Raw genomic sequence first — 120,276 nt, 5'->3', positions numbered from 1 at the left:
ATAATTGAAAATATAACATAAAAATTGTCCATTTGATGCCTTAGTGGCAAAATACTGTCATTTACTAACAAGACAATGATTCCACTAGTGTTTATTTTATTGTCCTACAGACAGTCTACTTGTGCACTGACCCCAGCCTCAAGGATGTAAATGTTCATTTTAATGAAACTAGGAAGAGGCCTCGTTCACTTTGTAGTCTCCCCCGATGAAAGAGTAACAGGATTAGCGTCCATGTCTCTTGTGATAGCGGCGAGTGGCGAGACCTCGACTAAAGCCGACTCGCTCTCATGATAATAACCTATGAATTTATGATTATAGGAACATACATATCCACATAATCCCCCCCCTCTGCTCGATTAAGACGTTAGCCCGGCTCCAACTCGCTTGATGGAGACATCAAAGCTCGCCAATGGGAGTGTCTGGTTTTGGCGGATTTCCAACCCGTGAGTGTTCTGCAGTGGACCGGACCACAGAGCAACTATCTCAGGTAGAACCCTTTCAATACCATCTATTCTTGTTTTATTATTTGTGATTTAACTCAGTGAATTGAGATGTGATGTCCGAATCTGGGGGAAAATCTGTTTTTACATAATCCGCCAGATGAAGTGGGGAGGATTGGAGGGGAAAACCCCACCTGGTAAAAGGGGTCGTGTCGCTACACCATGCTGAGCGAGGTCTATTATTTGGGTCACGTTGGGGTCGGATTACACGGCCCAGTCTACGCTCTAGGGATTCTTAAACTGGAGCCTTCTAACTAGTTATGGGAATCAATCAATGTCGACTAAAAGCACTTTGTGCGCCGAGAAAAGCACAAAAGGACATCTGAACTTCATCAGAGGAGGCTCGTTACTCATTGGTTTACACTGATGACGATAAATGTCCAAGTCATTTTAAATGGGAGGACGAGCCGCTGTCCTGAAGGACTTCAAGGTGTCCAATAACTTACTTTTGAGCAAAAATCCAGTTTTAATCTGATGGCCTCACTTGGTATATCTCCTTCAATTTGATAGGTCGCTACCAAGTCATTGTCATCTCCTTAGCCTAAAAGATAAAAAAAAAAAAAAACTATATTGGTCCAAGTCCAAACATCCTTCCAACTCCCAAAAAGTTAATTTATCATGATTAAGACCATTTAACTATTTCAGCCTGCTTCAAGTTTAAACAGAAATTTTCAACTTCCAGTTTTCAGGATGACTGAGTGGGCATTTTTCCATCAAAAAAAGTTTTATCCCACTTTAAACATCAAGTGGGCTAAATCCAAACATCCACAAACTATTAGTATTTCACCAAATCCTCTAAACAACACAAACTTCATTAGAAAAAATGTCTCTCTCTTGGACTCAAGAATCTTGTGGGTCATGGGGATGGGCCATTAAGGGGGGGTCTTACCAACCAAATATGCAGATTTAAGCAAGTATTATGACCAAAAAAAACGGGGGGTGGGAGGTGGCTGTTGTAGTTTGGCCTAAAAAAAAAAAAAAAAACCTAAACCCAAGCTGGTAACCCCATTTCCCTTCCATCTGTTGGTAGCACTACTGCACTCGCCAGGACCTGGCAACCCACCCCCCTCTCCTCGTCCCTTTTTTTTCCTCCCCTCTCCACGCACAGCTGTGTTGCGTTTGGATTAAGCCGAGAATAAAACAGGAAGTAGAAATTAAACAAAAAAGCTAAAACACACATGGCGTGGCACGCACACACTCGCGGAGGGCCTCCACGCAGCGAAAGGGGGGGGCCTGTGGAAAGTGCACACCTACACACACTCATACACACACATAATAAATATGCTGGAGAATGTACAAAGTCATAGCCAGCCTCCCACTGTCTCCCCATAAAGCCAGCGAGGACCACAGGCGTAATATTGGATCAGTTCAGCGTGCCCACACTGGTGCTCACACATATGGCGTGTACTATATGTGTGTGTGTGCGCCTCCTCTTCTTCATGGTGGTCTGTGGAGGAGGTCGGGGAGGAGTCATTAAGCATGCAGTCCTAACATGCATATTCACCATCCTTCTCGTCAGCTTCACTATGGTGTTTTGCATTCTGTGTTAGCATCAGGCTAGTGGAATGGAACTTAAATAGCTTGCCTAATTGACCTTTTGACCCTTGTTTTTATTTCACGATGAGTAGCGCTTTAAATGGGTATATTTTATAGTACAGCAAGAGTCAGACTCAAGTTAAAAGGGGGAAAATCAAGACATTTAATATACATCTATACTCTTCATTTCAATTTAATCCTAAAACAGAAATCACTCGTGTTTGACTTTCTCGGGCCGCACAAAATGATGCAGCGAGCCAGATTTAGCCCCCGGGCCGCCACTTTGACACCTATGTAGTACAGTAATACCTCATTTATCACAGTTAATAGATTCCACAACCTTGGGACGGTGTTTTTATGGTCTCTATTTAATATTATTTGTACTTTTTAAGGCCTCCCTTTACTATTACGACTGTACTTCATACCTAAGAATTTGCAGCTCCATTGAAAATATGCTTCAAAAAATACCTGTATTTTCTTTCAGTATAAGCGCTTTAGTTGGGCAACACCGCAGTAATGAGAATATAAATTAAAGCACATGTTGGTGACACCAACTGGTTTGTGGTTTGACTTGACTTGTCAAAACCTCACTCACCTTGTGACTCATTCGCTCACGACGTGTGTACGCGTGAGCGTGGAAAACACATGGAAGCACTTTTTGCTGTCCGTGCCGCTGACCCTCCTCCCCCATCTCCCGACACACACACTCACACACTCACACACACACACACACACACACACACACACACACACACACACACACACACACACACACACACACACACACACACACACACATGTGCACACACACACATCTCGTATGATCAATACGACGTGCATTTAGCATGCATTGTACTGGACACTCACTCATCCACACATATAGCCGGAAGCAATAGAACACAGCATGACCGTAGGCCACAAACGCCTCATATGTCACACACACATGCACACACACAAATACACACAACAGGAACTGGCGTTATGTTTAGCTTGGCTTTCAGCGGTCGAAACTGAGAGCAATGGAAACTTCTCATGCTGCAGGCTTTGTGCATTTAGTACTGCACTTGACTGTAATGTACTGACTGTACAGCGTGTACTCGTACATACGTGTAAGTGGAAGTGTGCACATGTAAATGCACTAGTAGAGGACAGATGGAGCGCGCACAATGTGGTGCAGTTCACTTTCATAACCTGCGGCACTCATGTTTATGGTGAGGTAGCTTTGGTCATATGCATATGCTAGATATGTATGTTATGTGATCATATTTTGTAGATGACATCAGGATTATTTTGTCAAAGTTGTATTGGGTGGGAGTGGAGGAATATATCACCATTTAGGGCGAGGTTGGTTCGCGGGCCACTTTAACGTCAACTTGATTTGCGGGTCGGACTATTTTAGATATAATATTTAGATATTTTTTTTAATAAATAGATTAAAAGAACTGGATTAAAAGCCCTGAATATTCAGTTTTTTTATAGATCTAAAACAATGTTTATTTGAGCTTTTTTATATATTTTTTTAGATTTTTCAAAATGATTTTTGAACTAAAAAAACAGAAAAAATGAATAAAAAAATGACAATTATTGATTTAAAAGGGGGAATATCAGGAAATTGAATAAAAATCTATACTCTTCACTTTATTTTGATCCTAAAACTGAAAGTCGGCACTCATGATTTACTTTCTCAGGCCGCACAAAATGTTGCAGCGGGCTAGATTTGGCCCGCGGGCCACCACTTTGACACATGTGCTTTAGGGTATAACACATTATTTGTTGTATTTTATTGAGTTTTTTGGTTTGTTTGGTAAAAATCTTTGAGTGATAGTGGCTGATTGTTCCCAATGTATTCATAGTGGCTTAGTTTATCACAAAGTTTTGATGAAATCTTACCAAGCTGCCCATAGACTGGGATAGATGTCCAGTCCATTGGGAATTAGGATGTCTGCCAGCCCCTCGCAGTTCAAAGCAGTCCGATGTCTATCGTCGTTAATGGCACTGAAACATCTTCATTTACTGCCAATTGGTCTACTTGAAACGTTCGGATTGGACGTCTACTGCGCCAATCGCAGCCAGTCAGTTAAACGTGTCATAAATAGTGCATGAAAGGGGTTCAAGTGAAGTTCAAATGATGTGTATATATACATTTTTGGACTTGTTACATTTCCCATTATAACTTATACATTTATAGGGTGGACTTGAAATTTCCCGTTCTACCATTTTGTCACATCAATTTCCTTCCTAAAGTGTGTCTTTACCCGTCTTTGTTGTCTACCTGACTTGCATCCAGAAGTGAGGGAGTGTGGGTAATCTCAAACCCCCCGCTGAGCCCACCCCACTCCACACGGCGCTCCCACCCCGCCCCCCCATCTCGTGTCACCGCGAGGCTAATGTGAATCAGTCCCATGATGACGATGACGCTCCCTAATCCCGAGTCGGCTAAGCGATACCCGCGCCGTACGCTCGCCACCCATCACAAACATGGCCTACGTGACCCCGTTAGCACCAGCTGCGAGCCATTTATCACATGACCCGTTGCGAGAGAGGATGATTGACATTTTGATGCCCTGGAATAGAAAAATAGTCTTTCGTGGCTTTGATGATTTTTAATTGATGAAAAACTTGTAGACACTGTTTATATTGAGACATTCTCGATAATTATGGTTCTGGGTGAGTCTTTATGGCAGGGGTATGGAACGTATGGCTCGAGAGCCATATGTGGCTCTTTCCATGGGTGCATATGGCTCTCTATGAATAGAAAAATAGTCTTTCATGGCTTTGATGGTTTTTAATTGATGAAAAACTTGGGGACATACTTTTTGTAATGAGATATTCTCGATAATTATGGTTCTGGGTGAGCTTTTATGGCAGGGGTATGGAACGTACGGCTCGAGAGCCTTATGTGGCTCTTTCCATGGGTGCATATGGCTCTCCACTAACATATTGTTTTACTTTTAAATTCTGAGAATGGCTATTTAGCAATAACATTAGAAAATAAGAATAGTTTATGGCTCTTTCTCTCTTTCAAAAAGGTTCCCGACCCCTTGCTTTATAGGTTCAAATTTGAAGTCTTTGACTTTTTAGCAAGAGGAAGGTGATTTTTTATTTTTTTCTATTCTTTCACAAGACAACGTGTGACAATAATTTCCGTTGTTGGCCAGGTCCCCCCGTAGGCAAAATGAATAACTATATACTGGCAAAATGGAATTGTAGTACACGCAGGGTGCAGACTGAGCATTTATTGGGTAGTGAAGCGCTCCTAGTTTCTAATTAATGAGTGGTTAGTGCGTGTTTAATTCCAATTGCGATGACATAAAGCACTGGGGGGGCTATAATTCACCGCAGGTTTGACCTTTTTTCAATTCATGTGTCTTTTCTCTTGGAAAAATGGGCTGCTTCTTTTCAAACAATGCTTTGTCTTGATTTTAGACCACCAAAATCTTTTTGTCATCTAAAAAAAAGTCAAAGTAATCTTGGATTATGAGGAATTTTATATTTTAGAAGATGTTTTTTTTTCCTTTGGTCTTCAATATTGAACAGAGTTACGTCAAGGATTGGGTCGGACCATTTTAGATAGACTACTACACTGTCCACATTGGAATAGTTAGTCTCACTTGATAAAATACACTTTTAATAATAGCAAATTACATTGATTGGCCACAAATATGACCCCTTCCAACTACGATATTTTTTTATTTTTTGCCTATCTTCTCATCTACTCGCTCGGGGGGTCGGAAAGCAACCCACCCCCCTTTCTCACTAGGGAGTTTTAGCGAGCGGGGGTCATCTAAACCTGATCTGCGGCAGAGTCACTCGGGCAGCGTGCGTAATCTGGAGCTGGCTTTGTGCCGGCCGGCTCCAGATTAAAGTGATGATGTTTTAAAGCGTTCTCACGGCCACAATATGCCTGGCATTGCCACTACGCTGTTACTCATTCCCACTGACTTTTTGTGTGTGTGGTGTCACACACGCACCAAGGCATACACACACACAAATGGCGGCGGCAGAGGGTTCAAGAAAAGGACACCTTCCTCGCTATTTACCAAAGCGGGAGCTTGAGCACATTATCTGAGACGACTGGCGCGTGTTCTATTCATCTATTAATTTGCCATCAGCGCCAGCGTATCGTCGCCGCCATTTGAGGGGAAACAGCTGCTAATCCTAATCCAAACGCCCCCTACGCCCCCAATCCTACTGATGTATAATGTCAAATCAGAAGCCCACCAAAAAAAATATGATTTTCTAGGCCTGTTTTGAGTGGCAGGCTATGAATGAGTCTGCCTATTAAGGGAGGGTTACAATTTTTATACACATTTTTATAAAAATTTGGGCCGGAGGGCAATGGTAAATGTTCAGATTTGGCATCTGGATTATTGGAACAGACCAAAAGTGCAGTTTTAGAGGGAGACGACTTTTGATATTTTTGCAAGTAGTGGTTTTATATTTTTTTATGGAAAAAATGGTCAAAAAAGACAAAAAAAACTTTTCAGGACAAGGAGATATTCAGTACTGGCATCAGGGCTCTTGCGCAATCCAAATATACCCCAAAAGTGCACTTTTTGGTGGAGTCAGTTTCTGGCATATTTGGAGGGGAGATTTGCTTTTATTTCTTCCTAAAATTGTCCAAAAAAATAGGAAAGCAGGCCCTGGTAAAAATTCAGAACCGATTGTCCGAAAAAGTCATTGCAAGCGCTAGACATCTGAACCATGGACGTCAAAATGCTGCCAATCGCCATCATTGCCAATGACTTAAGAGTGAGTAGAGCAAAACATCACTCACAGTTATTGCGGCTGTACTTCCTGTTCCTGCACAATAAGAAGGAAACGATGAATCACTCTCATTAATTTGACTACAGCGTGCTTCTTTTCTGGATTTCCGATCTATACAGGCGCCGTTTTGAGTCATAAATCACATTTTTCATGGAATCTTCCATATTGGAAAAATTGTGGCTATGAAGTAAACGCTGTGGGATTGCAAAGTTAAATATTTCAAGAATAAGCCCAAAATATAGGCAATATTTCATATCTTAGCAATGTACAATGCGATTTTAAACAGTTTTCTTAATCAGCGTCCGATAACCAATACTTTTGACCAAAAAAATGAAGTACAGCAGAATGTCTTCATAGTATAAAATGATAAAACCTTTCACCTTTATGTTTTTATTCGATTATATAAAGCATTAACCCCCCCCCCACATCCATATATATTTAGCAAAAAAGCGTGTTAAAATGGAAGTGTGGGAGTTTTTGAGTAATGACAAGCATACAAAATATTTGGTTAAAAAGTTCAACCTGTGTTTACACTCATTTCCTGCCAAATTAGTCTTTTGAAGTCCGTGGAAAATGTCCAAGGTTTCTCTACTCACAATTCCAAATTGGTTGGTGCATTTGTATGATTGGCAGGCTCTGTTTTCGCTATGGGCAATGTGGGCCATTGCCAGGGTGCAATCTAGTTGGGGGGTGTATGAGAGCCCTCCCCCTATTTTTTAAAAATGAAACTGCCAGTTGTCTATCTTATTATAAATTCCTATTCACGTCAAGTTAGTAGCAAAGAGCCTGGAGAGGGAATTACCTTCCCACTAGGGGTCAATACCATTTTTTTCTTTGTTTTATCTATCCCACAGGTGTCAAAGTGGCGGCCCGGGGGCCAAATCTGGCCCACCACATGATTTTGTGTGGCCCGGGAAAGTAAAATCATGAGTGCCACTTTCTGTTTTAGGATCAAATTAAAATGAAGAGTATAGATGTATATTAAATTTGCTGATTTTCCCCCTTTTAAATCAATAATTGTCATTTTTTTATCCATTTTTTCTGAGTTTTTAGTTCAAAAATCATTTTGTAAAAGCTAAAATAAACATTGTTTTAGATCTAAAAAAAACTGAATATTCAGGCCTTTTAATCCAGTTCTTTTAATCCATTTATAAAAAAATAATCTAAATATTATATCTAAACCCGAGTCTGACACAGAGTGTGGAGAGGCAGTTTCCTGGGGTCACTAGGGGTCACTAAGGGTCAATACCATTTTTTAGTTTTACCTATCCTGTCCAACTATGCTAACCTGTGCTAGTTTATTTATCGCTAATCAGTTCACCAATGAATCCGCCCGCCACCCCTCCCGGTCCAAATAGCTCGGACATACGACGACCCAACGCAATCGTCCACGCGACCTTTGGTGCCATCTGCCCGTGACGGCGCAGAAATGCAAATGTCGACATAGCGTCGCAATAATACTCCATTAAGACGGGCCTACAGAAATAAACTAGGTCAGACGGACCAGCTGCGTGTTTGTGTGTGTGTACGCGTGTGTAATAAGGCGCACGCGCCTCTTTGTGTGGGGAAAACGGCTATACATGCGCGCATAAAGACACGGCGGCGGCGCTGGTGGGGGGATGGGCTTCCAGTTAAGGCTGAAAAATGCGCCTTCCGAGCCACAACGTTAGCTTATCGGCTCCGTATTCCTTTTCTGGCGAGCCCATCTGGGGAGAGCAGGGCCTAAAAACGTCAAAAGAAGGCGGCGTGACGAATATAAGCTCTCACGCCAGGCCGAAATGAGACCACATCCGGTGCGGCGCGTTAAAACTCTCTCGGAGAAAAAAAAAAAAAAAAGGCAGCCGGCCGGGTGATGCAACGCGCAGGCAACGGCGGCGTCATGCAGACAGATGCGTCCCGCTCTCTCGGATCGCCGTGACGACGCCTCTGAATTATGAATGAGGCCTCTCCTCCCGCGTTTGGCTCCGTTGGTGTAAAAGCGTCTTCTCCCGGCGTCCGTAATCGTGCTTCGACGAAAAATGGCATTCTGGTTTCGTTGGTGGGGCCTTGTTAAATCGCCTTTGTGTCTGTGGATGGATCGGAACAAAGCAGATGGCGGTGGAGGGCACGTGCGTGGAAGACAATAGCCGTGGCGTCTCTAGACCGCTAAAGAGTTTTTTTTTCTGGGGGGTGCTTTATGCTCAATTGACTCATTGGTGGTGATAGATGCCAATCATGGCTGTCTGACCTCCTAGTCAAAAATGGAAAATATTTCTAGACTGAATATGCTTTTTTTTTGCAATATACCGCCAGATTACTGTTGTCAAAGTGGCGGCCCGGGGGCCAAATATGGCCCGCCGCATCATTTTGTGTGGCCCGGGAAAGTAAACGATGAGTGTTGACTTTATGTTTTAGGATCAAATTCAAATGAAGAGTTTCGATGTATATTAAATTTCTTGATTTTCCCCCTTTTAAATCAATAATTCTAATTTTTTAAATCCATTTTTTTCTGTTTTTAGTTCAAAAATCATTTTGTAAAATCTAAAAATATATTTAAAAAAGCTAAAATAAACATTGTTTTAAATCTATAAAAAAAACTGAATATTCAGGGATTTTAATCCAGTTCTGTTAATCCATGTATATCAAAAAAATCTAAATATTCTATCTAAAATGGTCCGACCCACATGAAATCAAGACACCCAGACTGTGGGGTACTTTATCGCCCTTAACTTTTTAATTGCCATTGACAGTCTTCCACGTCAACTCAAATGAAGGTCGGCATCAACTATTCACCATGTACATTTTGTAATACATTCATCCCTAAGATCTGCAATGGCGTCTGAAAAATACGCGATGGGGATAGCGCTAGCTAAGGAAACCGCTTGGCGCCAACCACGCCGAAACAGCAGCATTTTTTTAGAAGACGGGCGGCAAAACGAGGCTGAATAATGAATGCTCGCTCGCTGGCTGGCTCGCCTGCTTCTCACAATCACGCTCTATTTATAGGCCGCGCCTGTACAACATTTCCTCCTCCTCCTCCCGACTGCTAACTTTCTCCCTTTTTTCCTTTAATCCCGCCACCGATCCAGGCCTCCGTTTGTGCACGCGGGGGAGCGTTGTCGTTTTTCCTGCCGATGGCCGCTCCCCAAATTCTCCCGTCGGCTTTTCTCGAGGGAGATTTTTTGGGTGTGCGTGCACGTGGCGTCCGCGCGGGCACGCTGATGCGGCGACTTAGATGAAAAGGTGACCTGAGGTTAATATTTTCCAGGCTGGTGGGAGGTGACAGCTCGGTGGGTGTGTTTGTCCATGTGTGTGTGTGCTTGTGTGTATGTGTGTGTGTGTGTGTGTGTGTGGGGGGGGGGGGGGGGGGGGTCGGGGTCAAATCGTAATATGGGCCAGTTGCCGGAAAAAAAGGCAGATTTGTTGCTAGGTAAATGAAAGCCAAAATATAGAAGTTTTATTCACAGATTTGAAATTCACATGACTTTGTGTTTATGATTTATGGAAATGTTATCAATATTTTATATGCAAAATGCAAGTTCAATGGATAGATTTTGAAATAATGCAAACTGGATTGAATGTCTAATTCACATATATAGGATATGATGTATTTTAAGATTTTTTTTGTTTGTTTAGTTGTTTCATATTTTGTTTTCAATAGTTATAGTTAGATCAGAAATACAGGAATGTTTAATTAATAGTGGACTTCTTTTTCCCTGTAGGTATGGAGTTCACCAAGAGAGGGAGCCTGGCGTAGTGGATTTTGAAATTGTTCGCCAAGTTAGAAAGGTACAAACATTTTATTACATCATTTTTCTGTCTGGATTGGCACCAGTGGGCTTCTCTCTCATCGTGACCGATCTTTTGGTCGCCGGTCTTTTGGTGGCCAATCAAACTCTCCCTCTTAGATATTAAACTCTGAATATAATTTAGAGAGCTGGTTTCAACAATAAACTCTCTGTCACCATTTGACCGGCGACCAAAAGACCGGCCACCAACGGGGACAAAATGTCCAGCGACCAAACCTCCGGGTGACCAAACGTCCAGGCGACCAAACGTCCAGGCGACCAAACGTCCCTAGCCGTCATCCTCTGCGTGTACCTAATGAAACGAAACACTCAGAGGAGAGGTAAAGGACAGGACAAGCGGGGTTTAGGCCTGCTCGGGCCGCCCCACGGGCTCAGCTTAGCCTCTTAAGTCCCACTGGAGATTTTTTTTCCCCCTCCAATATCAATAGCCCCGACAGATCCGTCGTCTCCACGGGACATTCTCATTGTCGTCCCTCCTGGAGGTAACGGGTTCTCTCCTCTACCATCCTCTTCCTCAAATCCCATTTACAGATACGCTAAGCTCTAATTAAGCAAACCACTGGATGTGTTGTCAAGGGGGGTCTCAACACAATTCTCCGTTCGAGTAGAGCGATATTTGACTAGTTTCACTTTTGGATTATGGGTAGCGTTTCCCTTCAAGTGGGTGAAATTATAGTTCAAAGCGGCAAGTGGACAGATTTACTAGTCGGCGCCTCCTTTGACTGCTCTGGACACAACAATGCTTTGGGTCTGTGGAAGTTGCAGAGCTTTCCCCCCCGAGACCCACGTCATGAGCGCTGAGGTTATTTCCTGTAGTTGAAGAGCGGCCCGACTCCTGACTTCCTGTTCTACGTGTCGTGCCAGCCGTCGCCATTCGGCCTTGGCGACGAAATCTGAGCTTCTCGGGCACACCGTTCGAAGAGAAATATTCTCTTTAAAGCATTGGCTGCCATGGACGAGTATACATGTCCACTACATTTTGACCAAAAGTAGTAAATTTAGCCTGTTTGGTCTTTTGGCACTGAAACACGGTTTGATCACAGGTCAAATTGATTGGACTGATGTTAATACTAACCTCTAAATACGTTTCTTCCAAATACCCCATGAAATTCCTGCTCCCCCTGGTGGTACACCCCAGTACAGTTCATCTGTAGAATATTTAACTTTTAATTATACATTAGGATTTGAGTCTGAACTTATTCTTTTTATGTTTTGGGTACTAGGTACATATAATTCTAGGGAAAAAAAAAGTATTTATTGTATATGAATTGGTTTAGTTTCAAATAAATTAGCATAATAGTAGAAAAAATATTTGATGATTAGGAAAGTGCGGTATGCAAATTCTACTAAGATTGCAGTAAATCTAATCTCATTAATTGTAAAAAAAAATTAGAACAAAAATTACTTTCTATTCTTGTATTGTTCTCATTCCCTGCTCTTACAAAGCAAACCTTCGCCCTCTAGCGCGTGGCAGGAGAATAGCAGTCGTTTCTCAATCAGCCACCTTTTGTCACCTGAAGTGTGCGCATGCGTGGGAGCTCATGTCGCCTCCTAATCAGAGTCTTGTTAGTGTAGTACCTAAACTTCTAAATAAGTTTAGTTTAGTGGAGTAACATGGGGAGTCGTTATTCGTTGACGTTTCTTACGTATTTTTTCTACGTTGTCACCTTTGGCTCCGGTTCCTCGCTGTAAGTAAATGTTGAATTGGTTTGAAATGAATTGTGGGTGTCCATTTATGTTTTTACTTGAAAAAAAAACACTCGAGAATGATTAAAAGCCGAGGTTAAACGGTTGTTATTAATGAGTTAGCCTTAGGTTAAGGTATTTTTTTCAGGAAACATTCGTGTATTGTTTTACAATAGTGTGCTTTCACTTTTGGAATTGGACGCTTAGCACGGACGCAGTTGTTACACTACTCGTCTTTTTGTTCAATTTTATTTCAGCAGTTAAACGTATTTTTTCACGCATCTTCGTTTAAGTGGGCGGGGTGGTACTATCCCGTCATTGGTACTGTTTGGACCGGTTGCGCCAAAATGGCGTCGACCGTGGATGCTTGGACTTCCAGTAAAACCGGTGTTTGACATGTTTGAAAGCATGACACAACATTTGAAATATTTTGTCCTTCTGACTTTTAAAACGCGTTCACTTTCAAACAAAGTCATTAATATATTTTACTAATCCTCCTGTTGATAGCTGAACCTCAAATATACCTCTTGGAGACAATTTTCTACTTTATACTTTTTGTATATGTCAAAAATATCAGTAAAATATGAAGTGTCAAATTTTTATTCATCCTAAATGTGATGTTCTCACCCCTACAGGGACGAGGTCAAAATTCAGGCATCATTGCTCCCCAAAATGAAAAGAGAAGCCCAGTGTGCAGATGGAGTATACCAACATGGTACAATAACCTGTTGCCTGTGTGGCATAGGTAAGCCAATGAAAAAAACATTTTTGATGTGATTTAAAGCTCCATACCTAATGCTACATCCCATCCCTGCAGGTCAGCGCTTGAAGGAGCACTGCACAGCAGCCAGTTCGCAAGATACGCAATGTGAACGATGCGAGCCGGGCACGTACAACAGCCAAGCCAACCAAGACAAAAGCTGTAAACGCTGCACGTCCTGCTCACACGTGAATGGTACACTTTTACCTCACTGGCTGCTATTATAAAGAAAGAATTAGTGTTCTGTATGGATTGGGGGTTCCTCCCTGACAATGGCAGCCAATGACATTATTGTTCTTATTTTTTTTTTTTAATCGAATGATGTTTGTTTTATTATTGTTTGAAAGTGATTCATTATTTTTTTTCCCTCGTAGTCGGTCTGGAGGTGGAGACGAATTGCACCAGAGGCGGCGACACCAAGTGCCGCTGCAAAGCTTATCACTATTGTATTGTGCCCAATAATAATGGCTGTACAATATGCAGTCCTTGTACATGGTAAGTTTAACATCATATGAAGCATATGAGGTCTAAAAATACCATCTGCAGAGCTGTCAAATACCACCAATTTTCTGTAGTTTACTATGCCATTTTTAACATGCTGCTATAAATACGCATTTTGTATCAGAACCCAAAAAATCCCCTCCTAAAAAAAAATGGCAATTTTTTTAGCACTTTACAAGAATAAAAAAGAATAATAATTTGCCCAAATGAACTATTGCAAAAAGAAAACATTTGATAATAATAATAATTTTCTGTTTTTCAGGTGTGGCTTGGGAGGTGTTAAAGTAGCATGCAATTCCTCCAATGACACAGTTTGCAATGCCAAATTAGAATGTAAGTTTTAAAAACATTTCTATTGTATATGTCCTGATCTTTAATATGTTTTTGTTTTAGGGAGATCGTATGCTTGTACAGGAGTCGCTTTTGCACTTTTCACATTAGTTGTGATTGCTCTTATCTGGAGGAATAAGAAACTAAGTGAGTATTCTTGCTGATATTAGAATATTTAGATTTTCCCGTCTTTGTCATGGCGTCTTTCATTTACGGATGATTCCACTGAACAGAGAAATCCCCACGCATAATCCAGAGTCCAGCAACAAATGAGTCTGTAAGTAATTTTGAGCCGCTTTGATATTTGATATACAAATTTTACTGACTATGTTTTGTACTTTTCCAGGAAAGGGAGCCATTTAACAGTAAGTAACAATATCAACATTTTATTGCGTACCAGCTCTCTGACCTGTAAAAAACAACAACTTTAGAGCCTGTTGGGGACCCGATGCAGTATGTGCCCGCTGTTGTGGAGGTCCTCGGGTGGAAGACTATGAAGGACGTGGCGCACAAAAGTGGGATGGACGCTATCGTGATCGAGAACTGCGAATTAGACCACCCGAATGACGCTCATGAGCGGACGAGGCGTCTACTAACGATATGGGTGGAGAGGCAGGGCATGGGCGCCATGAATACCTTGGTGCAAATCCTACGTAACGGCAATGAATACACGGCACAGAAGGTGATGCATATTTTATCAAATCCCGTTTAAATTTGTCTTTTTTTTGTTAGAAAAAACGTGCCAAATAACATTCTTTTACATTTAAGACCAGGCTCCATGTTTTACAAGGTGGAAAATGTTTGGTGTGTAATCTCAGGTGACTTTTAATGTGTCGATTTTTAAAATATAGATTGCGTTGTTTATGTTGGAATGTTTCCATTCATGTTTTTCCCTAGTTTTAAAATCATATTTATATATAAATGTGCAAAAAACTACGAGATACTTGGATTCATTTATCACAGTGTTATAGCATTGTTTTTGTTTACAGGAATTCATTAATAAAATACTCAAAGGTTAACACCAAAATGATGATGAAAGGGTTAAACGGGGTTCCTCTTTTGGGCGTGGCTTCCTGGTTTGGGTGGTGCATTCCAACAGGAAATCGAAGCAGACTTGAAACAAACTTCTACGTTTCCCCGGCCGACCACCGCACAAACTTCTCCATCATGAGACCGAACAAAGCTCTCGTCAAAGGTAAGCCCTGACATTTTACTTCCAACTTTTTACCCTGAACTTAGTTTTTAAGACACTAGACTACTAACGCTAAGATGTCGCTCAGGCTTTTTCCATTAACTCTTTAAAATAACATTGAAAATGGACCTCACAATGTGCTTGAGTTGAAACAACACCGGCTAGTGATGTGACTCACGCGTGTGGAATCATGTCGTAGTAGAAGAGTGGGCAGTTGTGGTCACTTTTCCGTTATTTTGTTGCCTGGACAACGGAGGAGGGAGGAGCCGTTTTGGCACCGTGATGGTTGGACGCGAGAAATTGAGTACTTGAGGCGCTCTAATTTTTTCCCCATCAGAAAACATGAGCTCATGATTATACTTAAGACTTTTAATGGCAGGAAAAAGGTTAGACTACTTAAAATGTGTTATTGCACAACCAGTGGTTGGCAAACTTGCCTCTTTTTTAATGGATTGTATGTCCAAATGGTCACAATAAATAAATAGTACATTTAAAAAAATATGTAAAATGTATTGTCACCTTACTACTACCATACTAATGATTATTTTTTGCTTTTCACAGAACGCCCGATTGGGTCATAAATAGTTTCTTATGTAACTTCCTCTTGCAATGTTTATCATTTTCTTTCCTGAACGTCATTCGTCTCTAGCAGTCTGTGATATATCCACTTAATCGTGAAATTTCCCCAGAGGCCAAGTTCTTTTTTTAAGGGGTGGTGCAAGCATAATAAAGGGTTGTTTTCTAAGGGTAAGACACAGGAAAAAAATGTTATCAACAAGAAAAAAAAGAAGAAGAAAAAAAGTTGAGCTTTCCTTCCTTCCTCTCGTTTTAGTGCGTCACATAGCATGGTAGTCCTGGAATTTAATGGGCTTCCTGCAATGGTGGACTGTGTGTTAATATTTACATTTTTGTGATGCTACTTTTTCATTCTATGTTCCAGGAAGTGAGTTACAACTCCACAACGGGTCGCCAAACACTTAAATGCGGTTACCCAAAACAGGGCGAAGATGCCAGGAGCCGTCGCAAAGCTGTTTGTGGTGGTCGCCGCCGCCATTTTGAACCAGCCCTCCTTATTCCCGCAAGAAAATGTAAAGATGGCGGAGGAAGACGAGGACCTGATGACGCGCATGCGGGAGCATGCAGAGCAACTCGAAAGGGAAAGGATCAAGTTGGAGGCGGAGCTCCCCCGGCCGGACGAGGGCGGCCAATGGGAGGAAGCCTACAGCTGGTACTTCTGGGGTACCGTATCCTTCCTGGTGTTCTTTGGCGTTGAGATGTGTAGAGCGGAAACGGCGAGCTCGGATGTCGGGGCGCCGGAAGATGACGAGACGCTTCCTTCTGCCGCCATGGTCCTCGATAAGGACGTGTTGAGCTACTTCTGCGATAAACGCATCCATGTGTCCTCCAGAGACACGGCCAGGGTGAGGGAGTTCGTGGAAGGCTTCGCCGACGACCTCCTGGAATCCCTCAGGAGCCTCTCGGACCGCCGGACCTTCGCGGAGGTGGGTGACTTTGTCGGGATCGGAAGCGTGTTCGAATCCCGGCAGACTCGCAAACCTCCGACGTGCGACCTGCTCGTAACTTTGTCGCCTCCGGAGCCGCTGGACTTCAGAGTTGGCCTCTGGTGCGATGCGTCCAGCCGGGCGCCCCCCGACCGCCGGGGTTGTGGCACCGTCCAGGTGAGCGCGCCCGGGGACGCTTGCCCTTGCGCTTTGGTGGACTCTGGAGAGGACGTTTTGTGCCTGCTGCATGGCAAAAATGACGTGACGCCCGTCGGAGACCTCTGCGAACCCTCGTCGCTTTTGGGCAAGGACGCCGTGATGAAGTGGTTTCAAGAGTCCCTTACCCAAGCTTGGGGTCACATCTCCCACAAATACGACTTCCAGGTCACCTTTCGGCGTCTGGATGCCCCCGGCGCCCTTAAAGTCCGATTCCCTTCAGGGAAAGCTGTCATGGTGAACATCATCCCCGCCATCCAGCTGGCGGACACCGACGCTTATTTGGTGTCTCACTTCCCATCGGCCCGAGATGGACCCCCGGATCCATTCTGGCCTCTCTCACTGGCCGTCTACGAGAGAGATCTTCTGAAACACTTATCCAAACTTCTACCTCCGCATCCCTGCCATCTAAACTGCCTCCAGGTGGTGACATTCCTGCACCGGAAGCAGACAACCCTCACGGGGGCCAACGCGTTAAGCGACTACCACTGGAAAACTGTCCTATTGCACATTTTGCTTCTCCACCCAGCGTCTGTGTGGACGGCCGACAAAACGGAGGCCAGACTCAGAGACATCCTGGACTTCATGCACAGGAGCCTTCGGGAGAAGCGACTCTGTCACGCCCTGATCGGCAATGGCAGAGTGCCACCTGAACTCAAACTCCCGGAGAGCATCCTCAAAGCAGAGCCGGTCAATCTCTTCCGGGATTTGGTGTTGAAAAGAGACCTTCACGCGGCCACAGTGCGCCACGTCCAGGAGATGTCGAGGAACGCCGCCGCCATACTGCAAGAGTATAGTCCACTCTCGTCTAGTGGGAGGTTGGATTGATAGAGGGTGGATGATCTAAAAATCTAAAGTACCTCATTTACATGGCAGCTATTCCATTATTTTCTCCTATTTAAACTCAACCAATAAAATGAGCTTAAACTCCTTCAAAATGGACAGTCAGTATAGAATTCATTCCAAAGTAATGTCTGGTAACAGTTTTGACCTTTCCTTTGTGTTTCAGTACATAAGAAATAATGGTAAAAAATACTCAAGAATATACATAATGGGTTTTAATAGGTTTTTATTGAAAACCAAATGTTGTTTGAAGTACTCTACAGACCATAGTCAAAATTAGGTTTGCCTTCCAGGTAAGTCTTGTAGTAGTCCTTGTAGATATCCACGCTGTGTCCACTGACTTGGACAACAGGATCCTGGGACATACGCTGGACCCAAGCCTTCAACTCGGGGGAACCCTCCAAGCAACTGCCAGGTAAAAACAAATCCTCCTTTAAAAATTTTGCTCACAAATTGAGCCCAAACGATTCTCACAACTTACTCGCTCAACTCAAACACCTCCAGCCTCTCAAACCACGGCCACGCCATATAATCCGTCATCCCCACTCCATCACCACTAAAAAACTTGCTCTTCTTTTTTGCTAGTGCCTGCAAAATACAAAAAAAAATCTAATCACGCTTCAAAACTCCCAACACAAGTGATTTTTTTCCAACAAACCTCATTTAGAACAGAAAACCTCTTCTTCAGTTCAGTATGAAGACCCGAGATGTCTTCACCTTTCAGTCGGCCCATTGGGATCTTGTAGGTTAGTGGTGTTATCTATCAACAACAAAAAATGTGATTTAATTCTAAATACTTTACAGGATGCATCATTTTCGACGTGGAAGTACCTTGGAAAAATTCTCCAGCAACATCCTATGCTGAGCTTTCCCCAAAGGAGTTTCAGGAAGAAGTTTCTTCTCAGGATAAACCTCGTCCAGGTACTCACAGGTGATGGGCGACTCGTAGATGACTTCCCCCGCCGAGGTCTCCAAGGTGGGTACTTGACCCAGTGGGTTTTTCTCCAGAAACCAGTCAGGCTTGTCCCTCAGGTTGATGTTGACGATATCATGCCTGTTATAGAAAGCGAGAGAACAATTACTATGTTGTTTTAAATCGTACAGGGTGTGCCAATAGTGGGATTTTACTTGATGCCTTTGGCGTTCAGCACCAGGCGAGTTCTCTGTGCAAAAGGGCAGAATCTCATGCTGTATAGTCTGATGGATCCGGCTGGCACGGGTCCCGGGGCGCCACACCCTGGGAAAATATTTCAAATTAGGAATACTTGTATGTTGGCTTAAATTTCCAAGTTCATTAGCTTTTTACACTCATTTTTTATGCATTTCCAAATGACATTTATTTATTGATCAAGCCTAAAACACAACAGTTTTAGTTCAATTTAAAAAGTGATTTACAGACAAAAAACGTTTTCACAAGTTCTATTTTAGCAAAACGCAAAGTTGGCAATAATTTTTTTTCATTTTTTACAAGTTAATGTATGTTGGATCGTTAACTTTTTGACCCATGCGCGTTTTATTGCATATTCTAGTTGCATTCGTTTATCAAGCCTAAAAAAACACAAATATAAGTTCTATTTTAGCACAATGACAAGTTTACAGGTCTAATTTGTTTATATTTTTACAAATAACTTTAAAAAAGAGGCAGGATACTTCCTGTTTTTTTGCCTTGTAAAATGTACATAGTCACGCGCTCTAAGGTTAGATAAGAGACGATTTTGCAAAAGATAAAATCGTATTAAATGTCTTACCTTTGGAGACACACTTTACACTTGCCATTTTTCTTACAATGAAGAGGTTCAATTGATGAAAAAACGGGAAATAGGAGAATAAAATAGCCCTGGGTTGAAATGATGTATATTTTGATTTCATTTCCGGGAAATTGAAACAGCCAATGATGGCTAGGGGGGCGTGGCACCCACCATTGGTGTTTTTCATTACCAAGGAAACGCACAAGGTGGCAATCAATTCAGCGTTTTAAACGTAAGAAGCTCAAGGTTGGTTGTTTTATTAAGTTTAAGGCATCAAACATGTTATATATTTTAGATTATAATTGTTGTCATTGCGGTTTAGACTTTTTTAACAGGATTGTCTTGTTTCCATCTAATTTTTAAATGATATTGTCCTTTTTGCGTCCACGGCATCGTCAAATATAATGAAAACAACAAGATCGTGTCCGTCTAACGTTGAATTCTTTCTCCACACTCACCAGGTTATAGTGATTTTGTTTATTTTCAAAATATGTAAATGTAACCGTTTAATTGGACTCAAATTTCATTTCTATTTAAAACGCTGAGTTTTGACGACGTCTTGTGGTGAAATCTGGTATTGCAAAAACAATGAATGTGTGGGTGATTAATGTACTTTTTGAAGCCATTGGAAGTATTCATTGAGTGACAATCAGTGTTTGCCATCTTAAATCTTGAACAATTTTCACTCATTGGATGGTATAGGCCTCTGTTCTATTTCAGCCGAGATATTTTGAATATCTTTCATCAATGTATAATATTTGTATTTTCCTACAGGCCTTCTAGGCCCTGGTGAAACGGCTCAGTCCATTATGGATAACATTAATAAACCGCCATCGGAAAATGGGGTAAAACGTATATTCCTGTCTGTTGTGGCCACTATTTCGCAATTACTGATTAACTGGTGCTCTGTTTCTGTCTGTTTTTTTTTTTTTTAACAGGGTGAAGTAGATGAATATCATTTGGAAACCAGGGAAAAACTGCTGGTCAGAATGAACGAGATTCGCAGCACCGTGAGTAGAAACCTCTAGTTAAGATTAAAAAAAATATAGCATTGGTGAATATAAAGATTCCCTTTGGTCAGATCCAAGAGATGATCAAAGAAAACGAGATAGTTCCTGAAATAGAGCAACTTGAGCTCAAGGAGTTTAACGTGGATGACCAGAGGCAGAAGATGCACGACGCCGTGATGGAGCAAGAAGTTTCCAAGGTAACGCCCGACCATAAATATTCATTTCTGTTGTATTTTTAATGCCATCCTTGATTGCAGGTGAGGGATCGAATCGAGATGGAGATTTTGGAGCGAAGATACATGCGTGATGTCATCAAGAGGGACTGCTGGGATTCTCTGAAAGTCAAAGACAGAGCTGTGAAGGTTGGAAATTGGTCCATGAGCCGACTCCGTGGAATGGCGCTAACATGGAGGTGCTGATGACTGACAGGCCTTCCATACGGAGCATGAGGTGACAAACTACTCCCTCAAAGAGCGACCGCAGTTGGAGCTGGACGCCCTTCAAAGAGTTATAAATACGAGGACGGACGAACTGGCTGTAAGTAAAACCTCATCTGATATATTTGATGTTTTTGTGAGTGTCACCTATTGTGAAAAGTTGGAATGAAACTTTGTGCTGCAGGAAGAAGATGAGGATTTGTCCGAGACACAGAGCAGCGTAGCGAGTAGCTATTCCGCTGAGCTCGGCGTGGTCCATCCTTACCTTTATGATCAGTTTACCCTGCATACCACGGAGCAGAAGATGAACCAGATTGTTCTTCTTCAGGTGTATTATATATATTCATTTTTTTTATAGTTCTAAAACAATGTTTATTTTAGCTTTTTTTAAATATATTTTTAGATTTTACAAAATTATTTTTGAACTAAAAACACAGAAGAAATGGATGAAAAGTTACAATTATTGATTTAAAAGGGGGAAAATCAGGAAATTTAATATACATCTATACTCTTCATTTTAATTTGATCCTAAAACAGAAAGTCATCATTGACTTTCCCGGGCCACACAAAATGATGCGGCGGGCCAAATTTGGCCCCCGGGCCGCCACTTTGACACATGCTTTACATGTTTTTATACTAAAACAATGTGTTCTCTCATTGACTTAAAAAATAAAACATTAAATAATAATAATAATAATAATATATTTTTTGAAAATGTATGCTAAATTGATGTGTGGATACTAAACTAAGGAACAAAATACTAAATAAGTGGGCCAAAAATTGACACCCTTGGGCCTTTTTTACCCTCCCGCAGGACGTCATCTACAAAATCAAGGTGGCTCTCAACACCCAGTTTGATAAGGTATACAAGCAAAAATTACAGGAGATCAACCGCGTCAAAGAAAGAAACAAACAAGTCAAAGAGCTCTTGGATGAACTGGAGGTCGACGAAGAACTGTGGGAGCCCGACCTCAACGACCGGGAGGTCCCCGAAAGGGTATTCGTCGTAAAAGACTCTGAGGTGACCCGTCTCAACCACTCCACGTCACCCCCAAAAAGCAAAACGACCCTAATCTGACTTTTCCAGATCAAAGCTGAAAAGTACCTGACCCCAGAAGAGGAAAAAGAAGAAGAAAGGAAAAGAATCGAGGAGCAAAAGCGCCTGGCTGCCAAGGTACACCGCCAAAATAAACGGGCCTTTGTTTTTTAGCTCCCGTTTCTGCCCGTTTCCAACTTCTTTTTGGCTCCGACACCCAGACTGACCAGTGTGATGGAGTGCTGGCGGCTCTAAATTACACAAAGTAAAGGAGATGCTTTATCTGTGTCTTTTAGAGTGATAATGTGCGAGAAAGGGCCTTGGATGACATGATGGATGGCGTCCTGGAAGTGAAGAAAGAAAGCCTGTTGAAAGCGGTATGTTAGCCCAAATTACTCGCCAGAATTAAACTGGAAATAACCTATCGCTCCATAGGAAGTACCCGAGCCGGATTTCGTTCAGGGCAAACCCAACAACGAGTGGACCGACGAAGAGAAAAAGCAATTCAAAGAATTTGAAAAGAATGTCAAAGAAATGAATGCAGAGAAGGATAAGTATAGAAAGGTGATGGAAGCAGTTTCCCTTTTTATTTTAAAATGAGTGAGCCATTTTGGATGATTTTTTTTATAGTTGCTGGAAAATGAAATTAAAGGTCTTCAGAAAAATACTAAAGAAGCCACCGAGCGCTTTGATGATGGTTTGAAGAAACTTTTTGAGAGGAAAATTAAGTCGGATATGGCAATATGTCAGGTGAGTAGTTTGTCAATGACGGCAAATTTGGCTAAAAGTTAAAAATCCAACATTGGTGATGAAATAAGCCACCTTTATTCACTTTTAATGGACCTTTATGTACATTACAGGAAGAACTGAAGATTAAAACTCTTAATTATTCCATTCTCATGGAAAAGGTCCTCAAAAATGAAGAAATGGAACTTGTGCAAAAACTGAAGGCAATGGCCGCGCAGAAGGTGAGTCCAAAAAGTATTTTTACAACTATAAGGCGCACTTAAAAGTCTTACAATTTCTCCAAAATAGACAAGGCTCCTTATAGTCCAGTGTGCTTTATATATGTAAACAAAATTAAAATGTGTCATTCATTGCGCCTTATCGGTGATTTATTTTTAAAATTTCAGTCTTGCTAAATTTGTGGCATTTTCTTCTATTTTTTTCTTTGATATTCTCCATTACTCGCTCAATTCTAAGAAAAAAATGGAGGAAGGCCTGCGGAAGTTTGAAAACGAATGCGCGGAGTTCCAGGAAAGCCATGAAAACATCATCGCAGATGACAAAGTAAGTTAGCGGACATCTTTTTGGTAGAAATTGTTATCCTCATGAACACTATCTAACATCCCCCTAGAACCAGGACAAAGACTTCCGGAAGGAGTTCAGTAATTTACACAAAGCCCACGTCGACCAGCTGTATAAATTATTCAAGCGAAGACCGAGGTGGGTCCCTTTTTTAGCATTTTATTTTGAAAATACAAGCGCTTTCTGGTTTAAAATGTTTTTATTTGCTTTTAGAGGTCACAAGAAGAACGCTATGGACGAGTTGGACTCTCACAGGAACATGCCGGATGGATTGAACCAGCCGGTCTGGGAGAAATTTTGCCAAATCCGCAGAACAAAAGTAGACACTGAACATAAGGTAAGAACAATGAACATGTTAGCCGCCATTGGCATTACTACAGGGAACTATGATGATCCTGGCTTAGACATTAAACAGTACTTAGATATTAAACAGTACCTAGATATTAAACAGTACTTAGATATTACACAGTACTTAGATATTAAACAGTACTTAGATATTAAACAGTACTTAGATATTAAACAGTACTTAGATATTAAACAGTACTTGGATATTAAACAGTACTTGGATATTAAACAGTACTTAGACATTAAACAGTACTTAGATATTAAACAGTACTTCAATATTAAACAGTACTTAGATATTAAACAGTACTTTGATATTAAACAGTACTTAGATATCAAACAGTACATAGATATTAAACTCTCTCTGATGAATATCATTTTTAGAGCTGTTCTCAACAGTACTTACTCTCTGTCACCATTTAAATGGCGACCAAAAGACCGGCGACCAAAAGTCCGAGCACCGACATTGCTATCGAATTTGTGCAGATCAAAACGACAGCAGTCACTCTGGCCGAGATGATGACCAGCTTGCAGAAAATGGGAGAAGAGGACCAAGCCGCCGAGGAGGACATTAAACAAATTGAGGAGGAACTCGAAAAGTAATAATTTCGTCTCAGAAAACTGGACTTTTCAATCAGTCGTACGGATTTAACCATATTGTTTTTTGTGTGTTGGCGCCCCACAGCCTACGTGAAGAAAAACAAAACTTCCTGACTGACATCCCAGTCCAGTTCCTGCTCAAGCAAGGCCAAGTAGAGGTGGCCAACACGGATCTTATCCCCGATTACAGAAATTCCATTCTTCTCCACAGGAGCAGAGTAGAGGAACTCAACAACACCATTCAGGTTAGATCACATCCTCACCTTTCCCCCTTTGCTATTTTTATTCATTTTTTATTTTTTTTTCATCAGAACCTTGGTGAACAAAAAATAGCCACCATGGTGCAGACCAAAGACTTCCGTAAGGGGATCATTCAGGTGGAGTGGGACAACACCATGAGGAGGATGCAGATCGAGGACTTGAAGAATAAGGAACGGGACATCCAGAAATTGCGGCTCACGGAGGACCACAAAGAAGTGGGTGTATAAAACAAAAGGTTTGATGTCAATAACCTCCAAAAATCCTGATCATCCATCTTTATATATGCTCCCATATTAGGATATTAGGATACTTTAAAACAATTTTAAAAATATTTTTTGGATATCACCATTATATGGTTATATATCCCCATTAAAATGAATGGGGCTTACAATTAGGCACAACTTTAATGGAGACCATCTTTTCATTTTTTTTAAATATGTTTCCTTATTAGGATATTGGGAGACTTAAAATATATATATATATTTTTGGCTATCACCATTTTATATGGTTATATATCCCAATTAAAATGAATGGGGCCTACAATTAGGGACAACTTTTATGAAGGCCATTTTCCCCATTATTTTATAAATGCTACCTTATTAGGATATTTTAATTTAGTATTAAGTAGTAATAAGTATCCTAATATTTTTTTTAAATTGTATTTAAGTTAAAAACATTTTTTGATATCACCATTATATAGTTATATATCCCAATTAAAATAAATGGGGCTAACAATTAGGCACAACATTTACCATTTTTTTTCCATTTTTATTGTTTTAATTGGCAAGTGCAGATAGTGATATGACTATACTATTGTAGGACAATAAATGTCTCCATAACTTTGATATTGGTAGCTATATCATTTTAAAGCAGCCATCAAATGATTTATAAGATGATAAATCATGACAACCTTCTTTATCATCATTTAAAAAAGCAAATAGACAAGTTAAAGACCCTAAGCCACCACAGGGAGACACTCCTCCCAACAAGGAGTGAAAAGCTTGGAGAATAAACAGAAGCTCCGAAAATCCCATGAGTCACCCGTCTTGCTCTTATTTTTAACCTGCCATGACTTTGCATGAGAACGCATTTACTTTGGCGAGGCCCTCAGGTGGTTCTCTGGTTTCCTGCCATTGTTCACAACTCCTGAAGCGCTGCCAATTCAAACCTTTGAATACAATCGAGTCCACCAAGTGGCCTCGTAATGTTTATCGCACTGTTGTTTATGCATCGCCACCTCAACGGAATGTTTGACCTGTGCTCCCTGTACACTTTTTTGTTCTTTCTTCCTTTTTGAACAGTATCTCAAGGCTGATGGTGACCATCGTGTATGCAAGCAGGCCGTATCAATGAAGGAGACTCAGTCTTTGCAACAAAGGGTAACTAACATAAGGCCACCTCGCCTCAAACTCCATTTTATGTGGGCCGGACCATTTTAGATTTTTTACTTTTTGTAAATGGATCAAAATAACTGCATTAAAAGCCCTGTTTTTTAATAGATCTAAAAAAATGTTTATTTGAGCTTTTTAAAATATGGTTTTAGATTTTACAAAATTATTTTTGAACTAAAAACACAGAAAAAAACTACAAAAAATGACAATTATTGATTTAAAAGGGGGAAAATCAGGATATGTAATATACATCTATACTCTTCATTTTATTTTGATCCTAAAACAGAAAGTCGGCACTCATGATTGACTTTCCCGGACCGCACAAAATCATGCAGCGGGCCAGATCTGGCCCCCGGGCCGCCACTTTGACACTTGTGTTTTATCACAATAACTCTAAAGTGTATTACGATGTATAACCTTTAATTTGCTTGTATGCTTTCTTTCTACTCAATTTTAAAGAATTATCAAAAGGATGTGAAATACCGCAAGCAAAAAATCCGCCACCTCCAAATCCAAGTGGGCTACAGAGAAAAGAAGAACGAAGCTTTGGATAAGCAAGTCGAGGACATGCACGTGACCGTGTCCCAGATGCGACACATCTACGAAGCCTCGGGTAACTACATCCATCTCACATGGCGATTCATCCAACCAGACCATTCCTCAACTACCTTTTTCATAGCCACGGAGGAAAACGAGGCGATGAACACGGAACAACGCTACCAGGAGGTCTTGCTGGTACAACGTTTGAAGGATACAGCCGCCTACCAGATGGAGAAGTTGGCGTTCCTCAGCAACGAGATGCAACGTCTCAAAATGAGGAACGTTCCTTCTCTTACGCAGATTAAATACAAGTGAAGCTTCATCGGGCCACCAGGTTTTCTTTACATTTATTTTAAATCAACATTTGCCTTGATAATAACTTAACATGGAATAAAGAACTTGGCATATTCGAACTCCAACTACTCTCAGTTCATGAACGACTGAAATAAATAGTTTTTTCTCTTCTAATTCATGGAGGAGCACATTTAAGGAGAAAAATCGTCTTCTGCCCGGTTAAAGTGTAGAATATTCTCATCCAGGCCCAAGAAGTCGATAAACTGGGACATGCTGGCTTTGCGTCCATCCACCGGAATGGCGGATTGGAGCTCGTAAAGGGCCTGCTGGGCGCAATTCCGCCATTTGTCGATTAAGGTCTGAAGCTGTTCCAAGTTATTCTGGAATAGGATAACAAAAAGAAGAGTTTCCATCCCATTGTCGTTCCATTACCGGATCTGGTTACCCACCTTGCTCCTGTACATCTTCACCATCCTCAGACGACGTAAGGTCTCCGTCTTGTCCTTCACGTCCCGGTTGAGTTGGTCCCGTCGACGGGTCAAGTCTTCGGGATGTGTTTGTGCCGGTCTGGAAATATTTTGTTCAACATCGCCGTCATGGTGCGTATTTTGGGAAATGGTAGAAAGTTGGTGGTCGTTGTCGTCCTCATCCACGCAGAGGCGCTTGGCCACGGAGAAGGGCGACGTGAAGGAACGTCGTGTTCGTTTTAGACGCTCTTTAAGGGAGGTGCTTAGCTTCTGATGAGGCTGTGGAGACAAGAAGGTACATTTATAATATTGATAAACCTAACGGTAGGAAAAAAGGTATTTATTGGAATGTACTTTGGCCTTTGAATGTGGTAGATGTCCAATCTGTTTAACTAAATCCGTTTTTCCACTCCGATCGAGATTTCCTGCCATTTCTGCCACATCTGAATAAAATAGCTAACGGTTCCGGATCATTCGATTCAGGTGCGTCGGTGAAGGAAGACGCGGAAATCAGACTGGATGACGATGACCACATTTGGTCAATAACGCGGACATCATCACTCAAGTTTAAGTCAAGTTTTCCCCACAAAACTGTAAGTAAACTGCGTAATATATAATAATGTTTGTTGATCGATCGGCAATTGAAGAGAATTAGCAGAGATTAATGCGTTTGATTTACCGTTTCTGTGGATCCATGCGGAATCGACGGGGAATCATATAGGGATTTAGATTGTGATTTGACAGTTTTCGGGGTGAGATCCATGAGGCCTAAAAAGATAAAAATGTAGACCCTCCGAAGTACGATTTATGTTATTTTAGTTTTATTTGTAGGCTTACGTGTTAGCGGATAAACATTACTAAGTTTGCATTTCCGTGTTTTATTCAAGAAGCCCTCCGAAGCCTGTGATTGGTGCAGAGTTGGGGAGGCTTGCCAGGGGAGGATCATGGGTATTGTAGTCTTAAGTTGCAGGCATTTATTGTCATGAAACAAGTATATAATGAGATTTAAATTTCACCACGACATGCACAAACAACAACAACATTGCAGGTAAGTGCACAAATAACAACATATAATGATAAATAATTTAATAAATAAGTAGTCAACAGAATAGTTAGTCAACATGAATAATCACTTAATCACATTGACTACTAATATTGCTAAAAAAATGCTCCTAAACTCTCTCCTAGGCCTCTTCTAATATTTTTCTACCACTGACGTATCTCTCCCTAAAATTTAAGTTAACAGCAAGCTAAGATCATTTTACATAACTTGCATGGTGTTATCAGACTATTTCTTTAGTAACCATTTAGTTTCTAGGGGGGAATCACAAAGTGATTCAACACTTCCCCTCAGTTGATTCACCACTATTGCAAAACCTCCATTTTTATGCCATCCAATCACCCCGTGCCTACTTCTGCATTTTCACATATTGTCTGATTCAACTTTGTGGCTCGTGCTCATGAATCAGCTAACATTTCTACTTTGACTTGCAGGCACCGGTTTGCACTTTTTCAGCCAAAGTGATGCAAAGGTGTGCCTGTAAAGAATCTAGAATCCATGTGAGATTTGAGTAAGACTGCCAGCTTTTCATCCAACACAGGTGTGTATGTGTGTGTGTGTGTGTCTCATAACCACCCAAAAAATGAAGATTTATGTATATCAAGTCTGCATGGGTTATCCAGGGCCATAATAGGGTTGGGCCTTATGCCATTTTGGGCGTTTTTTCCCTTTTTTTTTACACAATCGTATCACATGAGATTTGAGCGTGACCCCGAGATGCAGTTAAAATCTAGAAAGGCCTCATCTTGGCACAGAGAAGCTCTTGTTTTCATCCGTCTGGCTGATTTGCCAGCAACATTTCACCGGAAAGTGTGAAATGAGCTGTAGCAACAACAACAATAACAGAAACAGAATAGACTGCAACAATATTTGATGTTTGTAACGAAAATAAGAGGAGGGGCTTTCACCAGACTGTGGCACAAGTATGTGTGGAAATAAGCCACAGTTATGAGTGATGGGATCCGTTCTAATTATAAAGCGTGGTGGTGAGTGAGTGATGCTCTCATCTTGGTGTGCGGGTCACTTGGCCCTTCCGATAAGTTGCTGGAGAGATTCCTGTTCCTCATTAGGATAATGAACAATCTTTATTGTCGTGTAGAAAATGGAGCAGTCAGTCTTTTGGCTGGGTTACTTGCTTGATCTTTCTATCAGATCTTGAGGAAGGAATTCAATATGTGGAAATAGCACATTAATAAAATCTGATGATTGTGTGGAACAAAGTTAGACAATATCAAGATGACTTGTTTTTCTCATTTTATAGAATTACGGAAGTGTGTATATAAATATTCCCCTTTCATATTGCATAATTTAGCTAGTAAGGTTATATTCGTGCATTATTTTTTAGTAAAATTTGTCACATTTTCATTCCCTGCTTTTGTAACGCTTTTGGGGGCCTACTTACATTTTCTGCTACTTTTTGAGATTTTATTTATTTGTGGAGGTTAAAGGTCAGTGAAATTGTTGGAACATTTTTAATTTGATATAAAAGATATTTCAGTTAGTCTATATCATGATGGTTGTAATTTGAGCCCTTTATTTCATTTTTCTATTTATTTTTTAGCTCCACTGGACATTATCTTCATCTATCCAAGATCCAGAAGTGCTTTGGCAATCACTTCAAAACTTTAGTCGCCGTCTACCAACGCCTGGCTAGAAATGGAGGTAATTATATTCCAAGTATTCCCAAGACGCCTCATCAATGTTTATGCATCCTCCTGCAAAAATGTGCAATAATGAAGTAATCATTCCCTGGTATGCAACCTTTGGACTTGAATATGTTTATTCAAGTAAATCTCCTCGTTATGTTTTATCAGGTATGTACAAACAAGTTGGATATAAAAATGTCTGTAAAAAAAGACACTTCCGACATTTCCCCAACTTATTTTTTCCCATAAATTCCCGTGGAATTCTGCCCATTTTGGTCGTGCCGCTCCCTTTCCGTTAGCTTTGGCTTGCACATGGATGTGAGTAGAATTTAACCCCCCCTTGATTCACGTCCCTCCCTCAACTTCTCACTGTCCTCAGCGCCATTTGTTTTCCATCAGTGGCGCAGAACCGAGTCACGCTCGCCGTGAGTCATGCTCATGGGCGTGGTGGCTCGGGGATCCCACCGGCGCTAATGGCTCCCTGCTGGAGAGATGAAGAATGCGCTGTCGTACCGTTGGAATAGGTCGAACTTTGAAAGAAGAAACCCACTTGAACGAATAGAAAGATCAATGTGATGGTGACAGATGTCCATGTGACCCCCTGACCCCCAGACAGCTCAAATAGATTGAATATTTCTCAAAATTCAAGGCAGCTAGGGTGGAAAATATGAAAAATCGGGTTAAATGATAATCAAAGGGCAAGTGGAGAGGTGTAAGGGAGTTGCCGGTGAATCTATTTTAACACTTAAATACTATATTATCGCCATATGGATCATCTTACGTTGGTTTTAGCCTCTGATTGCATGGGGGCCTAGGTGTGCCCTTGCCCCTCAGGACCACCCTGAGCTTCGCTCTTGGCTCTAAAGTAATTATTTTAACCATAGACGTATTATTTTTGCAATTGGTTGGCTCTTTTGTTTGGATATGAATAATATATTACCCACTGCTCCATTACTCTGAGCTTTATTTACATTTTAGGAGTAAAAAAAATATGTACTTTTTCATGTAAAACATAAAATAGACAATATTTAGTACAAACTGATTTAAATGAGATGATTGAACAACTTTTGGTTAGCAGTTTTTTAAGTTTTCAACCAAGTTTTTTTTAGACAGTAAATTTGAGCATTCATCTCTAGAATATATAAAATAAAGCATTTGGATAGCAGTTTTTAACCTCATGATTTAAAATATGTTTAAAAAATGCCTTCTGCTGGTCTCATAATTAAGTTTATCTCTTCTTTCAGTATTCACAAAGTAACTATTTATAAGTGTCTTTTACTATATACCGTGTAATTATATAGTTAAGATCTCACAAGCAAACCATTGTTCATGAGAAAAATCTTATTATCCATCATGCAGTGCTTGAGTGCCATCTTCAAACTACTTTAAAAGTAAAAGTAAATAAAGTATATAGTACAGTAGTAGCAGTGGCTCAAACTGCATGCCAAATTATTGTTCAAGTTATGCAGCAGATGTGAGCCAGCTGCTGCAAAAAGGACTTCTTCTTGCACACAATTGCCTCCACAGTAATAAAAGATAGAGGGAAAAAAAGGTTCCCACCCACTCCTTTAGAAAAAAAAAACATTTGGGGAGCAGTTGTGGCCAAAGAGCCGCAGGAGGAGTTTTCATTTTCACTCAGTGTTTTCAACTTTGCAGACGGACGCGTTCACGTGTCCATTTCGGGAGTGGGACTTTGGAGCTCTTAGACGCGACACCTGCCTGCCAAACGGAGTCGAGGGGCGCGGCCGCAAATCTCGCTCGCGACTTTATTCGAGCAACAAAAAAAAAGTCACAACAAGGAGTGGAGAGGACTTTTTTTTAGGACCATCCCGGCGCTGCCCCCCTCCCCGAAGGATCTTCACGCGGCGGAGGGGAATTGATTCACTTCGTTGACTGGAGGTAATCTACACAAAAAACTGGAAGTACCTTAAAGTACTCATTTTGGCTTCTTTTAATTCTAGTTAAGTGTTGATCATACTAAAGTTTCCATTTGTTGTGAATTGAACCCACAATGCACATTAACTTTTTTCTGTGTTATCTTTTCATTCTTATATTTTGTCCTTTTCCCCACATGTTAAAATTAGTCTGTTACCATGATCTGGGGATAATTTTACAGGCTCCTTTAGGGGGTCTATTTACATCTCTCCTAAATATATTCCAGTACTAAATCCCTCTCCTCCTACACTACTTAGTTTGACATCAAGCTATGTTATTTATATTTCCAGGTTATGAGGTGAAATGACACTACTGGCTACTGGGTGACTTAAAGGAATTTAGGATGTGGATTCTTTAAATGTCTGGTCAGCATTTGAGGTTAAAAAAATGTTGATGGGAGTTTAAGGAAATGAGAGTAAAAGTTTTGGAAAATATATTAAATAGTATCCAAAAGGGTGTGGTGAAGTACTTGTATAGTGTGCATTTGACCAATTGTGCTTTTGTTAGGTATAATAATACTGCCTTTGAGGCTTTGGTGGCTTGTTTGTTAGTTTTATCACGAAACCTGTTGTTTATTGTGTTGAAAAAAGTAAAAGTGTAGACATGTTTATCTGTAAAGAACAAGGGTTTGTCCTTTTTAAAGATTTTGCTTTGCACACCCTTGACATTTTAGGCTTTTACAAGCTGGCACGTGGCTTTTTTGGCCCCTAAAACTAAACACGGTTGCCCTGGAAGCATGACTTTAATGTATGCTTGCAGACTTAAAGATAGGAAAAATACTTTTGGTAGTCCAGAGTCTCCATCCTGGCCTCCTTTTAAATTACAGGCATTCTAAAAGGTTTTATTGTTGGCGTCTGATGTCAACTTGAATCTGTAATCAAGTCAATTTAATCAATCTTGTGACATTTTTTTCTATTATTTTTCTAGTATTTTGATGGAAAAAATCCAGAGCAAATTTACATAGCAAGAATGATATTTGCAGTCGTATAGCATTAACTGTTAACCCATCCTGTGTCAAAGTGGCGGCCCGGGGGCCAAATCTGGCCCGCTGCATCGTTTTTTGTGGCCTGGGAAAGTAAATGATGAGTGCCGACTTTCTGTTTTAGGCTAAAATTAAAATAAAGAGCATAGATGTATATTAAATTTCCTGATTTTCCCCCTTTTAAATCAAGAATTGTCATTTTTTAATCCATTTTTTCTGTTTTAGTTCAAAAATCCTTTTGTAAAATCTAAAAATCTATGGAAAAAAAGCTAAAATAAACATTGTTTTAGATCTATAAAAAAACTGAATATTCAGGGCTTTTAATCCAGTTCTTTTAATCCATTTATATAAAAAAAAAAATCTAAATATTCTATCTAAAATGGTCCAGCCCACATGAAATCAAGTTGACATTAACCAACCCGAGTTTGACACCCTTGCTTTAACCAATACGAACAAGCTCGCGGTTAACCTGTTTAATGTTCACCAAATTTTAACAGTCTTCCACATATTGAAACCCAATTCCGCAAAGCTTGACCGCAATCTCTGGAACTCCTTGAGCCCCGCCCCCTCTACCGACACCCATAAGCCTCTGGGGTCAGTTTAGAGTTAACTTTCCATTCCACGCCACTGCCATCCTTTCTGTTGCTCTTTTGTCCCCGCAGTCTGTCACTTTGGCGTCCCTTGTACTTCTCCAAAGTCTCACCTTTCAAATATCTGCCCACCCACGCTAGCCCGGGTCCCACATTCAAAACCTTCTGGCCATCTTTGCACATAGCAATGTCTTTAATAATCAACACGTGACCCCTTCAAGTCCCGTCTGGCGATAAAACTCAAGTGCGTGCATAAAGTCAGACCACTACTTTTCTTAATGTGTCACCTCTAAAAATAATCACAAAGTGCTTAAAAGGGAAAAAGGGGAGAGAAAAGACAGTGCAAAAGACGCGGCGGAGTTAACGAATAGCCTCGGCATCTCGGGAGTCCTGTTGGCGGGGTTGTTGCCAAACTCTTAAATAGCTCAACTATGTTCGCTGTTGGTTTGTGGGCCTGACGTTCAAGCCGAGAAGTCCATAAAAGTCTGCCGGGGGAGGAGAAGGGCCAACAGTGGGGGGCACGGGGGGGAGGGTCGACACTAGGGATGACGTTAAACAACTCTTCCTTGGTATGATCATCAGTATGATTAATGGTCATTTTCAGGAAATAAGTAATACGCTCTTAGACATGGGATACTCCAAAGTAAACAATGTTGTGCTGTATTTGCAGGACTATAAGTTGCACTTTTGTCATAGTTTTAGGCCTACAGTTAAGACTCAATTGCAACTTAGTGTTTTTTTTAAATTTCTGATAGGTAATGTTTTTTTTTGGGGGGGGGGGTTATTTTAGGTTATGTTAAAAAGATGGCTATTTAGAATATTGTTAGCCATTTTAATATTGTTGTTTGTTTGATTAATGGTTACTTTCAGGAAATAAGTAATATTCTCTTCGACATGGGATACTCCGAAGTAAACAATGTTGTTGTTGTATTTGCAGGACTATAAGTTGTACTTTTGTCATAGTTTTAGGCCTAGAATTAATGCTAAATTCCAACTTATAGTCTTTGACTGCTTGTTATTTTTTTAGGTGGTTTTAGGTTATGTTAAAAAGAGGCCTATTTAGAATATTGTCATCCATTTTGATATTGTTGTTTTAACGTTATGTTTTTTCTTGGTTTCGGATACAATTGAAAATTAGATACACCATACATACTGTAATATTGCATCCCATCATTGATATTTCAGAGGAATGTAGTATTTGTGATTTATTGGACAGTTCCAGTGAGTTTGGCAAAATAAAATAACAGCTATCTCATGAGTTATGAGTCATATGAACCTTATCAAAAAGCACATTTCTGATCAAAGGAGATTCTAAAATGCCACCCTATCACACACCTATTAATTTATTAAAAATAAATCATGACAAAAAAAAATACTTTTCTTTGCTCGATAAACATAAAGCAAAGCTCCACACGGTAACAATTCCGTTTATTGCTTTACAGAATTAAAACAATGCCAGCCAACCCTTCTCGTGTCAAAACTCCCTGACGGGGCACTTTTCCTTTTTCTTGGAAACTCAAAACATTCCATTCAAGCAAAGCAAAACAAACCACCACCACCTTTAATAGCTTTTAGCCTCATTAAAAGTCGCAAAACTCCTCTCACTCTCACAAATTGGGGTTTAATAATCATCCGGCACCCTCTCTTGCCTGGACGGACGTTGACATTACTGAATTTTTCACCATCTAATCATCATTTTTTTGTCTTTTAACAGTTGCAACGGAGTCGTCGACATCCACGGATAAACTGACGTCCCTCCCTCCAAGTGAGTGTCTCCGTCCTACTTTAATTGTTGATGTCCGAGTCAAGGCGGAACGCAGTAATTACAAGCGTGCAGTTTGGAGGGGAAGTGCCCGATGAGTCATGGCCTCTCGCTTGTTTTGCCGTGTGTGTCTTCTGGTTGCTAGAGGGATCGACTCATAGGATCATGGCTAGCACGAGTGGAGGAGGAGGAGGAGGAGGTGGAACCTCCTTGGAGAAGAACATCTTAACCCAGAAGAGCACCACCACTTACTTCTCTTCATGTGAGTCTCCAATCACCCCCGTGAGAGGAAAGTAGGGAAAAGTTCAGGCTTGGTCGTCCATTCCGAGTCTGACGTTAAATGTTTGCAGCTGCAAACTATTAGAAATGGAGAAATGGGCAGTAGTTGACTTGATAGTGTTGGAAGTTGGGCTGAAATTCCTATTGAAAAAGGGAAAATTTCACTTAGAGTGGTTTTAAAAGGGATATTTCGTCATTGGAAAGCTGATTTTTTGGGGGGAATTTTTTTCTTCTTCACCATGTCCTTATAGCATGTGTTAAAGTGGTGGCCCGGGGGCCAAATCTGGCACGTTGCATCGTTTTGTGTGGCCCGGGAAAGTAAATGAGTGCTGACTTTCTGTTTTAGAATCACATTCAAATGAAGAGTATAGATGTATATTACATTTCCTGATTTTCCCCCTTTGAAATCAATAATTGTCACTTTTTAATCATTTTTTTCCTATGTTTTTAAGTCCAAAAATCATTGAGTAAAATCTAAAAGTATATAAAAAAAAAAAACTAAAATAAACATTGGTTTAGATCTATAAAAAACAGAATATTCAGGGCTTTTAATCCAGTTCTTTTAATCCATTTATTAAAAAAAATCTAAATATTATATCCAAAATTGCCCACGTGAAATCAAGTTGACGTTAAAGTGGCCTGCGAACTAACCCTAGTCTGTCACACTTTCCTTACAGCGTCGATGGGGGTCAGCAGTGGTGGCTACAGCTCATCCTCGGGGGTTTACATGGGAGGAGACTCCATAGGGACGGGCAACGGCGTGGCTGGATACTTGGATGCTGAAAGTTACGGCGGCGGTGGAGGAGGCGGCGGCTACACGGTCAGCTCTTCGGCTGGCAGCAAGAGAACGCAAGGGGTCTCCGCCGTCTCCTCTGAAGGGAAGCACGTGGGCTCCGGACGTTCCGGAGGTTACGAAGGTGAGCGGTCGCCTCAAACGGGTGTGAGGAAACCCGTTAAAGACAGTGTGATTTTGTGTTTTTCAGGAAGCTCCAGTGCTAATTCCTCCCCGGAATTCTCCCGCAAAGACTATGGAATTTATTGTAAGTGACAACTTGTATGTTGGTAAATAGGACTTAATCACTACTTTTTTAAAAAAAAAACACTGTTTAGTGCAAGTGACTATATTTTGGTGATTTAAAAACACAAACACAAAAAGATAGGGATTATAATTTGGTTGTTTGGGCCACAAAATAACATTTTGTAAACAATTCAGGCCTACTGCATCCAAATTGTAGGTCTTAATTAACAATTATATTGTTGTTCTCTTTTAAAACTATAATTAATAATGATTTATATAGGATTTTCTACCAATAAATTACATTAGAAGTAAATCACATGATGATAATAACATTGAAATGGTTTAGAAAATGAAACAAAGCTTTGTTTATGGCTTCCATTATTACTGTTAAGTATTTTTTTTAATATAAAATAAAATCAGCTTTTATGTAAGAAATCGAACCAATCCACTCAACAAAAAAATACCATCAGAAGCATTTAGTGCTTTGACAATGAATGAAAAATGTCCATTATTTTTAGATCCTTTGTAAAATCCAATTTTTAGTCATTTTAAAACCATAATTTGCAACAAGATTCTCACTTATATTTTGTTTTTTTGCCCTTCCCAGGCCACAGCAGAGGAAGAAGCGACAGCCGAGGTAAGCCAACTCTCCCATTCCGCAACATTGACGTCTTTCCATCTAACCATAACATGGATTTGCCTTCACGCCGGCCAGAAAGCGAAATCCGGGCTCGACTGCAGAGCGCCTCTCCCTCAGCTGGCAGATGTAAGTCCATTTTATCTTTTTCTTCCTTATGTAAGTCGCCTTTAAGCAAAACAAAGCATCTTTATTTGGCGAAAAGGACCTCGTGGCAGACTTCTTTTGAAAATCTGCTTCAATCAGAACTCCTCAAAGAACAATATCACGTGTGTGTTTGATGTCAAATATGACAAACACGTGGCGGCGTCCAATCTGGCATTTGGTTAGGCTCCATTGTGGCTTTTTCTTCTGGGGCAGATTTGGCGGAGGCCGTGGCACAAGTGAGTCACTGTTCACCACGTGCGTGCTTTACTGATGTACGCCCCCTGCTGTATTTGGTCAAACAGCAGCCAAAAAATGGTCTTTTTTACATTTTTAGTTTATAATATTATAGTTTGCACATATGAGACAGAAGCTTTGGTGTTAAAATCACAATATGAAGGAGTTTTTGTCATTTAAAAGAAATATTTATGCTGTATTTTTCAGACTATAAGTCGCACCAACGATGCACAATGAATAGGAAAAAAATATATAATTAAATCGCACATTTCTTTATTTGGTCAAAAACCAACAACAAAGTAACAATAGGAAATTGGAGAACTGCAGGCTAAATAGGCATATGTTAACAACCGTTTTTAGTTAATTATAGCCCCCACGCCCCAAAAAATTGCGACTTATAGTCTGGAAAAATACAAAAAAAATCGTCTATGGGTTTGAATGGCACGGAAACTTGATTATTCACTGCTTTTTTTTTGTTTTTTGGTGCTTAGGGGCGGAGCTGGATGACGTGAAGAAGCTGCTGAAGGTTCGCTCTAGCAGTTCCAGCCCAGTTCGAGCCTCCAGCACGTCGGCCATTTCGGGAAACCCCAAAAAGGCCAGTGTGGAGACCCAGACCATCTCGGTGACCTCGCGGGCCTCACAGTCTGGTATTTGAGACTTTACTTTACTCTTACAGTAATACCTCGCAACTTTTACGATCAATTACGAATTCGTCAAATATACTTGAAAAGTTTATGATGTACCACAATAATATGAACCTCTCAATGTTTTTACTGGTCACTAGGAGCCATTGTCTACTTTTGGGAGTTAAATAATAGCCCAGAGATGTTTTGAAAAGTCCAAATAATATTAAATAGACACCATAAAAACCTATACATTGGGATTATTCACCTTTAACCTATGAACCGTGATAAGTGAGGTATTACTGTAGAAAATTAGTCACTCCTGACAATGCAAAGACTGACATATTTTGTTTGTTTTTCTCTTTTGCAGTGATCACAATTGGCCCCGGCAACAGATCGGACGGCTTCCACGCCGTGGACTCTTCCGCCGGTTTGCTCAGGCCAGGCCAATTTGACACGGGCGCTAAAAGCAGCCATTACGAAGGCAGTCTCAAATCGGGCCACTACAGCGACGCCGGCAGGTCGGATATCGGCGTCAGGGGGGTCACTTACGAAACCGCCGCCCGATCGGGCCAGTACGGCGCCGGCGTCAGATCCATCTCCTACGACACCGGCGTGTGGACTGGACAGTACAACGGCGGCGCCAAAGTCGGACACTACGACACGGGAGTCAGATCCCTGACACAGCACGCCGTTCCCGTCGCCACCCACTACAACGGCAGCCTCCGATCCGGCCACTACGATGGCGGCGGCGTTGTATCGTCCCACTATGGCGGAAGTTTGAGGTCGGGCCATTACGACGGCGGCGTGCAGTCGTCCCAGTACAGCATCAGCCAGAAATCGGGGATCCACGACGGCGCCATCAGGTCCACAGAGTACGACTCGGACGCGCCTCTTCCCGGTTTTCCATGGTCCAGCGCCACCTTGCCTTCCGCCGCCGGGACCGCCGCCGTGACGACCGGCGCCGGTAGCGGTTACGCTTACCGGGCCGGCGCCAATAACATGTCGGGGGGCGCTACGCCAATTGGCCTGGGCGCAAATTCTTTGTCAGGTAAGCTCAAGTTTTTTTGTTTATTTGTGTTTTGTATGAATGATGTTCATCTTTCTTAAAACCTGTTTTTTGTTGGTTCCAGTTTACGGCTTTCAGAATAATTTGGCCCCCTCTTCTGGAGCTGCCATCACGACGAGTGGCGCCAATGCCAACATGACAAGTACGTACTTTGAGAAAATGTTAAGAAAAATGATTGTGTAAATTGAGAGACTTGTTTGTTTTTTGACAGGTTATGGAGTTCACAAAAATGCGTCTGGTGTGGGCGGGGCTGTCCTTGGTACTGGAGTCTCTGCAAGTAAGATGCTCTAGCTCCCCCGAGTGGGTTAGATTAGCACTTTTTTTTTTTACTGGATAGCTGTTTAAGTCTTGGAATGGAATTTATTGTTCATAATTTGGCTGGACTTGCTTAACAGTGACTTTGTTTTCCTCTGACCTATTTACTTTTTAAGGCTATACCTATCTGAAAAAACTGTTATTTTAACAAATGCCTATTTGGCCTTATTGATCTCAATTTTATTCTAACATTCTTGGTTTCCTCCCCAAAATTTGCGACCAAAATTGCGACTAATACTTTTTTTCGGCTTTTCATCGTGTTTTCGTTGGCCAGCGCGACTTATAGTCCGAAAAATCCACTACACGCTGCTTAATCTTGTCTTCCGACTGTCCTCCAGCAACTCGATCCCAGAACGAAGACGCTTACAAGGACTACATGTTCGTGAATTCCGACAAGGACAACGCCAGGGACACGGAGACGCTGATTTTGGCCAAAGACAGCGGCAAGCAGTTCAGCAGGACCGTAGGAGGTCAGGCTCACCATGTGACCCCATCTTCAACTTCATTCGTCAATATCTTTTCACGCTCCAGGTTCCCTCTCGGGCGACTCCATCCAGAAAGAGAAGCTGGTTACCGGCTACGTGGACGGCGCTCAGCTCAAAGCGGCAACGGGAAACGCCTACTGTGAGTAGAAAACCATGTTTAGGTTGGCGCTCATTCCTGAAACTTACGATAAATTCGCTCCACAGATGGATCTTCGGGAGTTTTGATGAAAGATCAAGGCACACATGCACGTAAGTGTTTTAAATCATTCAAAAATATCTTCAATTAAGACTAGTTTCTGTGCGAGGTACCTTGCCTTAATGATTTTTTTTTGTCTTTCCGAAGAGCTCCGTAAAAAAGGGGGAGCTTGTGGAGGTGGTTGGTGCTGCTGCTTTGGCGATTGTTGCTCGTGGTGGAAGTGGTTGCTGGCGTTCTTGCTCCTCTTCTTGCTCCTCCTCGGACTCCTCTTTGGACTCATTGCACTCGGTAAGTCGCTTTTGGTGAAATGTTTTTGTACAAAATGTACACATTTTTTTGTGAAAAAGTAGTTATTGCGATCCAAAATGTATTTTTGGTGTGGGGTTAAATTAGCAGAATTGCATTGTTTTTGTTGTAAAACCATGCTGTAAACTAGTTATGCACCATCTGAGTAATTTTCATATCAATTAATTAATCCATCAAAAATTAACAATTCTGAGATGTTAACTAAACTAATGATAAACAATAAATATTGTGCTTTTTTAGCTGAAGACATGAGAAAGCTGAAAAACCGCGTGGACACTCTGGAGAGCGAGTCGACCATCATCGCTGCTCGAACCAGTCGTCTTGTGGCGATTGGCGACAACGCCTTTGCGGCTGGCGGCGGCGGCAAATCTGGCCCGGACATATTCGTTTTTGGCGGAGGAGGAGGCTCGGACTCTAGTTCCGGAACGCAAATCGGCGTCGCTGTTGGCGCTGGGGGTGCTTCTGCTGGGGGTGCGGGTGCCGCTGCTGGAGGAACTGGGGGTGCCGGTGACACTGGTGGCATGGGTGTTGTCGCCGGTGGTGCCGCTGATGCCAGTGTGGGTGTTGCTGGAGGCGGTGGTACTAGTGCCGGCGGTGCTGGAGCTAGCGGTACCGTGATTGGTACTAATGGAGCTATTGGAAGCGGCGCAAATGGTGGAACAGGGACTGGCTTAGCTGGAGGCTCCAGTTCGGACCGTACTACCATTATTATCGCTGGTGGTGCAGGTGCTGGTGGTACCAGCGGAACAGGCTCCATTGCCGGTGCGGGTACAAGTGGAACGGGCTCAATTGCCGGCGCTGGTACCAGTGGAACGGGCTCCAATGCCGGTGCCGGAGCCTTCGGTGGCGCCTCGGGCAGCGGAGGTAGTGGTGGCAGCCACTCCTCCTCAAGCCACACGACCAGCCACACTTCCAGTGTGATCCAAAGTGGCGGTCAGGGCTTCTGGACCAGCGGGACCGGAGGTTATGTGGACGCCGCCGCCCTTCATGTAGCCATCCAGCGGATGGTGAGAGGGGAAATGCAGTCGCAGGCATTCCAAGGTAACAGACCTCATAAAAATGTCTTTCTTACAAGCTCCTATGGCCTGTATTTTATTTTAACCCAACTTTGTTTTCCAGCTTTTATAACAGCTACCATGCAAGGAGAAAGAGGATTGCCAGGACCTAAAGGTGACTTGTTTATGGCTTACCTTTGCTAGTATAATAAAACAATGGCGGCTGCCTTATGGGTGCCTGACAGTTACGAGGCCCCAAGGCACACATTCAAGTACAAAAGTCTTAAAACAAACCATTTGTGTTTGTTTCTTCACCACAGGTGACACAGGTCAACCCGGATTTCAAGGTGAGGAATGACTTGAATTTTAAAACTGAATTATAAGATGACTAATAGCAAATATTCTGTCCTCAGGTGCTCCTGGTCCTATTGGTCACGAGGGTCCTCAAGGTCCAAAGGGACAGAAAGGAGGACATGGTTTGTGGACTCACAACATACAAGTACATTGTACCGCACTATTTTTTTAAAAGTGGGTAATTATCAACACATGTATGCAGGTGAACATGGACTAGAAGGTCCTACTGGTTTAAGAGGACGAGAAGGACCTGCTGGACCCAGGGGAGAACCAGGATTTGGTTCCAAAGGTGAAAAAGGTACGTTCTGTCTTATACATAGGCATGAGTACTTGGACTGTAGTAGTAGTGAGCCAAGCAGAAGAAGCCAATCTTTAGTGTTTGTTTACTTTTGTTCTGGAAGGTCATTCTGGGGAACCTGGACCCCCAGGTCAAAAAGGTGAGACCATCGTCCAAGTCGTTTATTAGTATCCCATTTTTCATCGACATCATTTAGTTTAATCCTACATTGATTATTCACTCCAGGTGCTTCTGGGCTCCTTGGAGCACCAGGTGAGCTTCTTCCTCCTCCTCGTCCTCCATCTTAAACAAGATTCTTCTTTCTTTGTCTTTCTTTTGCATCTTCTGCTTTAACTTCTCGTATCACCAAGTCTTGCCACACCACGTTTCTGAATCTCACGATTTTTCGTCCTTTTTGCCTTCCTCTTGATGTCTACACTTTCAAATAGATTCTGCCACCAAGTCCACCAATGCTTCTTGGCACATCCGAGTACATTTTGGACTGATCCTTGGGTGCCCCTTTATTGGCTGGGGCCCTAATAAATTGCCTTGCTTCCCTATCCTCTAGGCCCGCCTGTGCCCTCACTCCAGTCTTACCTCCACGTTTTTACTGTCCTTCCCTTCCACTTTAATTTTGTTGTTGCTTTGAGGCCACCTGCAGGCCGTTAAAAACCACTTTTTTTTATTGATTTATATTTGTTCAACCAGGTCCTCAAGGTTTCCGTGGCGAAGCAGGCTCACCAGGACTTAAAGGTAAAAAGCCGGAGAGTCAAAAATCTTAATAATACTCATTAAAATATAACTTTAAATGGTCAGGTGATCGTGGAATACCTGGTATCCCTGGACCAAATGGCGAAATGGGACCCAAAGGATCCGCAGGTGGGTAAAAATATAAATGTATTCTTGTTGTTGTCGTGTATTTGAATGAAATGATTTGTTTAAAATGTTTTCCTGTATTGTCATTATCAGGACAAGATGGTTCAAAAGGCTCTCGAGGTAAATTTTTGCATTCTGGTGCAACGTACTCTTTCTTATAAATCAAAATCTACAACAATATATTTTTTAAAAATCATTTTTCAGCATGTTTTCTATTAAAAAGTGAGCTAAATGAGACCGAAATTGTATTTTCCCACAGGTGATCTGGGAAGTCCTGGTCACCCTGGACTTCGAGGTGCAGCTGGACCGCCAGGAGATGCTGGACCACCAGGTACTCTAATACTTTTTAGAAAAATTACAATGGATAATACTTATAATGCTTATCGTTATAAAAAAAGATCAATTTGAATGTGAAATCACCGTTTTTTTTAATTCTTTAAGGACTACCAGGCAATCCAGGGCAACCAGGCCTTAAAGGTACATATCCAGTAAAAAAATAAAAAATGCTGCATATTTTTTCCAAGTCTGTTCTATATCTATCATATATATATTTAATTGCAGGTGATACAGGGGATGCTGGAAGAATTATTAATGCAGGTAAATAGCTTATATAAAACTATTCACCTGATTTGTTTTTTATTGGATACTTACTAATACTTTTTACAATTTTTCTTGTTTTCCAGCTGGTGCTGCCACCGTCCATATCCCCGGACCACCTGGGCCTCGTGGACCTCAAGGAGTATCAGGTAGTGAAATTATAATGTCATAATAATACAGGGTGTTCCAAAATGTTTGACCCCATTTCGTAGGCCAATAATTTTGATGATTTTTGTTGGAATGACCTCAATTTTTCAGCTTTTTTGCAAAAATTGTCAACATTTTTGGCCTACGAAATGGGCTCAAATGTGTTAGGACATCTTGTGACATGCCTTGGTTAAAAAATGACTATCTTTTGTGATGAATTCTTCTTCAGGTCCCAGTGGCCCCGCTGGTCCTCGAGGTAAGTGTAAAAATAGTGTTTGGAAGTATTACGCGTTATCTTCAACGTCTACTTTTTTGGATTTGGCAGGTTTGAAAGGTGACAGAGGAGAATCGGGATCCACTGTTAGGACGTCTGAGAGTTTCAGCTCCAGTGTCGCTGAAAGTGAGCAATATTTTCTTGTCTGGATCACATATTCTCTTTTACATATTCACTGCCGAAACATATTGTCACTATGTCAACCTTAAGGAAGTATGAGAGAAGGCAGAGTATTTTCTGAGAGACAACATACAGTATATTATAACACCAATATATAAATTAATAGCAACTTTCTTTCTAATTTCTGATTCAGGGCAGTTTGCTTCTGGTGGTGTATCATCTTTACCCGGCCCACCAGGTCCACCTGGGCCACCCGGACCTCCAGGTTTGTAAGAGCTACTAGTTTTTAGAAAGTACAAACTTGGACTTGGATTTGTAATCATCTCTGCGTCTCTCCAGGTTATGGAAGACCCGGACCGAAAGGTGACAAAGGAGATTCAGCTGTCATGTCCAGTTCTGGTATGAAATCATCATTTGGATTCGTACACCTCCACCTTTTTGGATTCACTTTTTGAATGCAACTATTTTCATAATCAGGAACTTTCTATACTGGACCGCCAGGACCACCTGGGCCTTCTGGACAAAAAGGATCCACAGGTAAATGACACTCCATGGCCTCGAAATTTCGGATCTATTGTATTTTTAGTTAACTTTCCATTGGTTTTTAGGTTCTCCAGGACCGAGAGGCTACCAAGGTCAGTCTTTAAAAAAGAAAATGGAGGATTGAAGTAATCATCATATGCTTGTTAATGAATTGACTTTGATTTTTCAGGTGAACCCGGTTTGCCAGGAAGACCAGGAAGTCTTGAGCGAGGTCAGAAACATTTCTAACCCATTTTTTTTGGCAATAATGATGGCTTCAGTCTGGTGAACCAGGTTTTCTCTCCCCTGTTGCAGTGTCCACCTATACCGGAGAGCACCGAGTTCAAGGACCTCCAGGACCACCAGGGCCTCCTGGGCTTCCAGGACCTCAGGGAGTCAAAGGTAGTAGATCATATGGAGCATAAAAGATCATCTTGAAATATAGTACATCCAATGGGGGTTGTTAATTCTGCTTTGAAGGTGACACAGGAACTCCTGGAATTTCCAGTTCTTCTCGAGGTAGATTGTCTATCCTTCTAAAAAGGATTTCATTGTGCTAGAGTTACAAAATAATGTGGGATTTTTTTGTATTTCTCAGTTACTGCAGGGCCTCCAGGTCCTCCAGGACCTCCCGGCCAACCCGGTTCTTTCTCTTCCTCCACCGAAATGCGTCAATACGTGACGGAGTACCTATGTAAGTTCCCCTCAGAACCTTAAAGATCCTCCATAAAATCAGTTTTTGAGAATTTTAAAATATCTTTTTGCAGCAAGAAGCAGACAGTCTGGCGTTCCAGGACCTCCAGGTCCACCTGGGCCTCCTGGACAACCAGGAACTCTTTCAGGTTCCATAGATGAGATCTCTGCTCGAATTGTAGCCTACTTGCAACGTAAGGTTTTGGTTATTTATTTAGTTTATACCAAGAAAGAAGTTTGTATAACTTTTTTTGTCTTTTCTTCAGGTTCCGGCTCTAGCTCGGGTATTAGCATCGGTGTTACAGGTCTTCCAGGACCTCCTGGTCCTGCTGGACCAGGAGGGGCCTTGACCATTAGTGGTCTCATTGCCATGCTCCAGAGTAAGTATAAGTTTTTTTTGTCATACTTAGTATTCCATCACATTTATAGGGATTGAGAGGAGAGACAGCTTTTGGCTGAACATTAAGTTTTTCCGTCTTTCTAAATTATCTAGGAGACGAAGTGAGGAGATACCTGTCTGCATCGCCAGGTCCTCAAGGACCGCCTGGTCCACCTGGAAGATCAGGAGAGCTATCAAATATTTACACTATTGAGGAGGTAGCAACATACGTCTTCAACATAATGAACGGTAAGTTCAAGATCTAAACTGTGACTCGTTACGTGTGGTTGAGTAACTGTTTCTGTTGTTTGACAGACAGAGGAATTGCAAGGGGACCTCCTGGCCCACCAGGACTCCCCGGGACTCCAGGATCGGGCGGGGCGGGCGGCTCAAGCTACTCGACGGTTTCAATCGATTACTCGGCGCTGATTAGAAGTAAAACAGAATCCACTTTGTCTTTCATCTGAGTCAGAACATGGACTCCACCAATGTTTTTGTTCTTGCGTAGATCCAGAGTTCCGTACTTGGATGGCTTCCTCCGTGCACCAAGGTCCTCCGGGTCCTCCAGGTAGTCCCGGCCAACCGGGATCCCCTGGTCCTCAGGGACCGCCGGGGGTGTCCACTGCCACCGTATTGGGGGCGGGTGGTCGTGGATACAGCTTGGACGAGCTTCAACGTTACTTGCAAGGTGAGAATAGACTGAATAGACTGTCCAACTTTGAGAGTCCCTAAACTGTGTTCAAATCCCAATGTCAACAGGCTCTAGCTTCAGAGGTCTCCAAGGCCCTCCCGGACCCCCAGGCCCACAAGGCCCACCCGGCTCCGGCAGCACCGTTACATACAGCGGAACATTCCCTCGGGAGAGCATCCGTTCCGAAGTTCACGACTACTTGACCAGTAAGTCTCCCGTTGCCTCACTTTGATGGATATTGTCCGTCTTAAACATTGGTGTTGGTGTTTTTGATCAGCTGACAGCATCAGACGCGCCTTGACCGGACCACAAGGTCCCCCAGGTCCGAGGGGCCTCAAGGGAGAACGTGGAGAGCCGGGTTATGTCCAAAGACATGGCAGCCACGCTCAGAGCGATTCCCAGTCGGCCTCCCAGCAACACCAGATTGAAGTGAGCAAACTACATGACACCGTGGACTACAGCAGTGTCGCCTTGAAAGTCTCCGACTACATCAAGAGTGAGTACAGCCCATTGGACCTCGATTAAAAAGACCCCAACTGCTACTAAGTGTCTTCCCCCTTCAACCAGACCAAGGTCTGCTGCAGGACTATCTAGTGGAAGGTCCTTGGAGGACACACGTAAGGGCAGTCCAAGGACCTCCAGGTCCACCTGGACCTCCCGGAAGCCCCGGTTATAGTCGGGTGATTGCGGCCTATGGCAATGTCACGGCTGACCTCATGGACTTCTTCAGAAGTGAGTGCTGGAATCGCCCGAGGATTCAAACGATAGAAACTATTTTTACTGACTAATTGTTTCTTGGGAACAGATCACGGAACTGTTCCTGGTCCTCCTGGACTGGCTGGACCAAGAGGAGAGAAGGGATATCCAGGACCCAAGGGAGATAAAGGTACGATCCGGTTTAATTTCGTGATATTTTTTCAATTACTTTCAAATCTGAACGTTTATGACAGACAGTTCAATGTAGTTGTATTATGTGCGGGTGGAGTATTACAGTATAGTTTCAGTACTCACTAAAGAAGTCTTTAAATTTGGTTTCCAGGTGATCCAGGACGTCCAGGTCTTCCAGGAGTTCCAGGATCGTACACCATCCAAATACCACATCGCGTACAAAAGAGAGATACAGGTAACAAAAAAATATCTGCCCCATTAAGGTGTCTAAACACCATTGAATAGTTTTTCGTTGCTTAAAAAGACGTTGTTGTTGTAGGAAAAGAAATCAAGAGGGAGCAGCAAGAAAGGCTGGCAGATGCTGGCTGATTACTTTTGTCTCCTAACAGTTGCGATGCAAGTAGAAGGTAAAAAACAAAAAAGCTTTAGCTCTGCTGCTGGCCGGTGTTTAGTTGTTTGGACACATTTACCATCGTGCTCACGTGTGGATTTTTCATATTTGCTTTTTGGGAGGAAGAAAATATTATAGAGTTAAGATTTGAAGGACTTTTGAAGGAATTTTATTGTAATATTTCACTTTTTTGAAGTATTCTACTGTATTGGAGTCAATGTGTTGCTGTTTTTAAGAAATTATAATTGTCATTAGCCACTTGCTAGCATTCGCCTCGCCAATTTCCATTACCAATGGCTGTATTTAATTCAGGTATGTCAATATACTTGAATAATACGTTGATTTAACATGCAAGTAAGCAGCACAGCAGATGAAGGAATTAGATTGTATATTTTTGTATAGGTAAACACTGACTTTGATGTTTTGACTTTATATCATCACCTTTAGGGAAAATATTAAATTATGATCTGCTACAAGACCTTTTTTTTAATGTCAAAAATAACAGCAAAGCTCATAGAAAACACAGGAATATTTTTTTATTTACAACTACAACTTGAAATATATCCAGAGACATTTTCCAAACATTTGATCTGACCATAGAACTGCATATATATATTTTTTATTGAAGTGGAGGCATGACAATTAACTTATATTGTGCGCTTTGGTAGTAATGAAGGTCCAATTCCGTTTTAACTGGGGAGGATGGCAGTGACAACAGTAGCAGCCAATGAGAGATATAACACGGTGAGTTAAAATTCTTTAGTTTGTTTGGTGGAAAAAACACATAAAATCCAGTACTTGGTATGGAGAAGTTGAACATAATCATCTTGGAAATTAAAATAAAAATCTGAGTAAATGATTATGAAATGTGATAATTTTAGATATTTCTATTCCTTAATTACAGCATCAGTGTAAAGCATAATGACTGTTTTTCACATTTTGCAGTAAACTGCAAAAAAGGGGACAACTGTGAAAATATTTCTGCAGTATTCCCTCGTTTTTCACGGTGTAAAAACTGCAAAAACTGCGAAAAGCCCAAAAAAACAGGAATCTTGTACTGCATATTCTCTCAGCTAATGTGGGTCAAGAAAACAGTGCAAAATTAATTTACGGCATTTTTTTTTCTACATTCCATAGCATTTGACAGCATTCACTCCAGGAAGTATTCAGCACCATGGAGAGTGCATCCACTTGATTAAACCACTGTTAAGTGACATTCTTTGATTGGAGGGCTAAAAATGATCATGATAAAGCAACTGATAAGTAAGTAGGAGGGCATTTGTAGAGTAAATTCACGAATCAGGACCTGTAAATAAAAATAAGAACCCAGCCCTCCCAAAAAAAATTCTCCCAACTAAACGTCATTATTTGCCGTTACGAACCAGAACCTTGAACGTGCGGGATGGGGTAAAACTTGGAAACGCGGCTTTGGGCGGTGGGGTTAAGGCATTCCGATTCGCCGCTCATTTTGAAGAACATTTCTTGCTCTTGGAGCTTCCGCGTGAATTCTTCTTCCAACGCCTGCGGGAGTATCAGAACAAAGTGTTAGTAACTAGTAACCAGTTTTCGTTCTTTCTTTTTTTTAAAGTATTTCCTTATTTTTTTCTTTAACAAAAATGCCTTACTATACTATGTCGTTTTTTAAAGAAAAAAAAGCTTAATTATACTAATAGTTGTAACAGATAAAACAATAAGCTTTTCCCACTTGAAGGTACAATAAAGTACTAAGTATGATCTGGGAGTGAAAAGAGATGAAACAACAAATACTACTGCCTAATCATGTAGAGTGGTGGCCCAGTGGATAAGTCATCAGTCTACCACTTCTTTGGTCTTGGGTTCAAATCCAAGTGCTTGCAAAGATTTTCCTAATATTATTCAGGTAAATGCAAGAGGTAAAAGTATAAGTTCTACTACTTTCTCTCACTGGGTAGTGGCCCATTGGATAAGTCATCAGTCTACCATCCCTGTGGTCCTGGGTTCAAATCCCAGTGCAGGCAAAGATTTTCCAAATATTATTCAGTTAAAACAATAAGTATTAATGTCTAAGTGTTCAAGTGTATAAGTATTCAGTGGTGGATGAAACATTTAGTCAAAAAAATGACTAAGTGTTTCAAGAAAATGAAAGAGGTAAAAGTATAAGTACTACCACTTTCTTTCACTGGGTGGTGGCCCAGTGGTTAAGTCATCAGTCTATCACCACTGAGGTCCTGGGTTCAAATCCCAGTGCAGGCAAAGATTTTCCAAATATTATTCAGTTAAAAGAATAAGTTCTAATTCTAAGTGTTTAAGTGTATAAGTATTCAGTGGTGGATGAAACATTTAGTCAAAAAAATGACTAAGTGTTTCAAGAAAATGAAAGAGGTAAAAGTATAAGTACTACCACTTTCTTTCACTGGGTGGTGGCCCAGTGGTTAAGTCATCAGTCTATCACCACTGAGGTCCTGGGTTCAAATCCCAGTGCAGGCAAAGATTTTCCAAATATTATTCAGTTAAAAGAATAAGTTCTAATTCTAAGTGTTTAAGTGTATAAGTATTCAGTGGTGGATGAAACATTTAGTCAAAAAAATGATTAAGTGTTTCAAGTAAATGAAAGAGGTAAAAGTATAAGTACTACCCCTTTCTCTCACTGTGTGGTGGCCCAGTGGCTAAGTCATCAGTCTACCACCTCTGAGGTCCTGGGTTCAAATCCCAGTGCAGGCAAAGATTTTCCAAATATTATTCAGTTAAAAGAATAAGTTCTAATTCTAAGTGTTTAAGTGTATAAGTATTCAGTAGTGTATGAAGCATTTTGTCCAAAAAATGACTAAGTGTTTCACCCAGTTTCCTTGGATAAAACGTTTCAACACCCTTGTATAAGTGGGGCACGAGTTGGTGTAGTGGGTTGCACACTCGCCTTCGGACCGAGAGAACGTGAGTTCGCTTCCCGGTGTCGGCGGTTCACTGACCAAGCAAGCGGTCGAGGGTCGGCCGAAGGCCGACCCGAGAACGCCTTTCGCACAGACAGGTCCTTCAACTGTCTTCCGAACTGCCGAAGGCAGTTCGGAATATAACCTTTTGCTGAAAAGTATGACTAAGTGTTTAATATAAATTAAAAAGTTTTTCTTTTTTTTTTCTTCTTCTTCATCTTATTCCATTGACCAATTCTTCTTTCCAGTTATTTTCAGCCAAACGACAGCGGGGATCGAACTCAGGTCTCCCACACGGGAGTCCAGTGTTCTAACCTCTGTGCCAACCAAGTGACTACACTTTCCTTAGTAATCATTTGAGTTTCTTGACAAGAAGTCCACAGAAACAACTAAGTGAAAAAGTGTCACGACCGGGATTTGAACCCAGGTCTCCCACACGGGAGTCCAGTGAACTAACCTCTGCGCCATCCAAGTAGCTACACTTTCCTATGAAACCATTTGACAATTAACAGCCTTACTATACATGATCATTTTTTTAAAACATGTTAAAATCTTACTATATAGTGTCTGTCTTTTTGTAAATAATTAGTCAATGACAATACTAACTAAACCAGGTTGAAGAAGTGAAATCCTTCAAAATGTTCAATTCCGAAATCCATCCAAGCCACTAACCTTCTTCCTTGGTCTGAGTTTCTCCCGCCACTCCTTAATCTCCTGACCGTGCTCTTCATCCAACTCCTTCAATTTTTGCGTTTCGTGCTCAATCAGAAGGTGACATTTCTCATTCTGAACAGAACCAAAGATTTCGTTTCAACGAGATCGATGCAAAACGGCTCGGCCATCGACTTTGGGCGACCGCTCACCTGTAGCTGCTGCAGCTCTCGAATATTAGAATCACAGTGCAGTTGAAGATCTCTCATCTGATTTAAGTGCTTCTGGTGTTGGTGGAGACGTTCATTTTTCTGCCGCTTTTCTTCTTGAAAAGCAAACTGGAAAGGAAAAAGTAAGTTCTTTTACCTGAAAAATATTGGAAAAATATTTGCAAGCACTAGGATTTGAACCCAGGACCAAAGAGGTGGTAGACTGATGACTTATCCACTAGGCCACCACTCAACAACATTAGATTAGGCAGTAGTATTTGTTGTCCTCACCTGCTTAATGCGTTCTCTCTCCTGATCGGGCGTGATGATGGCGGACGGGGCGATGCGGAGGCTCTTCTTAAACATGGCCATGCGAGTTTTCCCGTCGCTGCGTTGGATTTTGGGTAGGCGGACGCGCTCTTGGTTCTGCTTGTTTTTCATTTCCTCCACCAGGCGTTGGTTGTAGCGTTGCATCTGCTCCATTTCCTGCACGCGTCGTCAAAAACAAGAGTGTTAAAGACACCTTTGTGTCCATTTTAGATAGAATATTTAGAATTTTTTAAATAAATGGATTAAAAGAACTGGAATAAAATCCCTGAATATTCAGTTTTTTATAGATTGAAAACAATGTTTATTCTAGCTTTTTTTCAAATATATTTTTAGATTTTACAAAATAATTTAACTTAAAAACAGAAAAAAATGATTAAAAAATGACAATTATTGATTTAAAAGGGGAAAAATCAGGAAATCTAATATACATCTATAGTCTTCATTTTAATTTGATACTAAAACAGAAAGGCGGCACTCATGATTGAGTTTCCTGGGCCACACAAAATGATGTGGCGGGCCAGATTTGGCCCCCGGACCGCCACTTTGACACGAGTTTTAAAGCATCACAATCAAAAGCTCTCCTCACTTTGTCGTGCCTCTTGAGTAGCTGGTGCCTCTGCAGGAAATACTGGTCCTTGAGCTGCTGCTTGAGCTGCTGGTGCTTCTCCTGCAGGTGACGCTCTTCTAGCTCCCACATGGCCGCCTCTCGAGCTACACACACAAAACGTTGAAAAACATTATTCCCTGGCGATTTCCAAGCAAAATGTACATCTTACCTCTCATCAGCTGTTGCTTATGGTTAAGGCACTCCCTCTCAATGGTGGCAATCTCCACTTTATGCTGCTGGATGATCTTTTTGAGCTCCCCATCTAGCTCCTGCTGCTGTTTCTGAAGGAACTCTTGCTCCTAAGGAAGAATAACAAAGGAGAAGATGAGCGAAACAAATTTTTTTAAGGTAAAAATCAGTCAAAAACACACAAGAGCGACAAGACTTGAACGAGAAAAGTTGTCAAGTGAATGATGTCATCATATTTAAAACCCACAGTGATGCGACATCATCGAGGAAAGACACGATATGAGCACAAAAGTTCCGATCATGTCAGACAATGACGTAATATTTGCTCCAATAAAAAACGGTGGAAGAGAGGCAGGAAACCACTGCACAAAAACACAGCGATGACGTCACTCCATCAAAAAAACACAACCCATGCTTGAATGAAAGCTGCGCTATTGCACATTTATCAAACATTGAAGGAAGTATGGGCTGGAATAAGAGACGGGAGGGACGGAACGGAACTTACATCCTGCATCTGAGCATTGAAGAGTGCGCATGAGGACAACTGAAAAGACTGTATCATAACCTGGGCGACCGCCTGCGGAGGAGAGGACACAATGCACACTGGCCCTGGTCAGAAAACTGACCGCCTCATACAAACACACACACACACACTCACACAAGCTTTGGGTCCTACTTTGCGGAGAAAACTGAATTTGCGGCGCAGCTGAAAGTAAATGTTAGTATGTCCGTGTTATCGATTAATACGCTGCTCAGGCCCATGCTTTTCCAGTCTAAAAATAAGAGCTTTGTTAATAGGGTGCATTCTTATTGGTTTAGAATTTTGACAAAAAACATGCTCAAGATTCCACCTGCAAAATTCAGACTTGACACGACATCTGCAATTCAAGATATTTGTTAGAGTAAAAATGTAAGTTGAAAAAAACAACCTTGTAAAGACTAAGTAGGCAGTTGGAATGAACATTTTCAACATTTATCAAGGTATAATTTTGATTAAACCTTGCATTTTTTCCTCAATATTTAAGCAGTGTTACTTGACAACCTCCTCCCCCCATTTCTTCATATTTCATATTATATTCCAATAGTAGTCTGTAAGAATAAAAACGTTGGAAAAAACGTTAAGTTAGTGTTTTACCTCATTGGTTTTAAGAAGCGTTAGGTCCTCCTTTAGGCGCTTCGTGAGCTCTTTGCGCATGTATTTAGGGGATTGCCCGATTTTCTCTTTGGCCTAGAAAGTATTGTATTTGCGCACAAATGCCTCATTCATTTGGAACAAAAAAAGTCAACAAAAAAATAAATAAAAAATCATCCTTCGAGATTGGAAGACATGCAGAGAGTCCCGCCACCATTGTTTTACCTCACAGCCAGATGAATCATGAGTTTACTGGGAAATCTTATATGATTTAAAAAAATATACATATATATATGTATAAGCTGTGCTGACTGAATACTGCCAAAGATCGTTGAATCAAGGGATGTCCCGAGTCCGAGTCTGTCCCCATTTTATTAAAATAAATATTCAATAAATCAAATTCAATAAATTCAACAGAGATATTGCAACATATTCATATTCTATTGCTGATTTCAATAAAGCAAAAAAGTATAGTAAGGCTTTTTTTCTTTAAAAAAACGACATAGTATAGTAAGGCTTTTTTTTCTTTAAAAAAAACGACATAGTATAGTAAGACTTTTTACTTAAAATGTGTTTTACATGAATAAATTTAAAAGTTGGTCGACCAACTTCATAAATTAAACTAATTTCAACAGAGATATTGCAACATATTCATATTTCATTGCTGATTTCAATAAAGCAAAAAAGTATAGTAAAGCTTTTTGCTTTAAAAAACGACATAGTATAGTAAGGCTTTTTTTTCTTTAAAAAAACGACATAGTATAGTAAGGGACTTTTTACTTAAAATGTGTTTTACATGAATAAATTTAAAATTTGGTCGACCAACTTCATCAATTAAACTATTTTAGTTGTAATTTTTTGACTTTTTTCCTGCAAAGTTTAATTCAATAATGTCAATATTACTGATTCCAATCCTCTAAAAATGCCGCTCTATCATGATCGGATCGGGACATCCTTAAACAATAGTGTATTCTCCTAATTCCCATATCAGCCTGCCACCACCAAAGTCCAAAAACACCTAAAAAAAAAAAATCACCCACTGAAGCCACCTCGCAGCACATTACAAAACGGCAACTACTTTGATCACCGTGGCGACAAAAGCACAAAGCATAATAAACAGCCGAAGCCAGCGAGACGTCTTGTCTGGCGCTCAACCCTGAATTGAGCTCGCATTTTAGACAGACTGAATAAAGACATGCACCGGCTCCCACCAAGACCAGCAAGAAGCCATCGTCTTGAAAACGACGATGCCAGAAAAAGGCAAGCGTGCAAAGGACCCAAGCGCATCAGCATGCAAGGCCACACTTACCTCTTTCTTTTTGTTCTTCAGCATGTTCTGGAACTTGGACAACTCTTTGTCCTGATCCCCCTTGATGCGTTTGGCTTCATCTCGAAGTCGGGTGGTGTGATCTTGCTCCAGCCGCTCGATGGTCTGCTTTTGCTTCTTTTCCAGGCCCTCCACTTCCTGGTCGTACTGGCGCTTCTTAGCCTGGATGGAAATGAAATCATGACCAATAGTCCAATAATAAACAGTATGGGGACACTTATTCTCTTAATATAATACAAGTGGGGAACAAGTAGACTTTTCAATTTCATTTGTACGAGCCAGCATTAATACAATACTCTTATGTAATTTTTTAATGACATTTTGTGATGACACATTTATTTATTTATTTTTTTTATGGGAGAAAAAACCCAATACAATCAAAGCTTTTACTTAGAAATGCCTCTAGGTATGAATTTTTCAGATTCCGAAAGCTTTTTATATGCAAATGAGTGCTTCAAGATACAAAAAAGATCCAAGTTACGAAAATCCCCCAAAAAGTAAATGCATTTCCTTATCTGTTATTTTATTTAGAAAATATTGTTGCTTATGAATGCATTGTTACTCACTTTAGAACCTCGTTACACTCTGCTGGGCTCTCATTGGCTGTCTCACATTATTAAAAGTCATCAAACATCATTTGTTGTTGATTAATGTTGTTAATGTTTGAATTTATAATCTTGCTTTTATGAAATGTATGTTCATATATTTGTGACATTAATAAATAATTTTCTCTTGTGTGTTTCTCATATCTTTCCTAAAACAATGAGCACTTTTTGACACTTTAAGAGAATTTACGTATATAGTACTGCTCTACTTACAAAATGTTCAAGCTGCGAAAAAAGTTTCATAAGTATTGGTACAAATGTATTGTCTATGGCCATAGTTCCTGGGAAAATACATGCTACTGAAAACCCAGTTTTAATGATGGCCAATTGTGGTTAAACACCCTACTTTGGGCGGAGGACTGAAATCTGTAAAACCGCAACACTTCTCAAACAATTAAGACATTCCAGGGTGTTAACTCAACTCATTAGCGGCAATACAGTTAAAATACATTTAAAAAAAAGGGAGGGGCTCGCAACGTCTGAAATATGATCATTGGTTGTCATCCTTCCTCATTTAAACATGTCACCATTAGTGGCGGTGAACGAGTTTAAAAATAAATACTCCTATCCTGGAATAAAAAGAGGAATAATAGTTTTTTTTTGAGCGTTGGACTCTTATTCTGGCAAAATAATTGTTCTCTTCCAACAGGTTTCCCAACATATTGTGTATAAAACAGTTTTGTGTGAACACACCCTCTGTTAAAGTGAGGAACAAAAGGCGCTCAAAAACTGTGGTGGAAATGACTCACTGTGGTTTCCTGTTCAAAACGCCGCCATATCTGGTCCCTCTGCTGCTGCAGTTTGTGGCTGAGCTGCTGCTGAGCTCGCTGCTCCTCCTTCTGCAGCAGACGCAGTTCTCGCAGTTCCTGTCGCCTGGAGAAAGAATCACAGCGATGGCGCGTGGTCAGAATCGCCGCCGGCTTGCCAAAAGCACTTTTTTTTTTGCACTAGCGTTAGCAAGCAGCAGAAACCTATCTGGGGTATGCCAGTCCATGATTCACGCGCCGTCATGCACTGCCGTCCTCGTCACCACGGTGTACGTAGCAACAACATTTTTTGCAGATAACCCATCTGGATTGAGTGGGGACTATTTAAAGGCATGCATTGCTAAATAGCTGCTGTTTTTTTTTTTATTATTGAGAAGCGGCAGCGTAGCAGTGGCCGTTAACGGCGGGGGGACGCACCTGAGGAACCGCATCTCCTCGTTCTTGGCGTCGTCGTCTGTCACGATTTTGGAGGTGGTCACGCTGACCTCCATGCCGTCCACCAAAAATTTGCGGGTCTTTTTCAGCGTCTTCTTTTGGCGTTTTAACTCCTGAGAAGAAAAACGTGTTTTGTAAATCATGAGTGTTGACTTTCTGTTTTAGGATCAAATTCAAATGAAGATTATAGATGTATATCATATTTCCTGATTTTTTATCCATTTTTTTTGGTGTTTTTAGGTCAAAAAGCATTTTGTAAAATCTAAAAATAGATGTATAAAAATATTATCGGTTTTCCTCTTTAATATTCAGTATAATTTAAAAAAAAAAGTCTATTTGAAATTAAAAAACAATTCATTAGATGTTTCCTAGATCTATAAAAAAAACGAATAGGTAGGGCTTTTGATCCAGTTCTTATAATGCAATTTAAAAAAATCCAAATATTATATCTAAAATGGTCTGGCCCACATGAAATCAAGTTGATATTATTGCAACCCTCGAACCAACCCAAGTTTGACACCCTTAACTTAAATGAACCCACCTGTATGGAGAGAGAACCTCCATCATTGCTCTTGGATAAAAAGCTGGAGATGGACAGATTCAGGTCCAGACTACTGGTGTCGGCAACCGAACCACTCCCGGAGTCGGAGTCCTTCTCAGTCTCTGGTTGGCTCACGACAGGACTTCCCTGCTCCGTCTTGGTCTCCGCCTCTGTTTCAATTTGAACGGCGCCATCCTCCACCTGAGTGGCATCGCCGTCTTCCTTCGTAGCGAGCGTTTGTCCTCCGGAGATATCGTTGGCGTCCTCATAAACTCCATTTGTAGGTCTGACGTCCTCATCGGGTAAGCCCGAAACCTCAGGCTTTTCCGGAAGACATTCCCCCTTACTCAAATTTGTTTCAGTGTCTCCATCAACGTGCGATTCTGTCGTTTCTACTACGCCATCGGTCATATCGGTGAGGTCTTCTTGGTCAACCGCGTGATCCGGCTCGTTCAATTGTTCTGGTTTGTCAAGTGGCTCTTCCGATTCGGAAGATTCGACAATCTGCCGATTCGGCTCATCTTCATTGATCTCCTCTTCAGGTTGTTCATCACCTGTTACTTCTGGAGCTTCATTTATTTTTTCTTCCTCTGTGGGGATTCCATCTACATCCTCCACGGAAGTCAAGTCACCCAGAAGACTCTCGTCTGCTTTGTCTTGGGACTCCAGCGAGGCTGGCTCTTCATTCTCGGATTCAGCAACTTTTTCCTCTTCCGTCTTATCCGGCTCACTCGTTCCAAGACCCTCATCCGAGATCTTATCGCCAGTCCTTTCTTCAACCGGTTCGGCTTCAATCTTTTCCGTGACGGACTCCAACGCGGATGGAGTCGAAGGAACTTTGTCTTCCTCCGAGCTCGCCATGCTGACGTCGGACGGCGCTCGCTTATGTCCAGGAGCCTGAAAAAAGTTTCCGATAAGTCTAACTTGGCCGATCGAGTCTGCTAAGCGTTATTCGTTACATACCACGGGCGTCTCGGGCTCTTCCGTCTCCTCTTCTTCTTCTTTACTGTCCTCTATCTCCTCTGTGACTTCAGCCTTGGCTTCGGCGATGAGCTCTCGCAGAGGTCTGCTGTCCACCACGCTGGAGACGAATGGGTGCTGCCGAGACAGAGGGGAGGAATGACACGAGGAATGTAATTACAAAGCTCATTTGCCAGGAGACCCGCCCACTGCTACCAGATAAATAGCAGAAGGACAATGCACCCACCTGGAGAAGCTGCAGCGGTCCCCAACGGTTGTCCACGTTCTTATCGAGTGCCCTGCGAAGGAAGTCGTTGAAATCTGCTGTCCTGTAATTCAGAATGGAGAAAAGAGGTTACTAGATTTATCAGGATTTTCAAGATGTTTAAGTCCATGCTTTTGTTGGCCAGAGGAAGAATTAGTTTAAGGGATTGGTAAAAAAAATGGTGCAACCCAAAAAAAGCCATTAAATGACTTTATCATCCCGTATTTGGGAAATTTTGTTGTCACAGTAGCAATAATTTTCTAAATAATCTGAGTCTGGAAAGGCTCCATCTAGGGTACATCAAAATTCCCATATTGGCAGCCATTGACAGTTAGAAATTAGGCTTAATGTCCTCATTGGTGCTGAAATGTCCCAGGATTGGACAAGTAAGCCCCCTAAAGACGTCTCCCCAACTCACCATCGGGAGGGTTGCATGAGGGTGGGCGGTTCCGACTTGGCTATTTTCAGCAACACCCTCATAGGATTCATCTCGTGATTGGGCGGCTCGATTTGCGCCAACTCGATCAGGGTCACCCCCAGGGACCAGATGTCTGCCTTGTAGTCGTACGGCCGGTCTTTGGATGTCTCGCACATCACCACTTCTGGCGCCATCCTGCAGAAGACAACAAAGCAGATTGAAGCATAATTTGACGCCATCAATCAGATACACAAAGTCTTGAATAGCCTCTTGTTTTAGACGGAGTGACTCAACTCACCAGTATGGCGTTCCGATGAAAGAATCTCTCCTCTGTAAGGTCTTTGTGTTTTTTGCAGAAACCCCAAAATCAGCTGAAAAATGGAAATTAATTCATTACTACAGGATGCTACAGGAAAAAAATGTGGACAAATTGCACAAACAATCACGCGCTTTTGCCCTCTGCAACAATTCAGCAGCGCACTGAATGAATCTAAAAGAAAATGATATAACGGACACTGCAAAATAGCTAATAATCCTTTTTAAAATCAGGTTTTCTATGAATGCTTCTATTTAAAAACCTGAATACTTCCACTATGTAACCTAGCAGGAGTTTTTGCTGTCTGATACATGAATAAAACACCATAATTTTGATGTCGGGATCAAAATCATGAGCTATTGATATGAGACAGATGCTTGTGTAAACAGAGCCGAGCTCACACTTGTCAAAATCAGCAAGGCTCAGCTGGAAGCCCCAGATTGACTTAACTAATTATCCCCTTAAAGCCTTTAAGTGTCTCAGTAGGACGCTTGTAAGTAGCCACCCAAGCCGGAAAAGACAACCATTAATCTGCTATATACTTCTGCGCGCTATTCTTCTTCTGAGCGTCTTAAATTGAGTTGATCTTTGTAGGAAAGAGAAGCGATCGTTTGTACCATGTATGTAATCCTTACCAATTTAATCAAACAAATCTACACCAAAAACCAGGCGCATTCAGGTACAGGTTCAAGTATAGTTATTGTGTGTGTTACTTTGTATTAATTTACCAAGTTTGACTTCGCCATCCAAGGAAAGAAGAATATTCCCAGCTTTCAAATCTCTGTGGATGATTTTATTCTCATGAAGGTAGACCAAAGCCTCCAATGTCTGTCTACACACGACACGGATTTGAGGTTCAGTCAATGGCCTCTCCAGTTCTGCAGGAGAATGACAATTAGTGAGTCAGACTTTCTTAATAATGACATCGCCTTCTTATGCAAGTGTGCATGTTAGTAAGTAAACATCAGATGAGACGGTAACCCATAGCGACAAGAGGGCAAAAAGAAAAAAATCACTATTCTATGAGATGAAAAATTCCGAAGAATGGCCACATATTCAATAGCTGTAAAGATATTTTCTATTACAAAAGAATCTCATTCACACAGTAGAAAGGGCTGTATTCATCCTTCACAATAACAGTCTGAAATGACGGTATGAACATTATCGCCACTCCTTGAAACCAGAGCTCCAATAATTACACACTGGCCTGAAATGTCTCCTTTAACCAGAGTGAGGGGGGAAAATGCATTCTGGATGGGTTGAAAAGAAGTGAATAAAAGTGGATGGTGAATGAGGGGGCTTACCCAGCATGATGGCATCCACTGCACCGCCTGCACAGAACTCAATGAGAATCTGAAAAAGAAAAAAAATGAAGCCTATGGTGAGATTATATTTAAAAATGGGAGGCTTTGACCGAAGAAGCTTTTACAAAAGACTATTGATTAGATGATCAATTGAGGCGAATTGTCAACGGACATTTTGGAATGGAATCATTTTAATAGGAGATGAAATGCCAAATTGAATACCTCAACTTCTGTTAAATTCCATGCATTTATTCACATTTTAATCAATGTCAAAATGACAGAATTTGACTTATTTTTGTTATCTGTCATAGGACAAAAAAAAGCACAATAATGCTACTAAAAAGTCCTTCCAAAAAATAAAATCAGTGCTCTTTCCAGTCCATTATAAAAGCTTCCATACTCCTAAACACTGACTAACCATTTTTTTTTCAAAACGTGTACAAAAAGAAAAAAACACATGCAGTTACACATTCATTTCTCTGGTTAAAGACAAAAGTCCATTGGGACGACCTGCTGTGTGTAGCTCTGAATTATTTACGGGCACTTTCTCTCCAAAGCGCTCCATTATCTCAGCGTTGGACACGGCCTGTGCCCGAGACGGGTCATATGACACCATAAATGACGTGGGGGGGTTCTCATAGCGCCGGATTTACGAACTATGTTGACAGTGTTAGACTCGCTGACTTCCGTTGACGATAATTGACGTCCAATCCATTGCAACTATGATCACCCGGTCGTCATTTAGCGTAATAACTAATTAACCTCATCGAATTAAAGCTTCAAATCATCAAAATGCTGTGAAAGTGTGACAATAACCTCCTACCTGGCCTTTGCTGGACAAACAGATGGTGGTTAAGTGCTTGTAATAAAAGATATGCCATGCTAAGTATAATGAAGCTTTTCCATAGGCGGGTTCAAGCTGTGCTACGCTGATTAGTGTTTCCATTAAAGGTTTAAAAAGAGGCGATCAGCAATAGTATCTCCCCCCCCTACGCACTTTGGGAAGGAAGAATTATCTGTCCAGACAGTGAGTTACTACTCTTAGACTTTTTTGTGGCTTCAGAGTTGCCGTCATAGCATCGCAAGCAATGTTCTCTCTGATTTTTCATGTAAAACATGCTGTAAAAGATGAAAAACATAAGAGTGGACAGAGCTACTGCCACTAGTTGACGCGTAAATGGCGCCATAATGGGAAAAGGGGTAAAAAAAACAACAAAATAAAAACGTTTGGATTTTATTTACTACGCACCATATGATTGCTGCTGCGCAAAGAAGACGAGAGTAGTGCGCAATATCGTCCGAAAAGTCAGTGGATAAAATCCCTTACTGTAACAACTAGCAGTGAGTGTGCTATAAGTAACTTACCCAGAGTTTGCCATCAAAATAGAAGGCATCCAGGAGTTTGACAATATGATGGTGGTCACATGAAGCCAGGATGTCAATTTCCACCATGTAGTCCTCCAGTTCGTCTTCTGTCTTTGTGTCGATGACCTTTGCGGCGGCCAGGGTTCCGTTCTGCTTGTTCTGAGCCTAAAACCAAAACAAAATGTCAATAAAAACTACAAGCAAGGACGGAAAAGTCCAAAAAAAAAAATCTTAAAAATATAAAACCTGACAAAATGTAAGATTCCATTCGGAAAATAATGATTTTAAAAATCAAAGATGTCCCAATTGCATATTTTTCCCTGCAAAAATGAATAAAATTCAGCCCTAGACTGGCAATTATCCAACACATCCCATTTTTATCCACATTTGAATGAGGTCTGATCTAAATATATCCAGTATCATTAGTTAGTTTCTATTTCTGGTGCTACGGTGTGCTAAAAATCTCAAGTGTTACTTGAACCACAGAGTTAAATCCAGCCTTGGGCATGGCCACTGCTGCTACAGAAATGAGCAGCAGATCCAATAACACGACAAACTATTGTCAGCAAAGCTTATCTTCCAACCCATTCTGAGTGAAGTTGGCTCAGTCACTTCCTCACGCTGCTTTTCCCTCCCATCGTTTGTTTTTTTGTGTTGCCATCGCTTTGGGTTTTGAGCTGACATTTTCTACAACATGGGAAAATGTCTCATCTAGTTGAACGCCTAACAGTAGCAAGGGAGTTGTTTTAAAGGCAACATTAAAGCGACTAAAAGGGAAAATGAAGGGGGAGGGAGTGTTAGGATTGGAACAACTGATCCTATGTTTACATAGTGCTAACCTGACACACACCCTCGTCTCTTTCACTGTGTTGGGTGACGTCAGGGTACATTTTTGTCACTTTTTTGTCACTTATATTTCAAGCAATAAGTATCACGAGGATGTAAATGACCTATAATGTGGTCAACATGTGGAAAGACTGACCTAGACTAAAGAATGTTACCTACTTTCTATTTTTGGGACTTACATTGCACACTATAGTCATTTTTGTTGTGTTGAGATTGCCAATGATCTAATGTAAGTAGGGTTTTTTTTATATAAGCGTTGGATATGGGCCTTGCTAAAATAAATCCCGACTTCGATATTCTGTCTTGTGGTGCTGATATATTAAGTTTCATTTGTATAAAGTTCATGTCAGACTTCTGGCTTCCATTGCAGGAACTTACTCAGCTAATGGGGAACTGCAAAATTGACATATGGACATTTCTGGACAATTAGCAGTATTATTTCATTAGTTTGATCAAGGAACTCCTGTATTGGCGCCATCCACATCAGACTGCAGTAGTACATTAAATTATAAGTGATTACGATGTCTTCTATTAATGGTATCGTGTCTTATGTGGTTATATTAACATTTTTTTATAGTTTCAATTGGGAATCAATAACATTAGCAGTACATTTGTACAATGATACCAATTATAAGGTTAATGTAGGTTCTCAACTCAAATTTCAAGGCAGAAAAGATAACTTGTTACTGGTTTGAAGTAAGAGCAAAAACAGCAGATAGGTGAGTTTTCCATCAAATACTAGGGGGGGAAAATCAACTAAAAAAATGACTTCACTAATGTCAATATGTGAATCACTAATGTCAATATGTGAATATGCAGCAGTTGAATGTATAAGTGATGAGGCTGATCAGTGGAAAAAAACAACAAAACATCAACAACAACAAAAATATACATAACTGCCATCTCTGTAAAACATTCCACCAAATTGTTCAATGTTTTGTCAGGTCATTTAACAACCATTGATTCTGCTATTGCCTTTGAAATGTCAACAATATTTCATTTCCTAACCTCAAATTGAAAAACAATCTTAAATTGAACACTCCAAATTAAGAGTTAATGCTCCAAAGTTACTCAGTACTTGAGGTATTTCTTCATCATCGAGAACTTGCCTACACGTACACAAGTAGGCCAATTATTTAGAGAACTAACTCATTTCCCCCCCTCAAAGTCATCTTCTTATGAGACGACACTCTGGGGTCTAATTTTCAGGCGATCGTGTCATCATGTCTGCTGTCATCTTCACGTGTTCTTACTTGTCAATGTGTATGCGATCAGAACCGCAATGGAGTCTTACGTGTGTGGATGATGGTTACCTAATACATAAACATAAAGGTGCTGTAATAGTAAGTACCTTGTAGACTTTGCCGAATGCTCCATCGCCGAGTTCCCCGATGATGTCCCAGATGTCCTCGGGGTTGACATCTCGGTGGACATGTTCGTACTGCTTCTTCTTCCTGTCAGGCCCAAGCTTGAAGATCTTCCGAAAATTGAAAAATGACATCTTTTTTGGGGAGGTGTTACTACGATCTGAGAGATGCCTTGCTGATTTCCGCTAATGTGGCGGAGATCGAGTGTTTGGAAAGCGGATGAATGTCATTTGCTGTCAATTCCAACTTCCATCGCCGGGCATCTCGAGTCGTTCTCGGTCACGGGGGGGAGAGAGAAGCCGGAGGCGAGGAAACGGAGGCGTCGGCTGGAGGGGGGAGGGAGGGAGGAGTTGACCGTTGCGCGAACGATCCCTTTCTCTTTGGTCTTGTTTGATCGAAAGAGCTTGAAAGAGAGCACCGTGCCGATGACGAGCAGAGACGTCAAAACGTAGACTGGCCCTCATTTAACGTCACGGCGGAAATGGCACAGGAAAGCGAGGCAAGGAGCCCCGCGCCCTCTTCCTTCTTCTTCTTCTTCTTCAGTTAGCTGACCTGACCACACGCTCAACTTGGCGAGCAGGAGTCAAGTTGACCTGTGTCAATACAAATACTTCCGGTAGACCTGTTCACAATAAAAGCAAAATGTATGGATGCGTTTTAATTTGACTGTTACATTCAGAGATTATTCTTGATATAATTATTCGATATTCTATACATTCTTAAAGAGAGTTATAATTCACACCAAAAGCCCTGTGACAAAAAAAGTCATTATTTTAATTTCTTGACATGTCCGTTGTAAATTGCCTTAACATTTAGTAACTTAATGGTTGATGAGCACTATGGGTTTCCTGTGTATAAGAAGCCCCTTCAGCCCCAACACGCGCTCCTGACGTAACAAGGACGAAGAAGTTTATTATTTTTAATTTTATAAGTTGCTGGGCTGTAAAAAGTAATGGTCACTGTCTAACATGAACAAGTACCGACAACTAATGACCATCAATGTCTAGATGTGTGTGACCTTATTGTTTTTATAATAATAAATACACAATATCCATTTTTTTAAATTTTTCTCTTAACCCATAATACTTTATTTAGATTTATTCAATATACAATAACTAGGTTCAGCTCTTCACCCTTTACTGCATACTCGTTTTGAAATTTTGATTATATTTGAACAGAGTTAGTCTTTTAGACATATACGGTAAATATGGCTGTATCTATGTTGACGAATGCAAAAATATAGAAACACTTCTCTACAAAATTACATAGTAACATTAACTTGGTCCACCTCCAACCAGTTTTGATCAAATATGCGGAAAATATAGTATATTACCCATATACTACAGTCGCTTATTTACACGCAATTCGCTTTACTGTGTTGCAGTGCCCTCCTGTGGACTACATTTGAACTGACACAAATTCGCAATGCGCGTCGACTTTAATTTCTATGTATAAACTATGACCCTATAATTAAAAATAGAAATAAACACTGCATTTTGCCTACCCTGTGATCTCAATTCAACGTCCAGCGAAGGAAAATGGATTTTTGGGCCGTCCTCTCTTTATTCTCATCCATTTTTTCGCTTTTTTCCCCTCCTCGAGGTGGTCCTGCCCACTCCTAGGGAGGAGAACGAGAACAGTTGATTATTAAACAGCACGTTTCGTGTGCTGTCATGTTTCAGAAGCTCTCAGACCGAGCGAGAAGCACTTGGTTCTTATGGATGTATGGACTTTCCCTCTTTCCCAACTCTGAAAAGAAAAGATCTGGCGGACATTTTTAAGCTCTCACGGGCTTTAATGGGCAGACGTTGTGCTTTGATTTCTTGCTGGTGAATCAAAAAACTAGTGAAACTGGCCGAGATGCAGCTCAGGACGGTCTTGGACGTCAGTGTTGTGGATGTGCAGAAGAGGAGGAATCCATCCAAGCACTATGTAAGCTATGCCTAGTTTTCATTTGGACAAGACATATTTATATGTATATTTCAGTCATTATGTTGATAAAACTAGGTTTCTTCACCCAAATCTTGGTAAATAACTTCAGATGTTATTGCATTTTTCTTGTTTTTTCTTGTTTGTTATGCATTTTGCTAATACCCAATGTTGAGTTGTAATAACTTGAATTAAACTTCCATTTTGTTATAAGTTGAACTTTAATGAAACATTTTGTGAACGTGTTATAATAAATTGGGTGAGTTTAACCCTATTTTGACTCAGTACAAAATAATCAACCTTGTTTAGACAGACTGTTAAACTCAGTTGTCTCCTAAAATTCAGACTATTTAACAGTAATCTTATCCATAACTCTATAACATTGATTCATCTATTTTCAGACTTTTATCACCCCAAAAAATCTTCACAAGTTCAACACCTACAATAAAACATGGGTGACTAAAACAGTCAAATCCTCCTTTTTCAATAAAGTTGCTATGCCTCCATTGGCAATATAGTAGCTCACATAACTGCTCCTAATTCCCATTCAATGCACCATTCTTTCATAAATAAAGGAGTGGATAACCAGTCTAAGCTGTAGCATGCCTTCACATGGCCACCCATATAGAAAAAAAAGTCCCAAACCCTTTAACTATGACAACATTGGACTGACTACATATGGCCTATCTTCCATTTTGCTTCTACTTAAGTAACATCTCAGTGGGACCCCAAAAGTCAATTAGTCCATAGGGTGAAATTGGATTCATTAACCTGAGAGTCCGGATCAATTGCCTCATCCATCTTTTGCTGAGAAAGGATCTCCCAAGACCCTTTAAAAGCAGAAGGCAGAGCTTGACCGGTCCCTGGGGAAGGATGCGGATGGTAGGGAAGTCCCCTTTAGGGAAGGAGGGGAGGACCAAGAAGAAGAAAAAATAGAAAAAAAAATCTCATTATCAATGAGCTAAGCAACTGAAAATGCTTATCCGGTTGGATGGAGGAAAGAAGCAACCCTTTGTCTTTTGTCTCTCTTCACTGTCGGAATTGAGCTTCCTTCCAGGGACAGACAGGACTAGAGACCATGGCAACTCTTCCTTGTTTACAACTTAACTCTAGTGTCAACCAATGCCAAGTTCTTGTAGGGTTGTACTTCCAAAATGGATCCCTACAGTGTCCTTCATTCATTCTTATGTAGTGAGCCCTACAGTATATAGACTAGTATCGTATTTTCTGGACTATAAGCTTCTATTTTTTTTCCACGACCTATATATAATACAGTGGGACTTATATTTTTCTTTGTTACTCTAACTGTTTGTTCTTAGTTTTTGAACAAATACAAAAAATGACCTCCCAAAAATGCTACTTCGTTACGACATGTCAATATATTTTTTTTGTTTTAATCATGTATTGTTAGGCTGGTGCGACCTATACTCAGGTATGAATAATAATCAAAAAAAATAGCAATAAATAACACATTGCATTAATATAACGTCTGCCTTGTTCATGACAACCCACTTATAATAACATTCTAATGTTTATTGTCACTTGGCTAAGAGTATAGGGACCATGTTGTCCTTTTGAAGGTACTTCAACATATAAGGCTCTTTTTAAAAATAATTTAAATAAAAAAATGTCATTGAACACACACCCACACAGGCTGGAGAACTAATTAGTGAGTCAATTCTTCCTAGCTGAACACCCTGCCTAAGAAACCAAAATAAAGGCCCGACTTTTAAAACCATCCTTGCACATTGTGTGTGTGTGTGTGTGTGTGTGTGTGTGTGTGTGTGTGTGTGTGAACACCCCGTGTCTAAACCCTCAGCGCGAGTTCCCACGTGCCCCGATTGAAATGCATTAAGCTTACTTCCAAATCTTGTCTTTTTCTCCACAATAGTTCATGCAAACAGAAAATAACAAAAGGTTGAAATTCTCCCAACTGTGTTTTGTCAAATTATTGACTGACATGCAATCCCAGTTCAAACCTTTGTATGTGTTTACACTTCACTGCTGTCAGTGCAACGACGCAATTGGAACCTATTGTTTCTTTTTCTCCCGTCAGTTTTTCCTATGGAGTTTTATGCTCGGCATCTTAATCGTAAGCGCGTCGACTTTAATGAGTTTACTTGACCTTTGCTGACCTTTTCAAGTAAAAATGGGAGTGATGTTTTGTTTTTTGTTGTTGTGACTTGAGTAAATACGTCACTAATGGTGGAAATGTCTTAAATTTAATTCATTTTAATGTGCTTTTCCTCCCTTTAGGTGTATCTGATCAATGTGACCTACTCAGACTCGACTTCTCACGTCATCTACAGAAGATACAGTAAATTCTTTGACCTACAGGTATACAAAACAATAATATACAAAGTCATTTTGACAGGAGATACATCTTCCGGTTTATTTATGTTTACAGCCTTGCCATTAAACATATTGCTTGCCTTCAGTTTGACCTTCGGATCATTACGTTGCCTTTGGGATGATGGATGGGATCCAAAGACTAATGGAATGCCCTTTTTTTTTGAAAAGAAGTGGACTATAGACAATTTAGTCAACAGCTGTATCACGTTTATCCGCAAAAAAAAAAGGGAGGGAGGAACAAAACATGTCAGGAGGAATGTGGAGGTTAGGGATTGATGGGCGTTAAAACACCCTGAAGAATACAAAACAAACATGTCTGAATTCTATAATTTTGTCAATTGTATTATTGCCACATTAACGAAAGTGGTCGCTTCTTTCAGTACTAATCAGCGGGTTGCAGTATGTCGGGTATTGGTAAAATGGACTAATAGTTGGGGTAGATTTACAATGCAAATGAAATAAAAGGCATATTGTACATGGCTAAACTGAAGTATAATACTTGGAGGATTAAGGATTTAGCAAATACTAAAATTGTGTTTCCAGTAAAGACTTTGGAAAAGGTCAGTTTTTTTTTTTTTTTTAGGTCAAAGCCGCATTTTTGGGCATTTTTCCGCCAATTGGGGTAATTAGGCAGTTAGTTTTAAGGCAATACTTCCTACTAAGGTTATGTGGACTAACACATTGACAAAAATCTATTTTAAAACATCCTTTACTATTGAATCAAATCTCTCTTTGCTTTTTGCTAAGCTTTGAGAGTATACAGCAAAGGAAACCCTTTGTTCTGTAGTCCCTTACTAATATCCAGGAAATGTGCTTGTTGAATGGAAACAGGAGGTTTTTTTCACGTTTTTGTCGACATTTGTCGTCATGTTCATCGATGGTTAATGTCAAGGTGTTTTTTTTTTTTTATATATATCTGTGGTTATTTGTGAGAATCGGTGTCGTTCTAGCAGCGAAACTGCCTGGAAAAAGTGGATTTTAATAATCTACGTGAAGCACAATGTCAGGCGTTGACAACATTTTGATAAATATTGAGCAGGTGCACCGTTGTTTTGTGGTTTTGGACATAACTAAGAGGCAAGGGTTATTGAACATGATCCAAGAGAAGATTCCTCCAAAATTCGTCCTAAAACTGAACCAATCATTTTCTTCACTCAAAACCACAAACTGAGATTTCATTTCCCGGGCCAAAACGCCACCTACGATCCAACTCCAGACTTCTTCTCAGTTCTTAGCACACAATTACTTGTTTTGTACTCTGTGGAATTGGACCCAGTTGAAAATAAAGAGCCATTTGACACCCATGTAGTGACCCATGTGTTGATGATCTCATCAGACAACTATCAATTCCGTGGTAAACAAAGACCAGTCACAATGTGGACAATGATTAGCCAACAAGGCCATAGACATACTCATACCAAAAAAATATCAAAACAATGGATCATAATGCAGTTTTCTCTCCCTAAATTCATGTACAGACTTAACCTATTTTCCTGTCAAAATAGTGCTGATACCAGATCAGTTTTTTACTCTTTTTTGCAAGCGGTCAGTGTGTCAAACAGAGTTTAGAGGCGGAGTCAAACCGAAGGGATTTTTCAGCCTCCACACCCTGGGTGGATTGAGCACATTTTTTTTGTTTTTTTGCTGCATTCCACAAGAGGATTTGGGAGTGTACGACCTGGTTAGCCTTTTCCCCCTTTTTTTTTTGGACCGAAACTACCCCAAAAGTCTATTATGAGCCGCCATTATTTTCGGATTGCAGGAATTGAACCCTAATCGGTCTTATCCCGTCTGCGTTTAGTGCGATTTAATGGAAAACAGACGGAGTGATAAGATTGCCAAAAAATACACATGTCCAAAGTGTTCTGATACTGAGACGTTAGCTCGTATCACTCAACCTAAAGCAACGGTAAATCCCGGGTAGAGGTCAGTGACCTCTAATCTCGCTATAGTAAACAAGTGTCGAGTATACGTCAAAACAAAAAGTCAAGAATTGAAGGCTCCGCCCACATTAACATTCCTCCCGTGGTAGATTTCTTTCCAAAAAGTTCCATTGTCCCCACTTACTTGCATGTGGTGATGTTTATTTGCCTTTTTTCTGTTATCTCAATTAGGTAGAATCCTTTAAATGAGCAAGATTTGGGAGATTAGTGAATCTATTTGCTAAAGAGACCATTCTTGTCCTTCCTGGAGGTCGAAGGTGTCAAAGTGGCGGCCCGGGGGGCCAAATTTGGCCCGTTGCATCATTTTTTGTGGCCTGGGAAAGTCAATCATGAGTGCTGACTTTCTGTTTTAGGATCAAATTAAAATGAAGTATAGATTTATATCATATTTCCTGATTTTTCCCCCTTTTAAATCAATAATTAATTTTTTTAATCATTTTTCTGTGTTTTTAGTTCAAAAATCATTTTCTAAAATCTAAAAATATAAAAAAGCTAAAATAAACATTGTTTTAGATCTATAAAAAACTGAATATGCAGGGATTTTAATCCAGTTCTTTTAATCCATTTATAAAAAAAATATCTACATTTTATATCTCAAATGGTCATTCATTTTCATACAAATAATTTTAAGTAATTACATTCTAACCTTTCACAATTAGAGTGATTAGTATTTTGAAAAATCTGTCAGAAAGAATCAAGCAAAATCCTACATGGGAACATCTTTAGAATAATACTGACTCCACATAAAAAAAAAAGAATATATCATCCCCCCCCTGAAAAACAAACGAACCTCAAAAGTGAAAACAGAACCTCCTTGGCTGAGGTTACTTTTTTTTGCAGACAATCCTATCCAAAAACTCCAAACCAGCGTGGAATGAGGACATGATGTTTTTGGGTTTACACGTAAGGACTTTGGAGTGGATTTTTGCCCATTCAAACAAGGATGTTTTTTTCTGACACAGCATTTCACTCCACACTTTTAAACACAATGACAATAGTTGACCGTCTACAAAGGAAACCACATCTCTGAATCCTTCCATGTGTGAGGTTAAAACAGCCAGTGGCAGTAGCTCTGTCCACTCTTATTTATTTTTGGTGTTTTACAGCCCCTCTATCTTTTATTAAATGACATTTTAATATTTCTTAATACATTCCTTTTGACTTGACTTTGTACTTTATACTTTTTACTTTAATGATGAGTGATGAGTATGTTGATACTCTAGTTTTTCTGTTTCTGTTTCATATGTACTGTTAACGGATGCACTTTTTTATCTGTATCATATCTTGTGCTGACCTGGTCCATCTTTCAAATTTTTAAAGTCAATGTGGCCCCCCAGGCCCAAAAGTTCGCCCACCCCTGGGCTAAAAAAAAGTCAAGAGTATTCTGTAAAGACAGCAAAAAATACCAAAAACCACATAACACCGCGAAAATCCTTTAGTCAATTCTCGAGTTCGTACATTTTCTATTTTCCCACCTGGTCCTTTTTTCCCCCCAACTACTTTACTCCACGATTCCCTTGAACTTGGAACTTTTCTGCTCCACTAAGCACATCTGGAACAAAGCAAAACAATCCGTCTTTGGATATTTTGTGGCCTAGATATATTTGAAAGTGGAAACTAAAAGCCGAGTTGATTAAATAAGATGACACGAACGTTATGTCGGCCACTTCTGTCGGTTATCTGATGACTTTTAAACTTCTCAAGTGGAACGTGCTCAAGAAGGCATTTTTAACCAGTTAAAAGTGTGCAACGTAACCTTGTCTACTGCCTCAGAGATCAAAGTAGCTCTTATGTATGATGGATGTCACAGTAGCAGGCTCTTGAATTGATGTAGCATAACATATCTCACCCTGAAAAGAATGACGCACAATGACTGACTCAATTTCAAATCATTTTTTCTTTCTACTCTCTTCCAGATGCGGATTCTTGACAAATTCCCCTTAGAAGGAGGTCAAAAAGACCCTAAAAAAAGGATTATTCCTTTTTTACCAGGTAACAAAACACTAATTATAAATTTACATCTTTGTATTTTTTGTGGTTTTTAAATATGCCTGTCGAAAAAGGAATGTTATGTTTATATTGTTGTTCAAAAAGATGTTAAAACAGATTTGGAAGTCCTTGTTATGTATATGAATAGAAGGATATATCGCCCATGTTTTTTTTTTTTATGGTTACAATTTATTGTATGCAAGCGAGGCCAGTTATGTCGCATTGTTTTTCTTTTACGATCATTTACCGACTCCACCAAGCTTGTACTGCAAGCAGGAGGTTCGCAGGGAGAAATTGCTCTAATCTGATCAACGTATTTGGAGTCAAAGCAGAAGGGAGCAGTCAAGAGATCCTTTGTAAAACAGACCTAACTGCCCTGATGCTATTTTGGGAGCCTGTGAGCGTTACTTCAACATAACGTCCAAGCAAATAAGATGGCCAGATTTGGCCCCCGGGCCACCATTTTGACACATGTGCTTTAGATGAGTAGTAATGTATTTGGATCTTATCAATTTTGTCATTTTACCATCTCCGATCTCTACCATAATAAAATAAATTGATGTAAAACCTTTCAGAAATGAAAAATTGAAACCACAAGTTGCTAAATAAGCCATACTCAATAAATTCAATTAACCAACAATGTCCACATGAATTCAATTCCATTAAAACATTTAAAACATGCATATCAACTCTTTTGCAGCCAAGTAAGGAAGCAATTTTCTCCTTACATTGAAATATTCAGCTTTTACCAATTGAAAATAAATCCTCATCAATACTATAAATTCTTTTTTAGTTGAATAAACTTTTAAAACCAAGTCTCTTGTCTTCCCCTCTAGGTAAAGTCCTATTCCGCCGAAGTCACATCCGAGACGTCGCCGTCAAACGACTGAAGCACTTAGACAACTACTGCAAAGTACGTCTAATTGCCTACAAACACACGTCCACCAATCCTATTTTATGGCCTGTAAATGCCATAAACTTTTATGTTGTAGGTCAGTCAATGACTGAACTCTTTATTGTTTGACTTGGACAGGGGTTGACGGGGACAAGTTATCTCTCTGAGTGCTTTATTCGAGTTGTAGAAGTTTTTTTCAGGGCAGCCTTCGGGCATTTATCTTCTGGTCTCAGTCCCGGACAGGAAAGCCAGTGCTCTATCTGCACTGCTCATTTCCTGTAGCCAATGTAAATAGGCAGCCTTTTTAAAAAGGAAGTCGAGGAAGTGGGGGCACACTCGCTAGGACTACAATACGAGAAGAAAGTACCAATGAATCAGCACAACATGACCCTCGCATCATTGTTAAGTCGAGGCGGGTAGTGGCAGACGGGCAGGTGTGTTGCCAAGCGTGCCACTGTCCTGCTTTTTCATTAAAAAAATTGACAGAAGGCAAAATATTGGCTATTTTGGACAAAATCCTGCATTGGAATGAATAGAAAAGAGTTCAGCACTGTTAGAAAGTCACCATTTTGGGAAAATACTATTTTTTTATCGGACCCCTAGTGGGCAACATTCGGCCCACGACCCGCATGTTTGACCCTAGCCCTGCTGTAATGACTTTTAGAATTTTAGATATAATATTTCGATTTTTTTTAATAAATGGATTAAATGAACTAGATTAAATGCCCTGAATATTTAGTTTTTTTTGTAGATTTAAAACAATGTTTATTTGAGCTTTTTTAAAATATATTTTTAGATTTTACAATATTATTTTTTAACTAAAAATACAGAGAAAATTGATTAAAAAATGACAATTATTGATTTAAAAGGGGGAAAATCAGGAAATTTAATATAAATATATACTCTTCATTTTAATTTAATCCTAAAACAGAAAGTCAGCACTCAGGATTGACTTTCCCGGGCCACACAAAATAATGCAACAGGCCAGATTTGGCCCCCGGGCCACCACTTTGACACCTGTCTGTGCTTTTAAGAAGACAATGACATCTTAAACAAAGAATAGCATAAAAACAAGATTCCACCATGAAAAAACAAACACGTCTATAGCATTAAAAAAATATTGCCTGGTCCTATATTCTCTGAAGTTTCCCCATTTCCCCTTCCCTGACCTTATTCTTCCTTGACATTGCTTTTATTTATTTATTTTCCCCAGCGCCCGTATTTTTCCACTCTCCACTACTTCCTGCTTTTCAATCCAATTTTCTTTTCTGGACCATCGCTCTTGGCTCTTGGCTCGTCCAGCAGCGAGCGTACTTACTCCCTTTAATGAACTTAAGCCAACAAGGCCGCAGACGTGCCCCTTTTAAATATGTTTCCTATCAATCCTCCTTCTTCCACGTCTCCAAAGCAGCTGTCTCAGACAGACTATTGTTATTCTATATCACCCCCACAGACTACCAAATCTTCTTCCTCCCCTCCACAGCCTCCACCTGGTTATGTTAAGCTTACTCACTGCTAGTCAACGTTATTTCCCAAAAACATTTGACCATTTTACATTTACCAGAAGCTTTTTTCTCTTTCTTACAGGCTCTATTGAAGCTCCCCACCCCCATTTCGCAAAGTGAAGAGGTTCTAAAGTTCTTTGAGACCAAGTCAGAGGACCTTAACCCTCCCACAGAGTGAGTAACTATCTCAGTGTGTACTTCATAGACTGACTCATAGCACCCTCATCATACTGTGTATGAGTGTGTGTTGGATCCAGATGAGTGAGATGGCCTTTAATGAAATATAGCGTCTGGCAAAAAGGGGGACATCTGATCCCAGAACAAATGCAATTAGGATCAACGGCGTCATGAAAATGTGGCAAAGTTCACCACTTGTCACCATTTGTCAGACTCACTTAACTCATTCGCTGTCAAAGGAGAATGGATCGAGTTTCAGGGCGCCGTTGACGGTAATAGACGTCGAATACGTTGGAGGAATCGTGAATTTTAAGATGGAAAACCTAACTGGAAGCAAATTAGTTAATATGGGAGAGTCTAAATGACAGTTATATAACAAAAGGCTCTTTGCTAGTGAATAATGGGACTTTAGTTTGGCTGCAAAGTTGTTTTCGTCCACTTTTCTGCATGTTTTTTTTTTAATTTATGGGATTCAAGCTCCTTAAAATATATACTTTTAACCTTTTGTAAAGAAATAATAAGTTTCATTGGCACCTCCCAGTTAAAATGGAGTGGAAAAATGAGACTTCAAAGTGTGGAATGTCACTAGAGGTCAAACTGTCCATTTCCTCTTTAGAGAAAATCATCCCTAGTTGAAACGATATTCTTCTCCTTTTATTTATGCTCATCCAAGCTTTGTTGTTAGTAGTGCACAGGCGTGAATTTCAACAAGGAATGTTGACACTGCCGTCCGTACCCTGGCCCAAAAAAAAGCTCTTGAGTCATCTTTCCATGTCCAGCAAGCCCACACGTCTCACGAATTTTAATCCCACTTCAAAGTACGTAAAGGCCAGGAGACGCTTCAGTTGAATTTAAACAAGGCTTTTTGTGTGGGCTCTCAAAAGTCCAAAAGTCAGCCCACACAAGCAAACCGTGACCAAGCCTTAACTCATTATTTACTTTAAAACATTTATTACGAAATGACACAGTCAACAACAATGACAGTGAACTATTTCATGCACAAATTATGATATTTTTTGGGTGGGAGTTCTCAATTAACCCACTTTCTGGCTTTTACAGGTGTCAATGGCCAAATAATAATTGCTAGTACTAAAGTAGTTTTTCTAAATGACCATAAAAGTTTAAAAGTCCCTTGAGGCATTCCAAATTTGAAGTAATATACACAGGTTACTACAGTATGTAGTTTTCTGAAATCCCATCTTCTCCTGCCATCTAGAGGCAAGCATGCATATGCACGTTAGAAAATATGAAGGGATGTTATGTTGTTAAAATGCCGTTAGAGGGAACTAAATAGTAAGACTCAAGTCTGTTTTAGCAGTACTATTAAGTAGTACTGTAGTATTTTAATCATTACTACTACTACTGGAGCTACACTAGTAGTATTAAAAAAACAACAACCTTCACTACAATAAAAGCCAACATTAACAGAACTACTACCACCAGTATAGGAATTAATATCACCATGACAACTAGTACTTCTACGAAAATGATCAATACCAACATCATAGTTATCCTTATCCTCTCAAGGGGGGTGCTGGAGCCTATCTCAGACAACTACAGTACTGGAGGACACCCAGAACTGGTTGGCAGCCAATCACAGGGCACAATAAGAGAAACAAAGGACTCTACTTACATTTGGATGAATACGATGGTGTCCCAGCGTGAATTCTGTGTATTTGGCGTGGAAATACGAGAAGATGAAGATACTGTGGAAAAAAGCGCACTTTAAATATTAGTGGTTCACCAAATAAGATTACTGTGGATATTTAAGTCAAGAGAAGTCAGATTTTTAGGTGCACGATTAAAAGTTCATCTAAAAAAAACCCAACAAAATATGCATGTAAATAGTATTCATTTTCAGTTTTTTTTCATCAAAAAAAAATGTAAAAAGAAAATATATAGAACAGTAACTGACATAAAGCTCCAAAATAGGCCACTTTTAATTCAACAGTGTCTCTTAATGGCAATCAATTATAAAAATAATTGTTGTTTTGCCAATTAATTATATCAAGCCTACTGTCTACTTATGTACAAACTAATAAATAAAGTAGTATTTAATGCAACTAAGGAAAAAAAAGAACAGTCTTCAACATTTAATAGAATTCAGCTGTTAACTCACTAGCCAGCAAAAACGGAGTTAAACCTCCCACCAAATAATCTTATTACAATCCTCCCTTTATTCACTTGACAGACTTGTTGATTTACATGACACATTTCAGACAAGTGTTGATGGATTGCAATTATAAACAACAATTAGATATGAATCAATAGCTCTTAGAGAGCAAACTCGTGTAAACTTAACACCGCTAAAGATTTGGCACGCTCCCGAGATCGCAGCGTTGATTGCAACGGCGTCAAAGCCATCCAAAATTTGCATTCCTTGTCCTCCCAGATCACATACTCACCACAAAGGTCATCCATTTTATGTCCATCATTCTGTAGTTCCTCCTCTCGTACGTCGTTTCTACTTTTCGTCTTCACGGAAAGCCAATGAAAAAGTGTTTGGAATCACGAGCTAGTTTGATAGTTTAATATAAAAGAATGTCTATTTAATGGAAGGCTATTATCTAATGCTTGTCGTTGGAAATGTGTCCTTGGAGATTTGTTCATGAGTTCAGAACTTCAGTAGGAGTCGGCCAAGTGTGACTTTATCTTAACTAACACGTGAATTCAGTTTGTGTTTGGATGTGACTCAAGATCGGCCTAAACTGGCCTCTTACTTTTGGTTTCAATCTGGAACAAAGTGCAGTGTTCCCTCGCCATTTCACGGTTCAACTTTGGTGACATCGCAAGTTTTAGGTAATGACAGTAATAATAAGTACTGGCCTGCAAAAAAAAGTACAGTACTATGCCTCAATACTGCTAGGATATGTTAGGAATTGTAATGTACAGTATGTGAAAAACATTGGAAAGAAAATATGTAAAACGTAAATACTAGTCTACAGAATCTTTACAAAAAATATTACAGTACTGGCAGGATATGTTATTGGCTGAGGGAATAATAATGGTGTGGCAAGTAAAAAAATGGATAGTGGAAATGTACTTATTACGGGTGGATATGGAACGGATTAACTGCAAAAATCGAGGGAATACTGTACTGTGTTTTTGTATGCAACAAAAGCCCAATTTGACATATTTTGATATTTACCAACAATAAAAATGTTAGTCTTACAAATAGGATAATAAATAGGACCCCTGCGACCCACTAGAGAGTTCTAAACTTTAATTTTCCCATCAGTCAATCCTACTTGATGACTCGAATGGCAATTTGTTGTGTTTTGATACCCCACACAAGTTCTATTTGGTCTCCCCAGCCTTTGGATATGTCCTACATGCATTCCCAATGAGGGTTTGGTCTCCAGTGCTTGTGCCAACCGCATCGGGAGCGTCCCACAAATAGATTGAGCTGTGTTCCCATAGTCTTTTAATGAAGCCATATCAATGCTTGCTCTTGCTTTGGGACAGCAAGCTTGCTAATGACAATGTCTTTCTTGTGTTGCTTTATTTGCAGGGATTGCGGTGGCTCGGGAAGACGCAAATCGGGTAAGGAAAATTTCAACTATTGTGATATTGGGACTGTCTAGAATAATACAAGATAAAGGCATAAAGAGAATAATAAAGAAATAGGGATAGTGCCTTTTATATGAGATGTTATTGCCTTTTTTTGGGAGAGGATAAAGAATATATGTATGGAAGTATTGCTATATTTAAATGTGCTGCACTAGTGACAAATCTGAATTGCTATTAAAACTTCGATGTTTAATTTCTGTTGAGCTTAACCAATTTGTAATTGGGTTTAAAAAATAATAATAATTAAAGCAAACCTTTAGGGGGAGTTTCATAAAACATCTTCAAGCGTATATTTTGAAAATGTAATCTCGATTTGCCTAATTTGAAGAGTTGAAAGCTGTTTGCTACCATAAAGTGAGTGCTCTTATCTCAAGTTTATACTTGTAGGTCAAAGCAAAAGTCCAAAAATCAACTGCAGGTCACTTCAAATATGATTTTATTTATTTTGAACCGACTAACTTACTATTAGAAGATAATGGGCGGGCGCTAAATGGACCACCTGTTTATGCCTCTATATATTTTCTCTGCCAAGCTTGGCGAGATGTGTACGCTTTTGGCGTGGGTGTGCAAGAGAGAGTGGAGAGCGTAAGGGAGGAAGAACGTGTGAGTGACTCAGTTGACCATTGGGAAACGGGCGTAGGAGGCCGCTACAGTAAAAGAATGCTTGCAGCTGGCAAGTGCATTCGTGTCTGTTAGTTGTCACTTTTGTGTGTGTTTTTATGTGTGTTTGCAATCTAGTAATACCCACACTTGATACCAAATGACATTTCTTTTTTGCAATCATGCACATTTGCTCCACTTGAACAGATTTACCGCTCCGGAAAAAAAAAAAGAAATGTCGTCTAATCTAAATTTATCATATGTTCCATGGCATTATGCTTTATGTAACAAGGAATTCCAACGACATTGCAAAATGGAAATGTTTTCTTTTTGCACTGTGTGTATGTGTGTGTCAAGTAACTTATACGGGTGCCTTGGAAAATTCATCATCTCGTCCTAATTAGTATTTAATGAGCGTTGTCGCTTCTAAGAATGACACGCGTTTATGCGTTTATAGATCTGTAAATGTCGGTGGACATTGGTGGTTAGCACCAATGAAATGCTTGACCTTGCTTCTGTAGCAGAGTGTGGTGAAATTTTATGCTGGAGCTTGCATCTTTTATGGTTTCCATAATTACACGGTGGCAGTATCCCGCTAGACTTTGCTGAGAATGCCAGTGGTTGGGCGGTTGAGGAAAAATATGTGCGCTTTACCTGGCAAGCACGACAAATCTAAACATTGGTGGCTTAACACACAATCAGCTTGGTTTTTTTTGCATTTGGGGAGAGATTGGAGAGATTGGAGATCTTTAAATGGAGTTATGCTACAATGGACAATGGTTATTGACGACAATCCAGTTTAACTGAATTGGACGTCTATTGCTGTCAATGATTTAATTGCTAAGCACTGAGTTTATGACCCTTTAACTTGTTCCTGACCTTCTCAATGAAAGGAAAATCAATTTTTCCAGTTTGAACAATGTATCAGGTTTATTTTGTTCCATAAACTAGCAATTTGAAACCCTCGCTATCGCATATTATGGAAAGGTCATTAATCTTTTCCAGATCTCTCATAAATGAGAAACAAATTTGTTTTAGTACAAAAAGGTGAAAGAGCGAATTGCCAGGTTTTTCCTCAAATTGGATTGGACATCTTTTGGGGTTGTTTATATTTACACGGTTGAAACATTTTGCAGAAAATAAGAGCAAATGTACAAAAAAAGTCAAGAAATCATAAGTGAATTAGCTCAAAATAATGTAAAATTCAATTTTTAACAATTTTTCTGCAACTTTATTTTGTTTTTATTTGTAAATAAGGGATTTAAGAGTTTTATTTGCTTTTTGTTGAAATCAGCAATGAAATATGTAAGAAAAGAAGAATTTCAACATACTTTTTTCTCCAGTATCAGCAAATTTTGAAAATCTAGTGACATAACATGGACTAAAACCCCTTAAAAAATCATCTAATACCTGAAAACTTGTGTATTCTCTACCTATAGCCGACTTTTACTAGACCCCAAATAAAAACATGCCATTTCTGTTGAACTCCATCCAGCAGCTTGTGATATTTTGGTAACATTTAACACATTGTGAATGCATGGGGAAAGTGAGAAGGCTTAAGACGAGAAGAAGAAAAAAAGAGGCGCAGCGCTCGGGGGTGCAGCGCATGTGAAAAGCAGATGGGGAGGAGGTTTACGTGGCAAGTGGAAACCATTTCACTGTTGCGCCTCAACCTAAGGGAGTGTGTGTTTATGTCAGCAACCTCGCTGTCTTTATTTGAGCTGCAGGACTCCCGGGGATGGAGGCGGCGGGGGGTGCTTTACGTGTATGTTTACGCTACGTAAATGGGCCGGTAGCCAAAGGGTTAACTGATGTACGGGTGGGTCAAGAGGTGTTTTGTGTTCGTAGTTGGATACGAGGCACGGGAAATGGTTAAGGGTACATTTCTTTAGACAACTCGCCACTGTTTCCTCAATGAAAAGCCGTTAGGTAAGAAGTGTGCCTTTAAAAAGAGCCTTGACTTTCTAAATACACAATGATGAGATTCACAGAAAGAGAAGGAGCCATTGGAAGGAAGGGTCACGTCGGGTTTAATGTTAAGGCCAGCAGGTTTAGTCAGAAATTATTTCTCCCGCTGTACGCTTTTGAATAAAAATAGATTGGGAGTCGTTGTAGTGTCATGGAAGCTAACGGGCTCTTTAAATTGCAAATAAATGCTTTAAATGTGTAACATGCAGTTGTAAATCTTTAAGTATAAAGTTTAATCTGCAACAATACTTTTTATAGGCATAGATTATTTATCCTCTGCAAGGAATGATGAATAACTTTAGTTTACTGTGGAGTGTCTCCTTGTTTGTTGATGTTTAGATTAATTTGGCCCCAGGAAAACATGCATTAATCAATTTATCATTTGGATTTATATTTTAATAGCTGAAATTTAGACTGAGCAAAGTACACAAACATCAATAAACTGGGATTCATATAAATAGAATATTTACCGTTATACTATTGGCTGGTCATTTCTGGGTGTCCCTCATCTGTTGATGCTCTCAGTTGGCAGGATTGGGCTCCAGCACCCCCAGATCCTTTGTAAAATACACAAAATGAACACATTAATATTTACCATTGATAGTTGGGATTTTGTCATCTGTACGATGTGAAAAAAAGCTCTAATTTATCAAAATATTAGTTGACAAATTGGATTATCAATTAGTTTTGTACATTTCTGCAATAAATGACCTTTTATTAAACTGCACAATTATTTATTTCAAATTTTAAAATAATATCTTCATGTATAAGGGGTATCAGTAAATATACCTACCATATACTTTTATTTTTAACTTAGCATTGTTTGTTTTTTATTCCAAAATGAATTATAATCAGAATAGGCAAGTCTCCTATTCCTAGTTTATCTAAAATAACATAAATTGGAGCTTTTATAAAGGAGCTATTGACCCACTAGTGTTAATATATTATGCAGACCCCCCATGGCCACTAAAAACCATAAAGTATTCCATCGAGCCTACTTTCCCAAGTGGTTTTATTGCCAAACAATAAATGGCAACAACAACGTTTTGTTGAAACAACTAGTAATACAAGCTCCTATTAGTGAGATTTCGGGCTACTGAATTACAGAGTCACAGAACGCCATAACACTCTTTTCATAACACGGTCTAACAAGCTCGTAAAGGTTTCAGGCCAAGAATTCTACTTGGGAACATCAGTATATTCGGTCTCGGGTTGACCTTTCCTCGCGGAGGGCCGCATAGTGATGCGGTGACATGAGGACATCTGCACTATATTGAACCAAAAAAGTCATGTGATCTTTCCTAATCTCACCATATTTGAACTTGGATAAATCTGAGCCACTGTAAAACTAATTTTTAAAGTGTTTGGCTGCCATTGATGGCAATAGATGTCCAATTTATTGGATTTAGGGCAGGAGTGAATGATCCAGAAGGGAATTTTGGACAGTGAAGAGGCCAGTTTTCCTGACTTTTGTAGCCTAAGTAGTATTTACAACTGAAATGTCAAGATGACATTATATGGTATTGTTCTTGCACCCAAAATGGAGAAGACAGTCAAGTATTTGCTCACTTCAAGTGATTACCACCCCAGATGGGACTCGAACCCACAAACCCTGGCTTAGGAGGCCAGTGCCTTATCCATTAGGCCACTGGGGCCATGACAGCTGCTATTTCTGAGGGTTTTTTTTCACTTTTTAGTTCAGTCGTCTACTAAAGAAGCAAATGGCGAAAATGTCAATATATGCAGATATTGAATTTAGGTTTGATTTTTTGATGGACAGCACAAAGGAATGAATATATTTACTCATTCATCTTCCATAATGTCTGTTGGACATGAATTTGTGTTTATTTATGTTACTGGGGCCATGCAAAGCTGGAGCTTATTTTCCTTTTTTGGTTCGGTTTGCTATAAAGCAGCAAACATGCACAGATTGAATATATACACCCCAGATGGGACTCGAACCCACAATCCCTGGCTTAGAAGGCCAGTGCCTTGTCCATTAGGCCACTGGGGTCCTGCAAACCACAGTTTTGAGCTTCTTACACTTTTTTGGTTCAGTCTGCTTTAACTAACAAAGAGCAAATGTCAGGTACCACTAAAGGGTAGGACCATGTTGGCCAGCAGAGAAGTTGACCACCCCAGATGGGACTTGAACCCACAATCCCTGGCTTAGGAGGCCAGTGCCTTATCCATTAGGCCACTGGGGCCATGTAACCCACTTGTTCCTGAGCTTCTTTCGATTTTGGTTTCAGTCTGCTTCCATTTTCAGGAAGAAAATGGCCATGCATTCATCATTGAAGGTATGGGTCACCCCAGATGGGACTTGAACCCACAATCCCTGGCTTAGAAGGCCAGTGCCTTGTCCATTAGGCCACTGGGGTCATGTAAATCAGGAGTTCTGAGTTTCTTTCACTCTTTTGGTTCAGTCTGCTTTAAACAGCAAAGAGTACATTTCAGGTACTACTGAAGAAGGGTCAAGTTAGTCATTAGTCACCCCAGATGGGAGTCGAACCCACAATCCCTGGCTTAGAAGGCCAGTGCCTTGTCCATTAGGCCACTGGGGTTATGCGAATCTCACTCTTGAGTTTCTTTCACCTTTTTTGTTCATTCTATTTTAAATAACAAACTGCAAATGTCAGGTACTATCAAAGTATGGCCATCTTAGACAGTGGTCACCCCAGATGGGACTTGAACCCACAATCCCTGGCTTAGGAGGCCAGTGCCTTGTCCATTAGGCCACTGGGGCCATGGGCAATATAATTTTTGGGCAATAAATCTCTAATCTATTAGTCTGGGCTGTGGGGGGGCAGTGAATTATCGCTGCAGACTGGCTAACGATTACTCCAAATTACAACCACGATGAAGCTGAAACACCCGTGGCTAGCCTTTGTCCCACCCAATCACCAAACTCAATTACTCTATTAGTTGAGAAGAATACTGAATAACAGCAAAATAGTTACAACCTCCAAAACACATGTGCACCCACCACATTTCAAATGAGTAATTACCCAGGAAAGCCAACATATGCATGAGTACTTTCTGAGTTTTACGATCCGTAGAAAGCATTGTGGCACTCACGTCCTCGTAGTAGTAAGTCATCAGCCAATGTAAAAACACTCATGTACCCTTTGGAAAATGAATGCTTTTTTTTTGCCTGCGTCAACTGAATTATAACCACCGTCATATTATACTTGGAAGACGAGGAGACAATACCTCAAATAGAAGTAGCGTTTTGTCTCCAGTCGTGTGGTTTGGGCGACCGTTCTTCACAATGTTTAGACCGTCTAGTAGGAATTGAAAAGATGGATGGCGACCAGTCGACCTTCACAAATAGTGCATTTTTTTAATCGGTGAGGTTAAATAGATATCCAGAGTATATTGGGAGTATTCTCTAGTGATATATTTGGTGAATGGAAATCAAATCCGGGCCTGTCTCATGTGATGAGCTTCATTCCGATGGATTGGTTGCGTTTTTTGGTCCAAAAACTAAAACACGCTTCCTTTTTCCAGCAAGAGTTTGAAAAATAAATGCATCCTTTGCTTCCCCTTCTGAATACTTTTTCTTTTTCATGGTTGAAATGTCTGGCTTTTCAAATCAAGTGTCAAATCATCATAAATGCTCATATTGTCCATTATAAATATCAATATTGGGGCAGTGGATTCTGGCATATTCGTGATTCAGCATAAGCTAGTCAGCTTTTCTAATATTATAAAATGGGCGGGTTTTGAATTTAGAATCATTTTTTAGGCAGCTTGGTACCACATGTAATGGCTTTTAGTTCAATCTATAGACAGTCATAACATTTTTAAAGGTTGGAATTGATTTAAAGTGGATTTTAGCTTTTTATTCTCTTTAAATAATGTGTAATAGGTTCATTGCCTGAAACGAGAACTCCAGTTTACTGTACATTTCATGGTTAAATGAAAAAGAAAAACACATTACCTGCCATTTATTGATTTTAGTGCAATAAAATTCAATTTACTGCAATAAAATGCAATTCCTCTCATCATTTGACCCATTTGTAAAAACTTCAAACCATTCCCTACCACATTAAAGTGTCATCAGCAGAAACATTTATTTATAGGTCAACTAATTGCATCAGTTGAGCCTTGTTACCACTACATCGTTTCCGTCCACTTCAACTATTTGCGAGATTTTTCACCATTAAGCTTCAGTTTCTCCTCTCGTCCACTATGGCTCACATTTCCACATATCCCCACAAATAAAAGCCATCTGCGGGCATGCCGACCCATACTCGGGCTCGATTCTCAGAGCCCGATGCGTTAGAGTTAGGAAAACAAGCTGAAACTAAGTCACCACTGGTGTTGACACGGTTAACACAGCGAAGTAGAGAAAGGAACATTTCCATTGGCTGGGCCACTCGCCGTAGGCCGAAGTCTAGTGTTTCACGGAGGGCCTTCCCTCCCAGTTCTGTTCCAGCCCCTTCATCTGGTTCTATTTAAGGCTTCTAGTGCCGACTCTTATGATTGGCGTACACAACCCCCCTACTCTTCCTCCAAGTCCCAACCCCGACTAACTCTGGAGAAGGAGGCTTTTTTAGCAGATGGTTTATTTTCCAAGGGAAGCCATTTCTCGCTCCTTTAGTCCTTAAAACATCTTATCGGGGGACGCCGCTACCAACTATGGTCTTCCGTCTACCTGAACCGGTTTCAGTACTTTGGGATACCCGTCGGATGAGGCGATTTATGGGACGCGCTATGGATTTTGTTCGTTTTTCTGCTTGAATATTCCCTTTTTTGGGATGATGATCTGTTGGTAAACTTCATCTGCATCTCCACTGCCCCTCACGTTGGGCTGGAGGGGGATGCCAATCTATGGCTAGACTCTGGGGAAGATGCACTGAGCTCCGTAAAGATTACGATTGGCTGAGCTCCAGTGACAAAGTGGCCTATGGCACAACGCGTGCCCAGCGGCCGTTCCAGGGGACCTATGGCCGGGAGTTGGCTGACAGCCTGTTTTTTCCCATCGACTCCAGGTTTGGATGCCTCGGATCCCATGCTCCTGGAACAGTACGTGGTGGTGGCCAGTTACGAGAAACAGGAACCCGCGGAGATCAGCCTCCAAGCGGGTGAGGTGGTCGACGTCATCGAGAAGAGCGAAAGCGGTGAGTGATCAAAACAAACGCGGCATGACTGACTCAAACGTCTTTGTGATGCGATGCTTCGTCAGCTCGTTCAAACATCTTTTCTCTTTTGCATATCCACATAGTTTTAGCTCCATCTGGAGGTTCATCCTGGCCTCCAGTCAGCCCTGTTTTTGTCCCCCTGTTAGTTCAGGCTAGAAGCCAGCATTCCGCCTCTCCCAGACTTGCATTAATTATTCCGCCGCACTTTAATGGAAAGCCAGCAAGACGTGTCGGATTGACAAATGCCAGCTGTAAAGCATCGAGTCAGCTGTTTAAACCCTAGGAAAATATTTGGGAGCTTCATTGTTAGATACCACCAAAAAAACCTATTGACCATCACAGAAAAAAACAATGGATGAATGGTTAATAGGTCCGCTTTGCAGCATTGAGATTGAGAGTTCAATCCCTGTTGGGTTCAACACATATAGTGTTGCATTTGCATATTTTCCCTATGCTCAGGATACTCCATTTTCCAAAATATGCAATTATCTGTATTACTATATGAGTATGATCATCCGTTTTCTTGTGCCCTGTGATTGGCTGATGACCAATTTAGGGTGGTATAGGCTCCAGCACCCTGTGCGGATATGGTGTACGGAAATTGATACGTGACAAAGCCCCCTAAAATGGATGAAATGCTTTACAACCCATTAAATTCAATCTGACGATGATACTTAAGCCTCACAGTTACGTCGTGGTTATCTGTAATGAACCCCAGCAGTACCAAATCCATGTGTTTTTGTTAAAAACTCTCAAATAAAGCGGCTTTAAAACACAAATGGCAAGATGAGCCCGGGAGGTTTTGTCCCACTCGGGGTTGACGCTGAGCTTTAATGGTGTGCTGAGACAGTAAAATGCTAATGGGACTCATGTGTTCTTCAGAAGCATGCCATGGAAACAGAAACAGAGACAGAGGAGGAAAAACTGTGACCTGGAAGGGAAAAGGGGACTTGGCTTTCACCAGCCTTAAGCTAGGAGAACATAGCACAGGATAACTTTGAAGTATCCTGCATGGAGCCTAAGGTCCACATATTTGTTTTGACTCACCGCTTCAGTAGGATTTGAACCCGATGGGGAGCCACAGCCAGACATACACAACACCACCGTCCAGCCGTTTTATCCAAGGTTTTCGGAGGAAGTTAAATTCCACAATGGCTTTCAGATACCTGCTGCGTGTTGAGCGTCCATGGAGAATCTGATTGAGTACTTCCATGTTGGCATTGTGGTTTCCTAGCTTTTTAGAGCCAGTCATCCATTTTGGGGCACTTATATGTTGGGGTTCGTGGGATGAAGGACTTTCTGGAATGGGGTTAAGCATTTGGAGATGTAAAACTGGAACCTCTGGTCTTAGATTTCTAGATTTTGATTGTAATCCAGATTTGCTAATCACTGCAAACAGTCCACCTTGAAATTCATTGCCATTTCATCGATCTGTGGTGGTTTTGGGCCAAAATTGGAGGTTTTGTGGTAAGGAAATAGCAAAATGCTCCCGCAATGGAAGTAGGCTAATGCAGCTTCATCGAACTGAGTGACATCACTTCATCGGGGCTTTGCCAATATCAACACATGCACGTGGCCAACAGGAATTCAGAGCTCATTTAATTTAGTATAAATTCCCCTTAAGGAGAGAAAGTCATAAAATGTAAGTTAAACATGTTCTGACATATTGATCTCTTAATTGGCGATGGAGGCCACAAATCTGCTGATCTCTTCACATTTTTATGCTGTGTTTTTCAACACATTAAGAAGTATTTTGGCGTTGAAGTTGATTGTGTCAAGTGTTAACTTCGCCCTGCTGTTTATTATAATGTTGCTGACTTGAGTGTTCACGTGTTCTGTAGTTTGGATTAAAAACCATGTCAGGGAATCTGGGACAGAGCTTTGAGGGAGGCCAGTTTTCCTCACTTTTCAAGCCAAAGTTGCAATGTCTGGATGATATGATATCAACCGCAGCAACAGTGATTAAGAGTTCACCCATTGCAAGTATCACCCCAGATGGGACTCGAACCCACAATCCCTGGCTTAGGAGGCCAGTGCCTTATCCATTAGGCCACTGGGGCTATGCAGTTAAGCAGTTCTGAGCATTTTTCGATTTGGATTTCGGTCTGCTACATGGACTAAAATGGCCAAAAAGCCTTAAAGTGAAGGTTTGGCTCACCCCAGATGGGACTTGAACCCACGATCCCTGGCTTAGGAGGCCAGTGCCTTATCCATTAGGCCACTGGGGCTATGCAGTTAGGCAGTTCTGAGCATTTTTCAATTTGGATTTTGGTCTGCGACATGGACTAAAATGGCCAAAAAGCCTTAAAGTGAAGGTTTGGCTCACCCCAGATGGGACTTGAACCCACAATCCCTGGCTTAGGAGGCCAGTGCCTTATCCATTAGGCCACTGGGGCTATGCAGTTAGGCAGTTCTGAGCATTTTTCAATTTGGATTTTGGTCTGCGACATGGACTAAAATGGCCAAAAAGCCTTAAAGTGAAGGTTTGGCTCACCCCAGATGGGACTTGAACCCACAATCCCTGGCTTAGGAGGCCAGTGCCTTATCCATTAGGCCACTGAGGCCATGCAAATCAGTGATCCTGGGCTTCTTTCGATTTGAGTTTCAGTCTGCTTCCATTTTCAGGAAGAAAATGGCCATGTATCCATCGTTGAATGTATAGGTCACCCCAGATGGGACTTGAACCCACAATCCCTGGCTTAGGAGGCCAGTGCCTTATCCATTAGGCCACTGGGGCCTTGACAACAGGTTCTCTTGAGCTTCATTTGGTTTTTGTTTCAGTGTGATATAAGGTAAACATGGCAAAAGTGGAGGTCATCGAAGGTGTGCCCCACCCCAGAAGGGATTCGAACCCACAATCCCTGGCTTAGGAGGCCAGGGCCTTGTCCATTAGGCCACTGGAGCCTTCCGAACATAGATTCCCGAACGTCCTTGGATTTTTGTTTCAGTCTGCTTCAAGGAAGAAAATGGCCAGATGACCACCATTGAAGGTATGGGTTACCCCAGATGGAACTCGAACCCACAATGCCTGGCTTAGGAGGCCAGTGCCTTATCCATTAGGCCACTGGGGCCATACTTGACAGGTCTCCTGAGCTTCCTTTGATTTTTGTTTCAGTGTGATATAAGGTAGAAAATGGCAAAAATGGTTGTCACCAAAGGCATTGCACACCCCAGATGGGACTTGAACCCACAATCCCTGGCTTAGGAGGCCAGTGCCTTATCCATTAGGCCACTGGGGCCTGGAAAATGAGGTTTCCTGAACTACCTACGATTTTTTGTTTCAGTCTGCTTCAAGGAAGAAAATGGCCAAATGTTCATCATTGAAGGTTTGGTCCAACACAGATGGGACTCGAACCCACAATTCCTGGCTTAGGAGGCAAGTGCCTTATCCATTAATACACTGGGGCCACAGATTCAGAGAATTCTGATTTGTCTCCTTGGTTGGGATTCTGATGGAAATGGGGGTGTTGCTTGTTGAGCTTTGCAGAAACTAGTGTAGAAATGGAAAAAGTCATTTCCTGCCAAAGTTAGTGGGTCGGAGGGGTTGTTTCTTTGTAATAACTTAATGAATCCTTCAGGATTCCTCTCCACAGTTTAAAAGAGGTGTTTTAATATTAGCACCTACTTTTTTGCTAACACTTTCCATTGAATATTTAACAGAAAAACCCTCCTCATAATGGAAATATACTTAGAATAGCCAGTTTGCCAAAGCCTCAGGGGCAACCATAGACCAGCTGTGCCCAGTCTTGTGTAGCAAATCTCTCTACGGACCAGCTAGTATTTAACTTGACACAATTCCACATCTCGATAAAAAAAATAAAGTCCAGGAATGCCTCAAGACCCCCTTTGGCACCACATTTATAATACATGCATTATACTTGCCCCACCCTTCCTAATCATAAGGGTGGAGTCCATAAGTGAAGACATATGAGAACCTTGAAGGTTTTTAAGGACAAAAGTAGTACTTAATGTTCTTCTGTATCGCATTGGAGGACTTGGCAGAAATGGCTAAAAACCTGGAAGGTAAAGAGTTTTTTTTCACCTGCTTTTGATGTTCAACTTCATGGCTAAACGCCATCTGAACCTGCAGGAAATTCTGCAAGATTAAGCCGCCAAACGACATGATGGATGGCCTGGATGTCTACTCTATGCTCACATGGTAAAAATATATCCTTACTGTAGTCTCCGGCGTCTGTCTGCGGGCAAGAAGAGCTTTACTGCTCGGCTGAGCAAGCGTATGTTTGGAAAGTCTTTTGATTTATCTTCTGCGATCCCAAACTATTTGTACATCCACTTTAGTGACAAATGCAAGGGTCAAAAAAGGCTCTTTTTAAGGTGTTGGACCACTCCAAGTTGTTATTTGAACCACTTTCATGTGAAATGTAGCCTAAATTCTTTAGAAAAGCTTATGGAGAGATGATTTTAGTTCCTTATTTGGTATTGTGACAATGGAGGTGGCTTACAATTTCTTGGAAGGCCACAAGATGGCATGTGTAGTCTTTGTATTTTTTATATTTGTTCTATAGGGTATGCAACTTTTTTGTGTTCACCCTTGCTGGAGGTAGAAGGTCAGTTAAGTTGAATACCGTAAAAGTATTCGGTAAAGGAATATTTTACTCTTCTGGAATGGTCTTCAGCAGTTTTTTGAATTTGGTCGTGTCAGTCTTCCATAAAGGCATCCCTAAGGGTCAACATATGAGGAAGACCTGGCTTGCAAGTCATTATAATTTCAACCCAAATGTGTCAGATGACGTTTATGATCTGTCAGGGTTTGCCGTTCCCCCCCCTTTAGACTATTCTTCCAAATCATTCTTTAAGTTATGGTGTGGAGTCATAGAAGCACATGGAAGATACATTAACCTCCTTCCTACGTTTTGTACGACATCTTCTGGGACAAATTGGAGGTATTGACCTCATTCCGGGTTTAAAAGTTCCTGTAGTATCACTTTTAAGCTTCATTTTTACGTCAAATTAGGAAATTAGGAAGCAAGATGGCAAGTCTACAAGCATCCATTTAGGGAAAAGCCACATTTCCAGGGGTGGCCTTTCACACATTGAAGGCTCACTGTGTCTCCACATCAGCTGTGTACAAGTAGTGCTTCGTTTTCAGACCATGAGGCGATCCTTTCACCGTCCTGGAGCCAGAAAAGGCTGTTTCTTAGGTCAACATTAGTTCTTAAAAGTCGTGTTGTGCTTTTTTTTCCCACTACCCCGCCTTTTCAGTACACCCCAGGCTACCAGGTAATTGAAACCCAGTGTTTTACTAAAACTGGAAGCCTGTGTTTGTGTGTATCTTGATACTGTATCTACTGTTAATAAATACAGGAGCTGGAGTTTTCTGTAGCTCTTCTTGACAGTGGTGTCAAATATCTGCAAAACTGCTGCGTGGACGCATTCCTCGTCATTCCAGGTTGTGAAAAAAAGCCTTGGTTCGTTGCTGAATCAGTGTTTTGTGCAAGAAGCATACAGATTTTTTTGTTGCTGTTACATGGATTCGTCTCGGGTTCGAATAATGTCAGTGGCGTTGATTCATGGTGTGGAAAGGCAGACTATGTTCACATATTCTGTACTTAAGAGGGAAAAAAACAATTTGTGTATATTTTGTTTCCTGTTCCGCCAATCTGGTCTGGATTACAGTGAAAATGAACATGTGTGCAGTTTCCAGATGTCAAACACAGTTTGAAAAACAAGAGTTTTGTCGTCTGTTCATAACTTGCGCAATTGGGTTTGTAAATAAAGTCATTGGATCGACATGGAGTGTTTTTTTTTTTTTTGGACGTTGCAAGACATTCTGTTCCTAAAAAGATGCAGATTTTAAGGACGCCACTTAAAGTATATCAAGTGTTTTGATGGGTTTAATATGCTGAGTTTTGCTGCTTTTGTCATACCGGGGCAGAAATGTTTGTTGGTTGTCAGGAATTGGCTGTGCTAAGTCATTTTTCCCGACTTGTGGTCAAAAAATTCTTGTTGTTAGCAACACAGAGAATGGATGGTTGCGATAAACAACAGTTGGAAAACACGGCCGTTTGTGATTGACTTGGTGTGTGATCTTTTTACAAAACAGTGCGTCTATGTTGCCAAAAATGACATCTGTACTGTGTGTGTATTTGCGTCTTTGCTACTGCACTTCTCGACAGCTTGTTGTGATTTAGTCTTGTGTATACATCCAAGTTTTGCAAGAATAATATACAACAATAAGTTGCAAACTGAATTTAGAGTGTATGGCAAGATTATTTTTCTGTCTTTGGAAGTAGAGTGTCAAGCACCAAAATGAACGGAGCAACTGTTGATTGTGTTGGCCACCCCAGGTGGGACTTGAACCCACAATCCCTGGCTTAGGAGGCCAGTGCCTTATCCATTAGGCCACTGGGGCCATGGAATCATGCATTTCCAAGCTTGTTTCGATTTTTGTTTCAGTCTGCTTCAAGGAAGAAAATGGCCAAAAGTCCATCATAGAAGGAATGGGCCAACCCAGATGGGACTTGAACCCACAATCCCTGGCTTAGGAGGCCAGTGCCTTATCCATTAGGCCACTGAGGCCCTGGAAATGGTGATTTCTGAGCTTGTTTCGACTTTTGTTTCAATCTGCTTCAAGGAAGAAGATGGCCAAAAGTTCATCATAGAAGGAATGGGCCACCCCAGATGGGACTTGAACCCACAATCCCTGGCTTAGGAGGCCAGTGCCTTATCCATTAGGCCACTGAGGCGAGGAGTAAATGTGTTTCTGGGCTTCTCTCGATTTTTCATTTCTGTCTGCTTTGAGGAGGCAAATGGCCAAAACACACAAGTGAAGCCATTGTCACCTCAGATGGGACTCAAACCCACAATCCCTGGCTTAGGAGGCCAGTGCCTTGTCCATTAGGCCACTGAGGCCATGCAAACAATCAATTTTTAAGCACCTTTCACGTTTTGGCTCAGTCTGCTATAAGCAAAAAGTAACTACCAGGTACTGAGTGAGTAAAGTTGCAGGCCATTGATCATATTGGTCACCCCAGATGGGACTCGAACCCACAATCCCTGGCTTAGGAGGCCAGTGCCTTATCCATTAGGCCACTGGGGCCACAAACACAAGTAATTCTGAGCTTCTTTCGATTTTCCTTGAAGTCTGATGTAAGGAGGTACATGTCCAAAATACTGGTCATTGAAGACATTGTCACCTCTGACGGGACTTGAACCCACAATCTCTGGCTTAGGAGGCCAATGCCTTATCCATTAGGCCACTGAGGCCCTGAAAACTGTGATTTCTGAGCTTTTTTTTCACCTTTTTGGTTCAGCCTGCTATATGTCAATACATGTTGGTCTTTGGATGTATTGATTATCCTAGATGGGACTTGAACCCACAATCCCTGGTTAGGGAGGACTGTGCCTTGACGGGTCCATCTTGCCATCATGTCCAGCTTGTCCTCAACCATGTTTCCAAGCCACTGTCCAGCTAACATTGCTTCAACGTCAACATGAATCACTACGATGGCACTAATAAGCTACTACAATCCCAAAACAGCACTGTGGTAACAACCGATCACAATGGGATTTTCCATTTGTTTTCTTCCCACGGTGGAACTAAAATCCCTCAAACACAACATTTTTTGAAGAACACGTGCAAACGAGTCTCAGGCCAACTGAGATGGAACACTCTCGCCTTCTTTATGGTTCTCCTAGCAGCTGTCAGGTGCATCACATCTCAGTTACCACAGCAAACAAGAGAATGGGTGGTGCCGTGTTTATGTTTAGGATGGTTTTGGTGCCAATAGTGGTTAAGCACGTGTTATTGGGGATTCCCAAATGTTCCCTTTTTGGGGCAATTTTGGCCAAATTTTTAGGTGTACTGTACTCAAATCTAGTCAAATTTTTTCTTGCACATTACATCTGCATACCAAAATAGGTCTAACTTTAAAATGTAGTCACAACAATAATAACTACTATTGAAAAACAATTAAAAACTATTACATATTTCTCTTTTTGCTGTAACAATATAACGCTTTATAGCAAAATCCTTCAACAACAGTGTTTTTAATTTAGTTTTTGCAGTAGTTAGAAATTTTAGTTCCATTTTAATTGCATTTTGTGCTCAAATTTCTTCCATAAACACTGAAATAACTGATTTAACACAATGTTATAATAAAGCTTTCAATCTGCAAACATGATTGTATCAATCACCATGACAACAAACAGCTGACTATGGCCCAGCAATTTACTTTGCCATTTGAAAACCTCTAATACAAATCTTAAACCATATGGGTTTTTTTCCACAGGCTGGTGGTTTGTCAGCACCTCAGAGGAGCAAGGTTGGGTCCCCGCCACCTACCTCAACTCCCACAGCGGCACGCGGGATGACTCGGAGGTCGGCGCCTCAAAAAGTGGGGAAGGTAAGTCAAACTTGGCCACCCACAGCCGCCAACACTTGGCGCTTTACAACCACCAATCCACCAACAAGACGACACGATGAGAGTACACAAACTCCGACTAGCGTCAAACACTTTCCCTGTTCGTCTGCCATCATAAATGCATTCACTCTAACAGTGTAGGGATTCAGGACTATGTCAATACCGGGGAGTTCCAGAAGGGAGCAGACCACTATACACTAAGACTTTATACCAATTCCTGTACTTTTAGGATGCGTACTTTGATGGTAAAACAAGATAGTGATGTCATAGACGCAACATAACTTGGCAAATGTTTCACTTTGCTCCTAAGCTTTACAACCATAGACACAAAAGAGAGCAAAATTACAATATGACATCATTTTCTGATCACCCAACAGTCAGGCTTTGGTGTCTTGGATGTTATCAAGAAAAATGGGGTCAGGTAGTGCAAGCAAATTTTTTAGGGAGAGGACAAGTAAGTGAAAAATATGGTTTAAAATTACTGTATACATAAATAAATGAATGAATAATTGGAGAATTGTATCTGTAATCTTTCTAGGAGTCAAGTATGAAGGTATGACACTATTACAACTCATATTGGTGGTTTTGAGACGCATATTAAGTCGCTAGAAAGAAATTCCGGAAAATTCCAGGCTTCTAAGTTAGTGGGAACAATTTGGGGAAAGGCGTTTTTTTTTTTTTTGTTCCGTCAAGGCATGACTTTTATTTGAAAGAACTGAATTAGAATTCTAATTAATTTTTATGACCTTATCATTCAAATTAGAAGTCACCACCCAATTGACGTCAAACGTCCCAATACTTTTGGCTTGATATCATCACCACTTCAACAAAAACACCTTTGAATGTCTTTTTTGTGGTTTTAAATTCACATAAGTGGAACATTCTGCCTTTTTGAAATGAAAGCGAAGCAATTGCAGCATATTAGCAAAAAGTCTTATGCAGCATTTTGTTGGAAACAACAACAAATGAAGCATGGAAATGATTATTAAACTCCCTAACAAACATAAAAATCTTATAACCCTGTCCCCAAAAACATGTTTTCCCCCCCCCAATCCTCTTTCTATGCAAAAATTTAACATTTCATAAATATGGCAACCACTTTCTTAAGTCCACCTGCACAAATTTACGAGACATAGTCAACCTTCCCTGTAATCCAAGTAATTTCCCCGAAGCAACAATGTGTGGCTCAGATGCTCCAAAATGACAAGATGGGGGAAACCATGCTAACTAACAACATCCTCATTAAAAGCCACATCTTTTTTTTAACATGTCCCCCATAACCCTCCCAATCAACCGTACGTCATTCCCATTAACATCCTCATATGCTTTTTTTGTGTGTGTATACGCTGTCTGGTCCACGTTTGTATCCGTCAGTCACTAAGCGACGACACAAGGCCCACCTGAAGAGGCTGGACCGGAGATGGACGCTGGGGGGTGTCATCAGCCGGCAGCAGAGCCGAGGTGAAGTGCGACAGATGTCTCGCTTGGTTTGCACCATGACCTTTGACCCCTCTATGTTTTGTCTTGCATGGCGTCTTTGTGTAAATTCCATCTGACTAACTTAACACTGACACTGAGGTGAAATCATCCCATCCCGAAAATGTGGCTGTCTTATGAGATAAATTAGCAGGTTGTCGGAGAAAAGCGGCTCAGGCATATTTGTATTGTAGTGCACAGGTGTCAAAGTGGCGGCCCGGGGGCCAAATCTGGCCCATCGCATCATTTTGTGTGGCCCAGGGAAAGTAAATCATGAGTGCCGACTTTATGAAACTGGGAAATGATTTATACTGGGAACGCACTTTTTATAGTGTTCTTGAATATGTTTTTTAGCTGTTCAGTTTTTGCGGAGTTTCCAAAATAAGCATAGTTTTTAACCAAATATGAGGACATATGAATATGATTAAATGTGAAAAATGGGCCAACAACTATCTTTTATTCAAGTTAAGCGACTAGGGATCAGAAATGAGAAAAATGTTAACAAAATAATCTACAAAAAAAACATACTATAGTACTATACAAAATATTAATAGCTAAAATGACACCAAGAGTCATGACTCACAATATAAAAAAGATTACTCTTACAAATTGGACTATTCTTGTCAAAAAAATGTTAAAATATTTCAAAATAATGTTTCTGCCACCATATTTTGTGTTTCAAAACAAATCTGCATGTTTCAAGTTAAAACAACCAATTCTAATCTGCCCAAAAGAAACTAAATGAGTAAGCAGGAACCCAAACACTCTTCTTGATCTTCTCTGGACTTTTTTTTTGGCGTTTTTTTGCTTTCTTGGCCATAATGACGGGAAATGGTGTCTCTGCAATGGCCTTGCAGGAATGTATAAATCAGCACGGAGTCTCTCCCGCTATTATACGTTGAAATTTCAAGGCGGCGGGCCAAGGACACTTCACGGGATGCCCAAGATGCACTTAATGTAAACAAAACCAAATGAGCCAGCGTTTCCATCTTTGCAATTACGCCGTACGCAAGCAACAACATGGCGTACTTCACCATGCGTTGCCCAGAATATTTGAATCTCTGACAATTATGTTGCTAGTCTCTGTTTACACTGACTTTAAAATGCGATTTACGGAGGGATATTATTGCTCTTTGGACAAATTCAACCATCCATTTGGCCATTATGGATTGGACATCGAGGCAGTGAAATATGAAATGTGATACATATTTTTATATTTATAAGTTTTATAGTGCATGTTGAAATGAAGGAAAATAACTTTTTAGTTATGGCTGTTTTTTTTATTCATTTTTTTTAAAGTGCTTATCCTTAGAAAGGTCATGGGGGTGCTGGAGCCTACCTCGGCGAACTATGGGACACCCTGGATTGGTTTTTAGGCAATCACAACCCTGTTTAGTGTCTAGTTTGACAAAATGTATTATTTTATCTTTATAAAAGCTTACCTTTCTAAAGTGTCTTAAAATCAATGCAATTTACCATTTTATTATTCATTAAACCCATAAATACAACCAAAAATTCATAAAGAATTAAAATAATAATTAAAAATGAGTGAAAAAACTATATTAATGCACTAAAGTGCCTCAGAAGCAGGATAACTTCATTCTAAATAGGATTTATTTCATTTTACAATTGGGCTCCAGGTTATTGTCAAAAAAATCCAGTAAAAAATGATTAAAATCTAAACTAAATAATGAATTTAAACCATGTTTTTTCTTTGTTTGGCAGAGGAGAAATATGTCACAGTGCAAGCTTATACAAGCCAAGGCAAAGATGAAATCGCATTTGAGAAAGGAGCCATCGTGGAAGTACTTCAGAAAAACTTGGAGGGCTGGTGGTTCATCAGGTGAGTCTCCACAATTCATTCACAGGGTACAAATAGTTTAGATTTCTACTACTTTTCTTCTGCAATTTGCAGGTACCAAGATAAGGAAGGTTGGGCTCCAGCTTCCTACTTAAAGAAAATGAAAGAAGAGCTTTCACCCCGAAAAAAGCCGGCTGCCGGCCCGGTGGAGATCATCGGGAACATCATGGAGATCAGCAACCTTCTCAACAAGAAAGGTCCGAGTGAAAAGGACGGCGAGAGCGTAGCGCCGAGTCCGAGGGTTCTCCGTAAGGAGATCAGCTTGCCGCTTCCGTGTTCGGAATCGGGCCTGGTGGGGGGACCTCCAGATGGAAAGGGCAAAACGGAGCAGGCTTCGCCAGCTGTAGCTCGTGTGGCGCCGCACCGTATTGAAATTGGTCAGTGGCGCTTATTAAGATATCAAAATATCCATCATAATGTCTAATGTATTTAATCTATACTGATGTTTTGTAGGTTCACCTGTTTTAAGACAAAAACCTCCGCCACGAAGAGATGCAACCCTGGTAAGTGTTTTTTTGTCACATAACATCATGTTTTATCAAAATTGTGACTATATAAAATGTTTTATTTTTACACAGTAGTTGTTCCTACTATTTTCAGAAGCAAAATGCTTTAGTTCTTTTATTTACCCTATTTTGAATGACTAATAACTATAAATATTTTCTTCGCAGGGATTTCCTTTGCCCTGCCCACCAGAGCCCCCTACAGTTGAAGCAGAGTATTACACAATTGCCGAGTTCCAGTCTTGCATCTCCGACGGGATCAGTTTTAATGGAGGCCAAAAAGCTGAGGTGACAATCTCGCAATCCACCGCTTCTAAGTCAAATATCTTCACGATTAATGTCCATTTTTTTAGGTGATTGAGAAGAATTCTGGAGGTTGGTGGTACGTCCAGATCGGAGAACAAGAAGGCTGGGCTCCATGTTCCTACATTGACAAACGCAAAAAGCCCAACCTGAACCGTAGAACCAGCACGCTTTGTCGGCCAAAAGTCCCGCCTCCTGCCCCGCCTGTCAAAAAGCAAGACTCAGCAGAGACAGCACCCCCCGAGGCTCCCGAGTCCCCGACCTCGCCCGGGAAACCCGTGTACGAAGAACCCGAGTACGACGTCCCAGCCATCGGCGACCTGGACTTAGAGTCGGAGTTTGAGTTCCTGCGAGGAGAAGCCTCATTGGTGGACACTAAAAACGAGGACACGTCCTCCGAGAAAGGATCGCAACGCTCCTCCAAACCTTCTCCGGCGTCTTCGCTCCGCAGCGCCTCCTTTAGGATGTGCGGGTCGTTTGAAGATAGCCAAGAGGCTGAGGAGGAGTGCATCTATGAGAATGAGGGCTACCACCCTTTCAAGGATAGCCCAGAGCGGCAATTGAGCCGCGAATCCAAGGCCGGCGTTGCGTCCGAGACAGCCAAGACGGGCAAGATGGCGGTCGCCAAATCGGGAGGCTGGAGATCCGCGGCTAGTAAGCTCAAGATCAATTTGAACGGGAGTCAAACCTCCAGCAAGAGCGAAGAGGGTTCTAACGAATCATCAGCAGGAGACAAAAAAGACCCCCCAGAGGACAGTAAATCGTCTCCCAACACCAGGTCCCCATCCAAACCCAAGCCGGTGGTCCGTCCCAAGCCTCAACTGGCCAAGGCGTCCAGCGGAGACAAGATGGACATCAGCACGTTGCGGAGACAACTACGACCTACAGGCCAGCTGAAGAACGGCGGCAAAAGCAAAGGCGAGGATTCCGAAACCGCCTCGGTGGTCTCCTCCGAGGACTCCTTCTCGTCTCAGAGCACATCTTCCGAGTTCTCCTCCGTTTACTCCAAAGGTAGCCGTGGGGACTCGGACGTGGAAGGCTGCGTCCTATACCGCACCACCGACCCGTACCAGAAAGTCCAAGAGTCGGAGCTTAGCTTCCCCGCCGGCGTGGAGGTGCTGGTGCTGGAGAAGCAGGAAAGCGGCTGGTGGTACGTACGCTGGGACGACGCGGAGGGCTGGGCCCCCACCTACTTCCTGGAGCCCGCCAGCGGCGGCGGGGGCTCCGAATCGGACGGAACGCCGTCCAAGCCCGGGAGCCTCAGCAAATCCAACAGCCTGGAGAAGAACGAACAGCGGGTGCAGGCTATGAACAACCTCAACCAGAACCTGAAGAAGGCCACGCCCCCCATCCCCTCCAAACCACCCGGCGGTCTTTCCAAACCGGTCGGCTTATTCGGCTCGTTCAAGCAGAACGCCGGCAAGCGTCAGCAAGTGGTCCGACCTCAGTCAGTTTTCATCTCAGCCCCCATCCGGGACCACCCTAGCCCGGCCAGCTCCCTCAGGAGAAACGAGTCCCTCAATTCCGGCGATAACCCACGCACTAGCCCCACGGTGCGTCGAAACGCCTCCTTTGGAACGGCGCCCCGCGGCCCTCCGCCCAATAACGTGGCCCCGCTGGCTCGGAGTCCCCTCCCCGGCGCCGGCGTCACGGAATTCTCACCCGGCGGCCCCCCGAAGAACGCCCTGCCCGTGTCGGCCGTCAGGCCCAAGCCGCACATCATCCACAATAACCTCAAGGAGATCTACGTCTCCATCGCCGATTACCATGGCGACGAGGAGACCATGGGCTTCCCCGAGGGAACCCGTCTGGAGGTTTTGGAGAGGAACCCCAATGGCTGGTGGTACTGCAAGGTGCTGGACAACGGCAAACCCAGGAAAGGTTGGGTTCCTTCCAATTACCTCGAGAGGAAGCCTTAGCGTGTTCGGAGCGCTGGTGCGTCTCTCAATGCCAGGGGGAAGGGCGGAGCCAAAGAACATTTGTAAAAAAGCCCAACTTCTTGCTTTGGTGGCCTCGTTTTAGGAACTACGGTAATTCCAACTCGAGGGAGATCTGGACCACGCCCACTTGTGAAGGACGTTCGTAATATTTGTTCCAGACCTAAAAACTAAATCAATGATATTTAGATGTTTTTTTTTGTCTTCCACACACTTCAAAAACATTCTCAAAATTCATCTGCTCTTTAATTTGGATTTTAGTCACTCGTTAACTTACCCAAACAAAACAACCTAATCTTAGCTCCTCCCCTTCATAGGGTTTGACAACTTCTGCTAACGAATTGGCCTATTCTTAGCTCCTCCCCTCAAATGTATTTGCCACCGTATGTAGTACTACTTTCCTAATGAGACCCTTGTCAAAGGTCATAGAATAAAATGCCCCCAGTTATTTCTTTTTAATTCTTAAATAAATAAAATAAATACTCCAAAACCGAGAGCACATTTGACCAAATTGTCAGGTTGTTATGAAAAATGGCAGCCCACAATATTCAAAACGAGTCAGTGATATACACGAGAAATTGCGATAGATGGTACGGGAATTAGTGGGGGATTACTGTAAAGATTTTTTGTAGAATTTTCTATGTATTTTAAGCTTTCTGCATGTTTGATTTTATTATACTGACAAAGCCTTGAGCTGTTCAAACTTAACTTTTTTTTCTTTTTTTTGCTGCTGTTTTAGTCACATTTTGGTGCTGTCTTTTTTGCATGTTTTTATAGCTTTATTTTTTCATACTCTACATCACCATAATGTAAAATATTCCACACATTTATGTCGTCTTACTTTTTTGAGCATCTCCAGTTATGACGGCTTTCCGTAAAAAAACAACAACAAAAAAACAACTAATCTTTTGATGGTTAAACCAACAAAAAAGCCAAATCTGTATTTATTCATTGACTGAAAACTTTTGACGTACTCGATCATTCGCCAAAAACTTGACCCATCTGCTCTTAACGCCATTTTGATGTCAAAAAGTAATTTCTGCTGGGCAGTAAATTTGACTTTATATTTTTTACATGAAGCCTTAAATTGGGTGCTCACTTTTGTCCATTTTTTTCATGTGTGACAAACAGCAATAACTAAAGTGCCTGAAAATGAAAATAAATGCACTTTTTGAACTCATTTTTTCCCATTTTTGAATGCAGGGTGATAAAAAAAATACTATATTTAAGTACTACATTTCCAGTTGAATTTTTTTGCCCACTGGAGAGCAGCAGAGTTCAGCATCTCTCAAATTCCAGCCCACTGTTTCCCCCAAAACAAGAATTGTACTTAAAAACCATCCAACTCACAACAGTAATTGCCATTTTTGCCCAAAAAGTTGAACTCTGACTATAATTACTTTCCAACCCGTCTTAATAGGGAAGTAAAATTATAAATCTAAACAGTTTCAACGTCATGTCTGAAGTCCATCTTAGATTGCAAATCCATACAAAAAAGGGCTGCAGATCAGGTTTGCCAAAGGTGCGGCCCGTGGGCCAGAAATGGTCCTCTACTGAGTTGTCCTAAGTTCATAAAAAACTGTCAAATGCTCCAAAACCAACAAGAATACACAAAGAAATCCCCCCAAAACCACAGGAACTGATAAAATAAGAATCATCCTGCAAATTCCCACAAAATCAATAAAAAATGATCAATAAATTACCATAAATGACCTGCAACTACCCAAAAAAAGTTCCCCGCTATTCACAAAGACATATTTCCAATTCACTCCACACTCATCTTTCAGTGCCAGACGACCAATCTATTCTGGAGGAATGGACGCCACTGTCATTAAAAAATTTCAATAGTGCCCAGTAACTTAAAAATAAAATGAAATCTACTTAACATTAAATGTAACTCACAAAACCAACTACGTTTGACACCAAGTGTGTAAGTTTGAAGTATGTAAATGGCGTGTGGACAATAGACAGACATTTAGCCAAACACGCCAAAACCATTAGAAGGCCAACTTGCAACCTCACTCCATAATCCTGACAGGGTCTGCAAACTCCATACGTGAATGCCATGAATTTTCTGTCACTTTCACCCGCACGAACCTTTGCGTTATGCCGTGAAATCGCACGGCCACCTGTTTCATGTCGCCACAATGGTGTAAATAACAAAGCGACGTCACCGCGTCTATAAACAGAATCATTGTGACTAACGGCTGTTTACTCCAAGGCCTTCGACCTCTGTTTGTCACATTGTCTCCACTTACATACTTTGTAAGATGGCGGCACGTTTACAAGTTTGCTCTCTAGTTTAGTCCAAAATTACATGACTTTTTTAATGACTTAATTCTATTTTTACTAAGGAAAAACACATTTTGTGGAGTAGCACCATCAATTTCATTATATGCAACTGTGCATAAGGACAATAAAGGCATTTGATTGATTTGTTGAGTTATTTTAGTTATTTTTAGCACTATAAAGCATACATTCAATAAGCAGCCTATAGTAAAATGTGTTGCATATATTTTTTGCATTCATTTATTCATTTTACTTACCGCCCATCTTCGAGAAGGTCGCGGGGGTTGCTGGAGACGACCCAACTGGTCTTCGGTCTTTGGGTGTAAGCCAGTCTACACCCTAGACTGGTTTAAATCCAGTTTTAGGGCACACAAAAAGCCCTATGACCACTCACAGTGCCACCAAGTGGAAATAGAACCCAGAATTTCTATATATATATATCTATATATATGTCTGAGCTTTGTCAGTGACCTATAAAAAATATATATCCATGATATATATAGATGGTGAAAGGTTAACTCCTTGAAAAGTAAATATTATAGCCAAAAAGTTTGAACATCCCTGCAGCAAGTCACATGTGATTCTTTTCCAAAATTGTGGTGTGTTGGAGGTGCAATCAGTGGATTGCAATCAGGTGCCTGTCATTACAGCACAACCCCCGTTGGCTCAACTCAGACTCTGCAGAAAAGACACTTTGCTTTGGTAGTAGAGGAAATAGTGCATGGCAAGCAGTATACAATAAAAGGGACTTTTCTTTTTTTTGGCAATTAAAATAATAGTCTGGTTGTTTCAAAAGGTTGGACAAGAAAATAAAGGTCATGTTATAAGAATTGTTTGGTGTAATTTGATAAATATGTGATAGAACAATGAGTAAGTATGAATGAAGTCAGATTAATATATTTTTAAAGCAAACAAATCTTTAAAAAATAAATGTAATTTTATTAAAGTAAAATTATTCCATTTTTAGGTGAAATAATAAAGCGAAAATAACGTTTTTTCCACATTTACTTTATTGAAGAAAAATCCTGCAATTTGAGAAAAAAACATCCCTTCCCTAGAAAACTAATCCACATACACATGAATGAACACATGAATAGCAAATGCCCCATTCATTACTTTATTTTTTTTATAAATATAGGTCACTATAAGATAAATGTGGCCTCACAGATGATACAAATTCTTCATTAAAGCGCTCAAAAAATAAATAATCCGTCATATTATACAGCTTCAGATTTATTATTGTTATTATTTTGATTGAACCCAGAAAAAAATGTATTATATTGTTCCAGGTTAACAGTATTAAATGATTAAATTAGCCACTTAATTTGATTCTAATCATGACAAAAAAGTTCATTATTGCACAAAACCTTGGTATTGTTTGTGAACAGTAAATGTTTGTATTTGAACCATTATTGCACAAAAAGTCTAGTCATAGTACAACTGGAAAAAAATAAACATTAAACTTTTTCCATCTTGATACTCAATTTGAACATATTTTTTCAGTGAACCTCATTGAAAATCATTCATTGCCATTTTGAATCAAATATGGCAAAAAAACTGTGATTTTCAGCCCTGAACAACAAACTAAGTCCCCAAATTCTAAGTTATCTATGTATCTTTTAATCGAAAAATACAATACTTCACCTTGACTTCATTTTCAACTAGTACGCAATCGATCTAATGTCAGCCACACTTGGCTTTTAGATCATACGTATCCCCCATTGACAAAAAATGGGTCTTCTACATGAATCGACACTCTACCATTCGCAATCTTCCTAAGAAAAGCGAAGTAGTATCGAACTTGAGAACCTGAGTTGAGCCCAACGATTCAACAACGAAAAAACCCAGGTTTTACGAGCCTCGGTAGGTCTTGATGATGTCTTTGATGGGCTTCCTACAAATAGGACAGGTGGACTTCTCCTCCTTGAGCCTAAGGGCGCATGAGTAGCACAGGCAAAGATGTCCGCAGTTGTACAACGCCGTGTCGGCTGTGTCGTCGCAGCAAATGGCGCAATCGTTGCTATCGTCGCTGGCTGGCGGTGTAGTGGGAGAGCTAGGCCCGGAAGCGCTCATCTCTGGGCCTAAACAATAAAAGAAAATGGTCATATTCTTTGAATTTCAATATGAAAAGATGCTTTGTAAGAGATTGGACGAACCTGTGCGAGAAGACGATCTGAGACGTGTTTGTCTATGGGTAGACAGGATGATGCTGGGTGTGTTTTGAGTAGATATGGGAGGGTCTATCACCAAGGGAATTGCTGGTTCTGATGGTAAAATACATATCGGAGGAGAAAAAGCAGGCAAAATGATAGTTAATGCGGATATTAATGAACTATTGTGGTCTTCAATAAAAGTTATATTGGTGTGTTGTGATTACTTGAGGTATTTTGTTTGTGTTATTAGTTTAACATCACATGGAGTTTTTTTTATCAAGTTGGCATCCTTTTTGTAGTAAATAATGTCTTGTAGTTGACATATTGTCATGAGGTGTGCTTAAAAGTAGATGAGATGTAAGATAGGGTTTTTTTACAGACCTCTGGGGGACGTCAGGCTGGAGTTGAGTAGTCTGTCCTGGACTACATTAGTTTCTATGGGTGGATTTGTGAAGGAGGGTGATCTCACTAGGCTTTGGATATCGGGGTGAGGAGACATACCTGACAATAGACATTAAATGGGTTAAATTAGAGCATTTTTTAAGCATTCATTGGCAACGAGATGCATCAAATGATGTGAAATAGTGAAGAAAAACATAGCCAAATTTTCCAGGAAGTTTCCTCCAACAGAACAGAAAAGGCAAGCTTTTAAGCCAATGAAATGCAAGCATCCCAGATTGCACAACCATATAAACAGCGCCTGAAGACAGCTAAGTCAATTTTCCCTGTTTAATTCTGTTTAGCGTTTTTAAAAACAGTAAATCCTACATCTATACATTTGACACCAGAGTCATTCTCCTTCCAAACACGGTAAGATTGCGACAAGTATCGCGTGGGAGCGTCGGCGTCCCATCTGTTCCGTTTCACGAGCTCCGCGACGCCCATCCGTGACATTAGCGTGGCTCCCTCCTCGCCGGCAACGCGTTTCCACGGCAACCGGCAGTCGCCGGGCCCGCGGCTGGAGTGGGAAAACGTCTCGCAGGATGTACTCTCACAGCAGAGGCGGGAAGCGAGGAGAGGGAGGAAGTGGAGAGGAGTGACATCCTGCCAAGGGAACGCTCAGCAGGGGGGAACGCCGAGCATCTTCAACCACCGTGCAATTACATTTAATAATGCAGATGGTGGTCATTGGTAGGGTGCAATTATGAGGGATGCCGTTTTCGATAAATAACAGGCAGTGGGGGAGCTTAAATTGATGAAAAATCATCTTCTCATCACATTTGAGTGACTACAACTAGAAAAAAATGATAATTTTCCTTGCATTTTTCTCAGAATGAACACTAAGTGATCACCCAATAAGCAAGAATACATCAAATGAACTAATTCCGCTTGTATGCTTCGAATTTAAAGCCAAATTTGTATATTATACGAAGCTTCCAACCATTTTCAATGCAATCTGATAACTGCTGATCTTTTTCTGATGTTTAAATGTGTTACAAAAACCTTAAAGGACGTTAACTTACCAAAAATATTGAGTTGCTTCTGCATGACCACTGTTGGACGATTGGTTATGTGTAGGTGTTTTCCGTGCGAGGGGTGAAGACGGGGTTCGTCGTCTTGGTATTCGCCGAATTCGGAGCATAGACGGAGATTTTGGGTGTTTTGGGGCATGTGGTCAAAGTGCTGGGAATCGTCGTCGTCTTCGTCCTGGCCTTCTTCGTATAACTCCGCCAGGGAAACGTTTTGTCTTCGTTTATTTCTTCCGTTTCGGGAGGAGGAGGAGATGGAGGCGACAGAATGGGACTTGGAGAGGTCTGGTGGTAGAGTCTCGCTATCTGTGGGGTAAACAAGAGAAAAATCCATGTAAAAAATCAAATAAAATATTAATTGATTAATTTGATAGGGAAAATAGTGCGGACAGTTTATGACCTTTGACCTAATACTCGTTTTCTGTTTGTGATAATCCTCGTGACGAACCCGTTTTATGAAAACACAAATCTACTAGCGCAAAGTAAAAACTGGATGATTGGATATGCTTAAGTAACAAAAATGAAAGGAACAATTCATATCTCCTTGACAACAAGTGACAATGATAAATGAACCAATTGCTCTAAAAATTGAGACCATTTGACTTTGACTACAAGATAGGTTTGTTAACATTTACAATATTTGACACTTTAACATTCCCACTATTAAAAGAGTTGTAATCTTTTCTTGGTTACCATTGACGACACAAAATGTCCAACAGCAGTTAGTAAACAAGAGTTTTTCAGGCCTTGACAATGAGTTAAGGTACTCTAATGCCCTTGAATGTGGAATAGCGTTATATATATATATATATATATATATATATATATATATATATATTCTGGCCGTCACAATAGAAAGAATTCAAAACATCCATTTGTATGACAGAGTGCAGTATGAAGCAAAAGTACAGTAAATGTACAAAGAAGCATATTCATCTCTCCACGGACTGTAGCTGCGGGTCAGGAAAAGAACAAAAAAAGATTCCTGACGGATTTATGTAACGCATATGTGGAAAAAAAAAGAGCAAGTGAGTGAAGAAGAAGAAGAAGAAGCCTCCCCACCCACTCTGTCCGTCTCCAGTGCCGAGTCTTCGGTATTATATACGTAATGTAAGCTGGTGGGCAATTGTCTCCCTTGCTACAAATTGCCTTCTAAATCATCAAATATTTTGTTTTCCTTTTGGTGTATTTTTTGATTCCAAAAATTAAACAATTGCAAATTATTTTTTAAAATACCCATTTATTTAGTTGTTGTTTTTTCTAATAAAACTATTTACGAAAAAAAACATTTGTTGTTTATTATTGTAAAATATTACCAAATTTAAACAGTTGCAAAATATTAAAAATACCCATTTTATTTTTATATATATTTGTTTCTAGTAAAACTATTAACTGAAAATCTTTTACTATTATTATTGTGAAATATTGATATGTTTTTTTGTATCCAAGAATTAAAATAGACTATGATATCAAAACTAATAACATATACATACTTTACCTTTGTGGTTATAGTGGATTTAAATACTGTTTGAATACATATTGATATGATTGTTGATATTATAAACAATGCAAAATGGAATAGAATAAGAGAATAACATTAATATAGAAATGTAAAAGCATTGAATATTTCCCTAATAGTGGTGTTGTTATGCAAAGCAGTAAAAGCAAGCCCTAGTTTGACTGAATATATTTACTTTCAGCCTTCAGATGTTGTGTAATCTTTTACAAAAGAGACTCCAGCAGTCTTAATGTTTGCATAACAAATTTGACTTTAGGACTGGCTAAACTTGTTCCTCTTTTTTTTGAATGCTTTCCACAAATGGATTTTGCAGGTCTCATTTTGAAGTAGCAACAGTGTGTGTGTGTGTGTCAATCAAAAAAGAAGGGAACAAAAAAATTCCTGCGAAAAAACCTTGATTTGGTTAGATATTTTGCAAGTACCTTGTGGGTAAAAAAAACACTTATACAAGTATAAAAAAACATTTAAAATTAACCAATTTATAGGAGAATATAGGAAAATAACAAATCAATTGTAGTCAGGGTCATCCTTTACGACTACTTAAACCGTATTTAAGTGCATCAAAAAAAATTTACATAAAAAAATCCACACTACTCATCCTCACAAGGCTCACATAGGTTGCAGAATCCTCCATTTTCAGAATTACGAGCCCTAGGCGGTAACCACTCGTACACCACCTTATTAGCAAACTACCGTATTTCACGACTATGAGGCGCACTTAAAAGTCTCAAATTTTCTCCAAAATAGACAGGCCAACTTATAATCCAGTGCGCTTAATATATGGGAAAAAAAATAAAATGTGTCATTCATTTAGGGTGCGCCTTATAATGCGGTGCGCCTTATAGTCGTGAAAATATGTTTTTTTAGTGCAATTTTGCTGATTTTGTCATTTATGGCTGCTCTACCAACCTATGGTGATCTCTGGGGAGGGTATTCTTTCTCCCCCCCTCACCTTTATCAGAGAGGAGCAGCACATCTCCGGCCAGCCGCTGATAAAACTGCTTGAAGTCAATTACTTCCTCCGCCAAGAGTGGCCATAAGCAAGAAGCGGCATCTTATTATTAGCAAGCTTATCATCTCAACAGCAACGAGATAACTTCTATCCTGGCCATTACGCTTGACATTTTAACTTCTTGTTAAGTAGCACAAAAGCGCGCAAAGCATGCAACCACAAGGGAGGAAGTACAAAGCATTTACACGTCAGTCACGACTTTGGCGACATGACTCAGCCGCCGCCGTGCGTGCGTGGGACGATTATAAGACGTACGCCCTTTGCACTGTGTGACATTCTTAGGAGACTTTTGGTTTTGGTTCAGATGAGTGAATGAATGAGGCTAACACGCCTGCAAAAATCTATATGGCAACGTTATTGTCATTGTTGGAGGCTCAATTATTCCATGACGTAAGTGTTTGGCAGGTGGAAAATTACATTTGATGTTAGGGAAGTGATTGGCATTTGGGGAAATGCATGGAATGTACCATGTCATCGTGATGAGGAAAAAATGGAAGTTGTGTTTTTCCAAAGTGAACTTCTAAATGCATTAAAATGGCAGTTTGAATGTATCAATGTACTTACAATTATAAAACATATTTAGGCAGCAATTGGCAGATAAATCCATAGATCAATAGATAAAAAACTGCAGTTATTAAACAAATAAGTCTCCTTACGTCTTATTTCATTGGTTATGAAACCCCCATTCTATAACAATGAGGTCATTCTGAACACATTTTCAGTTTTGGGAAGATCAATTTGCAATGACAAATGTATTAAAAGCACATTGAATAATAAATAGGGTTGGGCGCATCAAACCACAGCTGTGCCTTCAAAAGCAGCCTGGCTGGGATTGCTTTATATTTTAAAGCGACATTAATTCACTCATATTTTTCTATTACTCAGCCTCAGAAGGGTTGCGGGGTGCTGGATCTCGGCCGATTTCAATGCATGTTTTTGGGGTGTGAAAGGATGCCGGTATATCCGGAGAATACCCGGGTTTGAATCCCTTGGGAGTCAAGCCACTTTAGAAGATACCGCATAAGGCCGACTACATTCATTGGAGCTGATGTGATGATTTTAGGCTAAGTACGCATACACCCCCCCCACCCCCACCCCAGGAGGGCCTTTCCAGGGCAATGTGGATGAGTGATGTCATTGGTGAGGAGAGAAAAGAGCAAGGTGGAGCAGAGGGCTATTGCCTAAACAGGAAAGGGGGCTTATAAAAGAGAAAAGCCAATAGGGGGGTAATGTGAATGGAAATGGATTTCATATTGACAAAACTCCAAAATGGCGTGAGGTCAGAAGTCAGTTAACACAAGAAATGGTGGTCATGTGAAAGCCATTATCCTCTTCCCTGTACAGCAAACCCAAAAACGACACGCTCCATTACAATGTCGACGCTCACTCCCCGCCAGGTTCCGTCAAATCCCAAGTTTATTTGGCTTCCACAAATCCAGGCCAAATTCTGACTTCATTTGAAACAGACTTCATCCACAACCCTTTCATAATCACCGACTATTAACGCTATTTCATTTTTTTAATCCTCATAGCTATTCATTTTTCTTAGGGACCCATACCAAGTGGCTCCCTAGACCGTTTTGGTCATCCCTAAAAATAATATACTCTCGAGATTCGCCCTGTAAAGGGTTAAGGAGATAAGGCAGCTAGTCGGAAAGTGAAAGGTTTAACCGAGTTTGGACTATTGGCCTCTCGCCTTGTGATTTTGACTGAAAAAGGATATCAATGTGAGCCTTAAGTATCCCCTCTCTCTCTGGACCAGGTTGCAAGCTTCAGTGATTTCCTAAAGTGGAGACTTTGGGAAAGTATTTTTTTATGGTTCTTCTCATCAGGTTCAAACATCCACTCCCTCGAAAAGAATTCTGTTATTTTTCCTCCTCCAAAATGAATAATTGCTACGTCCGAACAATCCAAATGAACCAAAATTCTTGGTATTTTCTCCCATTGGGTGTAATTTCAGTAAAATAGCTTCATGATTACTCCAATATTTACCTTTTTTCTGGCCTGAAATGCACTTTTGATGACTTTCGATGACTTTGCCTCATTATTGCAAATATTGCTAAAATGTAGACCTTGTTTTTGGAGTTTTGGATCTAGCGAACAAAAACTGAGCAACTTAAAAGTGACAATGTGACCCAAGTAGTAGTTTCAAACTGGAATAGGCAACATTTTAACCACAAACCGAATGAGTACAGGCACTTTATGAAATTAATGGATGGAGCTTTCTTCTTCACTGCCAGCCAACAAGGTGACCCGATGAGGGTAATCAGTGTGTATCATAGTTCTCTATGATTGCTAAAACCCTTTAATCCTCCAAACAAACCCATGTGACGACCAAAATAAGCCGTCTGACGGCAGAGAATTGAAATAGAAGCGAACAATAACACAATGTCGTCAGCTTGACCTCGTAAACGACATTTGTGGGGCGCGCAAAGCTGCCATAACTCAGTTTCATCTTTATTTATGATCCAGCTTGTAGTCCAGATGAAAACAATATATATACACATTTGTGATTCGGTAAAGGAGGACCTGAATGATGCCAAGGTACAAATATATTTTGGGAAAAAGCAAAGCAGGGCTCAGATTGGCTTTTATCGGCTGGATTTGATTTGTCGCCACTGTAAAAATGCATGGGGGGAACTGTCAATCATAATGGGGAACTGGACAGTTTTATGGATTGCGTTTCTAACATTTTTAACTGTAATATGCGTAAAAAATGTTCAAAAGTGGTTTAAATTGTATTAATTGTCGCGGTGGTAGAAATACGCTGAATATTAATGAGGAAAAATAAAACTACAGATTATTATTCCATTTATGCTTGACTTAAATAGGACAAACTAAGTATTTTCAGTCAATTTGGATGAAAACTGCAATTTTTAAAATGCCTTAAACTGAAATACATGATGCACAAATGCATTTTGAATGATAACATCTCTCTATTCCAATGTTAAAAAAAAGTATTGCTCTAATCCACAGTATTGCACCAATCCCTTTAAATAAAATCTCATGCTTAGTTTTGATGCCATTTTTCCAACAGCCAATTTCAACTCAAGAAAATCCAAGGTCACCAAAGTCTTGCCATTCATCTCCACACTCCGTAACGCTCACTCATGCCGCCAACGGTCCATTTGTATGCCCCCCAAAACAAGTGCCACAGACGTGGGTTGATTGTCAGATAGTGTTATTCTCAGCAGGTGGACACCGACAGCTGGTGCATCATTCGTACGCTGGGGAAAACTCTTGCACCCTCATACAAGTCTTCTACTGGATTTTAAAGTGAACATGCTGTGGCACTTAAGTGTTTTTTTTTCATTATTATGGTCCTTCTATAACATTGGATGCCCTTTTACCAGGTTTGCAATGAATGACATTTTTCAACCGAATCTTCTTCAGAACTCTCTGGATCCAATTTGAATATTCAGTATTTAAATGTCAACATTTTGCAACGATTGTCTGTCAGTTGAGTGGATGTGTCGGTGGGAAGTTTGTCAGGGCGTGCGGTGACTGACATAAAGTCATCTATCTCACAATTATACAAAAATAAGGTATTCACTGTCGACATGTCGCTTCAGCGGAGTTCAATGCCGGCATAGAGGCGTGTTTTAATCAGAAAGCTAGCAATTTTTGCGACTTCCTGGTGTCAAATAATCAGTTTTTCGCTTCTATAAAACATTCAGTCATTTGGTGACAAAAGTATTATACTAAACTTCACAAAATGTAAATGTATACATTTGAATACCCTCTAATTTCACTGCTGGTAAACAGGTAGAACATGTTTTGGTTGAAAAAAGTCTTATGTAACAGGCCTAAGCAAGAATAGAATAGATAACATTGATCATTAGGATCAATGCTGTTTATTTGCACTTTAGCTTTTGGTAGTGGGACATATATTTGTTTCCCTCTTACTGCACTTCTATTCAATATGTGTAAATATAGCAAAAAGTAATCTAAAGGGCACTAAATTGACTTTAAGGTGTTCTTGGTAAGCTTCCAAATGACCATTAAGCCATTTTAATTACTTCATCAACTCAAATCGAAAGAACTATGAGGCAGTACAAAAATATTGAATAGAAAATGGCAAAATAATGCACAAAAAACTGCATATACACATAGATATACTGACAGCTTTTATGCTGAGATGAGAACCAGGAACGTTCTCGGAAGGAGTTATGAAAGCGTAATAGTTCCAATGGGGATTTTTCTGTGTATTTTTTTTGCAAAATTGGATACAGCTGTTCCTACATAAACGTTTCTCATAAGCAAATTCCAAGGAGGGAATCAGTGAGAAGATGCAGATCTCACATGACCCAATCGCTCATTTTTTTTTTCATCCAGTGACCCTTTAAAAAACCCATCAGGGAGAGTTCTGGTTTTTACAATCTACCCAATCTTCCAACCCTCTTTTTCAATGGGGTGTGGACTGAACTGTTGAATTGTAACTAGCATCGAACCCGGAGCAAACCGAAGTGGTAGTGATGTACACTTACCGAGAAGCTGGACGGCTTTTGTTTTTCCGTAGACGTCCACAAGGGCCCACATCGGCATAAAGGAATAAACCATTCTGAACAACCTCTTTGGGATGCTTTCGTTGATCCGGTAGAGCACTCTGCCCTTCTTGGTCATCCAAAAGGAGACCACAGTCTCAGAGGAGAGAAGATCTTCTGGCAAAGGTTTGACCCAGAAGTTACCCTGAGAAGCCAGATCAGGACAGGAATACGTGGGCAAGTCTCTAGGGTTCATCTGGCTCGGATCTTGGCTGGTGAAACCAATACGTAGAGCACCCTGCCAGGCTTGGTGGGTATGGGTGATCTGGTGGTTAAGAAATAGAAAGAAAAATGAGGGTTTCAGATAAAGTAAGGCATTTTTTACATTGGATTTCTTTCCAAGTTGTTGCAGGTTAAGATAACATAACAAACTTGCCCATATTTGGAAGTGCTTGCACAGTAGTTAAAGTAGTTGGTTTCTTACTATTAATTCTAGGACATTTCTTATTTGCTTTGCCTTCTAGGCTCACCTCAACATTTTTATATGCAATTTGATAAGACAAGATATAAAAGTACAGAAATGTCAACTGTTCATATCCATCTAGTGCACTGACAAATATTTCTTTAATGAATAGCATTTAGAGGACAGCATTACTCAAACAAGGTCTGCCGTGCTCTCTCTTTTTGTAAATGTCCTGATAGGTGAAGTGGAGACTTGTGCTGAGCTGCCTCTTTGGCCAACACAAATACAAAAGTGAGAAAACACGCGAGGAGAAAAGAGAAGTGAGAAGACGTGTAGGCGTGAAGGAGGACTTCATCTAACAGTTGCACTCCAAGATATTGCCACACAGAAGCACGGAATAGGAAAGATTGTCTGTAAATGGTTCAGGGTTGCATGGTTACGTGGGTAAAATAGTGCAAGGATTGATGGATAAAAGCTTTATTAATTGGTTCATCAATGGGAAAATTAAAAAAAGGCTGGACAATCGATAAATGGATGAATCTATGATGGGTGGGGTGTTATAATGGTTGATAAGATGGAACGATGTGATTGGTGGACTAGATATGATTAATGGATGGATGTGTAAAGAGTTTGGCAGATGGCTGGATATTAATTAATATATGGGAAGTAATGAATGGGCTGATAATTGGACTCGGAAGGGTAAATTGGTGAATGGATTAAAATACATGTGTCAAAGTGGCGGCCCGGGTTCCAAATATGGACCGCCGCATCATTTTGTGTGGCCCGGGAAAGTAAATCATGAGTGCCGACTTTGTTTTAGGATCAAATTAAAATGAAGGGTATAGATGTATATTAAATTTCCTGATTTTCCCCTTTTAAATCAATAATTGTCATTTATTAATCAATGTTTTCTGTGTTTTTAGTTCAAAAATACTTTTGTAAAATCTAAAAATATATAAAAAGCAAAATAAACATTGTTTTAGATCTATATAAACTGAATATTCAGGGATTTTAATCCAGTTCTTTTAATCTATTTACTAAAAAAATATCCTAAAATGGTCCGGCCCACATAAAACCGCGAACCAACCCGATTCTGACAATTTTGGATTAAACAATAATGAAATTATGGAAACATAAGATAGGTGATTTTACTCACCTTCAACCGAACCACCTCATTGACCGCCACTGCTCTATTGCTGAAGACGATGCCGTTGCAGAAGCTCCCCAATCTTCTAACATACCTCTGAGACTCGTCAATCGTAATCTGGGAGCCCTTGGTTGTCGGGTGGAATAGCAGCGGCGGCTCAACCTCGGGAATCCACGGCTGTTGAAAGGAAGGCTGCCTTGCTTGTTTGCCGTGATGATGGCCGGACGGTACAATACAGCAAGAACATCGACAGTGGGGTCTATGTTGGCCATACAAGGGTGAAGACGAGTAGGGAAGCACGCAATCTTCAGCGTGGCTCTGGTCCAGCGAGTAACCCGGAATAGACGTAATCGGAACGGGTCCATTCAAAAGACCTGTCACACACAATTACTGTTATATCAACACCTGCGTGACAATACAGGAAAAAAATAAGCATCTATTTCAAACTCACTAACTCTTTAATTTTTAGGTATTTCATTAGATTTTAAATTATATATTATCATTCAATCGGACAACTCATATTTCATACAAGTATGAACATTTCTATGAATCTTGCGACAAACCACACGGTAAAAACAACCCTAAAAAGAATTATCATTGCAGACAGCCATTTTTAGCACTTGGGTTATCTTTTATGTTGGTGACATGACGTCTCTGCAAGCTGTCATCAATGTGTCAAATCTGATATGTCATCAGAAATCTCAAGTCGCAAAACCACAATGAAATAAGAGCTTAAATCAAACATTTTGTCCTGTTTTTGACGCCCATACAATTGCCTCTTCTGTTTGCCTGACCTTGGAATGCCAAGAGTTTGTACTCTGGAGATCAATCAATCACCAATCAAGTCAAGACAGCTGGACTCGTTCGAGTCGCTTGATTGGTTGGCTCTCCAGACACATCCTCCACGTTGTTTCTCTTCCAGCCGCTGATTAACACATGCAATTTGGAGTGTCGACATATAATCTCTATTAGACTCGTCGGCCAAGAATCACAATCGACGGAGCATTTCTAGACTCTGTCTTTTCAACAGAACAAAGCTCAATTGTCTTGCTCAAAAACACAATGAATACTTCCAGAAAACTACACTTTGGATGTCATTTTGTACGTCATGTCTAGTGGATAACAAAACGCCATTGTCTCAACCCACTATTTGTGCACATATAAGTGCACATTCACACTAAAGCAGGTTTCAACTTGTAATTACCCGGATAATTTGTCAAATTCATTTGCGTAGGGTCAAAAGACAAATGGTAATACTGCTCATTTTGATCGACTTTGTTAGAGCGATATTAAATTAAAATATGTTCCTTGCTTTAATTTTACATTCCACTTGTAAATGCAATTATAATTTGCAAAATCAAAAGTAAACAAACTCCAAATATGGAACAACTTATGCTTGAATAATAAATCAAAACTGATTATTATATCATTAGTCCTAATGGATACATAATGTGATTAAACCTCCATTGTGATTCTTCAAAATACACATAAACACTCGACTTGTTTACATCACAACGAAGCAGCTGTGGACTTCAAATGACAAACACGCCATAAAATGAATGATTGGTCCTTGAGCGCGATGAGAAGCCCAAGAAAACCCTGACTGACATTATTGATATGCGCCAGGTTTCGGGTTCCAGACTAAAGCGTGCCAGTGGGTGGCCAAGAATTTGCAACACAACCAATATGGCTACTCACAACCAAGTCACCCCAGAGGAGCAATTTGGCAAGGATAGAGTCCATCTGTCTGTCTGCTTGGAGCTGAAATTCACAACTCTGCTTCTTCAACACTAACCACTCGACAATTGCTGTCGTTTCTGATTCATTAGAACTCTAAATGTGGGTTAATATCCTTATAGCGTAGCCTCAAGAGAATGCATTATCATCATTTCTGAGGTAATGAATGGCCAAACACTTGCTCCATTATGAGTCAAAGATATGAATATAAATCTCTATGGCATGGTGTACATATTATATTGTTCATTGAAGCCTGTGCAACAAGTGGCTAAACATTTTTAGCCCAACATATCCAAACATTATGACCTTTTCTAGGCTACAATTTAAAGATATTATGAATTTTCGCTCAAAAATACATCATGTAAAAAGATAATTCATTTTTTTACACTCATCAGGTCCCATTTAGTTTATAAATATCAATGAGAAAATAAAAATGCATGTCTTGCAAGAATAATAAGAAATAAATAATTATTTTCCATTGACTGCTATAGATGTCCAAGCTATTTTGACTAGAAGGAATGGCCATGATTGTTCACATTCAATTTGTCTGTTGTCATTAAAAGAAATCTAATAATTTAAAGAGAAAAAAAGCTTTACTGGTGCAGTATATATAAACACTAAACTGGTATGACATCTCATAAAGGCAAAGAAGCAAAAATAAAGAACAAATAAAAAACAAAACTCTCTTTGTAGTGGCGTTAGAGTTAAGACAAGTTAGAGCAAGGAAACAAACAAAACAAACAAACAAAAACACATGACCTAGGTGTATTTATCTTTGAGAGAATATAGAAGAAGAACTTGTAATTCAGGAATGTTATATTTACAAAAATAATGTCATGGGGTCTTGTTTTAAAGTTGCCTTGAGTACAATCACGAACTAAACAGCTATTTAACTAAAAAATGTCCTATACAAATACATATAAGAATGATACAGATGATAAAAAGCACATTTTTCGAGTGAACTTACTATTATGTCTTGATCCATGGCCCCCCATGGCCGTCGATGGCAGATGCGAGGTGCTTTGACGGTGTTTTTTGTCCTTAACGGCGCATCCACCACGACAAACGCGCTCGACGCAACGTGTATTTAACGCGAGCGTCAGACGCACGCTCAGGAAGCTGCTGCCGCATGTTGCATGTCCACATTGTGGGCGTCCACTTGTTCCAAAGCATGCCTCATTTGCATAAAACGTATGAGTGGAGGTGGAGCTTAGCTGGAAGAAGGTCCCTTTCCAAGTATGACTTGTTGCTCCATCACCCCAAATGATGATAATATTGTCCAATGATGAAAACATCCTAAGTGTCAAGAAGAGAGCTCCAAAAAACTCCTTCAAGTCATGTAAACTTTACTTGAATCTTTGAATTATGATATTCTACATATTTTTCATATCATGTTTACTATTAAGTTATACTATTTTCTCTTTAAACTAGGCAGAGAAAATACTAGAAGTAGACAGTAAGGTTAATATAGTTTCATTTTATCCTGTTTGCACTAATTGTTGTAAAGATGTTCATTCAATTATTTATTTTTGAGGGGGTGCTGGAGCCTATCCCAGCTGTACTGGTTGTTAGCCAATCGCAGAGCACAAGGAAACGAACAACCATTAGTGCTCATAATTGTTCCTGAGGGCAATTTCATAACTTTATATTAGTATTCAACTAGGTAACCTGAGTTCAATTGGGTTTGGATAGACATTTTTGCTGTTTAAATACATAATAAGGCTTTTTTTTGTCTTGTACTTGCCAGTTTTACCCCAAAAAAATCAACTATCTTGTACTTTGGATTTAATTTATGACGCGTATAAACCTTTAATATTGCTCAACCATAAAATAAAGCCAACCGAATAGCACAATGTTTACGTCTTAACATGACAAGAGGTAAAAACACTGATGCTTTATGACAGACGGCGCTCGATGGATTTGCTGTGATGACTCCATGCGGACACGATTGGCTCAAGGCGGCGTGCCCATGGACGGACGCTGGAGCTGAAAATAAAACACACTAGATGCAAGCTTTTCACAGGAGCCATTATTGCCTTCTGTAATTTAAAGCTACAACCTGTTTTAGAGACATTTAAATGGGCCTGTCGTTTGAATTAAACATTTATTTGGACGACATTTAACACTTGTGTTTAGTGGATATGTTTTGGTTTTCTCCTTTCCTTGCAGGAGTTTGCCTTGAGGCCTTGGCGATGATGTAACTTGCGTGGGTAGGAATAAAGTGGCATCTCAGAAGCGTTTTTTTGGTCCCAATTGATTTCGGTTTATGTTTTGGGGTTGAAGAAGGAAACTGGAATACCCACAGAAAACCCACACAAGTATGGGGAGAACATGGGAACTCCAGAAGGGAAGGTCAAAACCTACCTGGAATTTATCCCTCGATTCCAACTCATCAATAGATGTTTTAATTTGAAAAAAAAATGTATTACCTTTATTAATCCATTAGGAACTTAATTTGGCATAGAGAATATTCACTATGATTCAATATAACTGACAATAAATCAATAAATGTGTTTCTATCCATCCGTCAATGTAGATTATGAACGACTAAATACATGTTTATGCGTTTTTAAGGATAAAATAACACTTTAGAAACTGAATATGACTAATAAATTATAAGAAAAATACATTTGTGGATTGCACCTGGCACAAGAAGCAGTTGTACGAGTTATAAACGTCACACTAAGTAGTTAGGGCGGGTATTACTTCTTTGTTGCTGCTCTTTTTTTTGTTATTGTATCCAGATAATGATTTAAAATTCCCCTGAAGCTATACCAGTAGGTAATAATGGTAAAACACAGAGCCCTGCCTTTGTTTAGCGAGCATTTCCAGGATTGACCATTTTAGACACAATGACATACGAGGAAGGTTCAAATTTCACATTGATTTCAAAGTGGAAAGCTTCCAAAGTTGGTTGGTTGGTCTCATCATGTTGTGGGCAAAGCGCCACACTAACCTCAAACGGTTCAGAATGCGTCATCCTGCAACATATCGTACCATTTGCTGAAAAAATAGATTAAAAAAATACACCATTGAGCTGTACAAATAGTCAGAAATCAACAAGGGAATCAACAAGACATCAGAGTGACATATTTAAACAGCAGCAAGACATTTATCGATTGTGAGTTTGCCACCAGGAAGTTAAATATTATTATTATGTATTACTATTAATGGCAAAGGCACTGTACTTTTCCACAAACACAACGTGTATAAGTACAGAGGATGCTCAGATTTTTGGAAATTTACAAACAAGTTATGCTCTGGAACAAAAACTCCTTTGACTTTCCAATGATAACTTATTTCATTGTCATTGGATTGTATAAAAGTGATTGGCCAGTAACCAGTCACAGTACTAGTATATATACTATTCTGTGTTTTCTC

General features: G+C 40.5%; 9 protein-coding genes, 1 long non-coding RNA gene and 19 other non-coding genes across 37 annotated transcripts; 5 read left to right on the top strand and 24 right to left on the bottom strand.

Annotated features, from left to right (window-relative positions):
- Nucleotides 1-9,857: 9,857 nt before the first annotated feature.
- Nucleotides 9,858-14,887, top strand: fas (Fas cell surface death receptor). 4 transcript variants are annotated; one of them, XM_077730399.1, is made up of 10 exons: nt 9,858-10,072; nt 10,505-10,571; nt 12,913-13,022; nt 13,095-13,232; nt 13,412-13,532; nt 13,801-13,871; nt 13,932-14,015; nt 14,102-14,145; nt 14,215-14,233; nt 14,300-14,887. In XM_077730399.1, exons 3-10 carry the CDS (start codon nt 12,950-12,952, stop codon nt 14,578-14,580), a joined length of 831 nt encoding a protein of 276 aa, XP_077586525.1. In that variant the 5' UTR covers nt 9,858-10,072; nt 10,505-10,571; nt 12,913-12,949; the 3' UTR covers nt 14,581-14,887. The 4 variants fall into 4 exon arrangements, with proteins under 4 accessions (XP_077586525.1, XP_077586526.1, XP_077586527.1 ...); XM_077730400.1 differs by having other exon boundaries at nt 9,858-10,076; XM_077730401.1 differs by having other exon boundaries at nt 9,869-10,025.
- A 36-nt stretch (nt 14,888-14,923) lies between these two features.
- On the top strand, nt 14,924-17,710 carry itprip (inositol 1,4,5-trisphosphate receptor interacting protein). The gene is made up of 2 exons (XM_077730396.1): nt 14,924-15,063; nt 16,001-17,710. Exon 2 carries the CDS (start codon nt 16,068-16,070, stop codon nt 17,604-17,606), a length of 1,539 nt encoding a protein of 512 aa, XP_077586522.1. The 5' UTR covers nt 14,924-15,063; nt 16,001-16,067; the 3' UTR covers nt 17,607-17,710.
- A 120-nt stretch (nt 17,711-17,830) lies between these two features.
- LOC144205351 (glutathione S-transferase omega-1-like) lies at nt 17,831-19,512 on the bottom strand. The gene is made up of 6 exons (XM_077729674.1): nt 19,370-19,512; nt 18,750-18,858; nt 18,453-18,675; nt 18,280-18,381; nt 18,103-18,209; nt 17,831-18,029 (listed from the first exon to the last, which is right to left on the bottom strand). The coding sequence occupies exons 1-6, from the start codon at nt 19,488-19,490 to the stop codon at nt 17,879-17,881; spliced, it is 813 nt and encodes a 270-aa protein (XP_077585800.1). The 5' UTR covers nt 19,491-19,512; the 3' UTR covers nt 17,831-17,878.
- A 632-nt stretch (nt 19,513-20,144) lies between these two features.
- Nucleotides 20,145-26,713, top strand: cfap43 (cilia and flagella associated protein 43). The gene is made up of 20 exons (XM_077729132.1): nt 20,145-20,214; nt 20,308-20,379; nt 20,451-20,576; nt 20,637-20,741; nt 20,809-20,916; nt 21,001-21,144; nt 21,631-21,837; nt 21,904-21,990; nt 22,149-22,229; nt 22,288-22,416; nt 22,483-22,602; nt 22,713-22,820; nt 23,056-23,142; nt 23,210-23,497; nt 23,989-24,101; nt 24,188-24,347; nt 24,414-24,578; nt 25,665-25,742; nt 26,214-26,367; nt 26,434-26,713. The coding sequence occupies exons 1-20, from the start codon at nt 20,179-20,181 to the stop codon at nt 26,607-26,609; spliced, it is 2,544 nt and encodes an 847-aa protein (XP_077585258.1). The 5' UTR covers nt 20,145-20,178; the 3' UTR covers nt 26,610-26,713.
- sfr1 (SWI5-dependent homologous recombination repair protein 1) lies at nt 26,623-27,936 on the bottom strand. Of its 2 annotated transcripts, none has more exons than XM_077729133.1 (3): nt 27,735-27,936; nt 27,038-27,334; nt 26,623-26,968 (listed from the first exon to the last, which is right to left on the bottom strand). In XM_077729133.1, the coding sequence occupies exons 1-3, from the start codon at nt 27,816-27,818 to the stop codon at nt 26,780-26,782; spliced, it is 570 nt and encodes a 189-aa protein (XP_077585259.1). In that variant the 5' UTR covers nt 27,819-27,936; the 3' UTR covers nt 26,623-26,779. The 2 variants fall into 2 exon arrangements, with proteins under 2 accessions (XP_077585259.1, XP_077585260.1); XM_077729134.1 differs by lacking the exon at nt 27,735-27,936 and adding an exon at nt 27,410-27,614.
- On the top strand, nt 27,531-48,019 carry col17a1b (collagen, type XVII, alpha 1b). Its single transcript, XM_077729135.1, has 53 exons — nt 27,531-27,648; nt 28,550-28,656; nt 29,677-29,777; nt 31,418-31,660; nt 34,983-35,033; nt 35,176-35,292; nt 35,987-36,226; nt 36,293-36,349; nt 36,935-36,964; nt 37,043-37,093; nt 37,837-37,992; nt 38,339-39,019; nt 39,102-39,179; nt 39,249-39,314; nt 39,691-39,822; nt 39,884-39,976; nt 40,042-40,086; nt 40,181-40,321; nt 40,580-41,380; nt 41,459-41,509; nt 41,655-41,681; nt 41,748-41,810; nt 41,891-41,986; nt 42,090-42,125; nt 42,212-42,238; nt 42,674-42,718; nt 42,782-42,844; nt 42,935-42,961; nt 43,101-43,172; nt 43,283-43,318; nt 43,403-43,438; nt 43,525-43,587; nt 43,815-43,841; nt 43,911-43,985; nt 44,173-44,244; nt 44,319-44,378; nt 44,457-44,516; nt 44,588-44,614; nt 44,692-44,733; nt 44,817-44,903; nt 44,982-45,020; nt 45,100-45,195; nt 45,269-45,388; nt 45,461-45,574; nt 45,688-45,822; nt 45,889-46,008; nt 46,082-46,261; nt 46,333-46,470; nt 46,542-46,760; nt 46,832-46,996; nt 47,070-47,150; nt 47,304-47,387; nt 47,472-48,019. Exons 6-53 carry the CDS (start codon nt 35,196-35,198, stop codon nt 47,519-47,521), a joined length of 5,301 nt encoding a protein of 1,766 aa, XP_077585261.1. The 5' UTR covers nt 27,531-27,648; nt 28,550-28,656; nt 29,677-29,777; nt 31,418-31,660; nt 34,983-35,033; nt 35,176-35,195; the 3' UTR covers nt 47,522-48,019.
- Nucleotides 48,020-48,054: 35 nt separating this feature from the next.
- slka (STE20-like kinase a) lies at nt 48,055-64,648 on the bottom strand. Of its 3 annotated transcripts, none has more exons than XM_077729129.1 (19): nt 64,068-64,648; nt 61,871-62,035; nt 60,506-60,554; nt 59,930-60,079; nt 59,184-59,256; nt 58,886-59,080; nt 58,450-58,531; nt 58,206-58,340; nt 57,243-58,139; nt 56,684-56,814; nt 56,249-56,372; nt 54,877-55,056; nt 53,571-53,663; nt 52,416-52,545; nt 52,226-52,350; nt 51,601-51,795; nt 51,313-51,438; nt 51,122-51,235; nt 48,055-49,064 (listed from the first exon to the last, which is right to left on the bottom strand). In XM_077729129.1, the coding sequence occupies exons 1-19, from the start codon at nt 64,215-64,217 to the stop codon at nt 48,918-48,920; spliced, it is 3,261 nt and encodes a 1,086-aa protein (XP_077585255.1). In that variant the 5' UTR covers nt 64,218-64,648; the 3' UTR covers nt 48,055-48,917. The 3 variants fall into 3 exon arrangements, with proteins under 3 accessions (XP_077585255.1, XP_077585256.1, XP_077585257.1); XM_077729130.1 differs by lacking the exon at nt 53,571-53,663 and adding an exon at nt 52,941-53,012; XM_077729131.1 differs by lacking the exon at nt 53,571-53,663 and having other exon boundaries at nt 64,068-64,647.
- Nucleotides 64,649-65,698: 1,050 nt separating this feature from the next.
- On the top strand, nt 65,699-101,802 carry LOC144205489 (SH3 and PX domain-containing protein 2A-like). Of its 3 annotated transcripts, XM_077729891.1 has the most exons (14): nt 65,699-66,015; nt 68,269-68,349; nt 72,224-72,299; nt 73,133-73,209; nt 74,779-74,870; nt 78,385-78,416; nt 86,009-86,137; nt 94,411-94,524; nt 95,917-96,003; nt 97,744-97,861; nt 97,934-98,256; nt 98,333-98,382; nt 98,551-98,670; nt 98,736-101,802. In XM_077729891.1, exons 1-14 carry the CDS (start codon nt 65,944-65,946, stop codon nt 100,602-100,604), a joined length of 3,240 nt encoding a protein of 1,079 aa, XP_077586017.1. In that variant the 5' UTR covers nt 65,699-65,943; the 3' UTR covers nt 100,605-101,802. The 3 variants fall into 3 exon arrangements, with proteins under 3 accessions (XP_077586017.1, XP_077586018.1, XP_077586019.1); XM_077729892.1 differs by lacking the exon at nt 95,917-96,003; XM_077729893.1 differs by lacking the exons at nt 65,699-66,015; nt 68,269-68,349; nt 72,224-72,299; ... (3 more) ...; nt 86,009-86,137; nt 94,411-94,524 and adding exons at nt 94,642-94,996; nt 95,081-95,095.
- Nucleotides 76,506-94,737, bottom strand: LOC144205491 (uncharacterized). Its single transcript, XR_013328109.1, has 3 exons — nt 94,464-94,737; nt 81,482-81,568; nt 76,506-76,579 (listed from the first exon to the last, which is right to left on the bottom strand). It is a non-coding gene; the product is annotated as an uncharacterized LOC144205491 (long non-coding RNA).
- Nucleotides 82,594-82,666, bottom strand: trnar-ccu (transfer RNA arginine (anticodon CCU)). The gene has a single exon. It is a non-coding gene; the product is annotated as a tRNA-Arg (tRNA).
- trnar-ucu (transfer RNA arginine (anticodon UCU)) lies at nt 82,953-83,025 on the bottom strand. The gene has a single exon. It is a non-coding gene; the product is annotated as a tRNA-Arg (tRNA).
- Nucleotides 83,146-83,218, bottom strand: trnar-ccu (transfer RNA arginine (anticodon CCU)). Its single transcript has one exon. It is a non-coding gene; the product is annotated as a tRNA-Arg (tRNA).
- Nucleotides 83,320-83,392, bottom strand: trnar-ucu (transfer RNA arginine (anticodon UCU)). The gene has a single exon. It is a non-coding gene; the product is annotated as a tRNA-Arg (tRNA).
- Nucleotides 83,503-83,575, bottom strand: trnar-ucu (transfer RNA arginine (anticodon UCU)). The gene has a single exon. It is a non-coding gene; the product is annotated as a tRNA-Arg (tRNA).
- On the bottom strand, nt 83,685-83,757 carry trnar-ccu (transfer RNA arginine (anticodon CCU)). Its single transcript has one exon. It is a non-coding gene; the product is annotated as a tRNA-Arg (tRNA).
- trnar-ccu (transfer RNA arginine (anticodon CCU)) lies at nt 88,146-88,218 on the bottom strand. Its single transcript has one exon. It is a non-coding gene; the product is annotated as a tRNA-Arg (tRNA).
- Nucleotides 88,314-88,386, bottom strand: trnar-ccu (transfer RNA arginine (anticodon CCU)). The gene has a single exon. It is a non-coding gene; the product is annotated as a tRNA-Arg (tRNA).
- trnar-ccu (transfer RNA arginine (anticodon CCU)) lies at nt 88,482-88,554 on the bottom strand. Its single transcript has one exon. It is a non-coding gene; the product is annotated as a tRNA-Arg (tRNA).
- trnar-ccu (transfer RNA arginine (anticodon CCU)) lies at nt 88,650-88,722 on the bottom strand. The gene has a single exon. It is a non-coding gene; the product is annotated as a tRNA-Arg (tRNA).
- trnar-ccu (transfer RNA arginine (anticodon CCU)) lies at nt 88,823-88,895 on the bottom strand. The gene has a single exon. It is a non-coding gene; the product is annotated as a tRNA-Arg (tRNA).
- trnar-ccu (transfer RNA arginine (anticodon CCU)) lies at nt 89,157-89,229 on the bottom strand. The gene has a single exon. It is a non-coding gene; the product is annotated as a tRNA-Arg (tRNA).
- On the bottom strand, nt 89,325-89,397 carry trnar-ccu (transfer RNA arginine (anticodon CCU)). Its single transcript has one exon. It is a non-coding gene; the product is annotated as a tRNA-Arg (tRNA).
- On the bottom strand, nt 92,459-92,531 carry trnar-ccu (transfer RNA arginine (anticodon CCU)). The gene has a single exon. It is a non-coding gene; the product is annotated as a tRNA-Arg (tRNA).
- Nucleotides 92,623-92,698, bottom strand: trnar-ccu (transfer RNA arginine (anticodon CCU)). Its single transcript has one exon. It is a non-coding gene; the product is annotated as a tRNA-Arg (tRNA).
- On the bottom strand, nt 92,793-92,865 carry trnar-ccu (transfer RNA arginine (anticodon CCU)). The gene has a single exon. It is a non-coding gene; the product is annotated as a tRNA-Arg (tRNA).
- trnar-ccu (transfer RNA arginine (anticodon CCU)) lies at nt 92,959-93,031 on the bottom strand. Its single transcript has one exon. It is a non-coding gene; the product is annotated as a tRNA-Arg (tRNA).
- Nucleotides 93,146-93,218, bottom strand: trnar-ccu (transfer RNA arginine (anticodon CCU)). The gene has a single exon. It is a non-coding gene; the product is annotated as a tRNA-Arg (tRNA).
- Nucleotides 93,313-93,385, bottom strand: trnar-ccu (transfer RNA arginine (anticodon CCU)). Its single transcript has one exon. It is a non-coding gene; the product is annotated as a tRNA-Arg (tRNA).
- A 2,326-nt stretch (nt 101,803-104,128) lies between the features above and the next one.
- LOC144205803 (E3 ubiquitin-protein ligase NEURL1-like) lies at nt 104,129-118,034 on the bottom strand. Its single transcript, XM_077730393.1, has 7 exons — nt 117,863-118,034; nt 115,168-115,532; nt 113,552-113,873; nt 106,528-106,839; nt 105,446-105,565; nt 105,068-105,175; nt 104,129-104,992 (listed from the first exon to the last, which is right to left on the bottom strand). Exons 1-7 carry the CDS (start codon nt 117,888-117,890, stop codon nt 104,763-104,765), a joined length of 1,485 nt encoding a protein of 494 aa, XP_077586519.1. The 5' UTR covers nt 117,891-118,034; the 3' UTR covers nt 104,129-104,762.
- Nucleotides 118,035-120,276: the final 2,242 nt, after the last annotated feature.

Source organism: Stigmatopora nigra, chromosome 12, assembly GCF_051989575.1.
Source record: "Stigmatopora nigra isolate UIUO_SnigA chromosome 12, RoL_Snig_1.1, whole genome shotgun sequence".
NCBI classification, from domain to species: domain Eukaryota; kingdom Metazoa; phylum Chordata; class Actinopteri; order Syngnathiformes; family Syngnathidae; genus Stigmatopora; species Stigmatopora nigra.
Note: the sequence above shows the minus strand (reverse complement) of the source record. Positions and strands in the feature narration are given on the sequence as shown.

Excerpts from the sequence above, each read along its gene's own strand:
- LOC144205803 (XM_077730393.1), bottom strand. The coding sequence starts at position 117,890 with ATGGGGGGCCATGGATCAAGACATAATA. Across the intron at positions 105,176-105,445 it reads CAGCCTGACGTCCCCCAGAG|AACCAGCAATTCCCTTGGTG; the intron begins GTCTGTAAAAAA and ends TTTTACCATCAG. Across the intron at positions 104,993-105,067 it reads CAGATCGTCTTCTCGCACAG|GCCCAGAGATGAGCGCTTCC; the intron begins GTTCGTCCAATC and ends TTTATTGTTTAG.
- fas (XM_077730397.1), top strand. The coding sequence starts at position 12,206 with ATGGGGAGTCGTTATTCGTTGACGTTTCTTACGTATTTTTTCTACGTT. Across the intron at positions 13,023-13,094 it reads CTGTTGCCTGTGTGGCATAG|GTCAGCGCTTGAAGGAGCAC; the intron begins GTAAGCCAATGA and ends CCATCCCTGCAG. Across the intron at positions 13,533-13,800 it reads ATATGCAGTCCTTGTACATG|GTGTGGCTTGGGAGGTGTTA; the intron begins GTAAGTTTAACA and ends TCTGTTTTTCAG.
- sfr1 (XM_077729133.1), bottom strand. The coding sequence starts at position 27,818 with ATGGATCTCACCCCGAAAACTGTCAAATCACAATCTAAATCCCTATAT. Across the intron at positions 27,335-27,734 it reads CGCATGGATCCACAGAAACG|CCTCATCAGAAGCTAAGCAC; the intron begins GTAAATCAAACG and ends TTGTCTCCACAG. Across the intron at positions 26,969-27,037 it reads TGAAGATGTACAGGAGCAAG|AATAACTTGGAACAGCTTCA; the intron begins GTGGGTAACCAG and ends ATCCTATTCCAG.
- cfap43 (XM_077729132.1), top strand. The coding sequence starts at position 20,179 with ATGGATAACATTAATAAACCGCCATCGGAAAATGGG. Across the intron at positions 20,577-20,636 it reads TGGAGCAAGAAGTTTCCAAG|GTGAGGGATCGAATCGAGAT; the intron begins GTAACGCCCGAC and ends CCTTGATTGCAG. Across the intron at positions 21,145-21,630 it reads ACCAGATTGTTCTTCTTCAG|GACGTCATCTACAAAATCAA; the intron begins GTGTATTATATA and ends ACCCTCCCGCAG.
- slka (XM_077729129.1), bottom strand. The coding sequence starts at position 64,217 with ATGTCATTTTTCAATTTTCGGAAGATCTTCAAGCTTGGGCCTGACAGG. Across the intron at positions 58,532-58,885 it reads CTCATGCAACCCTCCCGATG|GACAGCAGATTTCAACGACT; the intron begins GTGAGTTGGGGA and ends TCTGAATTACAG. Across the intron at positions 52,546-53,570 it reads CGCTTCTTAAAACCAATGAG|GAGCAAGAGTTCCTTCAGAA; the intron begins GTAAAACACTAA and ends ATTCTTCCTTAG.
- col17a1b (XM_077729135.1), top strand. The coding sequence starts at position 35,196 with ATGGCTAGCACGAGTGGAGGAGGAGGAGGAGGAGGTGGAACCTCCTTG. Across the intron at positions 45,196-45,268 it reads ATACGTGACGGAGTACCTAT|CAAGAAGCAGACAGTCTGGC; the intron begins GTAAGTTCCCCT and ends ATCTTTTTGCAG. Across the intron at positions 46,009-46,081 it reads TTACTCGGCGCTGATTAGAA|ATCCAGAGTTCCGTACTTGG; the intron begins GTAAAACAGAAT and ends GTTCTTGCGTAG.
- LOC144205351 (XM_077729674.1), bottom strand. The coding sequence starts at position 19,490 with ATGAAATCAAAATATACATCATTTCAACCCAGGGCTATTTTATTCTCC. Across the intron at positions 18,382-18,452 it reads TGCTGGAGAATTTTTCCAAG|ATAACACCACTAACCTACAA; the intron begins GTACTTCCACGT and ends TGTTGTTGATAG. Across the intron at positions 18,030-18,102 it reads GAGGTGTTTGAGTTGAGCGA|TTGCTTGGAGGGTTCCCCCG; the intron begins GTAAGTTGTGAG and ends TTTACCTGGCAG.
- itprip (XM_077730396.1), top strand. The coding sequence starts at position 16,068 with ATGCCAGGAGCCGTCGCAAAGCTGTTTGTGGTGGTCGCCGCCGCCATT.
- LOC144205489 (XM_077729891.1), top strand. The coding sequence starts at position 65,944 with ATGCAGCTCAGGACGGTCTTGGACGTCAGTGTTGTGGATGTGCAGAAG. Across the intron at positions 72,300-73,132 it reads GATTATTCCTTTTTTACCAG|GTAAAGTCCTATTCCGCCGA; the intron begins GTAACAAAACAC and ends CTTCCCCTCTAG. Across the intron at positions 73,210-74,778 it reads ACTTAGACAACTACTGCAAA|GCTCTATTGAAGCTCCCCAC; the intron begins GTACGTCTAATT and ends TCTTTCTTACAG.